This window comes from Parasteatoda tepidariorum, chromosome 10 (assembly GCF_982258835.1).
Source record: "Parasteatoda tepidariorum strain Cologne lab strain chromosome 10, Ptep-v5.0, whole genome shotgun sequence".
Classification (NCBI taxonomy): domain Eukaryota; kingdom Metazoa; phylum Arthropoda; class Arachnida; order Araneae; family Theridiidae; genus Parasteatoda; species Parasteatoda tepidariorum.
The window spans coordinates 31,069,879-31,214,057 of record NC_141764.1 but is presented as its reverse complement, the minus strand read 5'-3'; the positions used below and the strand labels follow the sequence as shown (position 1 = coordinate 31,214,057).

The following is a 144,179-nucleotide window of genomic DNA, read 5'->3' as shown; positions in this document are numbered from 1 at the left end:
ATCTGTGATGCTTGCTAGCTTAAAGCTCTATTTGTTCGAAAATGGAGTTTATTGTACGTTCTTTAATATTAATTTATTTTTGATTCATTATGTCAAGCAAGCTCAGACAAAATGGACGTAGGAGGAAATCATCTAATTTGTAGTTTGCAGGGCATGATAATTTGCTCCGCAGATTGGGGTTCTTTAAGAATTTAATTGAATACTTTATTTAATACTTTGCTCAAAATTCTAAATTTCTGATTCATTAAACTTTTATAATAGTCAATGGTTTTATTCAACTAGTGGGGGAGGTATAAAATCAGCTACACGTGTAAATTCGATTGAAAATGTAGAAATATTAAAATTTCAGTGAAAAAGTAGCAGACATTTCTATTTTCAATTTAAGAATGGCAATTTAAGTAAAATATGCATGTAGTATACATGTGATGTATTCAAGGTTGTACTCAAGGGAGGAGGGGAAAGAGAAGAACAATTGCCTCGGGAACCGAGATGACTGAAGGACCGATCAAAATTCGTTACTAAAAATATAGCGTTTATAAATGTTTTTTGAAAGAAAATGGCAAAGAATTTCTTTCCATCTATATAAAAATTACAATTTCGTGTAAATATTCTTTAAAAATTTTACCAAATATGAAAATAAGGCTTTTTGTACATTAAAGATGGGGCCCGCAGCAAATTTTGTCTTGGGGCCCGTAAAACCTTTGTTCAACCTTAGATGTAGTTATCTTCTACCTCCACTGTACTGCAGCTTTCGTGGATCTAGCACAGACACACATCAGGGTGGGAGGGTGGCTGCACTGGATAGTTCCCGGTTTTACCACACTACCAAAGTCAATATTTTCGATGGTTTTCAATTGATGGACCAACATAATATTGATGGTAACCATCAATAGTTCCATCATGAATCATATTTTTAATGTTAACCAACATAGTGACCATCACCACCAATGTAGAAATTCGGACTGATTTATGGTGGTTCAACATAAGAATAGCAACTTGTTTTGATGGTTTTTTTCATGTTGAACCATCAGAAATTTCTTTCATTGTTTCTTAGAAATCAAATGTTGGAACGACCATGAACAACCATCATCCCTATATAGGAATTGGGACTGATTTATGATGGTCCAACATAAAAAATAAAAAAACTGTTTTGATGGTATATTCCTGAGAAATAACAAAAATTCCCATTAAATCATCATGGAAATATATACAGGGTTATTCATAATTCCCTCCGGGGTTTCGAAGCGTTATAGTAAAAAAACGAAGACGAATATGGCAAAAAAGAACATATGAAATTATTCCGAAAGTATTCAAGTTTTAATTTAAGCAGTTGCCGGTAGATGGCAGTAACATGTACCACTGAAGCCAGTTGTAGTAAAGAAAAATGGCGTTTACAGGCGGAGGGAATTATGAATAACCCACCCTGTATAGTTGGAACCATCATGGACCATCACGGATCATCATGGATTGTTGGTAAATGAGAATCAAACTTTTCTTGATGGTTAACCATCATAGTATTAAAGTAGCATTTTCAATCATGGAATGATGAAAGCTTATTGGTATATGAAACACCATGAACTCATAATGGAAAATGTTGGATGATGGCGACCATCAAATGATGTTGGACCATCATGAATCGCACTAAAACCAATGTGAACCATCAAATGTTTTGATGGAACCATCAAGAATTTTGACTTGGGGAATAGAGGTTAACGAAACGAAACGGACAGTGCTTCCTATCGGCTTAAATACTTACTGTCTGTTAGGGCATAAGTCTTTAATAAACGTACAATAAGCTGAACTATAAATTATCGTTGATTCCTTAACGACGAATAAAATTTTCTATCGTTGCGGGCTTACCTAACAAATTTAAATGAACAGTGCCTCCTATCGGCTTAAATTCTTACTATCTGTTGGGGCATAAATCTTTAATAAACGTACAATAAGCTGAATTATAAATTATCGTTGATTCCTTAACGACCAATAAAATTTTCTATCGTTGCGGGCTTACCTAACAAATTTAAATGAACAGTGCTTCCTATCGGCTTAAATTCTTACTATTTGTTGGGGCATAAATCTTTAATAAACGTACAATAAGCTGAACTATAAATTATCGTTGATTCCTTAACGACCAATAAAATTTTCTATCGTTGCGGGCTTACCTAACAAATTTAAATGAACAGTGCCTCCTATCGGCTTAAATTCTTACTATCTGTTGGGGCATAAATCTTTAATAAACGTACAATAAGCTGAACTATAAATTATCGTTGATTCCTTAACGACCAATAAAATTTTCTATCGTTGCGGGCTTACCTAACAAATTTAAATGAACAGTGCCTCCTATCGGCTTAAATTCTTACTATCTGTTGGGGCATAAATCTTTAATAAACGTACAATAAGCTGAACTATAAATTATCGTTGATTCCTTAACGACCAATAAAATTTTCTATCGTTGCGGGCTTACCTAACAAATTTAAATGAACAGTGCCTCCTATCGGCTTAAATTCTTACTATCTGTTGGGGCATAAATCTTTAATAAACGTACAATAAGCTGAACTATAAATTATCGTTGATTCCTTAACGACCAATAAAATTTTTTATCGTTGCGGGCTTACCTAACAAATTTAAATGAACAGTGCTTCCTATCGGCTTAAATTCTTACTATCTGTTGGGGCATAAATCTTTAATAAACGTACAATAAGCTGAACTATAAATTATCGTTGATTCCTTAACGACCAATAAAATTTTCTATCGTTGCGGGCTTACCTAACAAATTTAAATGAACAGTGCTTCCTATCGGCTTAAATTCTTACTATTTGTTGGGGCATAAATCTTTAATAAACGTACAATAAGCTGAACTATAAATTATCGTTGATTCCTAAACGACCAATAAAATTTTCTATCGTTGCGGGCTTACCTAACAAATTTAAATGAACAGTGCTTCCTATCGGCTTAAATTCTTACTATCTGTTGGGGCATAAGTCTTTAATAAACGTACAATAAGCTGAACTAAAAATTATCGTTGATTCCTTAACGACCAATAAAATTTTCTATCGTTTCGGGCTTACCTAACAAATTTAAATGATTGGTGCAGCATCGAGATCGGCATGATGCGTATACTAAAAACCAGAAATACTGAGCATCCTACTGTAGGCATTTCAAATTATTATTAAAATAAAAGTATTGAAAATTTTATAGTCAGGGAAAATGGTGGGACTCCTAAATCAGTTCTCTGCACAGGCCCTTAGCTTAACATAATGGGACCATGATACTTTAAAAACTACCTGTAACGTTTCTGTTATTATTTTCGTTATAATTGCACTTAATCTAAATAATGAAAAAGCTGCGGTAATTTAAAAAAAAATTAGCTACTAAAGTGCAAATTAAATCGGGGAAAAAAAATGCTTGATTGGGGGTAAATCATACTACCACGTGCTGATCAGCACGTGGTAGTATGATGATTTTCGGTTATGTGCCTGATAGCGTAATACTGATTAATATCGATTTTTTAATTTTTGACATTTTTTTAACCCCAATGAAGAAAGGGTACTCAATTAGTAAGAACTCAAATATATAAAATAACTCAATTATATAAAATAAAATAAAAATTCTCACTCAATTATATAAAATAAAATAAAATAAAAATTCAAGTTTTCAAAATTATAAAAAGAAAAAAAATAGTGGATTCAATTATGAATTCTATTTAGGAAATACAACTGCGCTGATAGTAAGATGGGTGAACTATATCAGTAGAATTGTTGAACTTAGTAATAATAATAGGATCGGTAAACTGTATAAAAATAGGATTGATTTAATAAATCAAGGACAATAGGATTGATTTAATAAATCGAGGAATAATAGGATTGATAACCTAAATGAAATAAGATTAAAAAACTGAAAAATTGTTTATCGATAAACAAAATAATAACAATGCTGATAAACTGAACAGCATAGAACTTGATAAATATTGATAAATTGAATTGTGTGTGTGAATAGTTAAATATTGATAACTTAATAGGCTAGATAAACTGAATAGTGTTAGGATTGATAAAATGAATAATAATAGGCTTCATTAACTGAATATTAATAAGACTGATAAAATTTATAATAATAAGTTTGATAAAATTATGGGAATGATATAATAATAGGATTGATAAACTGAATAATATAGGATTGATAAAATATCAGAAAAAAGGGTGGCGAGTTACAAAAAAAATTTTTTTTAATTCTTATTTGTATAAGTGTTATTATTATTATTCCAGAAATAAATTTAAATTGATTTCAGAGAAAATGTGATTGGTATAAAGTTGAATTGTGATTTATATTATGAAGAAAATATATGTATTTTTTAATTTCCATTTATTTTGATTGCTTCATGTATCTACTAGACATAAATGTTTCGTAATGAAAGAAGGAATTTTGTCGATTTCATCATAGATTTTAACCCTTTGAAATGTTTGGCGGCAGTCATTTAAAATACTCTCGAGATAGTGAGCCATCAATGAAAAATGAAGTCCGTTAGTTTGAAAATTTCTTCAATTTAAAAATTATTAAACAACACTAATATTAGTTAGAAAAGAATAGAATAGATGAACTTGTGGGAAGAGTAGTTATCGACAATATCAACCTTCATCTATGAAAAGGTACCCCAACATAGAATCTAGTTAACAAGTCTTATATACTAGTGAATTGGTATCGCATTTTTGTAGTGGTATACACACTACAGTACTCCCCCACCAGAATTATGGCTGTGATAGAATTCGATGAATGGATACCACTAGTTGATTCATTGCTGTTTTGTGAGAAGCCGGGAGAGCTGTATAAAGATCACCGTACTTTTGAGTGCTGATTGTGAGAGCTGCATTAAGTTCACAGCCTTGGTCGCTCCTATGTTGCTTTTAGCAGTCGAGTGAATACGTTGTACGCTGTGTGTGATTGAGACTGAGTAGCAACAGCGGTGGATAATGTCGTAGTCACAAGTAGCAAGTCAACTGTTCAATATGGTCCATCCATAGAAATAGGCGTTTTAAAATCGAAATGGGAATTTCCGTCAATTCAGGCATGTTCAGATCACGTCCTCATATCTTAAATTACTGTAGTGTGCCGACCACTACAAACTCATAGTTTGAAATGTTTGGCAAATCATTCAATATAACCCTGAGGATCATATACAGTTACATTGAAATATTGTTTCCATTTAAAAATTAGTAATAGAAGTCTATTAATATTATTTATATTAGAATAGCATAGAATTTAGAAGTTTTAACGAGAAGCAAATATTTTTTATCAAGGAATTTGAAAGTCTCTTGAGCAACTTAGCTTTGGCGTGAAAACCGAACATTATGCTTATTCAGACCCTGTATACAATCTGGTATTTTGTCATTTGTATTAAAAAATGTTAACTTTCACGTAATTTTTTGGGATTAAAAAAAAAGATATCCATTACTTCAAAAATTTTAAAAATAATATTTTAATTTGTGTAAAGGTAGGGAAAATAATAAATCTTATTGTTGGTTGTCAAATAAATTTCATTAAAAAAAACACGTTAAAAAAATTTAGCATATAAAATTAAGGATCTTTTAACAGATTTTCTAAAAAAGAGCAAATTTGTAGGGCAAAACAATTTTAAGTTTCTTCATAGTAAAGTTTGTTCAAGACACTAGATGGCAGCATGAGCAATTTCTAAGTAAGGGTGATTTATAAAAAATATCAATAAATATTTTAAATGTTTCCTTTGAATTAATATTTTAAATATTCCTAAACTATATAACATTTGTCTGATTCTAATATTTGTTTCTATAAGAATCTCTAAAAGTCAGTTTTAAAATTTCTTAAATGTAAAAACTGTGGCGTAACTACCACTACAAATATAAAAAATACCAAATCACTAGTATGAAAGACATGTTAACTTGATTTTATCAGGAGGTACCTTCTGATAGATGAAGGTTGACATAGTCTTTAATTAAATACCCACATTGGTGACCCGGACGTGATAATAAATTGCAAATATTGATGGATGATCCGCATTAAACAGTTGATTTGCTTAAAAATAAACTGCTCAAAAAAATCCGATGAAGTAAATGAAGTCTCTCGGTCATTAAACAAAAATTAAGAATAATAACAAAACAAAAAATAAGCAAAATGCTAGAGAAAAACAATAATGAGCGAAATGCTATAGAGAAAAGAAAAAAAATGAACTAAATGCTATAAACAAAAAATGAAAGAAAAAAAATTTGTGAAATGCTAAAAAAAAAAAATGAAAAAAAATATAATGAACGAAAATGATATAAATTCAAAAACAGCATGAATCAACTAGTGGTAATCGTTTATCGAATTCTATCACTGATAAAATTCTGGAGAAGAGTAATGTGGCGTAACTACCACTACAAATATTAAAAATACCAAATCACTAGTATATAAGTTAACTTGATTCTATCAGGGGTATCTTTTGATAGATGAAGGTTGACATAGTCGATAATTAAATCCCCACAAAACATAAGGGGGGCCAGCGGGAGTATATATCTGCATAACGAATAGCACATTAAAAAATAAATCATATAAATTAGATGTATTATTTAGTTTTAGATGGCTTAAAAATTTCTTTTATTTTAGCTTTGAGTGAATGGAATGAAATAAGAAACAGACGAAAAAATAATTAAATAAAACTATAATATTTAAATTATTTTGTTTTTAGTGCTGCCATCTATATACAAAATTTCTTGAACAAAATATTTTTAGATTAAAATGAAAACAATGCAGTTAGCTGCAGAGTAGTTTTACTAAAAATGACAAAACTGCGTAATTCTAAACTATAAATGAAACAAATTCAAATAATAAGCAGTTGTAGAATTATTTCATTAGTGTCTATTTTTGCTTCCTTCTTATAATTTACTCTTTTTTTTGGGGGGGGGGACGTGAAATTGAACGGATGACAATAAAAATAATAACAAAAATAATCAAAAAATACTTTTATGTTTTATAAATAAATAAGTAAACATATAAATATGTGATCTTCACAGATATTCAGACGGAATTATTTTTAGTCATTTGCCATTGCCAGTTGATTACAATACTTATTAATAAACCTTAAAATTTATTAAATACACGTGAATTCCATTTATTTTTATTAAGATTCCAGTCGATTCCAATGCTTAGCAATGGGTATTAAAATATATCCAATGCAATGTTCAATTCAATGAAATATATTCAATTTAATATGTATTAAACTGAATTCAATACGAAATAATAGCTATTGCAAATTAATTTAATGTCTGTTAAATTCATTACATATTGAAAATAATTTAATGCATATTTATATGTATAGCTATAATTTAATGTATTAACGTGTATAAGAATTATTTTATCAATTTCCCAGACGATTTTAATACTTATTAATACATATTAAAATAAATCCTATTCATACTAATACACATTCAAATTATTTTTATAAATTTTCCATTAAGTTTCAATACATATTAACGTGCATTGAGATTAATTCAATTAACATTAATAAGAATAAGAATTATTTTCAATGATTCACCAGTCGATTTCAGTGCATATTAATATGCATAGAAATAAATTTAATACATATTAATGTGTATTAAAATTATTTTTAGTGATTTTCCAGTCGATTTCTATGCATAAACATCAGTAAAATTAACTCAATCTGTTTCAACATGTATTATAATTAATGCCAAACATACGAAAATGTACTAGAATTATTTTTTGAAACTTTGCAGCCGATTTCTATACAAATTAGTAAACATTGAAATGAATGCAAGATCTGTATTATCTGTATTAAAATTGACTGGAAAATTATTAATTATATGTATTGATAATTTTAATTTAAATACTTATCGACAAAAACATACCTATATAATTTTAGTATTACATAGGTATTAAGTAGAAAATTAATTTTTTTTTAAGCGGGAAATTATTTAAATGACTTAGAAATTCTGTGAGAAATATTCTGTGTGTGTGTCTATATATATATATATATATATATATATATATATATATATATATATATATATATATATATATATATATATATATATATATATATATATATATATATACACACACAGTAGAGTCCCGATTATCCGAGTTAATAAGGACCGCAACAATCTCGGATAACCGAAAAATTCGGTTAAGGCGAAGAGTATAAAAACGGAAAGAAAAAGAGAAGGTATATTTAAGAAATACAAAAAGTATACGAGTATACCACATACAATTCATATTATAATTAAAAAGCTTGCTTAAAAACATTTAAAAAGTACTTTACGAGAATTAAATAGTTTTTACTTAAAAAAAAGTCCTTAATCGTTTTTCGTTCTACGTAACTTTGGCGCTTTTCTGTAGTAATGTTTCGTCTTTTTTAGGGATTACAGGAAGGCTGGTGTCGCCTCTTTTTGTAGTTCTATATATTCAATAGTACATTCGATAGCTTTTAGTCCATCTGTATGAGAGATTTTTATATGTTGATTTTAATAAGCACTGTCTTCATCATCTTCGCTAGATTCATTATCATTATTGATGATATTAACGATAATTTCATCAGACCAAGTTGTTGGATTTTGTTTTTCGGAGTGTTTGGAAGATAAAATTCAGATTTTTTTTTCAGCGGTTTTTTCAAAAATAAACTAGAACAGAAAAATATTCTTGAAATATTTGATAGCTCGGTTAAAGCGGAAACTCGGATAACCGGGGCTCGGATAATCGGGACTCTACTGTATATATATATATATATATATATATATATATATATATATATATATATATATATATATATATATATATATATATATATATATATATATATATATATATATATATAATATAATACACATTGCATGTCGTAATTACATAGTAAAATTTTGGGTAGGCAATTTTTTAACTACAAAACTTTCAAAAGCATTAGAAAGTTCGAGTTAATCTCTCAAAAACTATAATTCACTAAAGTGTAACTTGATAAAATTTACCCATTTCCATCATTCGTTCAATCTATAATGAAAGCAACATAATGTTTTTTGCTTTTCTTTCCTAATAATTAATCGGAACAAAGATTTCTTCAAACACTCTCCGATAAAATCTAAATCAGAGACAAAAAATCGTACCAGAAGTAAAATTATTTTTAGTCGATATTTTTTTTTTTTAGTAGCAAGGATTTTTTTTTTTTTTTTTTTTGAAATATTTATGCATGTTAGCAAAGTTTTACAATTTTAGTGAAAGAACTCGTCACTATTTAGTACCTGTTAAAAAAAGAGAAAAAAAAACCAGCAAACATTTTGTTTTAAATTAAGATGAGCACAAAAAAAAAAATAATTTTAAATTTATATTTTTGTATATTTATTAAAACTGATATTTCAAGAATTTAAAGTAAACCTATGTTTTAAAAAGCATTTTTGAGAGGGCTTACAATAAGTAAAAATTAAACTCTATTGAGTTTTGAAGAAAGGATTCATAATGAATTTTGTTCTCTGGCCATAAATCCTATATACATCAACCGTGTCAAAGAAGTTCACGCTTACAAAATCAATCTTAAGCGGATTATTACTACATGAGCGGGCTAGGCCCCTGTTCGGTGCCTCTCATCAACACCGAAGATTGTTCCGCAATAATTGCTGTTTCTTAGCATAAAACATTTTTTTTTTCTGCAAAAGTGGAAATTATTCTCTTAAAATATATGTACTATAAAGTTTTGCTTACGCTTGTACCCCAATTTCCCACGTCCAACATTCATTTCTTCAAATTAAATATTTATTTTGAGTCAAACTTGATTGGTAAATTGCATGAAAGATCACGTATGATTCGATTTCCCTTTTAATTCTATTAACATCAATTAGTGATCATTAATAATTTTGTTTAATATTTTTTAAAATAACATTTACAGTTAAACGTACATTGTGATAATAAATTTGGTGAGGTCAAAACAGTAATTTATTATTTTCGATTACCAAACAGGCTGATATATTAAATACAATTTGAGCTCGCATAACTAAGTGCTTAGCATCATTAATTTCTAAACCATTCAATGAATCTCTTTAACGGTAATTTATCATAGCATATAAAAGAAATTTTCACCATAAAATAATAATTGTAAGATCTATATATTTCTCTTACCGAGGGTGTGCGGTATTGGTCCTCGTTAAACTGTTCTACCGTAAAGTGCTCGACTTCGCGTGCAGGTTGTTGGGCTACCTAAGCAGGGGTGCCATCCCCTCTGTTGAGAATCAAAATTCTGATGGCATGTCTTCAGATCATCCTCAGGGATGTTTCCCAGACCGTCGCCAATAGCCCATTGTGCAGCTCTAGTGCGACGTAAATGAACTACAACAACAACAACATATTTCTCTTACACGACGACAAAAAAAGCCTCATTATATATTACGAATTTATTTGACGATTTTTGATTTATGTAACGAACTTATTTGTTTTACTAGAATTTATTTGTTTAAGCAGGTCTTTCCATTGCAATTCGCTTATTTCAATTTTTAATAGACTTAATTATAGCCAAAATTTTAACCTTTATAAAGAGATATCAGTTTAAAAAATTTTATCTTAAGATTTTATACTGTAGCACATTTCTAATAGGTTTAACGAATTACATGTCATTTATTTGAATTCAAATTTATTTTAATGACTTAGTATTTGCTAAAAAGATGTAATTTTTTTTTAAAAAAAAGTTTTTATATGGATTTGAATGATTGTTTTGAATTCTTAGAATTTTGTGCATTTGCAATGTACCTAAGTTAGTAGCGAGTGAAGTGAGCTTGGTTTGCGAAGCAAACCATTTAAGATTGCGTAGCAATTTTCGGGGGTTGGCGAGCGTTAGGGAGTAGGGGGGCAGCCCACTAGTTCAAAAAAATTTTCTTTTTAGAAATGCAGCGTTATAAGGTAATATCATGGAAATTCCGTTATAATAGCGAAACAACTCTTTTAGCTTTAAACTCTTAAATTAAAAAAAACAGTCAAAATCAAAAAAGCAGTAAAAGCAGAATGAAATAAAATAAAAATAGATTGTACTTTGAATTTGGATCTAAAATATATTTGGGATACAAAAATATTTTACATGAAAAATATACCTTCATAACTTACAGTAATTTTTTGGGTCGTGGTAGCCCAATGGTAAGATAATTGGACTCCTGTCTGGCAGGAGCTACGGTAACGGTATACGATCTCTTAAAATCGATTGTATCGAAAATCCTGTTAACGGTCGCAGAGTAGTACCGAGTATATAGGGATTTTTAAAAAATTTCTTCCCCCTTTAGATCTATGTCTAAATAGAGGAAGAGGCCTAACGAATGAGTGGCGCTGCCATCTATTTGTGGAGTTCTAAGCTAAGATGTATTTTCATACTTGCGGTGCTCTCTTGTCAAACAAAAGGCGCACCTTCCGGACTTAATTCACAAAAGGCCAATGGATGGCGAGTTTGGCATGTTCAAGTGTCATTAGTAACCACATTAATTTTATACTGATGACAACCACAAAATATGGAAATTAATATGTGAAGACTGGATTCCCCCCTGTGATTTCCAGGCCAATAGAAATGTGGCGAAAACAATGGAAAACTGTGACACCATCATTAGATTTTTATATATCTAATATAGATAATTCTCTTACGTGGCTCCCAAATTTTGGCTGTATTTCTTTTCCGCCGGTGGCAACGTTTGCTTTGTTTTGTTTACGTTACTATTTCTCTTACACGGCGAATCGACCAATGATTGCCGCTAAAAATGTCACATGCCAAATCTAGCTGAGGTGGCTCAACTAGATTTGGCATGTGACATTTTTAGCGGCAATCATTTAGGACTAACGTTGATATGGCGTATATACGTAGTACATATGTTGATATGGTGCTTTTAAAAACGGAAACTGAAGTAACCAGAGAGAGCATAAGATAAGCAGAAGTGAGTAGTCTTTGTCGATAGATCTCTATTTTAGTATTTTGTCGAAAGCGCTTTTCACGAATTTATATATTACGAATTTATTTGACGATTTTTGTTTTATATCACGAATTATACTATAACACATTTCTAATAGGTTTAACGAACTACACGTCATTTATTTGAATTCAAATTTATTTAAATGACTTAGTATTTACTAAAAAGATGTAATTTTTTTTTAAAAAAAAGTTTTTATATGGATTTGAATGATTGTTTTGAATTCTCAGAATTTTGTGCATTTGCAATGTACCTAAGTTAGTAGCGGGAGAAGCGAGCTTGGTTTGCGAAGCAAACCATATAAGATTGCGTAGCAATTTTCGGGGGTTGGCGAGCGTTAGCGAGCAGGGGGAGCAGCCCACTAGTAGTTAGAAATTCAATTGAATTATTATCACCGTAAGGTTTTGTCCACGTCAAGAATATTTTGTTTCTTTGAGGTTACTTAAATGTGAGGTTCTGTGAAGATGTGAGACTCTGTCTAAACAAGACTAACTTCATGAAGAATACGTCCTGGGACATATGGGACCTATACTCGCGTGCATGAAATTTGGTTCAAGTTTCGAGTGCCACGAGATTTTGGGAAACCAAGTTACTAGATTTAAGTTAATAACTTATCCTGGCCCCATTATTAATTCATTAGTATTGAATTAATTTCCTTTAAATAGAGCAGACATAAAAGCCTTTCAATAAAAGCTTAACAGACATTTTAATTTTGTTTTTTTTTAAGTTGGAAAGTTAGCCAAAGACATTTATCTGTCTCTTTAGATTCAACGCCAAAAATGAAACGACTCCTGTCAAGATTTTAACGCGCCGAGATTCATGCTATTCTGAAAAGTTTGGTAACACCCCAAACTATTTTCTGTTTATTTTACTATTTTTCTCCATTTTTTTTCAGAAAATGATGCTTTGGAGAGAATGTGAAGGTCGCCAATCTTGGCTTTGCGCCACCAGTGCGTTTTAACTTTTCTTCCACAATTCCTAAAAAACTGGGACCGTAAGTGATATCTCAAACTCCCCCAACTTAATCAAGTGCTTTTTTTTTTTTTAGATATTTTTTTTCCTTAGGTTGTCATGCAGCTTGCAAAAAGTCGATTAAAAAATACATTTCTGCAAAACTATTTCTTTTGTGGAATGTCTGCTTTATTGAAGTATAATATACCGCTGTCAAAAATGCTCAATGTAGTGGTTTTGAATACTCAAAAATAAACTTCGAAAAATACAAAAAAAGTGCCAAAATTATTAAAAAAAAGAAGAAAAAAAAACGCAAGTTAATTTTTTATGCTTGACTTGTCAATTTATTTAATGTAAATTATTTTATTTAAGATGAAATTATAATAATATTTATGTAAATTTACAAATTATTTTAATATAAATTTTTATCTAAATTTAAAACTTTTTTAACAAAGTAAATTTTATGTAATTCCGGTCTAAATAAATTTAATAAGTTTTAAATAAAATAATTTTAAATAATTTTAAAATACATATTCTATAATTATATTTTAAATAAGTTTAAAATTTGTAATTTTAAATAAATTTCTAATTTGAAATTGAATTAGCTTCTAATTTAAAATTTGTAATTTTAAATAAAGTTATAATTTAAAATTGAATTAGCTTCCAATTTAAAATTTCTAGTTTTAAATAAATCCAGAATTTCCAATTTCTTCAACTATCAGAATAAAAAGTTTAGTTCATTTTATACGACTTTAATGTTTTTAGGTTTTGCAAATGCTATCGCAAATAACGTAAAAAGGAATTAGTATTAACTATCCTAATCTACTTAGTCAAGAAATAAATTACGAACTTAAGAAATAAATTATAACTTATTATATAAATTATAACTTATTATAAAACTTATAACTTATTATATCAATTATATATTAGTTAATTGATAATAAATTATAAATTAACTAAGAAATAAATTCTAAACTTAATCTACTGAATTTAAAATAACTGAATGAGCACCTTATTAAATTGAATTATTATAAGTTGAATAATCGGATTTATAGACTGAGTTAATAACACTAAATTTCCAACTTATTCAATTGAATCAGTAATACATCTAAATATTCTCACTTAACCTGCTGAATTAACATTGGCTGAATGATTAAAAAATGTATTTTATATGTATGTAACATAAAAAGCAAATGATGCAGTCGGACCGAGCAAGGAAACAGACACAGGATTTTAATGAAATCAGTTGTATTTTGGTTAGATCATGTTCTTATGGAAGACAAGAGAAAAGTGATGTTAACTCCATTCAGGATCAGTCTTTCTGGAAGGGAAAATCTTGCAAAAATCCGAAAATGTCTCTATTTAGGGAAATCTTAGAAATTACTTTTGGTTAATGAGCTTGCTCGAGTGATTCCCACGGCTTAAAAGGGAAAAAAGATATTTGTATAAATTTATGCATAGTTGGGTCAAAAATAGAATTAGAAACAGGGTGTAGCTTTTAAAAGTGTGAGAAAGTATTTCGATTTGAATAATTAATTAGGATAACATAAAAAGATTCAGAAAAAAAAACTGCTGAAAATTAAAATTTTAAATTTGCTGAAAATGCTACTACAGGTTTTTGATTGTGTTAAAATTTTTACCATGAAAACATATGTAAATGTTTAATAATTCATATTACTATTATATATTGTTAACATTACAAATTTGATTATATTAAATGTGCTTCTATCAGAGGGAGGATTTTGCAAATGGATAATTTTTAAAGTTTTTGGATTGTAACTAAACATTTTTGGTGAGGGGGGATGTAACATAAAAAGCTTCAATTAATCTTTTTATGTTATCCTAATTATTATTCTAATCGAAATACTTTCTCACACTTTTAAAAGCCACATCCTGTTCTTAAATCTATTTTTGGCTCAAGTATGCATTTTATTAAAAGCAGGACATATTTCCCTTTGCTCTGTGTGGGAAACATTCGATCTATTTCATAAACCAATAGCAACTACTAAGATTTCCCTCTTTCCCTAAATTAAGACATTTTACAGATTTTACTTTGCAAGATTTTCCCTAATATATAACCAAGGAGCGCAACTTTTCGTGCACTTTTTACACTTTTCTCATGACTGCACTGTCTAATAATTAATAAATAAGCTTTGTACCCTCCTTCCCGACCTAAGACCTGTTTTAATCCTTCCACTCGGCAACGACGTTATATGTATGTCTGCTTATATGTATTTTTAGAACCATTTTTAATAAAAAAATAATAATAAATTTTTAAAAAAATTTAAATTTTTCAAATGTCTTTCTGAATTCTCAAGCTATAAGACGCAAGCATAAGAACCAGGCCCGTATCCAGGGAGGTGATCCCTCCCCAATAGAATTATTTGTCCCCGTAGAAATTCTTTTAACAATTTAAATTTTATCAAACGTAGTTGATATTTATACTAGTCAATGTATTTTGCAAGGGGCTTTAGACCCCCTGCTCGCTTCACTCATCCATTTCCCCAATTACTATCCTCTTATTTTTGTTTCAGACAAGATTGTTTATTTTCTGTTCAGATGTTCTTTATCACAGCGGTTCTTAATAGTGTTCTATAGAACCCTAGGGTTCCGTAGAAGTGTCACAGAGGTTCCAAAAATTGGGACTATTTTTACCAGCTGTAAATTTTACAATCTGCAATTAAATTTTTATTAAGTTAATTACTCCTTATTTGCTTATTATTCTCGTTATTTTTATAAAATTATGGAATTAAAATGCTTGTGATGAAATTAAAAAAAAATTTAACAATTGTTTTCTCTAATAACAAATTATTGAATGAATGATGAAAAAAACATGCATTTATTGGAACACCTGCATTCGTACCTTCTATCAGTAAGAAAAAAAATACTCAGATTCGACAAAGAATAAGTATGCTTCACTGATAACCATTGTCCACTTTTATTTTTCATTTTTATTATTTTTTAAGGGGAAACCATAATTTAGCACATTCGTTTTCAGTTTATGCATTAGCACTAAAATCAAATTAAAAACATATCTGCTCCAAACCTATAAATTCACCTGTCTGACGTAAAACAGAATTTTCAGGCTAGTATTGATAAAACGATACGATTCTAACCATTAAGGAGATTTCAGGCACTAAATGTAATCAAAATAATTAATAGTCCTTCGTTGATTAATATGTTTACAATAGCTAAAGATATTTATTCATTAAGTATCGCGGTATCGCCAAAAGAAAGTCGATCATTTAGGGTTTCCATTGCTTCATAAAATTGGAACCACTGCTCGATCAGATTAGGTTTAACGCATTTAACTCTCGATTCTGTTGGGATATAATATATCTAAGATTGCTCGGTTAACGCTGAAAATCTGTTGTTTTGTCTTTTAAATTCCTACTTAATTTTTTTCATAACTATAAAAACTCATTAAGTATTTTTCTCCAAATAGAATATTTAGTAATATTGTGAAAAATTAATTCTACGATTTTTAATTGAATTTTAGAACAATGAATTTTTGAATTTTAAAACAAATGTCCAAAGAAAAAAAAGAAAGAAGGGAGAAGGAAAGGAGAAAAAAAAGAAGGTAAATAAAATTAGAAAAAGGAAGGTAAATAAATATTATTAGTAAATATATTTAAAGTAAAATAACGAAATATTTTACTAGTATGCACTTTAATAATTTTTATTAATTATATACTGAATTCTCCTGGCTTATAGTTACAATTTACTTTAAAAAATCATCTTACCTAATGTTCTTTTTTATATCTGCGAATACTTTCTGAGCAACTCAGTGTCTAATTTTATCTCATTTAATCTATGAGAGCTACAAGCACATTTAAAACTCAGAGAGCTCTAAAACAGACCGTCAAATTACTGCTGCTACTATTTATATGCTGATGATAACCGAAGAAACTGAATTTTCATGTAAGAAAAAGGGTACTATACATTGTGTTTCATCTGCTCAATGAGAGTACATGAAATTGTAATCGTGTTTACGGTTTTTATGTATGTAGATATATTAAGTAATCTAATACTAATATTTAATTTACAAATATCGATGATACATCAAATATATAAACAAATATGAACAAAAAAGTTGTCTATTTGGAAAAAAAAAACGAAAACTACCACCATTTCCTCTCCCCCTCAACAGTAATTCATGCTACGAAGCTCGATAGAACTAATTTTCTTTAAAAATTGCGATAGAAATTAATTTAATAAAATTACCTTAGCCAAAGTGTGTTTCAAACTTATTAGCATTATTCTAAAAACGATGATGATGTTCTATCAAAACTCTTCTCTTATTGAATATTTGTTGAATTTACTATAACAAAATACGATCGTAAAATCATTCCGGTAAAACTATATTGAAAATTTATATTATTCTAATAATTATGCGGTGTTTTATCAGAACAATTTCATTTGTAACATGCTATAAAAAATAATTTAATAAAATCACTTCCGTCAATTTTCGTCTATTCGGTGTTTTATTAGAATACTTTCATTACAAAAAGTAACTTAAAATCACTTCTGTCAAACTTAATAGAAAATTTATGTTATTTTACTAACTAATGCGGTGTTCTATCAAACTACTTTTATTAGTAAAATACTACAAAAATAACTTAATAAAATCACTTCTGCCAAACATTTAAATTATTTTACTTACTTGGGTCATATACTGTGAGAACATTTGCATTTATTTTATTTTCCATTATTTCGTTGGCAATTTATCGTTTTCTTTTTCAAATCGGTCTTGTTTTCTTTATTCATATCTGGTATGTCTTGAGAATAGGCGCCTATTTTCGAGCTCTCAAAACATGTTGATTTTTTCCACCTCCATAATTTTTTGAAGCAAATGAAGTTTATACATTATATTAAGTAGAAGAACACTATTTTTAGTAAATTAAATTCCAAAGTTAATAAAATGACATTTGTTAAACTATATCGAGAAATTTTTTTTTAATCTGAGTATTCCTCACTGTTCTAAACTTATTAATAAATTTCTTTAACAGATGAAAACAAAATAACAAAACACAAATTAGTAGAACTAATAGAAGAAAGTTAAATAAATTTCTCCATAAAACAAAGAGAAATGATTAACTAGTTATTATTAACATCATTGATTACACTGATGGGTCTGAAAAACGACACTTCTTCGAAATAATAAATCATTTATGTAATTACAGAACTAGCGATTTATTATTATTATTTTTTTTCATTATGAAGCAGCGACTTCAAGGTACATAGTTCTTTTAAGTTGGAGATAAGCTTTTAATGAGTTTTCTTTAATTAGCAATCGCATTAGGTGGTATTTCATGTATTTCAGAGTTACAAGGGAGTGTTTTTTTTCTCGAGTCATTTGGCAATGGTGTTGGCCACAAAACACTCTTTTTAATTACAAATTCTCCATTAAAAAATTACGCATATCAATTTTCTTTGAATGTGTCAATCGATCGGATACTGAGAAATGTTAAAAATATCCGAATCTGTAAGATTTCTGACTCTTTTTTTTTAAAGCTTTTTTTTAAAAAAAAAATAAAGAAAGGAAAAAAGAAGGAAAGTTGTAATTTTAGAGGCAGTTTTCTTTTAGCAATTTTAAATTTTGTGTGTGTTCTGAGAAAAGTAGGACATAAAAAATAACTGCAGTTAACTTCAAAAGCGCGATGTTTTGGTTAAAACACAATAGTTTTTAACTTCTTTAAATAGGTGAAACTAAGCTAAGAGTACAGAAAATTAATGAAAGTAAGATTATAACTATTATCTTACTTACATTATTAGTTATAAGATTATTACTTATTATAACTATAGTTTTCCTTTATTAGTTTTAAATTTTGTGTGTGTTCTGAGAAAAGTAGGACATAAAAAATAACTGCGGTTAACTTCAAAAGCGCGATGTTTTGGTTAAAACACAATAGTTTTTAACTTCTTTAAATAGGTGAACTAAAACTGAACACAGAAAATTAATTTTAATAACTTAAAATAGGTCTAACCACCTTCCAATTAAGTATTAGAAAAAAATATTCTTAGGAGAAGTCTAATTACAATGAGGACATTTAAACCGTTTTAAAATTCTGGGAACTTAGAAACTTAGAAGGCATAGTCAGAGAAATGATAATAAATTATAATTTACCTAATAAATTATAATTATAACTAATAACTTACGATTAATAAATTATAATTCATTTTCAATCTCTTGCATTGAGTCCAAGTATGAATATAATCTTAGAACTTTTGCGGCAATCTCAGACAGAAATCTCAGCAGAGTCTAATCCAACTTCACTTCGCCTGAGCTATAGATATTTGAAGTCTAGCTCCTAATATTATTAATTTAAAGCATAAAAACTAGCAAGATGAAGGCGAGTCCCCTCCCAGGTGATCAGAAACAATCTGCAATCAGTTTCAGGGTGCGTCGAGCTATAGCCAGCAGGGTCGGAGAATTTTATTGTAGCATTTAACTAAAACTCGAACGAAATTTGAAGATTAGCATCTGTTGCTTAGGACTGAGTTTTGTATTTACCAGCGTAACACCTCCAAAATGTTGAATTTCAGAAAATTATAATATTATGTATTTTCTACTCATTTGTGTCTCGTGAATTGTTCGTTTTATTTTCTTCGGCTTCCATGTCAACTTACGGAGAATTATATGAACACCAATTTCATGTTTATTAATTCTCTAATAAAAATTGAGGAATTAAATTTTACTCGTTAAAATTTCTTTTATTTTTTTAAACAAATTTCAATTTTTGAAAATTTTAATATTTTTAAAATTGTCAAACTTCGCAGAATATTCTATTGCATCTTTAGGCAAAATTTACAAATTCCTAATACATCAAGAATTAAAACTTGGCAATTAAGCTCTCTTAAAGATAAAATAAATCGGAAAAATTTTCAAAATAATAATTATTGACTTAATAAGTGGGGAATAGGGATACATTTGCTGACATGAGAACCCCCTTCCACCCTAACACCTTTACTTTACCAGAACACCCTTAAATACCAATTAAAAAGGAAGAAAAAGAAGAAAAAAAAGAAAATGAAAAAAGAAGAAAGAAAAATTTTTCAAACTATTAGGATTTTAAAAAGAACAGGCATAAACTTCAGATCTGTAACAATATTTATTTCATAAAACATTAAAGACATTTGATTTTTCATATTTACATAGTGAATATATTTAAAATAAAATCTGATTTTCATCGCCGCACTTAAATAACCACAGCCAAAACAAATTCCATTTCATTTTTGGCAGCTTTCACCTAAATCCCGTCTTTCGATATAGGATGCTCATCCAAGCATCTTCATCGAAATCCGCCATATTTTTCCAAGATGATCTCTTTTAAAACTTAAGGAAAATGATGCGGGATTTTTCACGCTCCTACCACATTCTAGGAAAATGGATGCTGCAGCTTGGGATGGGATGGCTAAAAATAGCGAATAACAAACAGCTGTTCTTGAGAACTTTAGTTTTGGAAAGGTACCAAAGACGTGGCGTTTTGGCCGTCTGCCATGTTGTTTCGCTTTTTCACATGATGATGGAAGTAAACATAAGCCACGGGAGTGACTTTTTGCCGTGACTTCGATTGCACGTGAGGCTGGATATATTAAATTTTTTTATTTTAAATAATAATTAAAATTGATTGGGGGGAGGTGCTTGTGCACAAGCATTCATATTTAATACTTAAATGAAGATAGTAACGAAACAATGCACTGTGAAAAGATTTCCTCAAACTTGAGTAAAAATGCACGTAAAGAGCTCCTGAACAAATAAATAATAGTCGAATTTGAAAATCCCATGTATTCAAAATTGAAACACTATATTCATTTTCGAGCAAAATACATAGTCTTGAAATTGATGTGGAGGAAGTAATGTTCGTTGAAATGCCGGAAGGATTCGAACCGAGGACCTCCAGATTTGTAATTGAATGCTATAACCTCCATATGAGTTCTCCGAAGTCCGGGAATAGTTAGGAAGCTTTTTATAGTGGTCGCCGCGATGACCTTTCATTCAGCTAATTTTCAATTTCAATGGAGCAAGGGATTGAAATTTTTAAAATATGTTCTCAATAGCTTATTCAGGAGATCGGTAATTTTAATTTCAATTTTTGTCTATTTCGCTAAATCTAAGAAAAAAATTTTTTTTTAAACGAATGGAATGAAAATCAGTATTGATCAGTGCGGCTGTTATGTAAAGCGTCTTAACTCTTCCTGGAGTGGGGTGTTGGTTAAAGCATCCTACTACAATCCCGGAGGTCCTAGGTTCGAATTTCACATTTCCTTCAGACATTTCTCCCACAACATTACTTTTGAGATTATGCATTTTGATCAAAAATTAGTAAAAGCTGTTTTAATAAATTTTTAATCAGTTTTAAGAAACCCTTTCTTACAGAGTAGTAACTACATAGAAAGCAAAATTATCGATTTTTTAGCTTGAATTTGAACTTGTATGTAAATTTTCTTGTGAAAAACTCCTGTCTTCTTTTTGTAAAAATAAATATTTTCCTTAATTTCTGACTTAATTTTTTTATTTCTGAAATTGCAAGTTTTTGACTTCGAACATTACGATTTTTGTTGTTTGTGCACAAAAATTTTCATTTACTACTTAAAACAATTGTAAATAGTAACGCATCTGCAGTAAAAAAAATTGAAAATTATTTTTTATACGATAATCTTAATTGAATTCGAATCTTTATGTAAATTTGTTTGCAAAATAAAACTTACTTTTTAGTATTTTCTTTAATACCTTAAAAAAAAAAATTTTAATGAAAAAAAAATTTTTTTTAAAAGTTTTTTGTAATTTATTTTATGCTAAACATAAACGTTTTTCTGTACAAAGGCATTTGCAAGCATCATAGCTTATCTATTTTATTTTTATTAAGTACACTTTATAATTGGAAATATATAATTTTGAGTCTGTACTTGAGTGCACTGTTTGGGTGCACCTAAGCCTAAATATATATTTACTTCTATCGAAGAAAAATTAATTTCAAACATATGCCAGTGTAGAAACAATTGGCAATTTTTGAAATTTATATCAATTTTGTCAAGTGAACTTAATATTAATTTATGGTATTTATTGTAAAAAACCTTACACTGATGAGCATTAATACCAACCTCTCACCGCCAACCAAGTACATTGAAAGAAAAAAACACGTATCGACCAGTCATCGCTTGGATTTGGACACCGTTCATCTCATTGGAAGGAGAGCGCTCTACCCCCTGAGCCACCACGTCTCACCAAAGCGTTTTAGTAATGAGTTTGGTAAATAGGGTTTATTGTAAATTTGGTAAACGTAGTAAAATTTGGTAGTATTGTCAGAATACTTTAAGTCTTGGCTTATAAACCATTGCATTGCTTAGTCTACTTTTCAGCTTTTTTATTTCTACTAAATGTGTGGTAATAAGAATTATAAATGTGAAAACCAGAGTTTTCAGTAAACCGTTTCTATACGAAAGGAAAAATTACAAAATAAAAAGTTTAAAAACCCCATTTTTTGATTTTATTAACCTAAATTATCTTGTTTTTTTTTTTTCTTAACTAGAATTGAGATTACTACACAGTACGGTAATTTTACCAGAATTTTTTTTCTCCGTGAACAGACTTTCTAAATCAAATCATAAAATTAACGTCACCACGTTTCCAATAAATACTTTTTAGAAATTATTCATTCAGCTTAATCTTTTAATAAATTTAGCTAATTTTTAATCATGTCTCATCTAGTGTTGCTTCTAAGCAATGCAGGTTTGAAGAGTTAATATAGCTTTTCTGTTAGCTACACTTTTCAACAAGGATTTCAACGCTTCTATATTCATTCGAATTTATTTATTTATTTTTTTGTTGAGAAAATGGAGTTAGATGCTGATTGTGATCTAGCGGTTTATTTTTTACTATTGAAAAAAGGAGGAAAAAAATAATAATAAAAAAATTGGCTAATAAAAAATGAATTGAGTATTCAAATCATTTGATTAAAATTTTTTTCATGGTATTTTTGATTCAAGCATATCAGAAAATGAGAGAGAAGAAGTGTTAAGATTATTGTAAAATCAAGTCATATATAACAATTCCATTATTATTATTATACAATTCAATTATTTCAATTATTATTCGTCATTTCAGTCAATTTATTACACTTTCTAATGATGCTGTTCCTCAATTTGCATAATTCTGACGCACATTATCTGGAACAAACTAAAGAAACTGATACATCCTCATTTTTCTGGATACAAATTATCGAGTGGTCGTTACTAATTATTTGGTTTTGGGGACACTTCCGTTTGAGAATTGACTTCGAGACGGTTTGGCTATTTATTCAAATAACATTTTACGCCCTTTATGTAATGTATTCAACACCAAAAAAGAACAAAGAGAAAGTCAGTTAATTACCAGTCTGCGATAATTAGTGCCGTCTGCTAATTGAGACTCACAAGGACGTATGTCTGCCATTATATAAGAATACATAATAATGGGTATATAGAGTTATAAGCAAGTTAAACGCGTAGTCTGCGAAAAAAGACTTTTTGAATTGATTTAATTCTTTTTCAAATCTGACATTGAAACTGTCTATAATTAGTTTTTTTACCATATTACTGATTTAGAGAAAAATTGACAAGAATCTTGATTTTATCAATGTTTAATCTTTTAAATGTTCTTTTTAATTAATTTCATTCTTTAGTTAAATATGGTTATTAACTACCACAATATGGTAAAATTCATTCTGTTTCAAGCTCTCTGGAAACTCCAAAAAACTCGATAATTTTTACCGAATCGCTTTGCTAAGGATTTTAGTAAAATTAGCAATAAAATAACGTTTTATAATCTGCGATAAAATTTGGTAAATGTGATAAAACTTGGTATTTTATCATGATACTTTACAGCAGGGCATAAAAATCATTTATTCGGCTAAATTTACTTTTCAGTTTTGTCCGTTTACTGAATGTGTGATGCTAAAAACTAACCATTAGAAAATCAGAATTCCCTGTAAACCAACCATATGAACGGAAAAATTGCCAAGTGAATTAATTAAATACTGTATGTTTTGGTCTTAATAAACAGAATTTTTTTACCAGAAAGTACCATACAATACGGTAATTTTACCAGAATTTTTTTCTCCATAAGACAAAGGTTTTTGACCAGACGATTTATTACCATTTCAAAATGTTATAAAATTTCCCTGTATTTTGAAATCACATATTCTTCTCTGTTGTAGCAAGTAGTCGTAATTTGTAGAAGTCATTTTAACTTAACAATTAGGCAAGACGGTTGTTTATCTGTAATATATTTTGTTCATTGATACCAACAGGAAATGGTGCTATTCTCTGAGTGAGACCACTAGCCTGGTAGATTCTGGTAAGAAGGTGTACATAGAATCTAGAGATAGAAATTTGAGATGGGTCGTTGTTGTTTCTTAAAAAGAATGCAATTTTGGTATTGCTCATGCTTACAACTTATTAAGATCATTCACATTTTTCTCTCTGTTGTAGCTAGTAGTCTGAAACTATAGAAGTAATTTTAAATTAACTTGAAAATTACTTTTTAAAGAAAATCATATTTTTCTGCTAATTCTGCGGATTTTAGAGAGGAATATCCGCAATTTTCTTTGACGATATATCTTACTTAAACCAATGAGATTAAATTAGAAGAGTGAAAAATTGCCTTTTGATCTTTTTTTAGAATATTTTAGAACTCTAGTGAGAAAAATGATACTATGGGATTGTGGTGTGTAGGTACACTTAAAGTATCAGAAGGTTTACAGGTTAAACATTAAGATTTTATTAACCACATCACAAACATATACGCTACGGCAAAATAATAAGGTTATAGAGAGATAGGACTACACGTCCGTTTGCAATGAGTTTTAGCAGAGAAAAGATGCTGTGTTCTGTTTGGATCTCACCAGAGAAAATGAATTAGCCGCACCTTTAATGTGCAATGATTGGCTAGATTTAATTTGAGAAATTATATAATTGGATTAGAATTTTGATAGACAGATTTTAGTTTCAGTTCCCATTTTTGGGTTTCAGTTTCAAATTAAAAGTTTCACTTCGTGAAAATTGTGATTGACGCATAAAGAAAAGGGAAAATAGTTATGGGTCACCACAATAGCGTCATTTCTGCACAACAAAAATGTGGTAAATGTAAAACATACACTCTCTTATGCCTTATTACATAAGAGAGTGCGACATATAAGAGATAAGGTACACATGCAGAATAGAATAACAAAAACACCATGTAAACAGAGGTTAGTAATTATAAAACTATCAGATTGACAGAGCACAATAACCATAAAAATATCACACTGACATAATGAAATTTTCTTAAAAATGTTTTTAATTAAACAATATCATATAGATAGAAAAAGCAATTATAAAAATATTAATTTTTGAGAACACAGTAGTTAATATCGACAGAAATAACACGCATTAAAATACCATCTTTACAGAACACAATAATAATATAAATATCACATTATAAGAATAGAATAATTATAAAAATACCAAGTTATAGAAAGACAAGTTATAGAAATTGCATATAAGAATAAGATGTAGAATATTGTTATAGAATTGTTGTTATAGAATAAGTATTGTATTAAAAGAATGCAGTAATCATACGAGTAGATAAATATTCAAAGACAAAATACAATAATTATACAAAACTCTTAATATTAGGAAAACTACACAATTTTAATTTTATGTAACTGTTACAGTGACAGAACTACAAACTAAATGTATAATTTATTACGCTAATTTTCTACTAAATCCGTGTGTTGGCAAGAAAAAAAAATCTAAATTGTTTAAAACATTCTGAATGTTTATTTCCAAATAAAGAAAAGGTGTTGTGTCAAAAAGACCTGTCAAAAATGAATAATTCGATCCTTTTCTTAGCAGGAGAGGTGTTGCTTGTTAACGAAGTCGTGAAAGAACGATGGAAAATAAAACGATAATTGTCAGGGCCGGTGGTAACGGCCTCCACACACAAAAAGAAAGAAATAAATAAACCAGCTTGAAAACGATTTCCGAAACAAGTTGCATTTTTTTAATCGTTTGTTATTTATTTCTCAATTTCGTCGTTGCTTAAAATGACTCATCGTACTTACCGTTGACCCGCGACAATCTGGCTTATATGGAAAAAAACTGGCGTCCAACGCCCATGCAATTTAATGTTTCCTATGCTCGATTTATTCAAATATTCGAAATGAAAGCGATGATTCACTTGTTCACTTTACGCGACATAATTTATGATGAAAGTTGGTAACAGATCTCATTCAGAATGATATTATGTCAACCTGTTGGCGAAAGACAAGGAAACTCACGCAAAGAGCTTTTACTATTAAATAAATTTCCGACATTCATTTTAAATTGGATATTGAACGCCACGTTAAATTGACAGTTAATTAAGGAACTTGTTCCAAAGGTCGTGCTTCAAAATATGCATAAAATTTACAACTATGTATTAGCCTAAAAGATCTTTTTGTTTCTGGAAAAACTGAAGATAAACTGGATTTTTTTTTAGATGAGTGCTGAATAACTTATGACTACTATCCTCCTGTGTAAATAAAAGTATTTATAATTTTTCCGAAGAAACATACATTCTAAATTAAAATTATCATTCACTTGTTAAACTTACAAAACATTAATATGGTGATAAGTATAAGGGTTAATCGAAAATACATAATGATAATCTTTTGAAGATAAATAAGTAAACTCGTTAAATAAATCAATTAAAATTTTTGCTTAAGGAAGTTTAATGCACTCTTTTTGGATTTAATACTTAGCAATTCATCTTAAACTCTGTGAATTCATACCTGCCATCTTCATACCTAAGCCGCATAATCATTATATATTTTGGCAACTGATATAGCAAGGCTTGCTTGTGGAAAAATTTGTTGGATTTTACTCTGTAGTTTTGTTATGATGCCCTTTCAAATATAGAAAATTAAAAACAGAATTTTCTGCATATTTTACTTCTTAGCAATCGAAAAGGTGAACATACTGTGTAAGCTTGAAAGAAAATTTCCGATGTGTATGGAGAAGATGTAATGACGGCACGACAGCACCAAAACTGGTTTACGGAATTTCGATCCAACAAGTTCGATGTTAAAAATGCAAAACGCTCTGAAAGGCCACTTGAAGCTGATGAAGACACAGTAAAGACATCGATTGATGCAAACCGGTAAATACAAACTAAAATAGCTGAGAGATTCAATTTATCGAATTCGACCGTTCATGTTCATTTAAAAACCCTAAGGTTTAATCTCAAAGCTCGACATATGGGTTCCTCATGTTCTTGTATGGACAGAAATTTGTGCCCTTTCGTTGACGTCTATGATTTGCTTCTCAAACGTCAAGAAAATCATACATTTTTCACAACAATGTTAAATGCAAGTGATCATCAAGTAAAAAAAGATTAAACGGCTCAAAATAAATGTGATAAAAATTACCTGGATCAGTTTTTGACCAGCAAAGAACAAAGAAAATTTGTGCGTGGAATCATGCTACTGCTAGAAAATTAAAAATAAAAGATATTGTACTAGAATTGACAGAATACAATTCAATAAAATATTTATTCCCTCTAAGAAATAATATTTATATTTATTATTTTTAGAATATTTATTCTCTCTGTCTTTCATTTTTCTAAAAAAACAAAATTATTTTCCGAATTCCCAAATACATGCTTATAGATAATTGCATTATATTAAAACAATAATTAAATAAATTGTTATCCATTATTGAGAAATTTCTAACTATGCAGGGTTCGATACTAATCAGTTTCAAAATTATATTAGTATCAAAGGGCTCAAAATTGGCTCAATACAGGCCCTACAAGAACATGCACTGAGAGACAATGCAAATAAGGTTGTTTAGGTTTTGTTTTAATTGATCTAAATTGGATCAGGCAATTCAATATAGGTCTTAGCAAAGCTGAATAGTAGCTGAAAAATATAGGCTCAGAAAAATCTATACAAGCTCAACATATAGGCGGAGTAATGACTAAAATATTGGGTGAATCAAACAATATTGTATAGCTAGTTCCAGTTTTAAGTACAAGAAGAGCTTATGGCTGCACGGATGAAGAAAAAGAATTGTAAAAGTTACTGTACTGTATGGTAATCACGTTTCTGGTAAGGAAACTTTTATAAGTCTGGTTAATAAAACCAAAATACACGGTATTTATATCATCCGTTTGGTAATTTTCCGCTCATATGGTAATGATTTACTTGAAACTCTGGTTTTCAAAATTATAGTTCTTATTACTACACATTTAGTAAAATTACAAGACTGAAAAATAAATTCTTCCGAATAGATGATTTTTATGCCAATTTAACCACATTACCAAATTTTATCACATATTATTAAACTATATTTTATAATTAATTTTATCAAAATTATTACCTAAGTCATTCTCTAAAAATTACTGGGCTTTTTGGAGTTTCTTTCGAACCAGGAACACTTAAATTTTATCATATTCTGGAAGTTTTGACCATACTTTTTTTCTCATTGTAGCTATCTATATTCCAATTCCCCGCATATATATATATATATATATATATATATATATATATATATATATATATATATATATATATATATATATATATATATATATATATATATAATAAATAAATAAATACAAGAAAACACTAAGAAAACATGTTATATTTACATGTTATATTTACTTTTTATGATCTATTTTTACGTAGTTATTTTATAAAAAAAAATTTTTTTGAGTGCTCCTCACACTATTGTATTAATATATTTTGCTTTGGCTTTATTGATACAATATCAGAAAGCACTCTGTTTTGCGGATATAATCGTGTGGGCTGAAGAAAAGATTATATCTTTTTTTTTTTCCGGTTTTTTAATTAACATTTCACTTTTTTTTTTTTTTTTTTTTTTTTTTTTTTTTTTTTTTAAATAAAATATTGTTTGTTGTTTTTTTTTTTTTTACTTATTATTTCCCACCCCCTTTTTTTCATATGTCTATAATTTTTCTTTGTTTTATTCTTCATTTTGAACTTATATATATATATATATATATATATGCAAAATATTGGTTTATAATAACCAATTTAGTCTCTATTCGACTAAGATTCTTTAATGTTGGTCCTCCTATGACTGTCCTAATTATATTGTTAGTTTAAGATTATGATTTCGGCCGGTTAAACTTTAAAGTGTCTCATTTACTGAAAGCAAATAGATAACTATTATCTTAATCTGGTCTTAGATTATTGTTTTTGTATTGGTAAATTATTTTTTTATGCATTATTATTATCTTAACATTAAACATCAAAGTTGTTTACATAAATTCAAAGAACGAATTACGTAGTTAAAAATTTAAGAACGAATTGCGTAGTCACTTGGATCATCAAATCTTAAATTTCTTTTTCGAACTACGTCGGAATTCTTTTACGTCTGTCTGAAAGAAGTTTAAAAGTATTCCAAATAATTTCGCAACCCATTGTGCATTTGGTCCATTCACCTTAATTCTTTTCTCGGTTTCAGGGAATCAGATACTACTTCTAAAAATTCTTGACTATGGTTCCAACAGAACGATCATTGGCGTTCATCTTTCCGCTCCAACAAACATTAAAAGTCTTCTCGTTGTTCGAGACAAAGCCAACAATTCCCACAGATGTAAACAAAATGGTGATTGCGAAATGTCGAACATTTCCAATATTCGAAGAAAATGGAAGCGAACGTTCATCCTTGACCCCTTCTAAACATCCGTCCTTCTGTTTTCACGGTGTCGTACTGTTCGTCCTTCAAGAAATCAGGGCGAACGCACCCTAAAAGCCTCTGGTGGTCTTCTGTAGCCATTTTCAAATGCAAATAAGAACAAATTCTTATTCCATTCACTTCTTGTTTCTATGGTTGTTGATTGTTGTTCTTTCTGATTGAGAAAACTTTGAGGCAAGGAAATGAATATTTATTTTGAGGAAAACGAAACTGATGTTTATTTCTTTTTAATCATTTTCACTTCAGGAAGGATGCCGATAAAATGTTTTATTTTATGACAGTTCATCAAAGTTTAACCTTGTTAAAACCTGATAAGCTTGGACCTAAAGAAGAACTTATCTTAACAAATTACATAGCAGACTTAGTAAATAAATTGAACAGCAGGAGACTTTCCAGGTGAATGAAAACAACAAGGAATAATTTTTTTTTTCATTAAGTTGATTAAAATTTCTACCCATAGACATATTGCCATTACTACACGGAGAATAAAATTGTGGTGGAATCACCTCTCAAATATTAATAATATTTTTAGTAAATATCACATTTAGTAAAAATATAAAATTGAAAAGTGAATTTAACTGAATGAATAATTTTAATACCGTGCATCAAAGTATCATGATAAAATTACCAAATTTTACCACATTTACCAAATTTTAACACATATTATAAAACAATGTTTTATTGTTACTTTTATCGAAATCATTATCAAAATCTTTAGTAAAAATTATCGTGTTCTTTGGCGCTCATGTAGAGCCAGAAACACTGTAAATTTTACCATATTATGGTAGATTTGACCATACTTTTTTTCTAAGTGTTTTGATAAACAATAAATCTATTTCACCCGAAATCACATGGCATATTGCAATGATTTAAAAAAAAAACATTTAGATACAAACATTTATGAGATTTAAAAAAATGAGAACGGCAAAAAATGTGTATAGAATACTACAAACGGAATTACAGAAAAAAAACACAATTATTTTTCCAGCAAATATCGGCTACCAGGTGTTAAATGAATATATGATTTTATAGTCAAAATTATATAGTCAAAAATATATGATTTTATAGTCAAAATTATATAGTCAAAAATATATGATTATATAGTCAAAATCTATGATTATATTGTTAAAATTATATGTCAAAAATATATGATTTTATAGTCATGTTATGCAATACTCCAATAACGAGGATTAAATGTAAAGAAATTTAAAAATAAAAAAAGTGTTCAATAATTATCAATTGCTTACAAACCTTTTTTTTTGCTGTTTAATTACGACAAGTAAATTGTTTGAACTCACCAAATTGTAATTTGTATAATTTTACTTAATGCTCCCTATCTTGCCCCAATTTTGTGATCGCTTTAATTAATACTTCTTCAATTGATTTTTAATTTTTAATTGTATTACATGAGTTGAAAATTTATAATCTAACGCTGACTTCTAATAACATAATAAATTGAGTAAATGTCCTTGGTCTTATTTTTTAAAATTGGAAAAAAAAGGGATTAACGATCAGGTAATCGATATCAGTTCGGCTCACATATACTAGTTTTACTTTAATACGGAGTCAGAATTTTAATGAGATAAATATATAAAGGGGTCGTTCATAAAATACATTAGCGAAAAACACAGATCGCCAACAAGAGACTGTTTAAATGTTAGGTAAACAAGAAAAGTAGAGGAGTTTTGTGATTTGTTGGTTCTACAAAAGAGGGGGGGGGGGAGGATGTAAACAATGCTTGTGTAAGACACTAAAATCCCCTTATTTTCAATTTTTTAAACAACAAAAAAGTGTAATAAAAAATTTGGAAAAAAATTGCCCTTGGAGAAATTTCAAAGTGCAAAAGAAAGTTTAACTTAACACTAAGTTTACGGGACGCGTAATTTTGACGCATTTTGAATTTTATAAGAAAAATTACAAAACCCGTTTGCATTTTTATTTTATCTCTTGTAATGACTTTTATCCATTGATCGAGGTAAATATATTTTGAAGTCTATTTTCTTCAAAAGCGTTGAAATATTGAAATTCTCTTTGTGGTATACCTATTTCTACGAATATGCGTCAATTTGACGCGATCGTTATTTAAACAAAATTTTGAGTATACATGCAAACATCACATCCATATTAAATAGGAATGTACCGACAATACTTCGATGCGTAATCTCAAATGAAACAAGCGATAAACAACTGTTGCCGATAAGCAATAACTGAAAGAATAAATGCAGAATGTCAATTGATGTCAGAGTGTGGGATTTTGAAGGTTTCAGTTGTTTAGTTCGAGTATTGAAAAATAAAATACTAGAATATTTCATGAATATATATCTCATATTTTCATTTTTTTCTTCTAATAGTGTATAATTACATTGCTTTCTAAGTGCAGAGATGCCAACTGCTCTGGACACGCCAAATTAATTAAAAAAAACGATAAAAAGCTACTAAGTAAATTTTGCAAATATAAAGTTGTGAATTATATAAGCTTACGAATTATTTAGAAATAGTGGTGGATAAAAATCTACTAAATTGGATTTACTAAACCAAGAATCACAATTGATAAACTACCACTTTAAAATATATATTTGCTGTCCGGAGCAAGTTGGCATCTCTGTAAGTGCTGTTATATGTATCCGTTTATGCGTCAAATTGACGCGTGTTCGTGGAATATATTACAAACGCCCGTGTACCTACCTAGTGTTAAGAAAAGAAAAAGTTGAAAAAAATTTCGTCAAGAAATTTCAGACTTTAAAAAATTACACCGAAATAGGAAATTACAAAAGATTCCCAAGAAATGCTCTATTCATAAATTTATGATCACAAAGTTTCATCTTTTATTTGAATTTAATTTTAATATTAGATTATTTTAGTGAATGTTAGAAGAATGAAAATACAAAAAAAGGTTGCGGCTTACTAACTTAAGATTGATAAGTCTTTGCGATTCCTTATTTTTGATAACTAGGATGAGTTCAAAATTGTCCAATTAAACAAGAGGAGTAGTAAGCTCCTTTGTTCTCGAACTCGACGTAGTAGACTGGCTATTATCTGATAGGATATAACTTAGTTCATATAATAGAACTTTTCGAATAAATGAAATTATTCGCTACGAAATTTTACAATAGATGATATATTGAAACTGCTTAACATTATGTAATTGTAACAATGGTTCAATTTTAGTTAGCTTCGGGTATTGCTCTTTGGAAGCAATAAAACGACGCTTTCTCCTAATCCATTGTTATATCGAGACATTATTTATAGTAATATCATATATAGTAATATTACTTATAGTAATATGTATAGTAATATTAATTACAGTAATATATATAGTAATATTAGTATCAAATCTTCATGAGATCATTACATCTCGAATTCTATTCAAATGACTTGAATTATATGCACAAAGCTATTTTGCAAATCACTTACTCTAGTATGCTTTTTAAATGATCAATTTTGAATCAGCTGATTTTCAGCAATTTATTGTTGTATAACAATTTCAGAAGGAATGATGACTCAAATTTAAAGAAAATCCTATTACACAAACCTCTAACGAACAGGAAAAGAGGTGGACCCAGGCTGAGATGGCTGGATTTAGTTGAGACTGATTTCCTTACTCTAAAGGAGAAAAACTGGCGAACAAGTGTCAAAAGTTGAGAGAAGTGGATTCGAATTCAAAGGAAGGCACTGGCCCACTCTGGGCTGTCTAGCCATATATGATGATGATGATTGCTGTATAATCCATTGAAATCAAGTAACCGATGTTTGAAGAAAAAAATTATTCCTAGTAATAAAGGATAGCAAATTGGATATCTCTGGTAGCAATGTTACTTTGCACGCTATAGCGTATCATTGAAACGCAATACTATTGAAACGTAATAATAGAAACGTTATAGCGTATCATTGGCAAAATCATAAAAACAAATGGAAAATGTAAACTGAAACATATTGAGATTTTCGGATGAAAGAGGTTTCAACAACTGGGATTCGATTATATGCCTTTTAAGCCTTTGTATCCTCTGAAATTCCTCTAAAAGGAATATAACTTAGATATCAAGATTTATTTTTATAAGTTAAAAAAAAAACTACATCTGCCATGCATTTACAAAAAATTTAGTCTTGCTAAGATATGTATTTTATGTTTTTATTAAAATTATTCGATTTTTGGGGCCAAAACCCTCCAGAATCTAAAGTAAAAGTATTTTTCAACTAATTTGCATAACTATTTTTAAACTTCTTTTATCTTGATTGATATATTATTATCCAATTTACTTAATTTACATATCCAAAACTCTTTCAATATTTTGCGTATGTATCGCAGAATTCGTGTTAATTAGGTAAATTCCTTTGGAAATAGATTATGCATGTTTAAAAAAAATTTAATGCGTAACCACATCCATGTACACATTTACGGATCTATATAAAATCATTCTTTGGTCATAGATTGTTTTGAAAAAATCTTGCTACAGTTCTACTACAAATGGAAAATCGTATTCGTTACGTTTAATTTTTTTTCCTACGATTTTAGTAAGGGAGTACGATCCTTTTCCGAATTCGATTTTACAAGCTGACGTCACTGGAAGGTGCTTTGCCACAGCTTACATTTAGCCATGCATTAATTGATCAATTGGTTGTCAATGGAAACAAGCGCGAATGGAGAAAAATGAATGGTTTCCATTAGCAACCGTAAGGCTCTAATTGATGGACTGCTGACGAGTAAAGGATCTAGTTCAGCCTCATGGGTTTGATAACTTTATTGAATTTAGTTGCGTTAAAACTTTAAAAGTTCTCCCAAGAAAATAAAAATATTTGTTTAAGACAGAACGTACCAGCTACAAGAAAAAACGCACGAAGTGTTTCTTTCCAAAGAAGATTTCCTGAATCAAAACTGTTTGTTTATTTGAGAGATCATCATGAGTAAAACATTTGGAAATGATATTTGTGCTAAATTTGCATGATTAAAAGAATAAAATAGAAATTTAAAATTGAACAAAGTGATAATACAAAATGCGCATGTTTGGTTCCAAACAATCAATGTATTACAGTTTATTACAATTTCGTCTTAATTTCACAATGTTTTCGTTTGCTTCGTGCTGATCTAATACAAGCCAGAGTCTCAGAAACTCTCCAGGCTGTAATACGGCCCCAGTACAATACGCGTACATTTTATGAGCAGTTATAATACACTAATACTTTAATTATACAAAACTGAATTTCAGTAATCTCTATATTAAAAACATGAGTCAAATAGGGTAGCGCTCATTTGTAATGGTAATAACTTAGCGGAAGTGATAGAATCGGCAGTTATGGCGTGATTTAACTTGTTAGAAGACCAACCCTCAATGACTTCTTAAGTGCAAATTTCGAACATAAAAAGTTCTTTCTCTTCCTATGATTCATGCCTACCAATGCACTCAGGATGCAAAGGAGAACGCAAATTTTGTAACAGTATGTTAATGATTGTAGGAGGCAACTCTTCAATATGCAGAAATTAGCTCGTGTCCCAGACTCTCCTGCGATGTTTGGCGATGACTCACTCAAGGAAAGAGCTACCATTTTGGCGTCAATGGCTACCTACATTACTATTGCAGCCAATTATGATGTTAGAAATCTAGATTCAGGTAATGATTTCGATAAAGGAATTTCAAATTATTGTAAATTCAGAAAGCGTAAGTAAACACTAAAGGGGTTTAGAGCATTATGAATCCCTTCATTTATTAGAAATTTAAAAATGTAAACAGATTTTACTGATCTTAAATTTATTGGAAAAATTTATGTACCGAAATTTGTAAACAAATTTTAGAGCAATTAAATCTGTTGGAAAATTTTATTTACTTAAAATTGCTGAAAGACTTATAATGCGATAAAATTTTACGAATATTTGTGCATATCAGCGGTGTCCAACTAAATGTCATCAAATCAAACACTATAATCAAATTATTGATAAAAATTAAAAATCTCAACAAAAAAAAATAATTTTTCTTTTGATAAATGAAAAACTAATTAGTAAACTCTTCAGGCATTATAAATCGTAAATATCAGTTTAAACTTAAAAATTGATAAGTTGATTAGTAAACATTTATTTAAAATTTTGAATTGTTATGAAAATCACTTAGTAATCTGTCTTTTACGTAGTAGTATTCAATGAGTTAAAGGTTTTCAATACTAAGTATGAAGGTTAACGTTTGCTTAAACGCCATTCGAACACCAAATTTTCACTCGCTGTCAAATACAGAAGTAATAAAGGCAATATAAATGTACTTAAGTATTTGAAACCTTTCCTTGCTTTATACCTTTTATATTTAATTTAATTATATTGTTAACTTCGCATTAGAGTACAAATAATGAGCTATTAGCGACATTTTGAATTTTTTCATTAGTTGTAATTTTTAAGCACAAATCGTGAAATCGTTAGTTGAAATTTCTAACCCGACTCTTACAACAATGATCTTTCTGGAGAACTAGCCTCTGAATCAATTAAAATTTCAACCAAATCCTAGAAAAACATTGAGATTATTTTTAAGTAATTGGGAATTTCAAACTACACATTTCTGTTTCTTTTATGTATGGCTAGAGTAAACGACACTCAATTAAAAAACAAACATCTTATGACAAAAAATAAAATTTAGTGAATGTCCATGATCTGGGAAACTGTTACAAATAATACACTGAATTCATTCGCATATTCCTTTATTTACTTAGCAATTTAGTAAAATAAATTTGTTTTTAGAATTCATAAATTAAAAGATACACTTAGGAAAAAAAGTATACTCAAAACTACCAGAATGTGGTAAAATTGATTGTCTTTCTGGCTCTACGCAACATCAGACTTTGAGAAACAAAAATCTCGGTAATTTTTACAAATCCGATTTGGTAATGATTTTGGTAAATTTAACAGTAAAATATGGTTTTATAATATTTAATAAAATTTGGTGAATGTGGTTCTTTTATCATGATACCTTAGAGAGTGGCATTATAAACCATTTATTCGGTTAAATTTACTTTTCTAGTTTGTATTTTTACTAAATGTGTGGAATTAAGAACTATAATTTTGAAAAACAAAATTTCCGGTAAACAGCTACAGTATGATTAGAAAAGTTACCAAATGAATAGTTTAAGTACCATATATTTTGGCTTTTATTACCAGATTTATGTTGTTATTTTTTTGTTGTTATATTATAGAGTCTCCTCGACTCCAACATCACAGCCATGGTTGAAATAAGTGTCTAGATACAGTAATTTTGAAAAATAAGTATACATAACACTGAATTTTTTTGTTCATATTACTTACATCTTCGCTGTCAGAACTTAAAGCGCTAGCTCAATCATTACCAGTAACTGAAAGCCTTAACTTTTCATGGTAATACTCATTTTGATCAAAAATGCGTACTCAAGAAAATTAAGGCAAACTGTTTCTTTGACCTTTTCTAAACCATAAAATTATCTCACTAATAACCTCTTTTTCGCCATTTTCTCTTCCAATTTAACTACGACGTAAAAATAAATATTAATTTTTAAATATTTTAAGTCTGACTGGGTGCAAATGATTGAAACTTTCAACGAAATAAATTTAAAGAGCTTCAAATCAAAACAATAGATCCTTGACAGAAGATTGAAGACAGAATAAACTCAATCGGGGACATTAGTATTCTTCTCAGCCTAGAAATCAATTTTCAACAAACATCTCAGATATCTTGGCAAAGTTTCCAAATACTCTATCAAAACGTAGTAAATACTTAAGAGAGAAAAAAAGAATACACCTTCGCCTATTTACCAGTTTTGCCACTCATATTTTTTTCAGTTGACAGTCTCATTTTCACCTCATTTGAGTTCTCTGTTACAATTTCTTTTAGTTTTGTAACTTTGCATTTTTTACACTTGGATTCTTTGTGTTCGACAGCGCGGATGAATGATTTCTTGTCAGTGGCGTTTCGCTCACTATGTCGTCTGTCTTTTTTACTGTTTTGTTGCCAGGTCTTCAGACCGTGGAATTGCGTTCTTACAATAAACTATCTGTCGTTTTCATAATGTGCTTTTTCTGTCTTTAAAACAATATTCTCCTTATCTTAAAGTTTTTGTTGCTACTATAACGTGTGTCTTTTCGAAATTTAAAATACAATGGTGAACATAAATGCTGGAGTATTGAACTTATGGTCTTAGAAATTTTTTCAAGGAAGTCATCTTTTTGAACTAATTAATGGACATTTTAGAAAAATGATCGAATTCACCATCTCACAAATTTATAAACTTCATCTCAAAAATTTATAAATTAGTTTTTAGTTGGATCTTCGATTTGCAAGATATTCCGTAATGACTTCTCATAATATGTATTTCACGAATATCTATTAAAATGATGATACACACTGGGTCAGACAAATACCGTATTACATTTTTTACCATATTACATTTTCCGATACACTTTTAAACCTTTAAAAGATGTAATTGAAGGAGACAGAAGGGGGTCATCTTTGTGAACTAATTAATTGATATTTTAGAGAAATGATCAAATTCGTCATCTCACAAATTTATAAATTTCATCTCAAAAATTTATAAATTTGTTTTCAGTTAGATCTTTGATTTGCAAGATATTCCGTAATGACTTCTCATAATATGTATTTCACGAATATCTATTAAAATGATGATACACACTGGGTTAGACAAATACCGTATTACATTTTTTACCATATTACATTTTCCGATACACTTTTAAACCTTTAAAAGATGTAATTGAAGGAGACAGAAGGGGGTCATCTTTGTGAACTAATTAATGGATATTTTAGAAAAATGATCAAATTCGTCATCTCACAAATTTATAAACTTCATCTCAAAAATTTTAAAATATGGTTTTCAGTTGGATCTTCTATTTGCAAGATATTCCGTAATGACTTCTCATAATATGTATTTTACGAATACCTATTAAAATGATGATCAAGATATATACACACTGGGAAAGATAAAATAATATTTAAATCAGACAAATACTGTATTACATTTTTTACCATATTACATTTTCCGATACACCTTTAAACCTTTAAAAGATGTAATTGATGGAGATATAAGGAAGTCATCTTGAAGAACTAATTAATTGATATTTTAGAGAAATGATCAAATTCGTCATCTCACAAATTTATAAATTTCATCTCAAAAATTTATAAATTTGTTTTCAGTTAGATCTTTGATTTGCAAGATATTCCGTAATGACTTCTCATAATATGTATTTCACGAATATCTATTAAAATGATGATACACACTGGGTTAGACAAATACCGTATTACATTTTTTACCATATTACATTTTCCGATACACTTTTAAACCTTTAAACGATGTAATTGAAGGAGACAGAAGGGGGTCATCTTTTTGAACTAATTAATTGATATTTTAGAGAAATTATCAAATTCGTCATCTCACAAATTTATAAATTTCATCTCAAAAATTTATAAATTTGTTTTTAGTTAGATCTTCGATTTGCAAGATATTCCGTAATGACTTCTCATAATATGTATTTCACGAATATCTATTAAAATGATGATACACACTGGGTTAGACAAATACCGTATTACATTTTTTACCATATTACATTTTCCGATACACTTTTAAACCTTTAAAAGATGTAATTGAAGGAGACAGAAGGGGGTCATCTTTGTGAACTAATTAATGGATATATTAGAAAAATGATCAAATTCGTCATCTCACAAATTTATAAACTTCATCTCAAAAATTTTAAAATATGGTTTTCAGTTGGATCTTCTATTTGCAAGATATTCCGTAATGACTTCTCATAATATGTATTTTACGAATACCTATTAAAATGATGATCAAGATATATACACACTGGGAAAGATAAAATAATATTTAAATCAGACAAATACTGTATTACATTTTTTACCATATTACATTTTCCGATACACCTTTAAACCTTTAAAAGATGTAATTGATGGAGATATAAGGAAGTCATCTTGAAGAACTAATTAATGGATATTTTAGAGAAATGATCAAATTCGTCATCTCACAAATTTATAAACTTCATCTCAAAATTTTTTTAATTAGTTTTCAGTTGGATCTTCGATTTGCAAGATATTCCGTAATGACTTCTCATAATATGTATTTTACGAATACCTATTAAAATGATGATACACACTGGGTCACACAAATACCGTATTACATTTTTTACCATATTACATTTTCCGATACACTTTTAAAGCTTTAAAAGATGTAATTGAAGTAGGATATAGCCTCACTATTATTTTACAATAAAAGAAGAGCTTGGAAGAACGTGCTGAGGGAGATTTTTGTAATGGGAAGAATTTTGTTCTAGAATATGTAGAACCATAAAGAATTTGCAACAACTTGCTTGAAAATTGCAATCGTAAACAATATCGCAATTTACAGAATCACTACTGAGGAAAGTGGTGCTGAAACTTCAAAACCTGTTTGATTTCCCCAGGGGAAGACATGAATTGAAAAGTAGTTAGTAGAAATGCCTCTAAGTATTACCAATCAATCAAACTGATTTTAATGTTTTAAATCCCAAATTTCTCACTAGTAATTCAACAGATTTTAATAGCATGTATTTATTTATTTTGTGATTAAAATACTTTCCCAAATTTCCCAAATGAAATCCCAAATTTCTCACTAGTAATTCAACAGATTTTAATAGCATGTATTTATTTATTTTGTGAATAAAATACTTTAAACATGCAATATTTTTGTTTCATTTTTGTCAAGTAATATGCAATTTTGTACACGGTTTACAAACCCTTGTATTTAAAATAAGACCACTTTTATGATAAAATTTTGTGTTTCTGTAAATGTTCAAGGTCAAAAAAATCCTAGGTTTTGCCGATAAAAAACTAGGATTTACCGAAGTGGCTTGGTAACTACTGGTTGGAAATTAAATCCTAGTATAGCCTACTTTGAACTTTTACCAAGCCTCTATGGTAAAAGCTAGGTATTACCGGTAATATCTGTGATTTACTAGATTTCGAGTTTTTACCGTAACAACAGAAAAAAAATCAAGAAAATCCTAGGTTTTATCAGTAAAACAAAACTGTTACCAAGGTAGCTTTGACAACCTAGATTTTAATTGAAATAGAATCATCATATTAAATCATACTTCGGACTTTTAGTTAGTCACTTTGATAAAAGCTAGATTTTACCGCCTAGGATTCACCTAGGATTTACCAGACATCGGGTTTTACTATAATATTTGTGCTCATTTGAAATCAATTGTTAGTTGATACAAGCAACTAAGCACAAGATATCATTTCAGCACAAACTTGATTCATTTCTTAACTTTTTTTCATTATGAAGATGCACTCAATCTAAATTTTTATTGAAAACACTTGGTCTTATTATATGTGAACTTTCATAGACTTAATTAATTTCCTTTTTAAAAAAAATTTCTATTCAAACTTTCGAAGTTTTCAGCTTTTCCTTTTCATCTTATAAAGAACAGAAAATTAACCATAAATACACCATTTTCGTATTTTACAAATCGTTTTTGATCCTTTTATTCGGCGGAGAACTTAAAATGCATGTTGAAGAAGCATTAGATACAACTCAAAAGGTGGGTTGAAGAAGATAGATACAGCTCAAAAGGTGGGTTGAAGGAGATAGATGCAGCTCAAAAGGTGGGTTGAAGGAGATAGATACAGCTCAAAAGATGGGTTGAAGGAGATAGATGCAGCTCAAAAGGTGGGTTGAAGGAGATAGATGCAGCTCAAAAGGTGGGTTGAAGGAGATAGATACAGCTCAAAAGGTGGGTTGAAGGAGATAGATGCAGCTCAAAATGAGTTTTGAAGAAAATGGACATAGCATTTGATTCAGTTTTTCAAACGTCTCTCACGAAAGTTGTTCCTTTTCTAAATAGTAAACTAATGAATTCAAATAAATTCCTAACGTGATGTGCTGCCCAACTTCTTAAAGTACTTATTTATTTCTTAAAATTAGCCTTCGGTATATGTCAACAGTTGTTTTTACAAGATTGTCACGGATCCTATAACTTTAAAAAAGTGATATTAAATCCTATTGTACGACTTTTGGTTTTTAAAAACTATTTTATCGTTCGGAATTCTGAATACGGAGAGATCATCTGAAAAGTTACATCTGTAACATGCCTAGCCATCCCAACTCCGAAATCCAGCTGTTTAATGGTTCTTCTTTATTTATATAGGTATCGAGATTTTGACTTTCAGTTTTAAGCTCTAATATTTTTTTCTTAAATTTGCCCAATTACTTTCTATTTTCTCTCATATTGAGTATTTTTATAAAATAAACATTTGAAGAATGAGTGGATTAATTGCTTATTAATCGGATATTAATCCTAAATTTACTTTGAAACAGTTTATCATGAATAAAAAATAATAAGACTTGTATGTGAGGTAACATTTCTTATCAAAAAATCACTCAATTTTAAAAGCTTTATTTACCATTTATTTAATTTTATCAATCCCATTGAATTCATTTTAAAAGTTAATGCATAATGTTAACTTTGAAAATTATTAAAATTATTATAAATCTAATATATATAATTCTCTTACGTAGCTCCCAAATTTTGGCAGTATTTCTTTTCTGCTGGTGGCAACGTTTGCTTTGTTTTGTTTACGTTACTATTTCTCTTACACGGCGAATCGACCAATGATTGCCGCTAAAAATGTCACATGCCAAATCTACCTGAGGTGGCTCAACATATAGCGCTTTTAAAAACGGACCTTCGGATTGCCTTGACTCCGAACTCGCTTCGCTCTCTCATTTCAAATTCCGTCTAGTTATGTATTCTTTTTTGAAAACTAAAGTTTAGAATAAATAGTTCATAAACTTTCCTCTGCACAAAATTCCAAGTATATAATCAAAATAATGAATAGTTATTACAAAATAATTTTGCATGGAATTATCTTTGATATAAGAATTTTATATTAGTGTGAAAAAATTTTTCGATTCGCTTAAAAAGTTCTCGAAAAATGGCGAAGCTCGCAAGGGTTCAAGTTTTTAACCCCTAACATGACCAAACTAGTGTAAGATCATCTTTCCCAGATTGCGGTTACTTGCAATTTTATGAAGATCAGTAATTATATTTGGTCGAAAGAAAGGATTATTCAGAGAAAGTACATTTTATGCATGATTTCGTAACTCAAAATATCATCTGCATTAGCTAATCAGCATATTTGAGGTCATCCCTTCATACTATTGAGTACGTAAAAATACAATCATTAAAACAAAAGTTATTCAGGGTGTTTCAGTTATAATTTTCCTCACCGTGCATACACAATTGTAAATCAGTTTGAAGATGCAATAGGAATTAAACTGAATTAAGCAATGAATTAAAGGATATCACTTTAGAAAGAGGCTGCTTAAGGCTTCATTTATGGTAATTGAAAATGCATTGCCATAATTCGACGTTGATGCTGTTTTCTTAAGAAGACTTTATTGCCAAAGTGAAAAAGATATTGTATCACTTTTTTTAGCTGAAGAAGCATTTGTGTATTATACAATGTAGATTATTGATGGCAATTATATGTTAGATCCAATATTGAAGGAAAAAAAAGAAACCTTATCTTTCATCTCTGATTATAGGCATTTGATTTATATACGGCCCCTTTAAACAGCAATCCCCGTAAAAATGCATATGTTTCTGAAAGAGAAAATAAATCGATGCTGTCAATATATCTTTCCATAGTTTAAACGAGTTTTCTTATCATGTATATGTTATGTTTTCTTATCATATTTCGTATCATCTGTTTTTGTAATGTATCATAAAAACAGATCCAGTTAAATTTATAAGAAAATTCATTAAAGCTATGTAAAGATGTATTGTGTTGACTTATATGACAATCTCAAACCATATTTTATTCGGAAATTTGTTCTCACTTTCGTATTATCTCTCTAAATTAGAAAGTCATGAGCCGTCGCTATTGTTTTGAATGTTTAACGTGACGTTAGATTTTGCTTTGCTGCATAAAAACTATAAGACTTAGAAATTTGAAATAACAAAATTGGGTAAAAAAATGTAAACGGGTATATAGAGAACGAGGGAATAAAAAAAACTATGATTCGATAATTAGTTCGAAGCTTATTACCTGTTAAAATTGTTGTAATTGCTGAAATTGAAATTTGACATTCTGAAAGGGCTATGTTAATTTGTGAACTTAAACATGAGCTCCTTTTTCTTCTTTTAAACTCCAGCTTTTAGAAAGTTATTGCAATTTTAAGTGCTTCTTCTGCGATATATTTTCTTACATTTTTGCCTGTGTGTTACATTTTGCTTTACTGTGCAAAATCTTTAAAACTTGAAACTTTGGAATTACTAAGGTATGTTCAGAAATAGACAAAAAATTCGATGGAATAAAAATAGTTCAGATATGAATTTTAGTTCGAAAAGTATCTACTGCCAAACTTTGTGTAAAAATAACTATGCTGGCTGATCTAATGTCCTCTAAAATGCAACTACATAGATTAGATTTGACATGTTCATTCCTTTTCAGTTTAAACGAAAGTATGTTTTTATCCCGAAATTCCAAGTTACGCGACAAACAAACTCAACCATTTTTAATTCAAGTATATTTCTTCTAATTATTTTAAAGACATCAATCCGTATTTAATAGTTGTGTAGTTAATGGGTTGCATATTCTTTATTCTAGTTTATGGCTATTTACTCAATTGTTTAGTGGTAGCTTAAATTAAACTTCTTCATTATCTATCTATAAGCAAAAGATTATTTTGGACAGGAAGGTAAAATTGAAAAAAAGGCGGAACCAGCGTTTTGGCGATAACTACAATCACAAAAAGGGGACAACGCGAAAGGTATAACTCGAAGCCGAACTTAGACCCCAACGTACTAAATAAATTCATTTTACTTTGGTTTTTTGGCTAATAAAAAAATAGGTAAAAATTTATCATCAGAAATGTATTAAACATTTAATTCGATTTTTTAAATAGTAATAAACGAAAAAATTTCTAAACGATGTTACACTTCTAAGCAAATTCATAATCATCAAAACTTCTAAGCAAAATTAGTAAATTAAACGTACTATAGTATTAAAGCAATGCCATTTGAAGAAAATTTTTATTACACACATTTTCTTACATATTATGATATCAATTTACATAACCAAAGGCAACACACTTTCATTTTACACAATAAATTTCAAGAAAAAAAATACAATTTTAGCAATAGGTTTGTGGGTCCCAAGTGTATTTCTATAAACTTAATTACTTAAAGGTATAAAGTTATTTAACATACATTTCATTGTTGTAATAGTTTCTTACGAGAAATTAAAATAATTTAACGCAATTTGAAAATTTTCAGATTACTAGAAGATGAATATGTACGTAAATTTTATAAACCAATTTTATAAACAATTTGTACATTTATTTACAGTACATCAGTGTCTAAAGTACATTTACAAAAATTATTCACAGTAACCGTTCGAAATAGTACTTTTAGAAAAAATATGCCAAATTACAGTTTATTTTATATATATATATGCACGTATGTTAAAAAAAATAAAAAAACTGTTTGCTTTATTTTGTAATTTAATTTAATTTGTAAATGCGATTGATGTAGGTAAATTTGAAATGTATCTTTTGAATTAAATATCTTTTTAATTATAGGCATGTATTAAAAATTTAATTGTCTATAAAAATAATTTTCCTGATTAATTTTACAAAATATTTTATTTTCCGATACCCTTTTAAAAATCTATAAGAAATTTAGTAAAATTTCCCCCTGTTAATTTACAATAAATAAAGAGCTTGGAACAACGTGTTAAGTGGTATTTTTGTAATGTCATAAAGAAGTTGGAATGACTTGCTCAAAAATATGGCAGAATAAATCCTTTTTTTTTTTAAATTTCAGACGATCATATTTTTTTATTCCTGAAAAATTGAACATTTTCAGAATGTCACTTAACTCGTTCTTCCACAAAGTTCTTCAGATCAGAAAGTGCAAATCTATTGGGAAAGTGTTAAGATTTATGCAATCCAAATTTAAGAGCTTAGTAAAAGAAAATATTAACAGAAAATTTAAACATATTCTAAAAAGTATGTAGAATATGTCAGGAATAGAGTATGTATATATGTAGAATAAGATCAAGAAGCTGCACAGCAATATTTAAAATCATGAAAGAATAGATCAGATTTTCTATTTTTAGACGATTAAAGAAGAACTTGAAAATTTTAGTATTTTCGAAGTGCTTTCTAACACATTCTTCTAGAAAGCTTATCAGTTCAATTTACACAAATGTCCTTTTATTTTGTTGATATTTTTGCAGATCAAACTTGTGTTAAAAAAGAACATGCTAAGAAGGATTTTGAACATATTCATTCTAGAGTGCATTCAGAATATGTGGAAAAAATTTAGAAGTCGCAACATCTTACTTAAAAATCTGACAGAATGTATTGAATTTTCTATAATTCGACGATTACAGCCTGTTCTTAAGCCCGAAAAATTTAGTATTTTCAAAATGTCGCTAAACATGTTTTTCTACAACATTCTTCACTTTGATTTGAACAAATATTATTTTATTATGTTGAGATTTTTACAGTCCAAACTGAATAACTCAGTGGAAGACAATGTTAAAATACAATTTGAAAGTATTGTTAAATTAATTTAGAGTTATAATGAATCTAATACTCTAAAAGATATTTAATATAATCAGAAACTGTGGAATTTAAGTTAAAAATTTGACAAAATATATTAATATCTTACAATTTTAGTTCATTACAACATGTTTTTAAACCTGAAAACTATAATTTATATATATTTTTCTTAAATGTGACTTAACATGTCTTTCTCAAAACTCTTTTAAAGGGATTGCACAATTCTCATGTTATTTTTATTGATTGTTCTTTAAAGATTTATAATTGTTTGATATGGTTGGTCTGTATTAAAACCAGCATTTTTATTTACACAACATAAAAATATTTACAAAAATACAGTAAAAATTACAAAGTCAAAGAAAGAAACCAAAATTTATGCTATTATTAAAAATTCCGTTCATCATGAAATATTTTTAATAAAATATAATATAAAAAGTCCACTAAATTATTGTTGATTTTTCCACTTAATTGAATTTTTAAGTCAATTAGTCATTTAATTTTCGAATTTTTTTTAAATACAGATTGCTGTTTTTAAGCGTTTATAAAGCAGTTAATGATTAACAAATTAAATTCATTCAAAGTATGATGAACGGAATGAGAACTGAAATATAAATGTAAATAATACAGCAATAATTTACAAAGTATAAACGTACCAGACGTTTAAAAACATAAGTAGAAATATGTATGTACATACACAGTAAGTAGTTTCATCACATAGCTTGAATAACTGAAATAAGCCTTAATGTTATTCATATGTGCTATGATTTTAACATCGAAGTTAAGAGAAATGGAAATAAGTAGTTGCATATGAAGCAATATAGGCATTCAGTAGTTGCGTTTCACTTCTCACGTCACTTTTATGGAATAACTGAATATGCGCAGTTTTGAGGTTTCTGTCGTGACCTGCGCAATTATTCCAGATAATGCGTGTATGGACGTCAGGGGATGTGAAACAGTATTGCTAAGCCTCTATACTTCTTAAAACTTCTAACTAGATTTCAATAGTATTTTTCTGTGGAATATCTGCATTTTCATATCATTCATATAGGGTAAATAACGTTTAATTTTTCCACTTTGACTGCTTTAACACCCAAAATAAATTAGATAGATGAGTTCAATTTATTAGGAATGCCTTAGCGACACATTTTTGTGTAGTTTTTATATAATTCGAGAGTTAATAATTCAAGATGTTTGACAGAATATTTACAAGATTATTGTAATTCTCGCCTTCTCCGAGTCGCGATAAAATGGTGAACTCAAACTCTTATCCGCTTATAAGAAAGCAAAATATAAAAAATTACAGGAGAAAAAATTGTTTCTCCTAAATCAAAAACTTTATTGCTGGGGCATGTACAAGTGTATAAGTAGCAAGGCTTATCTATCATATTAATTTTAGGTGATACTGAGCATCAGAGTAGAAGAAAGTTTTTATTCACCCTATATTCTATCAATAATAGTATAGTAGAATAACTCAAAGATAGAAAAGAAACATAAGATAGAAAAAATATTGTATAAAAAATCTTCCAGTTTACTTTTCTTTATTAAAGTAATAAAAAGCAGATAAAATTTTCTCATGGATAGATTTCCTAACTTAAAAAAAAGTCTTGCTTCTTATATAAAAATTAAATTCAGTTTAAATATTTTAATAAAACTCAGCCAGTAGTTACATAAAATTTTAAAAAGGAAATATATTAACTTCAAATCATAGTGTAGAATAACATTTATTTCAAAAAAAGTATTTTATTTGTGTTATGTTGCACACCAAAATCATTAAAAAATTTTAAATTCATAAGCTGTTAAGTTAGAATTGTCATGTTACAACTTAGTTTGTTCATTTTTAAGAAAATCAGTTTTTGGTTTATCAAGAGAATCGGAGTCGGGATTATTGTTGGTTGGTGTATAACCCAGAGGAATAGCCTTCGATTTTGGCTGATTATTTACAGCCTCTGTGGGCTTATCTTTTAAAGGAATAGCTCTGCTTACTTGAGAACCATCACTAGAAGCATCTGGCAAAGGAATTGCTTTACTGGGATTGTGTTCGTCATCATCAGATTTTGCTTGCAGAGGAATGGCTTTCTTTTCATCGGCTTGGTTTTCTTTGTCTTTAATATCACTTTCAATAGGACTAGCCTTGTTCTGTTGGACAGGTTTTGCATTTTCCATAGCCTTCTTCTCTCGGGCACGCCTCTCACTTTCATCAGCTTTGGCTTCTAATCTGTCGATACAACTTTGAACTTCCCTTAAAGCGGCTTTGCGAGCATTGCGGATATCTTCTTTTCCTTCAGTGTCAACGTCATCTAAACGAAGCATACATCTAGTTAACATTTCATCCAAGAAACGGTAATGTTTGTCTCTGCCAGTGCCTGTGTAATTTTCAACACGTGTCACCAGATCTTCGACATTTTGCAAGACAACGGCAATCTGTTGCATGGATGGATTGGTATACTTGTTTCTGCCTTTGGATTTAGATGATGTGTCCTCATCATTCACTGCATGGCCAGTGGAATCACCATTACATTTGGCGAACTCTTTTTTGCTTTGGCTACTTGGTGAGCACTGCTCATCATTCTCATTTTGTGAGGGAAGATTAACATTTATTTTGGTAACGTAAGTCTGCTGAGGGCAATGTCCGTCAGAATGGGAACGAAATGCTGCTGAGTGTTGCTGTTGCTGTGGCCTGGGAGCATCGTCGTGTGTTTCAGAATAAGATCTGAAGACGGATTTCGGAGGAACTGGATGTCTAGAATCGTCGAAACTTTGTGAAGATTTATGGGATTTTCTTGTTGGAAGAGTGTGAATAGCATGAGGATCCCATGTTTCTGTTGAAGGATTTATGTATGGACGAGGTTTAGAGTTAGTGTCAAATTTAGGAACTCTGTAATTGTTAAATCGAGAAGAATATTCGTCTTCTGGTTCCTCGAAGCTCTTCCTCAGGCGCTGCACTTGTGGCCCTTGCCATTCCTCAGCATATTCTTCGTCATTATTCCGCTCTTGCGAAGGAGAAGATTTTTCATTCTTCGCAAAACGAGATTTCAAATCATCCATTCTGCGTTCTACCATGATAGGTATATGATGTACTTTGGCATCAGGTGACTCGTCATCCAAGCTCTTCTTAAAGTCTCGAGAGTTGAACCTTTTTTCGAAGCCTTCGTCGAACTTTCTGGTAGGACCACCGCCATCGAAATTCCGATCGAACTCACGCTCTACGCGACGCAGATGAGGAATGTCTCTGTCAAACTCATCTTCCCAGCGATCTGGTCGAAAGACTCGTTTAAACATTCGGGGTCTTTCAGTGAAACGATGGGTCGTTGGTGACTCATTCCAAACTTCTTTAAAAACTCTTCTAGGAAAAGTAGGACTTTTCCGACCATTGAAAAATTCATCCTCAGCATCTTTGTTTCTGTTTGGAAAATCATCCTCATTTCGAATTATTCTTCTATAAGTTTCAGGACTTGACCCAGGGGACCGAAAGTGTCTGTTTGGTGACCACGTCATATCTTCGTAATGGGACGGCTACAAAAAGAAAAAAAAATCATTTAATTACTATAGTAAAATGCAAATTCCAACTAGATAATTAAGTATATTTATAGCAATGAATAATACAGAATAATGATTTGGACTATTAATACTGAATAAGGAGAAGAGCGAATATTTATAATATAGTGAAAACACAAATTATATTTTAAATTATTTAAACTGAAAACAAAAAAAATAATGAATAAGGGTGAAGTAAAATAGTCAAGTGAGGCAATTACGTGTAACGATATGAGCTTATCATCCACACTCTGTATAATGAGTTGTAAAAGCTCTACTATTTATGATCGAAGCTCAAAATATTTCTTTTTTGCTATTAAAAAACTATTTGCTTTATTTAAATCTTCAAAACAAATAAAACGAAATCCCTAGAGTATTAACATAATTTTGTTTTTAATTTTTATTTATTTTTTTAAAAGTATTATTGAGAATTTTAATCTGTGTTTCCTTATAGTTGTTCCTTTTAACTAATTTGCTTTAATTCTTATAACCCTCATTGAAAGCCAAACTACTTTTGACTTTACTATTATCTATGTTCAATTCCGTAGCCCTGTAATTTTGAACCAAAGTCAGAAGCTAAGGTAACTCTTGTATCAATCAACAAATCAGACAAACAGGCCCTTGTGGGGGACTTTTAGATGGAATTTACGCACTTTTGTGTAGCATGGTTACGAGTCTGGAACAAAATTTGCATCGATCAGCCGTCGTTGGGATTCGAACCTGGGCCACTTCATTCATAGGCGAAAGCTATATCCCCTGAGCCCTCATGGTTCTCTTTATAAATTTCGTTAACTAGTATAACATTTAATAAACTGTTATGCTATATAAAATTACTAAACATGCTGAATATGTAATTAAGAATATGCAATACCTAAACATGTTGAATATGCAATTATGTGTAGAAATAGAACGGTGAACTACTTCTACACATAAAGCTATGTACCCACTTTTTATTCAGCAGTTCTCAGCTATCCAAGATCCTCAGTCTTTATAATGGTATGAGCTATTTAATGCAATTTAAATTGAGTATATTATATTATTTTAAATGATATAGGCCACTATATGATATAACATTCGGTATAAAACAATATCGCTTCGTATGATTTAATATCAGGCTGGAATCAGGTATGATTTAATATCAGGTCAGGAATCAAGTAATATCAGTTCTTATCATATAACACCTGATAGGAAAAAATATCAGTTCACATAAGTTAAATGGCCGTATTATCAGTCCGCGGGAGCTAAGCAGGAGCTAGATACGTGGGAAACAATATCAACTTGCATGAAAAACCGGTGTAAGAAGCGATGTCTGTTCATATTATATAAGCCTCCACTGCAGTGAAAACATAACGTCGTCTTTTATTTGTCAATGATTAATCAGATCGTCCTATAATTTTAGAGGGAGGAAACTTTAAAAAAAAATCAATCTTAACTATATTGTGGTGATAAAAAGTAAATTAAGATATTAATATTATCACACATACTAGCAGAATATTGCGTGTATATAATGCCAGAAGTATTTCTTTTATAACAATAAATTAGCATTACACAATTACCAAAGTCAAGTAATCATTTATTTCTCGTTATTTTTTTTAATCAAAATATCAATTAGTATCGATATCCATTGCAGTGAAATTACCATTTGGATCGAATTTAAATTGTTTTCCAATGATCTTTTCCAACTTTTTTCTTTAATTATATCACCTACTAAACCATCAGCAAAGTAAAAACATATGACATCTCTGGGTCAAATTATGGAATCAAGCATCTGTGTATGTGTATAATGTTAGGGATAATTCGTTTATAAGAGAAGATCGGAATGAAAAGTAAGTAGGTTGTCTTAGAAGAATAATTACTGATGCGTGTGCGTATGTGCCAAGCAGGGCGTGGGTAATGCAATTATGCGATCAGTTTAAAAAAAATAAAAAAATAAAATAAAAACACCTGCGTATGTAACAAGACATTTGATGAAGGGGCGATTACAAGTATAACTCGTTATTCGTTTTATTTAGTCTTGGTCTGCATGAAGTTTAGGTTTTGAAGTTCGCTGACCACAACCTGCCTTGTGACAGGAAACAATGTGTTGCGTTTCTATGACAAACTAGATAATTTAAACAAATTAAATTTTGAATTTGTCAAAGATAAAATGCTGCTGAAATGTACGGAAGTCTGAGATATTTCGTAAAGTCAAAAACAACTTCCGCGTTTAGAAAATACATAACTAAATGCTTCAGTACATGTGAATTAAGTTGAGTTACTAACATGATTTATATTTTAAAATGTGCACATAAAACCAGTTTTAAACGACTCGGGGGTTACAAATTCGCTTCTGCAAATAATTTATAAACTAAGATAATAGATATATAATTCTTAGGTTATACGAATTTATAAACTGAGAATTTATTATTTCTGTGTTTATATCTGTGCTTTAAATTGTTTGAATACAGAATTTTTCTTTCGAATATCATATATTAAGACCAGAAACTTAGTATCTCTACATTAATTAGATTTAAAAGGTACTATAGAAAAATAATATTGCTAAACTTCTTAGAATAAAAAGTAGAACATACATGTTTAATTCCTTTTTAAATAAAAGACTGCAATTTTTCTCTTAATTTACGTAAATTAGAGATAATTTCAACGCGTATTTAAGAGAAGTAAGTTAAATGAGTTTCACATAACAGATTGTTGTTTTACGTCGATATTTCCTTATTCATGGTTTTATAACTACTTTCTGGTTGATTGACTAAACTAATCAATCATTTTAAAAACTTTAGTTGGAATCAAAAAAAAAAAAATCGGAGTAAATGAAAAAATATTATGGATTAAGCACCAAGAATTTTGATTGATGATATGGTCTTCGTTAACTTCATGTTTCAGTAATCAATGCTGAAATGAAGAGTAGGAAAAAAAAATATATTATTGTTGAAAAATGATCAATATAATTCATATTGCTGACGACTCAGCGTGAACATGATATATTTAACTTGCAACGAAGGGAAAACTTAAAACTTCGATACAATTAAATATTAAAACTTATGATTTGTACCGTAAATGTAGTACCGTAAATCGTTATGTAGTACCGTAATAATTTTTTTGAAGAAAAGTTGAGAAAAAAAATATAAAATAACCATTTAACAGAATTGTTGCTCATTTACTTTTTAAACAAATTAAATGCAAATATTAATCGAAGAAGTATTATCAATATGATAAAATATAAAAAAACAATGAAATGGTTAATGGATGTTCTAGTTTACAAGGGTTATAGCAAGATTATATGTTAGAAAATGGTTCAATATTTTTTAATTAATTTTTCAAAAATTAAAATGGCTCAATATTTTTTAATTAATTTTTCAAAAATTTAAATGGCTCAATATTTTTTAATTAATTTTTCAAAAATTAAAATTCATAACATTATGATTCGGCAAAAAAGTAAAAATTCAAAGTGTCGCAAATCATTTTAGCTGTTATTTGGTGTGGTATTTTCTTAATTTTACCTTTATAATGTGTGCTAATACAAGATTCTAAATAATACATTTCATTTCTTAATTTTTAAAAATTGATGTAGATTATTTTAAAGCCTTTTTAGTCACTTCGCTATGAACTAACTCATTCTTTCGTTAAAAAAATGTAAAAAAATTATAAATTAAACTTTAGGAAACGGTATCAAACTAACAGAGTATTTAAAAATGAAATAATATTTTTAAATCTTTGGGGCTAGATGCTCTAACTGCTTTTGCAGTCATGCTCCTTGAAATTAAAAAATACCTTACAATAAAATATTGGTTTCCTAGGCTTTTTAAGAAACCAAAATTTGAAAAAGATTTAACTACAATTTATCACTAAACAACGAATGCAACTTGTTCTTGAGGATAAAATAGAATAAATTTTGAAATTGGATTCTCAAACTACTTTAAGTAAGGGAAATAAAAATAAAATGCAGCTATTTTAAAACTGAAACAATTATACAAATTTGTAATATAGTTAATAAGTTTATTATGACGTGATTTTAACAGTTCAATTAAAAAAAATGAAATATAATATTTTCATCGAAAAAAAGTATATATTCATTAATAAATTTTATAAACTTTGTGTCTTTGTAAACTGTAATAATATTTTTGAAAATCTTTGAGAATTTTCTTTAATTAATTGTCTCTTAACATTTCACAGTATTTTTCAATTTATTTTTATTCGAAAACCATAAATTTCGTCTTCAAAAAACATTGTTGAAGCGGTTTCAATTTCTTTTTTTATTTAGTATTTCATTTTTATTTTATTTAGAGAGCACACATTTAATGATTTGTTTTTGAATGCATTTAAAAAAAAACATTATAGCATTAATAAAAAACTAAATTCACGAAAAATAAAGTTTTAGAAAATCATCAATCAATTAGAATACCCTCATAATTAAAATTACGTAATTACTTTATAAATTAATTTCATTTAATAATAGTAAATATTATTTTAGCTTTTGCTATAAATATATATTATTATTATCGCTTTAACTCTATCACGTGTAAAGGTAAAATAATTCATCACATTTCCATATGTTTTAATTGTTATGAATACGAAGCAAATAATGAATAAAAAGATTTTGGAAACCTTCCAAAATTCAAACACAATGAGTTTATATCTAATATTACACAAAACCTTTGTCGTACATACCAGGTAATAAATTATTAGTGTTTAAAAACAACTTACAATTATCAATAAATGCAGTGGTAAATTTAAAAGCTTAACTGAGGAGGAAAAGCTAAATAAAGTGCCTAATGTTTCAAACAAAAGTATTTGGATAACATCAAAAGAGTTTCTTAGAAAAACTTAATAATGCAACTACTTTCAAAATTTCTTATAAAACAGATTCTTTCCAAGAAATCTTCTTTGAAGTATTGGGCACTTATGTTGCTTCTTTGATAGTTATGTTTATCATCCCTCCCATTAAAGTATCTTAATATTTCCTTCAAAGAAAAAGTATTGATACTTTTATTATTATACTTATTACATTTTGGAATGAAGAAAAAAAATGTAATAATCAAGACCAGTGAAATAGCTATTCGTATAAAATTTTGATTCTCTTATACATGGAGAAAAAAAAATCCTGGTATAGTTACCACCTTGTAAGGTAACGGCATTTCTGGTTTAAAAAAAAAAAAAAAAAAAAAAAAAATATATATATATATATATATATATATATATATATATATATATATATATATATATATATATATATATATATATATATATATATATATATATATATATATATATATATATATATATATATATATATATATATATATATATATATATATATATATATATATATATATATATATATATATATATATATATATATATAGTTCTGGTAATGAAAACCAAAATATATGGCTATGTAACGTCTCATATTGTGATTTTCCCGGCTCTTATATGATAACGATTTACCGAAAATTCTAGTTTTAAAATCGTAGTTTTTATTATCACACATTTAGAGAAAGATACAAAAGTGAAAAATAAATTTAACCGAATAAATGGTTTCAATGCCACACTCTAAGGTTTAATGGGGAAATTACAAATTTTAACACAATTACAAGATTTTATCGCATATTATGAAACCGTATTTTATTGTTAATTTTACCAAATAAATAGAAGAACAAATTAAGTTTCATTTCCATATTTGTAATTATTGGAGTAATTCGGTGGGAATTAGCCTAATTGACAGTAAGTAATGCTAAAAAACACATTTTACCTAAGTAGTTAAGTTTATTTATAGTTTAATTTAATTCCTGTTGAGTCTTTAAATTCGTCGGAACGATTTTGTACATTTGCGTTTGTAAGTTTTCGGAATAGTTCAATTTCACTCAAAATAATTAAAAAATAATTATTTATTTAAAATAAGGTAAAGACACATAATTTCTTTCAGCACACTACCTAAAACTTAAAGTGCTCCTAGGTGATAGAATGTAACAAACACTTCGAAAATAATGATAAGTGCAAATCAGTTCAACTGATCAATTCAAATCTAAAAGAATACCGCTTATTATCAAATTGTTTCATCAAAAGAAACTAATGGATGTTCCTTAAAGGAACACTGATAAAAATCAAGGAAAAATTATTATAATGTATATTAGAAGAATACATTGCATTTACAATAACAATGTGTTTTAATAACAATTTAATTATTTAAAACTATAATTTGCTCAGAAACACGTTTGTTTAGGTACGGAACAATTTTTCGTAATTAATTTGGTAAACTAAGTAATTAAGAATTCTGGTAATTAAGAAACTAAGTAAGTGTTAACTTCTACTGCGCAGTAAAAATCGTTAGGATTCTAATGGACGTATTTTTCAACAAAAGTGTTAAAAAATTCTTAAAGAGAGTTTGCATTGTATATTAAGATTGTGTATTAAGAGGGTAATATATACGTTGTAATAATGATTTAGTCATTTAAAGCGAGAATTTTGATGGAATACATTTAGGTATAGTACGTTTAGGTATAAAAGCTGAAGACACTGCTGATGAGTGCCGCAAAAACTTCGCAAAAACATTGATCTAAGTTCAAACGTACCACTTAGCAGTTTTCCAAAAGGATACCGTAAACTCCCCTATTTTCTCATTGAAGAGAAGAAAAAAAACTAATGGATATTTTTTACAACATAAATGATTTAAGTCACGAACAACACGATTGTATTGTGTTCTTTATTTCATTTTGAGAAATATTAACATATAAACTTACTCAGCAATATTTTGACTACTTAAAACGAGACTTTGTCGAAAAAAAAAAGAAAAAACGCTTTTTTATATACAGTAAACTTGCTAAAGCTTAAGACGCTCCTAAGAAGTGCCACAGACATTCGAAGGAAATTGATCTAAGTGCAAAAGTACTAGAAAACAGTTAAAGCTGAAAGAATGCCGTAAAATCGCACACTGCCACATCAAAAAGAAAGAAAAATAATGGACATTCTTTACGAGATAAATGATGAATGTCAAGAAGAACAAAGCGATTGCTTCGTAAATTAGCAGGGCAAAATTGAAAAATACAAATTTATGTAGCAATATTTTTATAACTTAAAAAGAGGCTTGTAAAGGAACACGTTTTCTCAGATACAACAGATTTTCAGATGCTTAAGACGCTCCTAGTGAGTGCCACAGAAAACATTGATCTAAGTACAAGCGTACTAGTGAGCAGTTAAGAAATTTGCCTTCGTGGAGGACTTTTTTGATGGAACCAACCTGCATTTGCGTTACATGGAGAGGAACACCATTAAAATCTTCCATGATTACTATGACGGCAAGGGGATTCTAACCCATGATCCATCTACCACTGAGGAAGTTTTGCAGTCAGTACGAACTGGGTGCGGAATTCGTATCGACCAGTCATTGCTGGGATTCGAACCTGGTCATCTCATTGGGTGATGAATATTTTATCCCCAGAGCCACCACGTCTCAGCATATTATAATTTTATCTATTTTATAACCGGTTATAAACAGCCGACCGAATTCCGAGTATACGACTATCAATGTTCAACTCCGTCACCTTGTAATTTTGAATCCAATCCAGAAGACAAAGAAACTCCTGGATCAAGTATTGGAAGATATTTTGTACTAGTGGAGTATTTTTTTATGGAACTAATCAGCATTTGCGTTATTATAAGAAAAACTGCGAAAACCTCCCATGATAAGCCTGATAGCAAGGAGACTCTAACCCATGATCGGTCTACCAACACGGATATTATACATGAGCACGGTGCGAGCCGAGTGTGGAATTCAAATTCAGTCGAATCACCGGGATTGGAACCCGGTTCACCTCATTGGGAGGTGAATGCTCTATCCTCTGAGCCATTACAGCTCAACATATTGTAATTATAATAATTACGTTGCAAATATAATTTAATTATTTCAAACATATCCTCCACACTTACGTAGTGTCAAACTTCAAACTTCATTTAGATACTTCAAAAAACAATGATCTAAGTGCAAACGTACTAGTGAGCAGTTAAATCTGAAAGAATGCTATTAATTCCCACATTGCCTCATCAAAATAAACTAATTGACGTTCTTTATGGTAACCACGGCTCAGCATATTGTAATTATAATAATTACGTTGCAAATATAATTTAATTATTTTAAACATATCCTCCACACTTACTTAGTGCCAAACTTCAAACTTCACTTAGATACTTCAAAAAACAATGATCTAAGTGCAAACGTACTAGTGAGCAGTTAAATCTGAAAGAATGCTGTTAATTCCCACATTGCCTCATCAAAATAAACTAATTGACATTCTTTATGGTAACCACGGCTCAGCATATTGTAATTATAATAATTACGTTGCAAATGTAATTTAATTATTTTAAACATATCCTCCACACTTACTTAGTGCCAAACTTCAAACTTCACTTAGATACTTCAAAAAACAATGATCTAAGTGCAAACGTACTTGTGAGTAGTTGAATCTGAAAGAATGCGGTTAATTCCCACATTGCCTCATCAAAATAAACTAATTGACGTTCTTTATGGTAACCACGGCTCAGCATATTGTGATTATAATGATTACGTTGCAAATATAATTTATTATTTTAAACATGTCCTCCACACTTACTTAGTGCCAAACTTCAAACTTCACTTAGATACTTCAAAAAACAATGATCTAAGTGCAAACGTACTAGTGAGCAGTTAAATCTAAAAGAATGCTGTTAATTCCCACATTGCCTCATCAAAATAAAGTAATTGACGTTCTTTACGGTAAAAAAAGATAAAAGTCAAGAAGAACAAGTCTGTATTTATTAGTGAAACACCAACATGCAAATTCCTAACAGTAGCATAATCACTTTTTTCCTCAATTGGAGTTTACCCATGAATGATGCAAATGGAATGTGGTCGAACAAAAGATGAAATTGCTTAAAACGGAAGTCGTAAAAACGGAACGGATTTTTATGATCCCGAGGTGAAAATATGCCGCACAAATAGCCGATAAAATGGATCATAAAAGAGAAAATGGCACGTGGTCTTTGAAGGATACTTAAAGGATCTAAAGCAAGGAAAACGATCTTCAAAAAAAACTTGAAGGGCGGGTTATCCATTGTCGAAAAATCGACGTACAGCATTGAATTTAACGTCAGGTTTTTTGAAATTGAATCTAAATTTGAAGGACACATGTGTTGTATTTAATTACCAGACAACATTTATGGTTTTCAATTATTTTTTTTAATTGAATGTTAACGAATGTTTTTTTCTCCGCTTTTGCCAGAAAAGGGTTTATTTATTTATTTATTTTCGTTTGTTAGAGATATTTTAAAAAGTAGAAATCACACCTTCTAACAAGAAAAGAAAACTTTTTTTTGAAAATTTGCAAAGCCATAAATTTGCATGCCATAAACTACTTAATTAAACTGCCATGACTCTGTACATGCTTGTTGAAATAGTTTAAAGCCCAAGAAAATTCAAAGCAGTCAAAAGGAAATTAAATACATTCCCGTTGTCAGAAATCTTTCAGCCTGCAGAGGAGCATTGCAGATTACACTGAGAAACAATTTTATTCTCTGATCCATGGCATTGAATACTTTCATGTTGTTGATTTTAAATCTGCAATTTGTTTCTGTTCTGTTAAAATTACATTTTTAGTCTATTTTTTGTCAAAATGTACAAGTTTAAGAACGCAATGTATAACAGGGGGTCTCATATATGTTGCTACAAACTTCCAGGCGAGTTAGGGCACATCATTACCATTAAAACTGCATAGCAACCTATACCCGGATATGTCATCTAGGGGCGTTTTCGTATTTTGAACTGTTTCCTCATGTGCTTCTGAACGGGAAATATTAGACAAGCGCCCCTAGCTGAGTACGATCATCTTTCCAAGGGTGGATTCCTAAGCAATTTTAACCCTTTTAAAATGCCATAAATCCATTTAGAAGTTTTTCGCAACATTTATGCGACTCCCTGTTATAAATAACGCTTTTAAACTTGTACATTTTGACAAAAATTGAACTAAAAATGTCATTTAAAAAAATCTGTAGCTTTAAGAACCTAAACTAGTATTAGATTTGAAATCCCAATACCCGAATTAAGCAAAATCAAGTACTTGTATAAATGCAAGGGAAAAATTTTTCTCCATTGTTATTAGAACATCTGCCAATTATTTTTTTTTATCTCAGATTATAATTAAAAAATTATCATACACCTGAAAATTATGTTTCATCTTATATTTAAAGAACAAGCCTAAAATATTACGGAGGAACAAAAAAATCATTTCCTATTCTTAAAGACACTCTCTCACTATTTATTTCAGATGCATAACAAAATTTGTTTGTCAATCTGCAGACATAAGCAACCGAAAAGTGATAACTTTCAAAAATTCCAAATAATGTTTTTCAATTAACCAGAATTTTAAAAAACGGTAACATTTAGAAAACAAGAAAAAATTAAAATAAATTCCTAATTTCCAGAAACTAGTTGCTTGTAAATAGACAGCTTAAGCTTATTGAACTTTTTAAATTTCAGTTATTTCATTCATTTAAAAGAGAGTACAAAAATTTTTAACGAAAGTAGCATTTTTTTTTATATATGAAATTTGTGTTTTATTTTTATTTACTTTATATGCGCTAATATTCAGTCTTAATATATAAGGCTCTCTGACAAATTTGAAGTTATAAAGACTGAACCGTAAATTCTGCTATTTTGAACGTGATAGAATCCCCTTGCCGTCAGGCTAACAGTGGAAGATTTTCGTGCTTTTTTCCAAAAAATGCAAGCACGGGTTAGTTCCATCAAAACTTCCTCCACGATGGCAAATTTTCTCCCAATACTTGATCGAGGAGTTCCTTTGCCTTCTAGATTGGGGTCAAAATTACAAGACTACGGAGTTGAAAATTGGTAGTCTCAAAACTCAAGTTGTAGCTCAAAATTGGGTCAACTGTTCAACGACGTTTATAAAATTATAAAATAAAATAAGTAACCCATACCGACTAACGTTTTGGTTGAAGAATGAACAAGAAAAAAATATAATTAAAAAAAAAAAAATTAAATTTCAAAAAGAGGTTAGTCATAGATATTTTACAGTTTCAAACATTTCCATTTTTGACTAATAGTGCGTTACTGCTAAATTACTCATACTGTGACAAAGCAATTAAGATTTTATCAAGCATATCAGAGCCTTCAGATGTACTTTTTTGTATTTTGAAAGTAAATTTTTCGCTACTTTCTTATATCTTATAAAAATGAAAAAAAAGAATTTAAAAAAAATTTGTTACCCATTGCTAATAAACTCACCAACGTAATGCATAACAAAATTGAAAGTGAAATAAAGAATTCTGAAAAAATTATCCAACAGCAGCGGTCGCCATAGCAACGCATGCAATGAAGACGCATGCACACTGTTTACTATTACTCTCGAACACAGTTGAAAAGTTTGATGATGTCCAGATAAGGTGCGCACGCCATCAAACCCAAAACAACACCCATTTTGCCAGTAAACATAAATACTTACATTACTTAATTCATTTTTTTAGTGATGTTGCTTTCTAAGCATGCTTGTGTCTTTCCGACGTATATTTAATACTTAGGTGCTATTTTAACTAATTCCGCAAAGATATAACATTCACTTATCTAAATATATCTACAACCACTAAGAATAAAATATCTTTAAATAAAAGTTGTCATCGCGAAGTAAGTTTAGCATTATTTTATAGTTCAAAGGAATTTAAACTACGCTTGAAAATGCCATGAGCATTATAATAAGCTGTCATGACGGAATCTTCAGAGAAGACCTTGGCCCACCGTGGCTTGACGCACTCCATATGATGATAATAATAATATGACTTAAGAAGTCAAAAATTTATTAATTAAATAGTTACAAATAAATAAGCCATACATAAATCTGGCTAGCATTTTGGCTAATCTGGCTAACATAATAAAAAGGGAAATAAATACTTACTCGAAATACCTTATTTTATTCATTTATTACTTTAATTTCCCAACATATCTGTCTTTTCAATGTATATTTATTACTTAGGTGTTATTTTAATTAATTCCACAAATATATCACAATCACTTTTCTAAATATATCTACAACTATTAAGAATAAAATGTCTTGTAAATGCTAGTTGTCATCGCGTAGTAAGTTCGGGTATTATTTTACAGTTTAAAGTAGTTTTAACTACGCTTAAAAATGCCATGAGCATAAAAAAGAAGCGCAATCAGCCAATTTTTTTCGCTTTTTTTTATGTAATAGTCTGATGCGGCGCCAAAAATGTGAACCCACTATTGTCAGTGATAGATATTCGTCGTTTATCCTTGCGTAATACATTGCGACAACATTCTTTCCTTTAATTATCTCCACCCAAGTAATCCTGCCAAATCTTATGTGATAGACATTTTTTCTCTCTCTAAAGTTCGTGGATCTGAAACAACAGTCTGAAGACACAATCAGCAAATAAAAATAATTCCAATATCTAAAACAACTTGTTTTAAAAATTAAGGAAAAGAAGAATCGGACTTGTGTAAATAACTCGTTTGATATTAGAGTATCGAAAACTGTGTATTTACTTACCCTATAAGAAATATGTTAAGGTTATCTTTCAAATCTTGCACTTCATAAATCAGTGCTTTAAAATAATAATAAAAAAAATTACACATCTTTTAAAGATAATAATAATACTGACAAAACAATTTTTTTTAGCAAACGATTCTGAGTTAGAAAATTTCTTTTCTTTTTTAAAATTTCGTCGTTAACTGAACAAAATAGAATTCTAAATAAAATAAAAACTCTTCTTTCCCAGGCCTATGATTTATATTGAGAAAACGATTATTTTAGCAAATAATTCTAGTTTGCAGATTTATTTTATTAGTAAAAAATCTCATTTTAAAATAAAAAGTACACTATTTTTTAATCTAGCGATTAATATTGAACAAGCAATTTTTTTTAGATCGTTTTCTTGGTTTTCAGTGTTTTCTTAGGTTATTTGTTATTTCTATCGTTAACTATCTATAACTATCCATAGCTATCGTTATTTCTTTAAATATAGTGCTGAATCCAAAACAGTTAATTATTTGTTTTACTCCAACAGATTGTAAGTAAAACTTGAAATCTAGTTATACCGTATTTTTATTGAATATATTTCTGTAGAATTTACAGATAAGTTTGCATTTATTAATATAGAAAAATGTTCTTCTTATTTTTTTAAAAGTATGCATGTTAAAAAAACAAATAATTTAGCAATTATTTAAAAACTAAAATTTGTTGTCGTCAAAATTTTTAAGAATTTATTAAAAAATTTCCTTTTTTTTATAAATAAGCCTAAGATTACATAACTTTGACCTTTCAAACTCTGCACATTAAACTATTATTAAAAAATAATTTGTTTACCGAAATTTTTAGATGTACTACCGCTTGTCAAAAAATATAGTTTGAAATGAAATAAAAGAAGTCTACTTTATAAGCTGGCATGCCTGTTGAATAAACGATTTATTGGCCAAGGATATGCATTTACATATTCATTTAATTTTCTTCAATTTTAAATTTTTGTTTTTGCTCAAATTTAGACACATCATTAAATTGAATCTAAAACGGGCAACAAATTATCCTACTCCAACAGATAATAATTTGGGTAGAATTTGAAAACTAGTGTTCACGTATTAATCATGGAATATATTGAAGCAGAATTTTCATATACTTTTGCATTTGGTCACGACTTTAATTATTTTATATTTACTCTTAGATTGTTTACAAATCTTTCAAAATCTCGAAACCATTGGTTTCTACATTATGGTTTCGTTTAACATGCAAAACATAAACTTTTATGATATTTTTTATGAATCAAAACTGACTGTAATTCATTTTATAAATTTACTTTAACTCGCAGAATAAGATATTAACACAACATAATATATGTTGTTGTCTAAATATTTTATGCAAACATATTCTCTTTTTATGTATTATTAATATAAGTTGCATCTTCATTTGAAATATTAACTATATCAAAAATAAAGTCATTGAACTTTTGAATTATCTTTACACCGAATGAGAGACAGATATCAAATGAACTATACTTAATAATTTATACTATAAACAATAAAAGCAATTTAACAAGTTTGAAAGGAAATTAATTTTATCTTCTATTCAATAATGAGCTTCATACTCTACTTTTTTATAAAATTTAATATAGTAAATTAAAACAGAAAGCTAAATATCTAAATTCTGAAATTGCCTTTAGTGTTAAATAGGGAATTAATAAAGCCAAATGAATATTTCTAACTAGCAGGACGCTGGACTCATATTCGTGAGAACGGGAGTTTGAATCTAGCCGGCCGAAGACTTACCCGTGTAGTAAATGCACGTTAAATTGGTCGGGTCACAAAGTCCTTCATATTCTTACAACAAATTAAACCTCTGGGGGTACTGAATTGGAGATTGATCGTTTTCTGGTTCATTTCAAAATTACGATCTGCGGATTATTGAATGGATGTATGAATAAGTCCGTCCTGAAAACGGGTGTGACGTATGTGTGAGGCAGAAGTCGAATTTTTGGCCATAGATGGCGCCACTGGAAAACTAGAACAATCGCACCCCTTGCCTTAATGGCCTGCGAAAACAACAAAATCGTGCAAGTTTATTTTGTTTTTATTAAGCAGCTTTAGTATTACTAATTTCCCCTTTATTTTAGCAATTTGAATAAAAAATGTAAAAGTAAAAAAAAAAATCTCAATTCTCATATTACCCTTAAGACTAATTGATGAACTAAAGTCAGTAAACCGTACTTAATATTTCAAACTGCAAACAATTATTGAAATCTAGCAAATTCGGGAGACATTCAGTCTTAGGTTGGTTTTAATGGAAAAAAATAGTATCATTTCGAAAAAACTTTCTTGAATAAGCTGTATTAAAATTTGAAAAAAGCAGGTAAAGAAGCTCTATTCTCAAATTATCCTCATAAGTATAGACAAACTAAAGTAAAAAAAATAATAATCTTGCAAAATATTTTAAATTGTACACAATAAATAAAACTTCCCTAATTTCAAAGACATTTAGTTTTGTCTTCTATTTAATATTATAAATTTAATTATTAATATTTTGCTTTTAAGTTAATAAGTTGAATTGAAAACGTAAATAATGTAACTCTCTCAATATGTCCATTATTCTTATATCGGAATTATGTCAAAATATTTTATATTGTACACAATAAATAAAACTTCCCTAATTTCAAGGACATTTAGTTTTGGCTTCTATTTAATATTATAAATTTAATTATTAATATTTTGCTTTTAATTTAATGTCGAATTGAAAATGTAAATAATGTAACTCTCTCAATATGTCCATTATTCTTATACAGATTAGGATACTAATATCATGTGAAGTGTCCTCGGATATTTTCAGCCATAAATAAAAAGGGATATGAAACAAATCGGAAGGGCATTTATTTTTATCGTCTTATAAATGCTATAAAAATGCAGCATTTTAAATACTAAAGAAACGCGCATCGGCATCAGGCTACCTGTGCTCTTGGCCACAATTCAATAATCTATTTACATTTCATTCATTAAACCTAGAAGAGCAAATGTTTATACAAAATTTTAATTTCCGCATTCTTTCTCATTTGTATAATTTTTAATACAATTACTTATTTATTTATTTTTTAATTGAAAACTGTTTTGTGAATTACTCAAGTTGGTAAATCGAATATTAAGAGGTTGCAATAAAACTAGAAATTTCGAGATTTTCCAAAGCTAAGAAAAGTCCTTATTTTTTAATTTGTCAAATATATATAAATATTATAGAGGAAAGAAAGATCGTTGGAAAGCCAGTGGATGAAATTCGATAAGTGTATTTTAAAAAAATGAAAAATATAATGTGTTTAAATTAAAGGAAAAAGTTTAAGTTACAACTTTGATTGAAAGTTTAAACTAATTTAAGAAGTTAAAATACGTAAACTTTTAAAACAACTAAAAGAAGATTGGTTTAGGTGAAAATCATTTTAGGAAAATAAAAAATTGGCTCAAGTATTTTGAATAACTAAAAATATTAAACCAAGTAGAATTAGATAGATGTAGTGAGCATGTAGTGAGAATGAGCCCATAACGAACAGCATTAAGAGTCTTTAATCCAACCCCCTCCAATAAGAGGCCCAAAAAGAGATGGAAAGACTGTTCGGATGAGAATTTTGACATCCTAAAGGTAAAGAACTGGAAATTAATTGCTGGGAGAAGGGCAGAATGGGAAAAGCTTCTGAAGAAGGCTCGAGCTCACAAAGGGCTGTCGTGCCAATGCTGATGAAAAATAACAAAAATAAAAGTGAAAATAATTTTGTACAAAAAGAATTGAACAAGTTTTGAAACAACTGATTGAACCAAAATTTAAAATCGAGATTTTATTTTGGAAATTATCAATTCATTGTTTGACAATAAACTTATTTATAAATTTACAGGTTTTTTCAATAATTTTTTTAATTAATTACCAATTTACCATTAAACCCTTGCTAATTTAAGAAATTAAGTAACTCGTAAATCAATGCTAATTTTAAGTTTTTAAAATTTCGTACTCTTGCTAGAGTTTTATTTTTTTTATTAACTCCTTATATTATGATTACTCCGATGACGTAGAAAAAATATATGTGGCAATAAAATACTAGCTTAAAAATAACAAAATAAACAAAATAAAATACCTGTTCAAAAATGGGAAAAATTTATAAGTGCTAGGGAAATCAGAGGTAAGAAAAAAGGTAAAATGAGTTTTTAAAGATATTTCTTTCCTTTCAATATATAGTTTCAGATTTAAAACATATATTTTAAAATCCAAAAAAAATTATTTTTTTATTGCTATATTTAGTTTTTTGTTTTGTCTTTAAACTCGCGAAAACGAGAGCCCCAATGCTTGAAACTTAACAAATAGCGTTATTCAGTTTTTAAATTGTTTTTCATTTATAATAAGTTAATAAAGCTATATTAATTACAGATATGATTTAAAAATAAGTTTATAAGCAAGCAAAATTCATGCATATGAAAACACTAATCAAGTAAACATACCACAAATTTTAATTCGGACACTAAAACACAAAGCTTATTTTATCTGCGTACACTTTGAAAAAAATACGTTGATGCTGTTATAGCATATAATTTGTTTTTTAATTTTAAGCCTTACTCTCGAGTTTTATTGTCCTTTGTTTCGCAAATACACCTTTGTACTTAGTATATCAAGTGCCACGGATTCATTTGGAGCATCTGTTCTCCATTTGCATGCAGTTACCTAAACTTCTCGGTAAGTAATTTTCGATTGTTGTCCTGAGTGACTTTTTATTAGCTTTTGTATTAAATCCTTTAAAAACAGATGCCTGTTACTAGATCTGGATGAGGATTAGCAACTGAAAGCGAAATGACTTAAGCATGCATTTCAACAATATTCAGGGCAGAAAAAATTACCATTGGCGCTTATTATTTATTCAATCAATTAAGTAATTTGCTAAAAGTTATTTAACATAATTTAAAACTTAAAAATCTTGCAAGAAGAAACTTGTTTCACTGTAACTTGTTCACTATTAATTTCTCGCATGCTTTGCCACGAAAAAAAAAAGACTTAGATCAGGTGCGTGGGTTGCGTTCATACCCCAATTTTGACAAAATAAACTGATAATTCATTTTTTAAAACATTTAATCAAGTGGCAACTTGTTCAAAAAGTAAAAATTCTGATAAAAAAAAGTACAAAATCAAATACTAAACGCAAACTGCGATTCTTGCTTCACAAATTAGAAACATTAAACTTTTTATTAACTTTAATACATTAAACTTTTTATCTATCACACTTCATAGCAAATCAAATTACAGTTTCATGCATCGCGTTAAAGATACGTTTTAAAAGAATAATAACAATTTTTAAATTCATTCAAATGAAATCATTGAATATATTTCAGAACAGTTAATTTCATATCGAGTTATTTCCTCCCCAAACTCATGAGCAATTTTTTTTTTAAATAATACCTGACTTTAAGATAATTTATAAATTAAATTTCAATACAATACCTCTCTTAAACAGGAAATAAAAACAATTCTTTCGACTTGAATGAAATATTTGTATGACTAACACAGAAACTTCAGGAAAAGAATTCAATAATTTAGAAATGCATTATATCAATATAAAATTAATTTTAAAAAATTCGAAACCTTGCTTAACTCAAATTGCAAATTGTAAATTAAACTTTTGTTATTTTAATGAACAATAAAACCTACTTTTGAAATGCAGGAAATGTGTTTGAAATAACAGAAGAAAAAGATATTCCCCGAACAATTCTTCTTCGCTTTCAAGATATGTTCACCAAATAAATTACAAAACATGTTATTTATTGTTCGTTCCAAAAAACAATCTATGTTCTGCTTGAGGGGAATAGCGTGAAAAAAAAGGTCAAATAAAATAAAAGATTAAGAATGAAGTTGCATAATACTGACCACTGGCTCTTTTGTGGTCGTGTGAAAATTTCATTTTCAATTCATTTTATAGGGTGGTGGAGCATGACCTGTTAGAATGAAGAAAAGTGAAACTGGTTTTACTTTTAGAAAGTTGTTCATGTTCATTAAAACTGCGTTGTTTCTACCAGTTCCTTGAGTATATGCTATGATGTATAAAAATAATAGAAAGGGATATTACGAGTACAAAGATCAAACCATAATTAGAGATCTATGTTTAGTACTTCCTGATGTTGCTTTTACCTTAAAAACAATACAAATATAATTGCACAGTAAAAAAGTTTGGTGCGGATTGGGCCGTAATATTGTTCAAATTTACAACACTACAACCACAATATAGTGCTAAGTTGAACTATAAGTTGTATTTCTTAAACTTGATTAAACAATACTACGTTTCAGTAAACATAACTTCCTAAAAGTAAATTCAATTTCACTTTTCTTCATTCTAACAGGTGTTCATTCTAATAGTATAATTCAACACTTTATTTGGAAATTTACATGATATTATGGTTTAACGGATGTAATGGTCAACCAATTTTCTGATACTGTATTTATGAAGTCTCGATTTTTTTTACCTGATATTGCTTAACGTTTTGAAATAAAAATAGGTTATGCGGTACAATTATAATTGCTAAAAAGAATAAATTTTTTTTCTTCAAACTGTTTGTGTTAGAAATCCTTCCTTTCCCTTTTTACAAAAGTAAAATTTGCTGAACAATATAAAAATTAAAAAACTTTGATCCGATCAAAACCTTTTATGAATTTTTAAAAAAATTAACTATATTTTTTTAAATGTATTGAAAAGAAAACCAACTTTTTTAATCAAAAATAGTACATCATTGTTTGATGAAAAACATCTTTAACTGCACAAAGATACCAAAATAACTGAATTCATTAGTAAGGGAAGATTTCAAAAGTTGAATTTTAAATCAACTATAATTTCGTACACTTTTAAAATTTTTGTACATTTTCAGAATAGTCAATTGTTTTGAAACTTCAATAAGACTTTCAATAGCCTTGCACCATTCTTTTGTGTTTAATAATCAAATTTTCAAAGCGATTAAATTTTTAAAACAAAAGAATTGCCCTGATTCAAAACAATACTAAATTTTATAAAAATGACTAAAAAAATATAAAAAAATTATCTTTATTGAATTTTAAAATTAAATATAGCAAATAACAGGAGAAATATTTATTTTAAGAATGTATGCAGATAAGATTGCTTATGAATGCTATTTAAAATGCTGTTATTATTTATAAACAGAAGAAATTGCCTTTTTGCTTACATCAAACACTGAATCCAAATCATAATAAAAATTTTCCTCTTCAAATTGACAAATTGAGTCAAAAACCCATTGATTAAAAAAAAACAATCATATTGAAAATTTTGTTTAAAAAAATGAGAATCCCAGTACTTTGTAACATTAAAAAATAAAGATAAAATAATGTGACAGTCTAATGTTTAAAGAACCAAACCTAATAAACAAATCATCAATAAATAGAGAAATTTACATCAAAATATCAATGGTTTTAAAAATGATTATATTTAGGAGTTTAATTACATTTAAATGTAAATTAAATCTGAAGCAGAGCATTAAATTAAAACTGCGAGAAAGCATGAAATTCGTTGCAAACGGATTAATTAAATGCTATTTAAGAATAAATTTAATTAAAAATCTGATATTGAAGACGTTCCAAATCCTTAACGTATCTAAGCATCAGTATTAGTGAACAATAGTTTTATAAAAAAGGATTACATTTTAATCAATAACCATTTTCGTTGACTCTTTGATTACAAAGAACAAAAGGATTAAGTAAAAATCTTTTTTGACTTTTGAAATTAAAAAGACTATTAAAAATTCATAACAATAACCATTTAGTTTCTTTCGAACTATTAATAATAGTGTAAAAAAATGATAAATAATAAATAATAAATAATGATTAATAATAAACAATGATAAATAATAAATGATAAATAATATCAAAAAATGATAATGCTATTAAATGTCATTTCATGTTTCTCATTTAGGAATATTTTTAATTCTAAAAAAAATATTTCGTGAAACAAAAATATCCATTATAACAAGTTACCTTATTAATGAAAGCTCTTAAAGGAATTATAATGACTATGACTTTGAATTAAAAACATACATTATTAATAAAATATAACTCTCACTTTATATGAACGGTGCCATCCGGGTCCAACTGTTTGAGCTGTTTCATAAAACATTTCAACTAAAAATAAATATCACAATCCAAAAAATATATTTCTTTTTACTTTTTCACAATGAAAACTCTAATATAATCCACAAAAAACGTTCGTAATTATTCCAGTTTATTCCATACAGCATTTGCTCAGTACATATCGCAAATAAAATCAGAAACTTCTTAAAACTTTTTAAATCTGAAACTTTCCTACTACGAGAAAAACTTTAGAATGAGACTGGTTGCAAGTTACCTAAGGTTCAAGCATGTTTGTAGGTAAGAGCCAATGGAAGGGAAGGTAGAAGTCACGTGGGGTATCCAGAAATGTGCCACTCAAGGTCCCCGGTCCTTATAAAGTAAGTAAAATATTTTTACCAAGGTCCCCCCTTGTTTTCTCGTTTTTTCGACATGCATCTAGATGATGATAGTGGATTTAAATGTAGTTATGGTCTTAAAAGAAAGATTATTGACATTTCTTGGGTGTAAATGCAAATTTTATTTTGTTATTGTGGTCTGTGGTTTAGTGGTTTTAGCATCCTTCACATTGAAATATTTTCTTGAGAGGGCGGTACATGATGAAATCCCTTATTGTTTGATATATATATATATATATATATATATATATATATATATATATATATATATATATATATATATATATATATTTATAGTATATATATATATATATATATATATATAGACACACACACAGAATATTTCTCACAAAAGTTCAAAATGAAGAATAAAACAGAGAAAAATTATAGACAAATGAAAATAAAAGGGGGGGAGGGGAATAATAAGTAAAAAAATAACAAACAACAGTTTAAAAAAAAATGATTATATATTTTCTTTCCGGTTTTTTAAATTATATTTCATCCTTTTTTTTTTAAACTGTTGTTCGGTATTTTTTTACTTATTATTCCCCCCCCCCTTTTTTTTCATTTCTCTATAATTTTTCTTTGTTTCATCTTCATTTTGAACTTATCTAATGAGTTCTGCTTACTTGCAGCTTTAGCGCAATAAATGAAACTTACTGTTTTTCTTAACTTTCTTCGTGTTTTCTTGTATTTATTTATATATATATATATATATATATATATATATATATATATATATATATATATATATATATATATATATATATATATATATATATATATATATATATATATTATATATATATATATATATAAGATGTTTTACGAAGTTAATATTTTAATAATATTTTTTTCATGTTACTGTTATAATATCCTACACTGTTAAAAAATTCAGAATGAAATTACTTTATAACGTACTGTTTCTTTGTGTGCATCATCCGTATAAAATCTTTTTTACCATAAAAAATATTTTTGCCATAAAATCTTGTACCGTAATTTTTACAGTAATATTTATTTATTCAATGATTTAACTGTAACTATTACAGCATATCAGATTTTTGTTCCCCTATATGTGTCTATGAAAATGGATTTTACGATAAAATGTGACGTTGCTTTTTACCGTAATTTGATCTGGAATCAAAAAATTATAAAATTTATTTTTTATTAAAAGCATTTTTTATTTATTAACCATTTAAATAATGAAGTAATGAATAAAATATTTAATAAAAGCATAAGATGAATAAGTTCATTAATTAAATGTATGAAGCACAGCAGTTTATATTTCAATCTGAAACGAATAAATCAACAAGCATTCTATCATATCTTGAAAAAAAAATAGCAAATAAATTTTTAAATCAATTAAAATATTAATAATAAACATTTAAAAATGTTCACAAAGAAAAATTGTTAAATATAATTATGATTGCCAAAAATTTCTATTACGTTTTATTTGATACGTTAATAAATTAGTTTCTATTTATTGAGGCGCAATTATAAAATAAAAATACCTTAATAAAAATACCCTAAAAAATAAATTATTTTTAATTTTATAAAATAAGGCTTGGCGATACCGTTAATATTTAATAAACTGAATACGAAAAATATTATATACTGTAATAACATATATTTTGAAAATAATAATTAGTTTCTCTGTTACAAAGGACGCATCAGTTATCAGGATTTCAAGTATTATTCATAATGAAACAACTCAAATTTAAGTTTTCTCTTTTACTAACAAATATCTGTTTTTTGAAATGTAGATTTAAAAGAAATAAGAAAATAATAAAAAACTAACAACTATTAAAAACCTTATAAAATAATATGCATTTCGGTAAATAACATCAAAATTTGAGCACAGAAAATATTAAATAATAAAATAACAAAGATATTCGATAAATAAAGTTTAGATTATTTTGTTTTTTTCGCTATAAGAAGTGTAAATTTTCAAAATATTTTCAAAAATCATCAAATCTTACCTAAAGAATATTTTATGTATTACTTAGAAAAAATGATTAAAAATAAATATCTATTCCTTGAAGTTTAATTTTTAATAGAAAACCGAATTGTGAAAAAAAAGGTAATCAAAAGCTGTCAAATCACTTTAAGATTTATAATATAATATAAAGCACAGAAGACTCCGTAAAACTTTTAAAAATAGAACACAGAAAATATTGATTAATGAAGCAACATGAATATTCTATTTTTAAAAGAAATTGAGTTTTATAGTGTCTTTAAGAACCTCAAAAACCTTTACCCAAAGAGAATGTTTTTAATATTATTACAAAGAAAATATTACAAATAAATTTGTATTCATTGAAGTGTGTTTTTTAAATAGAAAACTGAGTCATAAGAGATTTAAAAAAATTAATATATATAAATAAATAATGACACGGTAGACCACGCTAAAAGTTTTAAAATTAAAAACAGAAAATTCCAAATCATGAAGTAATTTAACAATTTCATGAATAAAATTTGTTTTTGTTTTTTGTCATGTATGTAGCGTCAAATCTCAGAAAATCTTAAATATCAGACAAAAAGTTTTAATTATTTTAAAAAAAGGCATTTCAATAAAACTTTTTAATAAAATAAAGTAAGGCTGATCACGTCAACAGTTTAAAGACGCATTATAAAAATTATGGTAAATCTCTGCAACATATGCAAGGTGTTCGGTAAGAGTAGTCCTTAATATTTAAATTCAGAATCCTCATTAAATATTTAAATAAAATGTATGCACATTTGAAATCACAAACTATTATTTAAGTGAGGTGAAAACAAAAACTCTTTTTACAAATCACATTAGGAAAAAGAAACGTGTGTACGAAACACAAAAAGAAAGAAAAAGAAAACAGATAAAATTTTTAAAAAATAATAATTCTAACAACTGTCGCAAATATTTTTAAGTTTATGACCTGTAGTGCTTCTCACAAATGACTTCCTCAATTGTGACTTTTTTTTCAGATTTTCAAAGAGCTTTTCATTTAATTAAACATTCTTAATTAAACGCTGTAAACGACATTTAAACTAAATTTTTATAGTAAAAATTTGATATAATATTCAAAATGTTTAAGATTGCATAAATAAATGTAAACTAAATAACTTTCAGCCTGAGTTTTACTTTTAGGAAAGCTGAATTTCCTATAATTAGAAAGAAAAATTGAAGAAAAGATTTAAAATTAGCATCAATTTTAGTTATTATTTTTTTAACGATTGAACATAATTTATACTGCTCTTAATAATTTTTATCTTATACCAAGAAAGATGTCAAGATATAACAATAAGGCCCTTTCCTAAGCTTTTTAATATATCTAGTTGTTGACTTATGATAAATAATATTTAAAAATGCAAATTCAAAAATTTGATGCAAATTGATTTTACAGAAAGAAGTTTCATATTTTTAACACAGGTATATTTTCATGCTTGAATCAAGCAAAAAAAAAATAAAAAAAAATTTGTATAAAACAATCAATTCATCTCACAATTTTTTTTTATTAACACTAAATTTTTTGCCAATAAAAACTAAAATAATTATGAATCTCGATTTTTACCAAAACGCACTAAGCAAAGCTCAGTATTATTTCTGTAAGTAAGCTAATTGGTTTTAGAATGGAAAGTTTCTCATAGTCATGTAATGGTTTGACCCTAAATTTGCGTTGTTGTAACTTATAAACAAAAAACACACTAAATAATGCATAATATTCGTATATCTGTAAATATATAACAGTCCCTTAATAATAATAATAACAGTCCCCTAATAATAACAGTCCCTGTAAATATATAAAAGGCCCTTTCCTAAGCTTTTTAATCTATCTAGTTGCTAACTTATGATAAATAATATTTAAAAATGCAAATTCAAAAATTTGATGCAAATTGATTTTGCAGAAAGAAGTTTCATATTTTTAACACAGGTATATTTTCATGCTTGAATCAAGCAAAAAAAAAATATACAAATTTTTGTATAAAACAATCAATACATCTTACAATTTTTTTTTATTAGCACTAAATTTTTTGCTAATAAAAACTAAAATAATTATGAATCTCGATTTTTACCAAAACGCACTAAGCAAAGCTCAGTATCATTTCTGTAAGCTAATTGGTTTTAGAATCGAAAGTTTCTCATAGTCATGTAATGGTTTGACCCTAAATTTGCGTTGATGTAACTTATAAACATATAACATACTAAATAATGCATAATATTCGTATATCTGTAAATATATAGCGATCATTATAGTTAACATGTAGTAAAAAATAAACGAATAAAAATGGGAGTTTTAGTTTGTTTTGTTTTCATTTTTTTACAACCGACGTTATACAGTTGACTAATTCTTGGGTTTGCAGACATCAATGGTCAATTCCATATTTTTGTAATTTTAAACCCGACTCAGAAAGCTAGGGAACTCTTGAATCAAGAATTTCGAAAAACCAGCCTCCTTGAGGGACTTTTTTTTTTATAGAACTAACTCGCATTCATAGAGAGGAAAACCACTCACGGTTTGCCCACCGGCAAGAGGATTCTGTCCCATTATCCGCCTTCTATTGAGGATATTTCAAGTCAGCACTGTGGTTGATAAGGACAGGGAGCAGATCTAAATCAATCAGTCATTGCTGGGATTCAAACCTAGTTCCATCATTAAAATAATTATAATTCGATTGTATTTATATGGATTTATTTCCTAATAAAGCCATATGACTACCACAGAATTCGATTGTAATTATATTAATAATTTTAATTTTTAATTAATTAATTATTTATGGTGGCTAACGTGGTATCCTTTTATGACTTCTCTTAATTCATTTTTCTTATTATCGTTGTTGAAAACATGTCAGTAAAGTGGCAACCCTTTAAATAAAAATAAAAACTTTTTTAAAGCATTAAATTAGTATCTGTATTCGGACTTAATAGATTTTCTTTGTCAGAATTGATGAGATGGGAAGAGAGATATGATCTTCGTAATTAGCTCGTAATTATTTTTAGGATACATTTTATTGGTTGAACTCACAATTTTTATTCAAGGAACTCAACATATTTTAAACTAAAATATCTGTTTTATATTTTTTTCCCTTTAAGTTTTTACACCCCATCAGCATTCTTTTTTAAAAATTTTCATTTATGCCTTTTTAATTTCATATTTTTTTTTATTTTTTTTTATGAGTACTTTATTTTAATGCATTCTGATACGATTTATTTCTGTTAAATTTAGCGTAAAGATTTTCAAATATTTATCTCGTCGCTTTATTTTTGTGAAACTTTATTTTACATTTTTAAATTAAAGTAATTTCTGAAATAGATTTACGTATTCTAATGACGTTGATATGAGTAAAGGTCCTTGACAGAGAAATTTCTTGAATTACTTCTTGATGTTAATTTTTGAGTTATATACGTATTTAAAAAATCATTGTAAAAATAAAAATCCAGAAAGTTCTATAAAAAAACTGCGGTAAAGTAGTTTTTTAAATATAGATATACCTCACCGGGACTGATTCAATATAACCCACCACCAAATCTATATTTTATTTAAATCTAGCAAAGACGAAAATTAGCTTCAAAATAAAAATTTTAAAAAAATAATTTATTTTTTCATTCTTAGATTAAATGATTTATAACCGGCGTTGAATTGCCAATCCAATTCTGATTTAACGATTTTCAATGTTCAACTTCGTAGCATTGTGATTTTGAATCTAACCCAGAAGACAAGAGAACCCCTGGAACAAGCATTGTGACAAACTGGCCTTCGGGGAGGACTTTTTGAATTAACTATCCCGCATTTACATTACATGAAGAGGAAAACCACGAAAAAATCCTGCTTTTAGCCCAAAATTGAAAGGGATTCTAACCCATGATCCGTCAAACACTCGGGATATTTTACATTAATACTGTGGTCGGTGCAAGCAAGGAGCAGAATTCGTATCAACCAGTCACAGCTGGGATTAAAACCTGGGTCACCTCATTAGAAGATGCATGCTCTATCTCCTGAGCCACCATGGCTCAGTTTCCTGGACATGCAATTATTCCTTTGGGAAAAAATATTAGCTAATTCGTTTGAACCTGATTTTTTAAATCTCACATTTCTTCCAACAAGCCCACAAGAATCCAAAATTCTAAAGAAAAATATTTAATGCTACATTATTAAGATCCTGTTAATTTATGCTAATACATGGTTTAAAGATTCACTAAAAAATGTACCCAAATGTGCTGCTCTCCGATGTGCTTAATGTATAAAATTTTCTATATTAAAAAATTTAGATTATTTAGAATTTAAGCCTATATTTTATTTGGTTGGGAGGGACACTTTGCGTATGATAAATCTTTATATGTAAATTAAATATATTTTTTTTCCTTCAGTCTAAATTTAGATAATTTCACAACAAACGCGACCGAATGTTTGTGGGGTCAACATTTAAAATTTGCGTAATTATAGGCAATTAGATAATTCTGTTGATTTTTCTCAGCTGTTACGACCCACTCTCTGGGTGGTAGAAGTCTGAATCTCATGTGAAAACGCAGTATTCAAGGGCGTTTATAAAGATGTGTTATTAATGATAAATTGCTCCGTCTAAATAATCGCCTTTTTTCTGCTTAAAAACTTAGTTAAAAAGGAGACAAAAAGTCATATGAAAGGCGAAACCGATAAGATACCTCCGACAAAGGGCATACTTGTGTGAAATCATTTTTATTGGCGTATAACAATGATCAAATTTCATGCTTTGTTTCACGTCACTTAAAAAAAAACTATATATTCTGAAAATTTTCAGATTTTATCAGAAAATATATGTTTTCTATATTTGGTTTTTTATGATATTCTTTTTTTCATGCTTGTAATGCATACAGTTATGATCATGAAAGTGTTTATTTTAAATAGGAAGTAGAAAATATCCGTTTTAATGAAATAACTATAGTTGTTTTTATCCAAAAATATCTATTTTTGTCAATGGTAGGTACGTTATTTTATAGTGCAGATTATACATCTTATTATTTACATAGTCGCTGGAATCCTTCTTTAAGTTCTTATTTAAAGCTTCTGACTCTTACAATCATTTGTATCATTATTAATATTATCTTATATAACATAGAAAGTTTTTTGTTTCCTTAAAGTTGCATGAAATAGTAATCGAATTTACCTATTTAGTAGAAAGTACGTTATTTTATTGTACAGATTATAGATCTTATAATTTACATAGTCGCTAGAATTATTATTAAAGCTCTTATTTAAAGCTTTTGATTCTTAAAATCATTTGTATTATTGTTATTACTATATCATGTAACATAGAAAGTTATTTTATTTCCTTATAGTTGTATCAGATAGTAACAGAATTTACCTATTTAGTAGAATATACGTTATTTTATCGTACAGATTATACATCTTATAATTTACATAGTCGCTGGAATCCTTCTTAAGTTCTTATTTAAAGCTTCTGACTCTTAGAATCATTTGTATCATTATTATTACTATCTTAGCATAGGAAGTTTTTTATTTCCTTAAAGTTGCATCAGATAGTAATCGAATTTTCCCATTTAGTAGAAAGTATGCTATTTTGTTGTATAGATTATACATCTTATAATTTACATAGTCGCTGGAATTCTTCTTAAAGCTCTTATTTAAATCTTCTAATTCTTGGAATCATTTGTATCGTTATTATTACTATCTTATGTAACATAGGAAGTTTTTTATTTCATTAAAGTTGTATCAGATAGTAATCGAATTTACCTCTTTTTCTTTAAAATATATTTTTTTATCTATGAAATATGTCTATAAATATGCAAAATATATCCTATAAAGATATATCATAGTTATTTTCATATCTGTAATAAATATCTGTGAAATATGTCTACAAAAGATGTCTTAAATAAATTTTAAATGCGATATGTATGTAAAATATCTAATTTAAAACTTGCTTCTTTTTGTTTCGTAGTAGAAAGAGATTTTCATGCATTTTCTAACTTGAATTTAAAGAAAAATATGTTTCTTTTTTTTTAATTATAAGCTTTAAAAAGTTATTCATCTGTTAAGCATTATTAATGAATAAATAATTTTTTTGCAATGCTTCTCCACATCTGTAACGTACTACGCAAAATACTTCACTAAAAATGGAAAATCATTTTTAGAATGGTTTAAATGAAACAAAAATTTCAGAGATATTTCATTAATAATATTATAAAAATATTAGATCTCATTTTTCCCTTGCAACTGTACATTTCGTTGCAATATCTACCAGATGTAGCACCGATTTTCTTGCAAAAATTTGAAAGTGAATTTTTCAGTGAAGTATTTTGTTGAAACAATTTTAATTCATACTTATTGATGTTTTGTGTTTTGCAAAACACTAACTAAGATTACGTTCTTCATACCGGTGGAAAAATAGTAAATAATCAATAAATCACTAGTAAATAATGCTTAAATTATGCACAAAACTCAAAGACATGACCCAATGCAATTCATAAAGGTTAAATAATTCAATTGTTTTATTTATTCAATATTATTCATTACCCTTCTCAGTTGTCTTGCGCTAATAACATGAGCAAAACACATTTTTAGCAGTTTGTATATCTCATCAAAATTTAGATAAACTGGTATTCAATATCATATGGTTTAAATGCTGTAGCTAGAGGCAAACTCATGATAGTCGAAAATTTCTTTATTTAAATGATTTTCTTAAGTACTTTGCAGTTTCGAGGGGCCATAAAAAGTCTCGTTCCACAGTAGAGGAAACAAAGCAGTAGAGAAAGCAGTAGTAGAGAAAAACAAATTATCATTTTTCAAATTTTATTTTAAAACTATGAATTGTAATGACACTAGTGGGTATAACAATAATAATGAGTAAAAGTGTACTTATCTTGATTTAAAAAATATGGAAAAATTTAATCTGGGACTTAAAAAGCATTTTCAACCAAACTATTTAGTTTCACACGCCGACCGGCCTGTGTAGGGGTTAGGGAACTGCCCTTGCATCAGAAAGGCTCTGGATTCGAATCCCGGGCAAGGCATGGATGTTCTTTCCTTCTCTGTACTATCTGTCCTTACTATGGGAGCAATGTTGGCCCACCGAATATGGTGACCATGAAAGAGTGACCAACAAATCTGCCCTTCAGGTGCCTGTATGATCTAGGTCATTATCCAGGTGGGGATTGGAAAAAAATTTTTTGTTTCACACTGTTTATTAATATCTCTTGTCACAAATTGTCACACTTTCCCGAACACCACCCCCTCCCTCCAAGCGTGGCATTATTTGTGGAGCAGCCCTAACCATAAAATATGTAAAAACAAGAAAATAAAATGTGAATAAAAATTTCATAAAAATTCAATTCATCTTCTCCTGATGGCAGTTTATTACTTACCCAATAATAAAATATCCAAAAATATAAGATATATTTAGATATTTTTAATGAATTTCATATATCCAACATTAAGAAAAAGGTAAACCTGTGAGTGTTCCTATAAATATGTAATTATAAAATCTTTACAAACAAAAATTTAGGCTTAAAAAAGATTCAAGTAGTCTTTTCCAAGAAAGCATCATCTGAATTGTCTTACGAAATAATAACCATAAAGTATTTGCACACAAAAAACATTTCATTTTTTTATGAAAGAAAAAGTTCAAATAGTCTTTCACAAGACGAATATGTATGTTGTCTTAAAAAAAATATTACGAACCCAAAATTAGTTCAATGGGGTAATTTTGGTGGCACGACGCTTCAGTAGTCCACAAAATAACAGACTTCTTGTCGGAGCGTGACATACCCAAAATGATGTGTTTTTGTTACAAAAAAGAAAAACAGCTACCTGCCAAAATAGAAGCTCTCAAAATTTATCTAAAGAGCTGATTTTCTTTTTACTGTCTTCTAAAAACAATATGGGATACGATATGTGCCAAGTATAACAGCGTTTAAAAAAAAAGCGTTCGAGAACTATTGTTGATATAGCGTGGGAGTTATGTGGCTCCATTTTTCGACAAACTGGAGCAAACCATTTTTATGTAATGGAATATGAAGAGGTGGTTGCATGTTTTGGCGACCTTAAGATCTATTAAGATTTTTGGGCATGGTACAATAATTAAAACTTAATCACAGAAAATTAAACGTTTGAAGGTTATGTGATAGAGAAGTGGTGTACAAAAGATCATATCAATTTTTAGATTAAATGTAGATACATTTAAAATAGTATTGGCTAGCAGGACATCAAATGGGAAAATTAGTTTTAGTAATATGCAGTCTAAGGATAACTCGGGTTTGTCACTGCCCATTTATTATTTTATTTTCTTCAAAGACACGCAAACTCTCAGACAGTATCTAGAAGTGTTTGAGTGGGAATCATTTATGATTTAGTGGGATCTCAATAGTATCTATAGTGAACATATTAACTTTGAGAACGAAAAAAACTTGTACTACTAGTAAATATTGTGCACGAAACATAGGAATTTCCTCACTATTTTTACGTTCAAAAAACAGAATTAACGAGATAAAAATTAATGCTTAAAGCATTATTACATTCTACAGCAAAAGAAAATTTCAATTAAAGAAACGAGAATTTTTACTTTAAAAAACATATATTTTCCGACAAAAAAGATTTTCTCCGCTACACAGTGGGCCAAAAGAACACGATCTTTGACCAAAAGTCAAAAAATTAAATTTCAACTAAAATATGTTTAGGCAGCTTTAATATCGCCCAAATTAAGTATTCATAATCATTCCAAACATTATAATTTACTTTTTGGACCGACAAGAGTACAATTTAATGAAAAATGTGTTAACAAAATTTTTTTTTAAATGTGACTTTTAAATTTATATTTCAGAAATACAGTACCGCTCAAAAGTATCAGTACACCTAGAAACTTATAAAAAAATGGCAAAATTCAAAGTGTCATAACTTCTTTAAAAATGATCAAAAATGCTTCCGCTTTAGCTCATTTTGAAGCTTAAAATCTCTACTTTTATGTACTCTAACTGTTTTTAATTAATATATTTTGCAACTATGCACAATTACACTCTAAACAATCATAGAAAATTGTATTAATTTTTTGTGAAGTTTGACGCGATGTACGGGCACAAAGCGGTTAGATATTGTTAATTTTTATTATACCATTGAAAAATTTGGACTTTTAGCTTTCATTTAAAAAATAAAATCCAAAAAAACATGTTTTTTGACGAAGTTATTGTCAAATAAAAAAAAAAGGTTTTTTTTTTCAGAATTTAATGATTTTTCAGCAATTATAATGAATTTTAGTGTAATTATAACATGATATGAAAATTTTTTAATTAAAATAAATTAAAATTTAATATTTCTCGATAATATTATTTCATAATTTATTATAACAATTTTAACTTTTTTTTTTTCGGAAAATATAATAATGAAATAAGAATGAACGTTTACAACGTTGTGTGCTGCAATTATAAAAGCGCGGGGAGGATATTTTGAAGAAAGCAAAATATGATGTAAAATATTTTTTCATTATTACATTTTTGTTTTCAAATTTTTTCTGAGAAAAATACGAAAAAATAAATTTCAAAATATTAAATTGTAAACGTTGATTCTTATTTCATTATTATATTTTCCAAAAAAAAAGTTTAAATTGTTATAATAAATTATGAAAAAATATTATCGAGAAATATTAAATTTTAATTTATTTTAATTAAAAAATTTTCATATCATATTATAATTACACTAAAATTCATTATAATTGCTAAAAATCATTAAATTCTGAAAAAAAAACTTATTTTTTTAATTGACAATAACTTCGTCAAAAAACATGTTTTTTTGGAATTATTTTTTTTAAATGAAAGCTAAAGGTCCAAATTTTTCAATGGTATAATAAAAATTAACAATATCTAACCCCTTTGTGCCCGTACATCGCGTCAAAGTTCACAAAAAATTAATACAATATTCTATGATTGTTTAGAGTGTAATTGTACATAGTTGCAAAATATATTAATTAAAAACAATTAAAGTACATAAAAGTAGAGATTTTAAGCTTCAAAATGAGCTAAAGCAGAAGCATTTTTGATCATTTTTAAAGAAGTTATGACACTTTGAATTTTGCTGTTTTTTTATAAGTTTCTAGGTGTACTGATACTTTTGAGCGGTACTGTATATGTAGGAATTTCACCTTTCTGTTACATTTTTATCAGAGTAATTAGTCTGAAATTCTAGTACAATTTTTCACTTTGTTGGATTAGTTAATAGTCTTCACAAACTTGTAGTTTATATCTTATCATTTGACATTTTACAATGTTTGAATCACTTTCGAAACTTATCTCCAAAAAGTTCCACGAGATAATTAGCTGAACTTTTTTTTGTTGTCCTCTTTGATGTTTCTTCTTTCGAAAAATCCTGCCCCATTTTGCCCATATTGCAAAGGTGGACTAAATATACCGAAAAACAAAAATTATGTTTTTTTCATGTTTTCGCGTTATTTTATAATATTACTTTGGAAATATAATTTGCTTTTCCTTTTTAATTTAAAATTACGAAAATTATTACATTTTCATTGCTATATTTAATTATTTAAACGTACTATATATATATATATATATATATATATATATATATATATATATATATATATATATATATATATATATATATATATATATATATATATATATATATATATATATATATATATATATATATATATATATATATATATATATATATATATATATATATATATATTTGTTGGTATTTTTAGTGTATTTCAAAATTTCAACTATGAATTCAAATTACCTGCACATGAAAACCCGAAATAAAAAACCCCAAATTTTGAAACAAATTTTATCAAAATACTAATTTTGTCCACGAAACCATGGATGCTGGCCTACTGTGCGCTATAGAACAGAAATTCTCCTCTATGAAACGCATGTTTTCCCTTGTAAAATAATTTCACTTTGAGAACATTAAATCTCCAGATAACTTAAGCTTCCATACATCATCTTTTAAAGTAAGACATAATATCAATTAACTGGTACAAGCGCGACTTCTCTTTGAGTATTTAAAGGCCTGCAAAAGTTCCCTTACAGTTCATTTTTATTTGAATACAAAAAATAATAATAATAATAATAAATTGAAAATTATTCGTCTTGAAAAACAACCTTGTGTTTCAATATGGCACAGTTTTTATTTGCATTTTTTAAAAGATTTAGCAAAAAAGTTAGAATATTTGGTAATCACAGAACCTCGCTGTGTGAGGCGAAGCATATTTGCAATTTTTCTTGTCCTGTAACTTTATTTAGTTTATGACTCGGTAAGTTTCGTATAGACTTTGCTTTTCCTTTTCCACTAATAAATGCAGGTAAAAAAACTTAAAACAGTTTTAAATGTTTCCTCAACGTTAATCGTTTATCGAAACTTGGAGGAGAAAAGTTAACAATGGTTTTAAAAAAAGCAGCTATTTCTGTGGCGAAGTAATTTTAAATGCTTCTTTGGTTTTAAAATGTCTTGTGCCTGGTAAATATTGCAAATTTTATACAGTTTTACATTAATTTGTACTGCATAAAACTTCTTTGAATATTGAGTCATTGCGTTAGATAAGATGAAAAATTAACAAATAAATAGTACTTATTATCGAAATACTTAGTACTCTATTATAAGTACTTATAAATAGTAATACTTCAAATAGTACTTATTTCCCACACAGTGTGTTTATACTTACAATTTTTTATTTAAAAAAATTTAAAGAATGCTTTCTGAAACATAATATATAATAATTTTATAAAATTTCATAAATTCTTAGCAGTAAAAGAAAATCTATACATGAAGCTGATTTTGATCGAATATATTGCAAAAATATTTTACTGAACTATTTTTTAGTCAAAATCTATTTTATTCGTTAGAGAAAAAGAAGATGATCTACATTGTCTTGAAATAAAACAGAAAAAGAATGTAATACTAAAGCGAAGCTAACATCAAATTTGAAGATTGATTTGAAGATTCAAATTGAATTTAAGAAAATTTAAAGATTACTTTCTAAAACATAATAAATAATAATTTTATACAATTTCATAAATTCTTAGCAGTAGAAGAGAATCCATACATAAAGCTGATTTTGATCGAATATATTGCAAAAATATTTTACTGAACCATTTTTTAGTCAAAATCTATTTTATTCGTTGGAGAAAAAGAGGATGATCTACATTGTCTTGAAATAAAACAGAAAAAGAATGTAATACTAAAGCGAAGCTAACATCAAATTTGAAGATTCAAATTGAATTAAGAAAAATTTAAAGATTACTTTCTAAAGCATAATAAATAATAATTTTATAAAATTTCATAAATTCTTAGCAGTAAAAGAAAATCCATACATGAAGCTGATTTTGATCGAATATATTGTAAAAATATTTTACTGAACTATTTTTTAGTCAAAATCTATTTCATTCGTTAGAGAAAAAAAAAGATAATCTACATTGTCTCGAAATAAAACAGGAAAAAAAATGTAATACTAAAGCGAAGCTAGCATCAAAATTTGATAGATCGATTCTCTATCATAATGACAACGAAATATCTTTAAACGTAATTTTAGAACAAATCAATTCCTCTTTCCATATCACACTTTCTGTTAATCTATAATTATAGCTAGTTCAATGAACTCTTTTCCAGTTTAATAAATTTAACTTCCCGAATTGGCAGTTATTCTTTTTTCATTTCTCACTAAGGAAGTAAAAAAAACTTACGTATCTTCCACATGAAAATTTAAAGCCTTTACACAATAATTAAGAAATAATTATTTGTCTATAAACGAAAGTAAAATATGGAATAAGTGAGAAGAGTCGAGAATTTGTTTATTTTTTAATATGATTTTTATTGTAACAAAAAAAAATGACTGATTGAGAAATATCTGCTCAAATACCAGAATTATGATATTTCCTGTAATTACAAGTACTAATTTTTATTGTATAAAAATAAAAAATAAATTAAGTGATGTAAAATGTTCATAAAAATTGTTTCATTTCTTGACATTGCAATAAAACAGAGACTCGTACAAAAAAATGATGGCACAATTAATGCTTATTTATATTTTTTTTAAATAGCTTTAAGGCACTAATTTAAACTTAACAACAAATAACAGATTACTAATGTTTATTTGTGGCAAAACCATGATTAGTGCATTTTCAATTCTTCAACAAATACTTGTTTTAATTACTTGAAAACAATATTGTATGACGAAAGTATTTCAATATACTGAACTAAATGCTGGCATTGAGAAAATAAAAACACTTCAACGTAACTAAATTAAATGTGAGTGTTGAAAACATGAATGTATGTCAGAATGTATTTCATTACATTTAGCATAAAGTTTAATTAAGTGGTACATAACGCAGCGATTCTTAAGTCTGTAGTCTGCTAGACGATTTCATTTGGTCGCTAAAATATTTGTTTTGATCACAGGTGGTCCAATGAACTTTTTTAGATAATAACAATAATAATAATAATTGCTACAATTATAATAATAGTAACTGTTATAATTTAATAATAATTGTTATAATATAATAATAATAATAATTGTTATAATTATAATAATAATAATTGTTATAACTATAATTATAATTACTATAATTATTATAATTATTATAATTATAATTATTGTAATTATAATTATACTTATTATAATTATAAGTGTTATAATCATTATAATTATATGTGTTATAATTATAATTATTGTAATTATAATTATTATAAGTGTTATAACTATTATAATTATAATTATTATAATTATAATTATTATAATTATTATAAGTGCTATAACTATTATAATTATAATTATTATAAGTGCTATAACTATTATAATTATAATTATTATAATTATAATTATTATAATTATTTTAATTATAATTAATGCAAAATATTCATATTTGTTCCCTCCTCTAAAGTAATTTTGGTCTCTGTAATTCAAATTTGACCAAATTTGAATTAAATGCAAGATTAAGGGAGTCATTAAGAAGACAAGAATTGGAGCTCTATAATAAGTTTGGTATTTTAAATGTGCTTTGTATACATTCTTTATGAATCACCTTTCAAAACAATGAATTTTATGTCAATCGATACCTTTAAAATATTTTTTTCAGAAGCTGCGAGATTATTTTTTTAATCATATGTTGGAAATAATGAGTCAAAAATATTTTTATATACCATACTTTACTTTACTTATTATTGTACTTTTACTACTTTGACAGATACATAAATTGACAGCGTAATAGTTATTTTCCTCCTACTTATTTAGTATGTAGTAGTTATTTACTACTTAGCATGTTTAGAATGTAATAGTTATTAAATTTTCAGCATGTTTAGTATGTAGTAGTATTTTTAGAATGCGTAAGTTATTTAGTATTTTATATGTTTAATACGTTGTACATATAAAAGTTTACATTTATTTAATGGAGGTATCTAGTAGTCTAAGCGTAACTCTAATTCAACATAACATTTAGTATCATAATAACTATTAAGCATTATCTGTTTCCATTCTAAATTTTTTCTAGTTCCTGTTTCTTAACTTAAGAAATATATATATATGTATAATGGAAGTAATTTAATAATAAGTGCATAGTTTCAATCTTTTTAATCAATGACAGGCAATTAAAGATGTTAAAAAGTTTTGAGCATATTTATAGGACTTTTGAAATTTTATTAAGAGCTTAATAAAGCACAGTATAATTTCCAAATTTACAATATTTATTGCTTATTAATAAACGAAAACTTGACTTTTAATGATAAAATATTTGTACTTTGAAAAGCTAATGCTTTGCAAGAATGCTGAATAATAAATGCTTTTAAAGAAAATATATATCCTATTAGTGCTATGATAAAATTTTCGAAACTATTTAAAAGTTATTTTTAAGTGATAATATAGTTTTTAAACAAAATTTATAAATAAAAACGTCAGCTTTAAATAGATGGATAAAAAATAGAAAATGCAAAAAAAAAATATTATTTTTACAAATTAAAATGATGTCAAATATTTTTGCAACATTCTGAACTTTTTTTTTTTATAAATAACGTAAAATTTATCATAAGTGCATTGTTTAATGAGCAAGTCAAAAAGAATTTTTTAATTTTGCTTAAAATTAAACATCTAAATTAAATTTGAGATAAGCTCATACACTTATAAAAATATCATGACAAAGCATTTTAATAACACGTACAGCAAAGTATCGTTTCGTATTCAAATGTAAGTTTTTTCACAACGTTACAAAATTGCAATAAATTGGCATTTATTTTTCAAAATTACGAATTAATCCAGCTATCACTTGACAGCCCAAATGTCATTTAAATGGAAATTACAAAATGAGAAGAAATTAAAAATTAATAATAAGAAATTGAAAATTCTAAAACTGAATGATATCTTTAATATTTTTTTTCGAAAATGTGTATTAAAATGTTAATAAATATTTAGAACAAGTAAACAAGTAATTGATTAAAAAAAAATCACAAAATTTCTAATTGTTAACTACAAAACAGCATTATTTCATTATATAACGCAACATTTATAAAATTTTAAAAGTTTATTAAAGTTTAATATTTTTTTATTATTAAAGTGAAAAATATGTCCCATTTATCAAAAGATTTTAATTACTTTCGAATCTAAAAGCATAATATTAAACTTAAAAATTTTTAATAGTTTTTTTTTCAATTTACAAATTAATTACCCAATTGCTGCTCATTCATTTTGATTAAATCCACTTTAACATGCAAAAAGATCATTTCATATCTTCAAATATGCAAATGAGTCGGTTTCATTTCTGTTAATTGATGTGGGGAAAATGAATAAAAGAATTCCTGCTGTTACCATTTCATTTTCTTTCCCATAAAGGCAAATTCTCTAAATTCATTTTTCCCTAAATTCATTAATAAACTACATAAGATAACTTGGAATTATTCGACATTTTGGTCTTTCGAACAATGCAAGCATTATTGTTAACAAAATGACGTTATTTCAGACTATTTAATATTTTATATTTATTTTAAATGATCTTCAAGACATTTAATATTTTTTAGGATTTCACTGGAATCATCATTTTTAAAAGGTAACCACATTTTTCTTTTTAAATTATAATATCAGTATAATATTTTTATTACTAGGATAAGTTTTCCCAAATTTCAATTTGAGTGAAATAAAATATTGTCAAGAGAAAACGTTTATCCTTTTCTGACTAATACAAATGTAATTTTTTTCAGTAGTAAATATATTTAATATTTCAACAAGAAATATATTTATAAAATATATATTTTAACAAAAAAAATATTTTTAAAATATATATTTCAACAAAAAAAATATTTTTAAAATATATATTTCAACAAAAAATATTTGCGAAAACTATTTTAAGTGTTAGCATTCAATTTTAATGAATATTTTAAAATGTTTTAACTATTCCTATTTGTTCGATAATAATAATATTATTAAACAAATAGGAATATTTTGGGTATTTTGAGTAAAATTATTTATAAGAAAAATTTGCTGAATTCATTAATTTATGCATCAATTAAAATAGGAAGTAAATTACATAAGGCAATGTTATAGTATACTACAAAAAATTTAAATGTGATATATTGCATAAAGTTAAAATTAATAATACAACTCAGAAAATTTAGAATATTTTTGCACAAACTTACTACTTAGAAAGAAACTATTGTGAAAAAATAAAATTTCAATTAGTTTAATAAAAGTAAGTAAAATGCACATACATAAATTTTATCAATTCAAAATCAAACTTTTTAATCAGTAAAATTTTGTACGAGCATATAGAAAGTAGTTAACAAATACCTAAGTACGTTATATTTTTAAATTTTCATAAAAAGTTGCTTTAAAATTTGAAATCAATTTTAACTTTTTTTGACTTAATAATATTAATATATATTTTTTAATTTCTGTTACAAATATAAAAACAAAATTTTCGCTTGAAAATAGAAAATTTTATAATAAAAATAATTTTCTTTCCTCTCAGAAAACTGTTATTCTCCTTAAAGAGTTTTCCACAAATGATAAATTGAAAATGTTCATGCATCTTCTGCGCAAACTTGCATTGTAAATAAAAAAAGCATAAATCCATATTTTATGCATGTTTTTATTGTTTTTTAATGTAGGTACAAATACTTACATTTTATGAAACTGATTGAGCTTATAATGCCATAAAAGTTTAACAGTAAACCATAATATATTTAATGATACACTGAGAAAAAAAAAGTATAGTGAAAGCTTCCAAAATTTGGTAAAATTTACAGTGTAATGGCTCTATGGGAACACCAAAGCAAGGTTAATTTTTACCGAAACGGTTTTATAATGATTTTTCTGAAATTAGCAACAAAGCATTGTTTATAATATGTGTTAAAATTTCGTCTATGTGGTAAAATTTGGTCATTTTATCATTATACCTTAAAATATAGCATAAAAACCATTTATATTATTGCATTTTATTTTTCAGTTTTGTATTTTTTACTAAATGTGTGGTAATAAAAGCTATAATTTTGAAAACCTGAATTTCAGTAAAACCAGTACCGTATGAACGGAAAAATTATCAAATGAATAGTTTAAATACCGCATATTTTGGTTTTGTTATCAGAATTATATTTTCTTTAACTATAAATAGTTTCTTTACCATGTATGCTAATTTTACCCGATTATTTTTCTCTGTGTATCAGTACATTCAACTATAATATGTTATACGCTTTACAAAACTTTGATAAAGTATTAAATTAAATGTTTGTTTTTTCAAGTTATATCATAGCATCGTGTAATTGATTTTAAAACGACGGGTCGATGATCGATGGCTTGATTCAACTCACTCCAAAAGTTGTGGCAGTGAATAATAAACTAAAATAAAATAAAACTCTTCCTAAAAAGCCGATGCTTACGGGCTCCTAAATAGTTTTTTATTCATCCGATTTATTGATTATAGTTTCCTTTGTAAGTAGGATTTGTTAAAGTGCTTTTGAAAACCCATTGGAAAAAAAAATGTAAAACCACAGTTTAAGGGCCTTGCACTCAAGGAAAAACTATAATTGATAGCTATATACGCATTCTAGCCGTAAAAAAATTACCTGAGTCTTAGAACAGACAAATAATTCGGATATTTTAAAAGTTATTAATTTTAACTGTCAATTTGGCGACATTTTTCTACCTAGAATAAAAATGACAAACTTAATGAATTATTATCAAATTTCTGCAAATTTTTATGATTCCAGATGATACAGCGTTAGAGTAAATTTAAATATTAAAAAAATCACAAACGCTTTTGATTTTTACGAAACTGTAATTTTTTTCTTCATATTAATGACTTGCGTTTTTTTCTTCAAGATTACGGAACCTTTCTGACGTCGGAGCCCGATTTTATAAAGAAAGTTTATTAAATTAAGTGAGAACGTTATAACATATGAAAAACTATTTTTTAAATATTTAATTAGTGGAATTAAGATTTTTCAATTTTATCATTAATATTTTTAATTAGGTTATATTTCCGGCAGTTAAATTTGCAGTCCTTGCTGTATATTTAGTCTAGTTATGAATGTGTCTTTGGTGCAGATATGAATAAATAAAATAGGCCGAATTATGATTTGCTTCGAGATTAAAACTGCTGATGAAAATGTTTATTAGGGAAACATATTTCTTTAGCAAAGAATTATTTTATTTTGTTTCGAAAAGTATGAGAGGAAATACTAATATTTTATGAGAGGAAATATACTATTTTATAAGTGCTTGTCATATTTTTTTCCATGTATTATTATTAAAAGTATAATTCTTTCTTTTAAAAAATGCCATTTTCATTTAAATTATGAAATATAGGTTTTATCTAAATATATAATCAGTGGTTCCAAAACTCATAACTGGTTTTAAAAATTACGAACTTGCGGAACCTTTTTCTCTCTTCCATGGAACCTTAGTGTTTCATGGAACACCAATTGGGAACCACCGCATAGGGGTTGATTGCTAATGATAGTTAAATTCGTCCTAACAGTCAAATTATTGCCAGCTTACAGAAGTTATGAAAATGGTATATTATTCACAAAAAAGCACTATTGCATGTCGCAACCTTAAGTGGCAACAACCTTAAACCAATTCGAAAACAACCTTAGTTTTTATTTACAAAACTGTGGCATATTACACGAAAAAAATATTAAGAATTTATTCAATTTATAAATAGCGTTTAGTAATTCATCACAAATATTTTTTTAAAAATTGCGTTTGCAATCTACCTGTGGTTGAATTTTGAATAAATATTATGGTAGCTTCAGAAATTGTTTAGTCGCGTTGTTTTAGAAAAACATCAGTTAAACTAAAGTATGCAAATGCGCATCCACATGCGCAGTTCTTTCTCATTTTTATACGTTTCAGCTTAAACCTAAAGAAAAAAAAAGTTTTTAAATCTGCGTATTGAAGAAATTTTTTTTCTTCCTTTTTGCCGTATGCCTGTTTTGGCAGTGGGGGTGCGATGGCTCCTGTTTTTCAGTGGCGCCATCTATGGCCAGGAATTCGACTTCTGCCATGCCATTCACACAACCACAACCCGTTTATAGGGCGGGTCACATTCACACACAAAGGAGAAAAGACATAGAACATAGAGAGAGAGAGAGTGAGAGAGAAAGAAACATCCATGCCTTGTCCGGGATTCGAACCCAAGACCTTTCTGATGCAAGATTTCTGATGATGATTATACAGGGTGATGCTAAATGGTTGCCCTTAGTGTATATATTTAAAGTCCTTGTCAAAAGAATCTACATATTGCGAGTCGCAAAATATAAAAAAGCTATATAAATGGTGAGAGTGTAATAATTTGAAAAAACAGCTGGTCGTTATAAGGCAATTATTAAATGTTTAGCAGGCAATCAAGTTGATTCGGATATTTTTCATCTCTCCATCTTTGATAATGATTCATTATATTTCAAACAAATTTTCTCCCTGTTTTTCATGATTTTTAACTCACTGTCTTCGATAATGATTTTTCATATTTCAACAAATTCATTCAACAATTTCATATTGTTATTTTCTTACTCTTTTATATTCTAATTCGAGATTTATTTCGTGCAATTATACATCTAATATATTTATATTTTTGTTTTAATTTTTGACGAGAGTTCTAAAGAAAGATTTTTTCTTATTTGACTGGGAAATTAATACAAGTCATTACAAAAAATTCAGCTACAAATACTGAAAAATACAATTCTCTCGAAAATTTCAAAGAAAACTCTTATTTAAAGATAAATTTTTGTAATTTGCATAAAATTATTTATTACATGTTTAAAAAAATTCAACGTTACTTGACATTTATTTTAAATTCAAACTCTCTCTAAATCAATATAATATTACTTTAATCTATAATTATTGTTATAAACAAGAAATATGCACGATTAAATTCGTGAATTCTGCTAGTTCATAGCACCTAGAACATAGAATGTACACAAGTTCAACATAGAATGTCTTTAAGTAGAAAATATATGCATTGATTACATCATACACTGAGAAAAGAAATATGATGAAAACAACCATAATATGATAAATTTCACCGTGTTTCTGGCTCTATGAGAATACCGAAAAGCTCGATAATTTTTGCTGAAAAGCTTTGGAAATAATTTAAGTAAAATTAACAATAAAATATAGTTTTATAATATGTGATAAACTTTAGTAAATGTGGTAAAAGTTGGTAACTTTATCATGACACCTTAGAACATGGCATAAACCTTAGAATATGGCTAATTTGATTAAATTTACTTTTCCGTTTTGCATTTTTTTACCAAATGTGATATTTACCAAAAATATTACCAAAAATATTTTAAAAACCAGACTTTTCCGTAATCTGTCATTATGTAAATTAAATGAATGGTAGAAATGTTATGAATAAAAAAATTATTACGAATAAAAATTTTTATGAATATTTATTTACTATATTATACAATTTTTTATTCATATACTTAAATAGATAGCGACAAATGCGTTTATTATGTAAATTTTTAAAAAAAGACATGGCATTTACCACAGCATATTATAAAAAGTATTTTTTATTAAAAAGTAAATAATAGAGTATAAAAAAAAAAATTCAGATTTAATGTAATAATTACGTTTTATGAGTTAAGGCTAAAGCTAAAGTTTACATAAATAAAAACACATCCTCTTAAAAGGAATGAAAAATGATTAATATTACCCCGACCTTTTTAAAACTTTTCAAAGCGACTGAAAGTTTATAAGTCAACAGAATTAATCTTACTTTTTTATTAGAAAAAATATCATTTTCTCTTTTTGTTCTCATTTTGCTTTTATAATAACATTTAAAAGAATATTATGACAACCACATTAAGGTGAAAAATTGTTTTAATCAGATTAACTGAGTTCAACAAAAAAACTATGTTTTATCATATTTTATAAATCAAGATAAATGTATCCGTATCAAACATTTTTCTCATTGAGCTCTTTCTACTAACAAAAGTTAAGGAAAGTCACAAAAAAGTACTGATTTATTTTTATTTCAAAGATGTTTAATCATGGTTTTCAAAAAATGTAATGAACTGGTTAAAAGTATAATTTTGGTTATTGTAGTTAGCACTAAAATTTATCGAAACCTACGTAGTAATTGTTGAATATAGGGAAATGCTCTAAATTGAATTGGCTCAAAAACAACACATCATGACAAAATTACACATCAAATGTGACAAAGTTGAAACTTTATTTAAAATGAATATTCAATACGATCAAATATTCAAAAAGATAAATATTTGCAGCCCTTATCTATATTTCAAATTTATTTTAAGAATAAAGAATGTCTTCAGATCTGTGATCAAATTTTTTAACTTGCCGCCATGTTTACTTACTAATGAAAACGGATTCTAAGAAGTGTTTCAATTTTGTGCGCGTCACTATACTCAAGAATGAGTACATGGGATTTTCAAATTCGACTGTATTTTTTCCGGAGCTATTTTGACAAATTTTTGCTCAATTTTGATAAATTCTTTTTTACAGTGTAATTAAAAGAAATGGTGGATAATAATTAGTTAAATAGTCCTAAATATGAATTGACATTCAAGTTACTTTTATTTTATACTTTCACACTGAATCAAAGGCAATAGTGTGCAATAGTTTTTAGCAAGTTGTGGTAAAGGATTCGTTTCCTTTTGTTTTTAATTATCATAATTAAAGAATTATTTACTTTTATAATTTCAAGTAACAAAATAACAATAAATAAGACCAATAGAAAGCAAAAAATTTTAAAGTTCAATTTTTATACATGTTTTCAAAATTAAGCAGTTCGAAAATTTAAACACACTCTTTATCTGTGATTCGTCGTTGCGGAGGACTAGAGGGAGGAATCTTAAGTGGTGACTTGAAACTCACCCAGCTTCAGATCTATTTGTACCAGTTTGTGTGGGAGGTAAAAGTGGCTTGTGCGCAATAGACTATGATCATATTACCCCTGTCATGCTGTGGTTCAAAAAATTTCCAAGTCTTAACCTTCATTACCCTTTAGGACCACAAAGATTTACTGCTGGAATACTTTATATTTAATACTCCCTTTGATAAATTCCAGTTGAAGTTTAAAAAAGTTAGTTAATAGTCTAATCTTAATTAATTTTAGAAAAATAAGAGGAAATAATGTAGCATTTATTAAATCTCTATTCATTTCGATAAAAAATAATTCAATATAAATTAAAAATAATGCAACATAAAATAAATTCGAAAAACGTTTTTTTAATTTTCTAAAGAATTTCATTTTTATTATATAATAAAACTTTTAATGAAATGTTAATTAAAGAAGTATTAGTTGATTACTAATAGTTTTAAGTTGCAATACTTAAAACTATTGCAAAAAGTATTGCAATACTTTTATACTTTTAATTTGATAATATTTGGTTTTTCTTAGTAAAAAAGCATACTCTAATAATTTTCAAAGAAATCATTTCTCATTCTTAAAAGCATTTTTATTTACTTAAATATTCCTGTTACCAGCTATGAAAACATTGAATATTTTAACCATTAAAAGAAGTAAAGATAAGAGTTAATGGAAATGAAAAGGTCTATAAATTTCGGTCTTTAAAACAAGAAACCATTAAACCCAGGAAGTTGTTTGGATAACGTGGAACCGACAGTGAATTTCCCAAAACCGCAAAGATGGCACACCTCCAGATAGTTGAGTTTATAACCATGACGGTTTACAGTATTGACTTGAAGTGAAATGAAGATGTTAAAAGTTATAAATAGAATCCCAAAACATCATTCGCGAAATGAAATTTTGAGATTTCCATTTTATATTGCATTTTGGAAGTTATTTGGAAACTTTAATTTAGTTTGAATAACCAGCATATATTTGCATGGGGCAAATATACGCAGCTCCAGGAAAAGGAATATTATGGGACTCAAAGTAAATTACGCTGTAATCATTATTTAATTATTATAAACACATTTTTTCTATTTAAATTAACTATCTGTGCAGGGATAAATGTCTATGTATATTGTTCCAATAATGGGAATAATATAAATCATCTGCGTTTTTGAAAATTAATGTAAACAATTTTTATCTTAAATTAACTTTATTTAGCGATTACAAATAATTCATTACAACTATTGGTTAAAAATTTAAATGCAGGAAAGAATAAAAGTTTACTAATACCATAATAATCATTATTGAAATTTATCATAACTTGAGATTGTAATAATGTTTAATTTGTTACAATTTTAACTGTTACTTGTAATTACAATAACTTGTTATTACAATTGCTTGTTATTACAATTACTTATAATCATGATTTCAACCAAAAAATACCATACTTGTAAGTATGATTACTGATAAATATGATTACAAAATGATTAGCAGTTAAGAATGATAATGTTCCTGGTTGTAATTATGATTTCAACTAACAATGTTGTAGAATTACAAGTAATAATTATTAGTTTATTAAATTAATCGTGACTACAGGTAATAATAAACCATAATTATAATGCAACTGATTGCTCGCCATTTCAATGTTTAAGCAATATAATTATTATATTTCTATTTGAATTTTTTCACCATTGCATGAAATACTTTTCCAATCAAAATAGAGGTTTTCCGATAGAAATAGAAATAGTTTTAAAAATCAAAGCAATATTAGTTAAAATTCTACACGTCAGTACATGTTTATTTTTTGGAGTATTCAATAATTCTACACTTTTCGGACACACTGCATAGTTCTTTCCCTTTAGGAATATGAAAAAACTAAGATTTCTGTCTTATAACATTTTTTCAATACAAAATTAAATTATTTTTTTTTTTTTTTGCTGCATAGAGAAAAAGTGAATTTCATTAATTATGCAACTCATTCATTACTATGAAAAGTAATTATTTTGTCTTAATTCTGGCTTACAATCACCTGTAATCATAATTATTTGTAATCATTTAAACAAAATAAATGCCGACTACCCAGTAGTTTCAAAAATAACTTGTAATAACGAGTTCAATTATCATAGTTGCGATGGTTTTTATTCACGATTACAATAATTGATTACGTCTCATTATAACGTCTAATCAGATATTTTTATCCAACTTCGATATTAATAATAATAAGATACGTTACAATATTATTAAATAAGAATATATTCTTACTCTTATAATTTATAATGATTATTTGTAAACATTTGTATGATTACTTGTAATTCAATTTGCAGTTCATGCACTCCGTTAATACGAATACCTGTATACCCTGACTTAATTCTAATTTATGGTTATTTTTAATTATGACAATAAAAATGTATACAATTATATTTAAAAATTATGGTTGCTTTTAAATACGTTGACAAAAAATTTATTATTTACGTGTAATCATAAATAATAATTAACAATATTTTATCCCACTTTCCCACTTAATAATAAAGAAGAATTTAAAGTACTATTAAATACGAATATATTCCTATTTTTATAATTGTTTTGTAAAAATAATTTATCTCTACTCAATTATGCTTGATTAATGAGAATGTGATTGCCTGCTCTACCGGTTATGACGAGTATATAAATATAAATTATGGTTACTAGTGATTATTATTCCTGTTGTATTTGCAAATTATGTTTACTTGTAATCACAATTACTAATTATTGATTACATATAATCATTAAGTATAATTAATTACATCTTACCCATTTCTCCTATATTAAAAAAGAAATATTTAAAATATAACTCAATTGGAATAGATTCGTGTTTTTATTATTTTTTAAGATTATTTTCAATAATTTTATTATTTGTAATATGATTGTTTAGGATCATTATTATCCTTAATCATGACTAATTAATTATAAATTATGGTTACTTATAATTGTGACTGCAATTGTTATTGTGAGTATAAGTTTTTTGTAACCATAGTTACTAATTTATTACTAATTTATTACTTTCTGCATTGAATATTAAAAAAAAGTAATTTTGATAAAGCAATTACAAGACGTGTTTAAGTATGAATACCAAGATAATAATTTCATATTTAATGTGATAACATAGGTCAAAAGCTTTTCACCGTATTATTCCTGTTGTATTTGCAAATTAAGTTTACTTCTAATCACAATTACAAATTATTGGTTACATATAATCATTAAGTATAATTAATTACATCTTATCCATCTCTCCTAAATAGTATTAAAAATGAAATATTTAAAATATAACTCAATTGGAATAGATCCGTGTTTTTATTATTTTTCAAGATTATTTTTAATAATTTAATTATATGTAATAAAATATGTATGATTGTTTGGGATTATTAATATCCTTAATCATGACTAATTAATTATAAATTATGGTTACTTATAATTGTGACTGCAATTAAAATTGTGAGTATAAATCTTTTGTAACCATAATTACTAATTTATTACTTTTTTCCAATTCCTACATTGAATATTAAAAAAAAATGAATTTATAATATTTCGAAATAAGGATAAGGCCTAAATTACATTCTTAGATTATAATTTAGAAACAATAACTCTTTTGATAAAGCAATTACAAAACTTGTTTAAGTATGAATACCAAGATAATAATTTCATATTTAATGGGATAACACAGGTCAAAAGCTTTTCACCGTAACCGTGAAACTATCATGTTAGACCTTTCGATGCGCTAGACAGGTCAATTTGTTTGGAAAAAGATCGAATTCATACATTAACTCTACCATTTGGACAGCATCCAACCAATAGTTTCAGAACACTTATCGTTCCAACAATTTTTCTATTATCGCCAAGCAATTTTTTGCGTTATTATCATTCAAAAATGCTGGGAGAAAATAGTTACTAAAACTGTTATCTACTTTAAAAATTACTCGTTTATTTTTCCCTTATAGAGGGAAGTAACTGCTTTCGAGTATCAAAAGTATTCTATATTGATTTCTTTTTTTCTTTTTTCTTTTTTTAACTTTATGAAGAGAAAACATTTCTTCCTGAAGTAAATATGTTTCTAATTGTAGGTCTATAAGTCTTCTAGTTGTAGTGATATAAAACATTGAAAATATTAAAAAAAATCATTTCAAAGCATTTTTTTTATTAAATATCTCCTGAGCCAAAACTTTAAAAAACTTGTGATACAGAAAATGGTTAAGTTAAAAACCAATTTTAAAAAATAAATATTTTTTTCGAATGTGCTCATCATTCATTAAAAATTAGCTAATAAATTTTTACCGTTTTTTTTTCTTAATTAAATAATACCTCTTTAAAATATTAGCTTAAATGATGATGTGATATGTAAATATTTTTATTAAATTTACTCCTTTTCTTTACATAAGGCATAATACATAAAGACATAATTTGTTATTTTAAATACTTTTCGTAAAATCAACAATCGAATTTATTTTCTCAGGATTAACTACGAAGGTCTGTTATCTTATTTAAAGGTTTTATTTTGCATACATTTAATATAAGGGAACATACATTGAATGTAAGGGTCTTACGTCATTTGATGTTGTTTTCTGTTTCCTCCTTGAGGCTTTCTAAAATTGAAATGAATATTTGAAGATTAGAAATCGAGAAAGTTCTTAGAACATTACGTCTGACAAAAAATTTTGACACTGAAGAAGGTTGCTGAGAGGATAGTTAAGATACATTTTTTTAAATTTTAGTTTTAATTGGTATCATATTTGTTTAAGCATAATTTGGTCTCTACTTCTTAAAAAAAGAATTCATTTCATGGAAGTTGCAATTAAATCACTATAATTAAAAGTATTGCTTTGCGATAGATCTCCATCACTATCCTCTGTTTTATTTTATTTAGCGATAGATCATATGCAGGTGCAAAACTTAATTATAAGTTTTCGACTATCAATATTCAATTTGCTTTCGTAGAGGACTTTTTGATGGAATTAACCTGTATTTGCGTTACTTCGAGACGAAAACCACAAAAACCTCCCACGGTTAGCCTGCGGGCAAAGAGATTAAAACCCATGATCCGTCTCCCACTGAGAATATTTTATGTCAGCACTGTAGTCAGTGTGAGCCGGCTTTAGAATGCGTATCGACCAGCCATCGCTGGGATTCGAACCCGGGGCACCGGGTCACCTCTATCCCCCACCACGGCTGAATGTACAAGTATTGGTAATAAAGCGCACGCTTACGAGAAAGATTGTTCACATTTGAACTCCGGTAATCACTGGTTGATCTAGGCACTCTTCCTGTCACACAAAGCCCAAGTGATTTTTAGCTAGTCTACTGTAAACAATTTTGCATAAAATTACTTTATAAAGTACTGGCACTTTGGGTTCATCATCAGTAAAATCCATTTATAGTAATTTTTATTTTATCCATTAAGTATAGTACTTTAATTTTATAATAATATTTATTTAATTGAAATAACTCAGTTATGCTACGGTAATTATCACCGTAAAGTGTCAGATATCAAATTTTTTGTTCCGTAACATATTCCTGTAAAAATGGATGCTAGAGTAAAAAGTACCGGCATCCTGAGATCTGATACTTTATACTGTAATTTAATCCAGAATTTTTAACAATGTATGCAAACTATAGGAGTATTTCGTGGTTCTTCCGCAGAGTGACAGATATATGGATTAATTTTTCGCACTAATCGCTTTTTTTTTCCAGCAATTTGATACCCATTAATCTTGGTGACACTCATGTTGCCGGTACTTTTTACAGTAAAATTCATTTTTATCAGAACATGTTAAAAATCTGATATACCATAATTTTTACGGCAATAATTATCGTAAAATCACAGAATCATTCTAATTAAATAAATATTACTTAAAAATTACGGTATAATTTGTACAGATAATGCATCCAAAGTGCCGGTATTTTATACCATAATTTGATCTGAAATTTGTACATTGTATTTATGTGTATATATTGAATTGTTATACACATGTTCAGATGCGTCTTCTGATCAATACTTTACATAAAAATTTTGATACTTTGCTAATTGATAAAAATGTTTGTTTCAAAATTATTCATTGTCACTCTGCAAGCATCAAGCTTATATTAAATATCATAATTCGTAATTCAATTTTTGTTTATTTTAACCTCTTTTTTTCTTTTCGTATGACTACTTTCAAATTATGATAATTTTTAAATAAGTCCAGTTTCCATAAATGAACTTTTTTTAAACAAAATATACAAAAATTTAAAAATAACATTAAAGTAATATAAATTATAATACTCGCACAAACTTTAAGTATTACTTCCTAAAATCTAAAACAATTTTGTGCCTAAATAAATATCAATAACGGTATAATATTTTTTCTGAGAAAAAATAAAATAAAATAGAATATTTTGTTTCATTTTTTAATACTAAAATTAAGAATATTTAAAATACAATTATATATTTTCATACCCATAAAGGCCATCTGCCGGACGTATGCTATGATTTCAGTTTCATAGATAGCATTCCTGCCTTATTATCTAATGTATATAATTCTCTTACGTGGCTCCCAAATTTTGGCTGTATTTCTTTTCCGCCGGTGGCAACGTTTGCTTTGTTTTGTTCACGTTACTATTTCTCTTACACGGCGACAAAAAATGCCTCATTACAACTCCCCGAATATCAACGCTAGAAAATCGACCAATGATTGCAGCTAAAAATGTCACATGCCAAATCTAGCCGAGGTGGCTCAACATATAGCGCTTTTAAAAACGGAAACTGAAATAACCAGAGAGCATCAGCTGCGGCAATCTCATGCTATTAAGCTAGACAGAAGTGAGTAGTCTTTGTCGTTAGATCTCTATTTTAGTATTTTGTCGAAAGCGCTTTTTTTTACGAATTTATATGTTACGAATTTATTTGACGATTTTCGATTTATATCACGAATTATACTGTAGCACATTTCTAATAGGTTTAACGAATTACATGTTATTTATTTGAATTCAAATTAATTTTAATGACTAAAAAGATGTAATTTTTTTTTTAAAAAAAAGTTTTAATATGGATTTGAATGATTGTTTTGAATTCTTAGAATTTTGTGCATTTGCAATGTACCTAAGCTAGTAGCGAGCAAAGCGAGCTTGGTTTGCGAAGCAAACCATATAAGATTGCGTAGCAATTTACTGGGGTTGGCGAGTGTTAGCGAGCATGGGGCGCACCCCACTAGTTAGTAATATTTAAGTAAAAGAGAATCTAGCAATAGACTGAGTCGAAATAGTTTTAAAAAATTTAAATGTCACTGTTGTCGTTCCAATTAAAAGGAAATCTGCTTCGTCAATGGTGTTTTGTTTATCTAACGGTATAATAGATGTTTATACTAATTTATATTTTGCAGACGTATACTGTATAATAATTGTTTTACGTTGCAATTTCTAGTACCCTTAATCAAAATTAATTTACAAAAATTACTTTAAGAACAAAGATAAATTTGCTTATTTAGAATTCTTTGAACTCATTGTCTCACGTATTTGTTCAGCGTCCAACAAATTGTTTATCTATTGTCTGCGACTGTTCAATATCGCATTGTCTAAATCTCTCCTCTAAAATTCCAAAGTAATTTTTAGCTAACTTCTGCAGCAAATTTTCTCCATACCATTCGCATTTAGAAATACATTGACCTTTATACATATTGAAATGTATGAAAGCGTATAATTATTATTATAGAGAACGAACAATATTTGCCTTTTGACAATAAATCTTAATTATCTAACTAGTTAATTATTTTCAAAGGAATTGGCACAGTTTTTGTAACATTTATTAATTTAATCAATACAAAGTTAAAGAAAATATTTGTTTAAATTAATTTGTCAGAAATTAATAAGCGTAAACTCTGCTTAACATAGATGTGAGACTAAAAGAACACATTTTGTAAATTTATGTGAATCAAACAAATAATTGAAATTGATATTTTATTTTAAAAAAAATTTTAATAATAAAATGAGAAAACAATAAAAATTAAATGTTTTTTTTTGTGTATAAACAAATATTTACTCCAGTTCAATTATATTGTTTTCCTTTTTATCCTGCTTTTTTTTAACTATTTTGATTTAGAAATATAAGTAAATTACTAACGGAATTCCACTCTTTGTATAGGGTAGAAAACAAAGTAAACAAGCAATAAATTAGTACAGAACAATAATGAAAAGTCATGCACGAAACTAAAAGACATATACAAACACAATTAATAGCACTAGAATAGTTTCAAATCTTTTTTTTAAAAATTTGATTTGAGGGTATTTGCTGCCTTTTCTGATGGCTTTGCGTTATTAGATTAAGCAGAACACGTTTCTAGTTTCACGTTTCTAGTTTCACATTTCTAAATCAAATCATGTAATACCGGCAAAAAGACGGCGACTGTTTCCAAAGAACCGGTTTTTCCAACTAGCCTACGACATATTACAAAAAATTCAAGTTTGTTGATGCAAAAGTTTTACTGTAATAATAATCTTTTTGGGTCAAAAGTTACAAGCTGAAAAAAAACACTAAAAAATGTCACCTCTAGATTACGGTCAGTTACCGACAAAAATGTTTCATTCACTGACCGTAAAAATAAATTTATGCCCATAAGATTATCTTGACCATAAGATTATCTTGACCATAATAGTATGCTCGCAAAAGTTAACTTCAGTTCGGGCCTAAACGTTCTTTGAGACTCTAGATTTGTATGTTGAATCAAGGCTAACCGTGGAACGTGGCAAAATAGAGTAGTGCTGCAATCTGTCAAGGAATAAAATTGCTGCGTGTATGTTGTCATCAGTAATGTGGAGAGAGTATGATGTTCTTTGGCTCCAGCTGGGTCTGAACCTAGGAACATTGTGCCCGCTGTCGAATGCTGTAACCACCATAGAAAAGAGTGTACACACCCGATTGGAGCTAAATTTTTATAATAACCGTATAAACTGCGATCAACTCTATTAATTTTGCTGAAGTTCGTTTCAGTTATGGGTATTAGGCTTTTTTATTCAATCAAGGGAGCAGACCGTATAAACTTTGAGGGAATTTCTGTAAAATTAGAAGAGCTGAATAAAAGAAACGGGCAGCAATAATAGCAAGGGACAGAAAGAGCCTCATAAAAGGCTTCTAATACAGCTAGAACAAAAAATTAATTTTTTAATTATTAAGATCTGCATTTTATTTCAAAATAAAACAAGCGATCAATGATTTGATACGTCTTTGATTAAAACATTCCCTTAAACGTAGATAAGTGAATAAATAGCCCTTGTAAAAATACTAGTAGAGCTGATGCCAAGAGATGAATTCACATAGCAATGAAATCAGATGCTTTGACTGTTCTTTATTAATCGCTGTTAACAAAATTATGGGGTTTGAACTTTTTTTTTTTTTTTGAAATTAAAAGCTTCTGCCGTTTTTAATTAATCGCTATTATCTAAAATATTTGATTTGGATTTATTTGGTTTTGAAATCAATTGCCTCACTATTCTCTCTCAATCGCTATTATCAAAAGTATTTGAGTTTGAATTCATTTGGTGTTGGAATAAAATCTCAGCTAAAAATTTCTTCTAGTATTTGTTTTCTAGACTAATGTTAAATGCTATCTTTAAGAATTGCTTTTATCAATTTTTATCGTTCAATATTCTTTCTTAAACATACATTTGAAATGAAACTATGGCATTTCATTTTTCAGGCATTGCATAAGAAAAATACGAACTTCATGAACTTCTGCCTTTCTAAAAATTGTATCCACATTTGTTTTGTATAAGAAGGTACTTCTACCATTCGTTACATGTCATTTGTGAAAAATCACTTGTATGTATCTTGCCAACTTGTTGAGAAGGAAAGGTTGAGGCCATGTAGGTGTACAAGATCTAATCAGTCACCCCACCAATAGCAAACCCTTTTTTGTCTATGAATCAGAATAACACCTACTGGTAAAGAGATAGCCATTATTCTGCTAGAAAAGTATTTACGTTGACAACTGCTGAAATAAATCTAGGTACTCACTTAGCGTAAGAAACAGAGAAAGAAATCTGCGAATGGACCATAAGAGCAGAAATTGTTTTCAACTTTTGATCCTTCAACTTACAAGAGACATATGTATATATAAACTTTGATTCATCTCCATAATTCACTGAAGAAAGTTAAATACATAATGACAGGCTTTCGCATCTGGAAGAGGATATTCGCATTAGATATTTGCATCATTGTAATGTGTCTTCAAGCAAGACCGTAATCAAATGGGCGGAGAGGTACAAATCTCCCCCGTGACTACTGAGAGACTGACCAAAATTCATTACTAAAACATATAGTGCTTATTAATTAGTTTTAAAAAAAAAAAAATTTGGAGAATATATGTATATATATATATATATATATATATATATATAAGTTCAAAATGAAGAATAAAACAAAGAAAAATTATAGACATATGAAAAAAAGGGGGGTGGGAAATAAAAAGTAAAAAATAACAAACAACAGTTTATTAAAAAAAAATGGAATTTTAATTAAAAAACCGGAAAAAAAGTCGGAAAAAAAAAGATATTATCTTTTCTTCAGCCCACACGATTATATCCGCAAAACAGTCGTATGGGTTGAAGAAAAGATAATATCTTTTTTTTTTCGGCTTTTTTTCCGGTTTTTTAATTAAAATTTCTTTTTTTTTCCCCACCCCCCTTTTTTTCATATGTCTATAATTTTTCTTTGTTTTATTCTTCATTTTGAACTTATCTAATGAGTGCTGTTTACTTGCAGCTTAAACGCAATAAATGAAACTTATTGTTTTTCTTAACTTTCTTAGTGTTTTCTTGTATTTATTTATTTATTATGTATATATATATATATATATATATATATATATATATATATATATATATATATATATATATATATATATATATATATATATATATATATATATATATATATATATATATATATATATATATATATATATATATATATTTATATATATATATATATATATATATATATATATATATATATATATATATATATATATAATCATGATTTATCGTCATAATTTTCATTAACGCAATTCCAGATATTTGATTACGAGTAATCATAAATAGCCAGTGATGATTTAATTTACAATCAAATAATTATGACTATTATCATAATATAGGATTACTAGTGCCCCCTGTTCGCTATCAATCCCCAACCTCCAAAAATTGCTACGCAATTATTTCTTGTTTGCTTTAAATTACTTTATCGTATTTTTTTCCGAATTTTTTAAGCCTTGGTATAAAAAAAATTCTCTAGGAAAGTTGAAACTGTTCGCTTATGTGTGTATTAAAAAAAATCCCACCTCCAAACATTTGCCTTGGGATTCTATGAAATTATTATTGAATCTATTAGCAAGCATAAATAAGCGTAATCATTTCTTTAAAATAACACTTAAATTTAAAAGTTTAGTGTTATAATAAATTTGGTGAGTTCGCAACCATCATTTAATATTTTCGGTACATTTAATACAATTTTGCCTGCATCATCACATTGTGCATGAAGCTGATCGTTCACAATCATTTAACGAATCTCTTTAACAGTAACTTACAACAGAATATTAATATAATTTATATGAAAGCATAATACAAATTGCAAAATGGTTAATAAGTTTCGACACCAGTTCAAATAAGTTTATCTTAAAATGTAGCGTAATGAGGTAATATAATAGAATTACATTTGAATAAAGAAGCAACTTTTTTAAGTTTCAAATTCTTAATTTAAAAAAACGATCAAAATTAAAAACCTAAAAATAGCAGATTAGAATAAGATCAAAAAAATATTACAGTAAATATTTTTAAATTAGGGATAGAAAAATATTTTATAGGAAAACGATATCTTAATGACTTTTATTAATCTTATGATGGCAACGGAAAAAATAGGGTTGTCAGTGAGGTCTGGTAGTCAATGAGGAACTGGATCCTACCATGTGATTATAAAGCCAATAAAAAAAAGTCTACAAAATGGTCTAGCTACAATATCAGACAACTTTCATTTTATTATATATAAGGAGAAACTCATGATTACTAATTAATAAGTTGTGCATTTAAAATCTGTTAAAATTAAGTTCAATATTAGTACATACCATCATATTATTATTATTAGTATACATAAACTAAAATTGCAAGAAATCACGTAACTAAGCATAATATAAAATACAGATGTCCCACGTAATCATAAGCCTCAATTGCAATAAATTGTGATCGAGATTATAAGTAATTAATTATTTCTAATAATTTGTTATCTCGCTGTATTATTTGTTATTTACTGTTGTTAGTTATTAGTTATCTAGCGGCCTGAATTATATATTTCAAAGAATCCAATTTATATTTCTATCCGTATGAAGCAAAATATAGTATTAAAATATTGAACGAGATATTTTTTTTAATTTTCTTTCAGGAATCGTAATAATTTAAAATTCAAAAGAAAAGACCCATAACAGTTTCCCGAAAAATCTAAAAACGCTGAATATTTCAACAAATACACATGGAAAGAAAGCTATTACAAAATAGTGCCACTACCTTGCGATTTGAAAAAATAACAAAACAGATGTTTTTCAAGAAGCAGTTGCGTTATTTTTTTCAGTAGCACCATTATATATTAATGTATATACTTTTTAAAAATCTACTGAATAATATTTAATAATTCTCTTTCTGCTCTCTTACGACTTGAATAGAGCGTATATGTGTTGTAGGTTTTTAAAATAACTAACATTCCTGTAATGTTAAAAATTTCCCGAAAAAAATGGTTAAATAACAATGTATTTAACTGTCATTTTACCATATTAAAAAAAAGCATTCAAATGACTATAAATAAGAGTGTAATCAAACTGTTAACTGGAAGAAAAACCGTTTATTAACTGCTTTCACCTAATACGGTTAAGCAACCAGAATTTTATCACACCAACTAAGTCCACCTTATGAAGCCACTTAATTTCTTGCAATTGCGTACATATTATAACCGAGAGAGCTAATCTATCAGTCTCACAAGACAGACAGAACTAGAGTTCGAATCCCAGTGTTGACACCGCACATGAAGAGTTTCCGTTGTCCTGCACTCTTCAATGCTCATTTCCTAACAAAAAGCCTAGCTCTAATTTTCAATTTAACTTCCTTTTTACGGTTTTGAAACTATGCTTGTTGTAAATGGTTAAAAAAAAACATATTGTTCTGTATTCATGTTCTTATAACCAAGCTAGCTGTAAAAGATTTTGAAACCTTAAGGGTAAAAAATTTTCTTTACCGTAAACTTTGCGGTTAGTTGGATGGACTGACTGCTGCCAGTTATTTTTCCATAATTTTAGAATGAAAATTTTAACAGTGTGCAGGTTACAGTATTCAACATAAAACTATAGTTTATATTATAATGATAAAAATGAAAGAGATAAAATTGAATTTAATATACAATTTAAATATTACACTAACTTGCTACAATCGTGACTATTTCTGATCACTTAATAAATATTGCTTCTAATCATAAATCCTAATTACTCTGATCTAGATTATGATAACTTCTGAATTAGGCTACATATGGCCTCTAATGATTTCTTGTAATCTTAGGTCATGATTATAGGTAATTCAGATTACGTGTAATCATGGTTTGTTTCAATCATAAGTTTTTGTTACTTGTAATTATGATTACTTGTAATCGTGAATTATGTGATAGCTCATAATTGAAATTACTTGCAATCATATTTTGAATTGTCTTTGTGAATTAGGACTATTTTTCGTCAGTAAATTATCATTGCAATTATAATCTACAACATTTGTAATTGGAGAATGTTGCTGCTTAAAATCATGGTTATATCCGTAGTCAAAAATTTCTATTTTTTGTAATCAAGAAAGCAGATTAATCATAATTTGTTATCATTAGAAGAATTCAATTGCATTTGGAATTGCAATAGTTCATTGAAGCTGTAGTAGTCCATTAAAACTGAAATAATCCATTAGAATTTAAATAATCCACGCGAGGCTATTTATTGAAGAAAAAAATTTAATCCTTGTTGATGTTCATCCCTATAATTTACGAAATGTTACACAAAAAAAATTCTAGTAGAATTACCAAACTCTGTAGTATCCATATTTCTGGTTAAAAAAACAATTGTAGTTAAAAAAATTAAACTAACCAGTTTTTAAACCATTCATTTGGTAATTTTTCCGTTCATATGGTAACGGTTTACCGGAAATTCCGATTTTCAATATTATAGTTCGTATTGCCGCACACTTAGTAAAAAATGCAAAAATGAAAAATGCATTTAACCAAATAAAGGGTTTTTATACCATGCTCTAAGATATCAAAATTTACCACATTTACCTAATTTTATCGCATGTTATAAAACCCATTTTATTGTTGTTTCTTTTACCAAAATTATGATCAAAGCGCTTCGGTAAAAATTACCGTGCTTTTTGTTGCTCCAATCGAGCCAGAAACACGGTACGTTTTACCATATTCTGGTAGTATTGACTATACTTTTCTTCTTAGTGCAGTTCTCATAAATTTTGATATTTCTCGTAATATTTGATTTTTTGACATCTATCTCCGGCATTTAAATATTGAATTATTTTTATGCGCTTATAACTTTTTGACAAGGATGAAATAAACAACAAGGAATAAACACCTTAAATAATTGCATGGTGCAATTTTTTAATGGGCATGACTCAGTTTTCATAACTTCAGATAATAAAGCTTACTCTAAGATAATTTTTTATATTATTAGAACTTTTAAAATCATAAATAGAATGTACTTACCCTAATCTTAAGTTCTTAGAAGTGTGTTTTCGTATTCCAAAGCATCAGCGTATCTTGAAGTCGTCTGCTCTGGTTGTGGTTAATCTCGAAATAGCTTTCCGCGCGGAGACAGCTTTCTTTTTCGCTTGGCTCTCTTCTTTCTCTTTCTTTTTGCATTTTAGAAAACATTCTATTTCTTTTCTATTATTTGTTAACCTTTAGTTAAAAAGGAATAAAATTTGAACTGGAATCCACTGGAAGTAATTTATCATTTTATGAACTAATTTAGTATCGAAAATACGATTTTCGTCTGCATTTTAGAAGTTTAGAATATACAATCAAACCTTGATTTAGTGAACCTTCAAAGGACCGAAATTTCAGTTCACTATAACCGTGAGTTCACTATTTCCGCACTGCAGACAATTTTAACTAATTTTTCCAAACTTTTTCCTTTTATTACACATTATTTAAATAAATGACCAATAAAAGGAAATACAAAAATGATTAAGGAACAATATGTAGTAGCAAAAAAGGAGTTAACTTTTATTTTTTATTATTCTTCGTCTTGCGTTCGAAAGATTTAGGAATGGAAAACTGATATAGAAGAAGCAAACAAGAAAAAAATGCTTATGGCTACATTCCACTCAATAGAGGGTTCTAAAAATCGGTATATGTATTTTATGTAGAATTTTCAAAATTATGAAATTTCTACATAAAATACATATACCGATTTCCACTCAATAGATGATTCTAAAAATCGGTATATGTATTTTATGTAGAAATTTCAAAATTACCAAAAAATGAAGAAATAGAATCAGTCGAAGACAGAAAAAGTTCGTAATATCCAATTTCCTCTCTTCTTTCTGTTCACTGTATCCACAAAAAATACTATTGTATGTGCATAGCGAGGTACGGCAATGAACATTTCGCTCACTATATCCGGGAGTTACTATAAACCATGGTCACTATAACAGGATTTATCTGTATTTGATTCTAAATCAATCAATCTGATACAATCTGAATTTCCACATTCTGCGATGATACTCAACATTAACATAGTCGTTCTGATAAATGTCCAGAAAACTTATTACATCCAAATTTATACTATTTTATTTAGTTTTTCATTGACATACTATCTTATTAAAACTGATTGGAAAAAGCATCTGCGTGAACCAGTGAAACTTCTGAATGATCGGTAATGTCTCGGATTCATATAAAGAAATCAGAGTAAGAAATTCCGAGCAAATGTATACCGGTCAATAACTCAAGTATATTCCATATTGAGTTATTATTCCAGTTATTCTGGCCGTTATTAATAGCAATCGGCAATTATAATAATAGCCACGCATTTTGACAAAATTGCATTTTAGTCAGATTGCCCCGTATTCTCGATACTAATATTTTTTCGTTTTTTAAGTTAAGTGCCATTGTCGTATATACACTAAATACTGCAAAATAATCGATATTCACCAAAAATACTCAGTGAATGTCATGTCTACATTCACTAACTTCGTTATTTCACCAATTTCGTTATTCCCAGAAACAACTCAAAGAAATAAATTATATTTCTCCGAAAAAATTCTTAGGTGATAACAAAACTAGACTTATGGAAATGTGCATCGTAAAAGAATTATTTGTAAACTATATATATATATATATATATATATATATATATATATATATATATATATATATATATATATATATATATATATATATATATATATATATATATATATATATATATATATATATATGTATGTATATATTAATTCAGGTCATAGCTTTTCATTCTACCTTTCTTTGCTTAACTGAAACTGATTGGTATCAGAATTTCAAAATTGCAAAATATTGTCAGAAAATTTAGAAACTGTACGATATATATTGATATTTATCCAATTCAAATAATATTCACGTTAAATTTATCAAAACTCATTATAATATCATGTACGATTATTATTAATACCAATAATGCTTACGATATTATTATATTCGACATTTAGTTATAGCTAATACTCGCGACGCTGTTCTATTCTATATTCACCGCTGTTGGTATAGGCATATTATAATCGATATTTATCGTAAATGGTTATATTTATGATGTATCGTGAGAATATTACTTGAAATATCCTTTTTGTTGTGTTTAAAACTAGCGTTACACTATGATATACTAATGTATTGCCGGACTCTATTCTTTTTTCTAATATATTTTATAATTTTTTCTATTTCTACGGACGCCATCGCTCACCAACCCACTGAACTTAATATGCAGTTTTTTTCAGGCCACTTTGCTCGCTAATTTCGCCGGTCCAACCCACAAATAAGCGAATTACAGTCTCATACAACTACTACTGAAATAAAAGTCTGATATAACTTCTGATATGGTTCAACACACTTCAAGACTTCGAACAATGCATCGAAGAACATAATTTTTTTTATAAATATAAAATACAACTTCTTTTCTTAATTAGATTTATTGTATAATTTTTATCGAAAACATATCAGTTTAATGTTTTTTTTCGCTTTTAGCTAGTCACAAATAGCATAGATAAAATATGTTATTGGTGTATAAACTCAGCATCTTTTTTTAACATAAGTAGCTTCATTTTTGTGTTGCTGTTGTTGTTTCTTAGGATATTTGGACAAGCCAACCTCGCCAGCCATCGGCATTGCAAATTAAGTCAGGAATAAGCGCTTTTCTTTTGACAAGAGAGCACCACTAGGGTAAAAGTGCAACTTAGCTCAGAACCTATGGATCGATGGCAGCAACATTCATTTGTAAGGTCATTTCCACTACTTACAAATAAATCTGTAGAGGAAGGAAATTTTCCTCAGATCTATGTGCCAATGGTGCCGGTTTTAGGGGAGCACGTATACCGCCTTGATTTGGTGGGTCTTAGAGAATTTGGGGATCGTATCATGGCCATTCTGGACCAAGGTACGATGCTCCAACCACTGGGCTGCCACGGCCCGCTCCATTTGTTCTATCAGTGAGTGCTTAATACCTGATGCATAAAAAAATGAAAGACGGAAAGGAGAAAAACTGATCTCGAAAAGACCCCAAAGAAAAGTAGAAATAGTTACAGTTTAATGTCCAGCAATAAATAATGTTTATAATGCTCAGAAAATGTTATCATCAAATATATAGCTCCAAAAGAGAATTGAGAACTCTATTTGCTCGAAAAGTAGTCGGATTTTTGATTGATGATAAGTTCTATTTGGCAATAAAATGATGATAAGATTTACTTGCAATGATCAAAAGAGTCTTGCATTGTCAAAATTGTCAAATTGTAATCAACCAAAGAACTTCAGTAGATATTTGAGAGCTCTAAATACTCGGAAACTGATCGAAGTTCTGATTGCAATGTTGCAATCTAACAGACATGAAAAATGTGATAAACAGAAACCTTTAATTTTTACAAAAGGAACTAATTAAAATAAATTCTTAGAATAATTTTGACTCGTTCATTTAATGTCCCAGTGCGATATAAATGCATACAATGCAAAAGCTCTTTGTCTAATATGAGTTTGTATAACTTATATGGTAACGCATTTATGGATACAGATACAATATGTCTCATTTAATCAATTTATCATTTCATTTGTATCAAAAGCACGTATCAGCCATAGTGTTTTATTCCGCTTCGAATGCTAGTCACTAATAGCGAAGATAAAAGGTGTTATTTGTGGATGAACCCAGAAGCCTTTTTTCACGTAAGTAGCTCCATTTGTTATATCGGTGACGGTTACTTCTCATTTATCAGTACCTGGTTCAAAGAAAACGAAAGACGAGTAAAGAAAAAAAAGTTGCAAACTCAGACCCCAAAAAAAGTCGAAACAGTTCCAGTTTGACGTCGAGTATTTTCTTCGATGACGTCATGCCCACCCACAGAATTGCTGTCCCTCAGGTGGCAACGGAAGGAATATCTTCGTTTGAACTTCAGTGAAATGTAATGGATTGCTGTGTCAAAACAACGGGCTCGTGGGGGGATGAAAAAGGTTTATTTGTGAATGTTAGAAATATCTATTCTCTTTTTAAAACTTTTTGATAAATAATAATTGCGTAATTTTTCATTGCATAACACGTACTTGTGCCAACTGAAATGAATACTCTTCCAAGAAATTTTTTTTTTTTGGTTTTTTTTTTTGAGGGGGAGGCGGTATTTTTTAAGATTAAAAATATTTTTATATAATTTAGTAAAACTCATATATCAATCTTTTAAAGCTAGTTCTTAATTTATTTTTAAAGTAAAATATCATTTAAGTATGAAACCTTTATTCTTTCAAATCGTTATATTTTCCTTTCTTTATTGTTGTGTTGTATAATGTGACTTTTATAAACTTTTGCACCAACTAAAAAAAATACTCTTGTTGAAAATAAAAAATAAAAAAAAATTGTTTTTTTTTTTTTTTTTTTTTAATTTGAAGAGAGTAAAAAAAAAAAATTTTTTTTTCAAATTAGTTTTCATTATTACTTCTTGTTATCTTTTTTCATTAATTACTTCTTATTACTCTTCTTAAATTACTTCGTATTTACATATTTTGGGAATAATGAAATGGTTTATTTACCTATTTGTAATAGTCAAAAATTTATCATCAATTTTTTCACTAAAGTAAACGTAAATAATTAAAAACGCAAATAATGACGTAAAATATAATTTCATGCGTTAAACTACTTAGAATATGATTTTGTGCGAAATGAAATAGATATTGTCAAAAGAAAAATAATCTTTCTGTAATTATTAAAGTTTTTTAAGTATTTTTAAAAACTAAAAAGTAATACAATATTTTTAATTAATTTTTGCGTAATTTGCAAAATTTAATTTAAGGGAATGTTTTCTTCGCTTTCCAAATCTTGAAAATATGAATAAATAAAAATTTTTAAAGAAGATATAATACTTAAGGAACCTCAATTTCAGTCGGGAATCTGCTTCAAGTACATAGATTTATTTTTTACCATCTAAAGATTATTCATTCATTTGCAATAGCTAACTTGCAATAGATATTTGCAATAGATAGAATGGAAAACGCTTTCTCTATTTAAAACTTAAATGGTGAACCAGAAAAAAAATGTCGAAAAATTTATGAAGATTAAAAAACTAATCGATAAGAAGATAATATATTGAAATATGATTAAAAAGAATAAAAAAATAAATTTGAAATAATAAAAAAAAATTCATTTAAAATTGGACTAGATATGAGTGATTGAATTAATGATTTTATACTTCAAATGAGCGTCAATTTGTTTTTTATTTATTTATTTCGTTCATGCTTTGATATTTTACTAAATTATAGACCTTACTAGAGAAAAAAAACTCCAATTCTAAAAGTTGTAATTAATCTAGAATGACGGTGAAGAACTCGTGTCGTTAACAAGGGAATCAGCATTCATGTAAATGAAGTAATATTCTAGCTAATATTTTGTTTTAAAATAATTCTTAGCCCAATAATTCTTAGCCCTATTAATAAAATCGAATTTAATTTTCATATCTGTTAGTGATAGTAATAATCGGGGCGATGATCACCTACCTTTGCTACATCGAACTAACCAGACGCGCTTTAATATTTCAATTCAGAGAGTACAGCAGATATGTCCACCATCAAGAATTCTACAAATCACCTATTGCTGCACAATGTTAGAACCTTGCAAAAAATTTAGCTTAAATAACACCTACATTCTCTCTTTCCCACTCACGTCGGCTCATCTTGATAGTACGGAATCTGGTTCCATCCATATGAAAGCAGATTTCCTTATCATTGACATATAAGTTCCTCTCTACTCCGCCTTGTCGCTTGTGAATACATCTTGTCCTGATTTACTTCTTTCAGCCACCATCCTTTTCCTTGGCAAACTGCGGTTTTCTGTTTTTGTTTTTCACCATTATTTTATTTTCCATCTATTCATTGGTAACTTTGTGTTTTGTTTTTCTCATTCACATTTAGTAGATCTTGATAAGGAGTACCTTTCTTTCGAGTGCTCGAAGCATTGAAACTTTTTTACACCTTAATAATTTTTAAACAATTGAAGTTTAACCACAACCATATGTTATCTTCCATTTCTTTAGATTATTCATTTCATAAAATTAACTTCATGCTGTCATTTAAAAAGAAAAAATCATTCAAAATCTGACAAGTTTAAACAAGTAAATATAGCATCTCATTTAGAGAATCAGATTAGATAAACATCTGGATATTTGACTTGTACGAATTAGCAAGTCAATAATTAAATAAATTAACAAATAATCTTTTATAAGCTATGAAGTAGTTTAACAATGAATTATCTCCTTCGAAATTAGACACTAAGGCATTTTATGGTGTCATCCACAAAAATGCGCTTTCTCTAAATAAACGAAACTTTTTTTTCTATAAATTCTTATTTTATGACCCTCAAAATATGATAGTTGCAATTACGAAAATACAACCCTGATAGAGTAGTCGAAAAAGTAGTAGAAAATTTGAGTCCTTTAAATGGCTATTTTACTTTTTTCATACCTCGTCACATCTCAGTACTTGAGCAAAATTAGGGTATATCCAAAAGGTACAAAGAAAGTTTTACTCAGAGTAGAGGCTTATTGTTAAGTACCCAGGTCAAAGTACCCAGGCGTAGGTCAAAGGAGAAGGATCTTAAACGCAATTAGATAATGGGGTGTTATTTCCGGTGCATATCTTTGAATCCAAAATAAAATCAATAGGATTTAATTAGAAGTATACGAGTATTATGTATAAGAAGTATTTATTCTTATTTATTATTGACTTTTGCTTTTGAATTAACCGAAAACAAGTTTATCGAGCTAATCCTTCCGATATTACACCAGTATTACGTATTAAAAATATCATTTTTGTCTTGTATCTTTTTATTATATGGTGCAGATAGGCCTGGGCAACAAACTATTTACTATCCTTATCTTAGTAAGTGATGAAAAGTTGCAGAACCTCGCTCGTCAGGTTTTGGAGGGATAGATGAGGGATCAAAGAAAGAGAAACTTTTTTAAGTGTATTACTTTTTGCGTTTAGAATTGCCACACTTTTAACTGCTTCGAAAAGACTTTAAGTTCAGAATATTTTAACGAAAAGCAATGAAACGTAGATAAAAATAACTGGAGACATCTCGAAAAAGCTACAGAGCTTGAACCAAAGAAAAGAATTTGGATAAATGAAAGTGACAAGCAGATGCGATTGTCACTTTCAGTTAGTTACCCGACTACTGCAAGGCAGCCCCCAGCCATAAAATTCAATTTATTATTCTGCATTTTATTGTTTACTCTTTAAACTTCTTAATTTTTAATCCCAACAAGGTTGTTGTGATTTCGTGATCTCATTATATATATAGTAAATTATATCTCAGTCAAAATAATAAGTAAATAAAAGAAATTAGAGGTGTTAAATAGGTAAAAAGCAATAATAGTGCTTTTTAAACATAAAACCATTTTAACTTCGAAACTAGTATCTGAAAATTTTAGTTTCATCCACTCGGGTTAGAGCTCATTTAATTCAAGGTTGAAAGGGGAAAAAAAAGAACATATGATCCATAATCTAATTTTTGTCTAGATAGCAATTTTTAAGTTTCTTAAACTTTGATTCTTTCTCTCCTCCAAAAACCCAACACTTCGTAAAACTTACCCGCTAGGCAAAAAAAAAAATTATGTTCTGATTTTTGAAATTTTCAAATTAGGTATCCAATTTTAACCATAGTTCAATAATAGAATTCCATGCTAAACACTATGCGTAATACACAATGTAATTTAAACAATCAAATTATGGATATTGTCCTTTTAAAATACCTAATATCAAATTATATTCTTTTCACCATTGTGGTGAAGTAAGCAAATATTGAAATTGCTTTATTGTGACGGTAATTTTCCCGATTAATAGATTTAAAGCTCTACAAGATGACGAATTTATAATATTGAATTCTCTACAGTAGATGTTCATTCTGTACGACAGTGTACAATGTACAAAACATAAACGAAACACCCTTAACTTTTGATCTAATGATCGGATTTTCATGCACTAGGACTCAATTTTAATAGATCGATGGGGATATCAAATAAGCTAATAAGTTAGTGCAGATAATATTTTAAATTAAAATATCAGACACAAAAACATTTTTTTATTTTAATAAACGTGCTTTTTTATCATCAGATATGGCTTTCTTACCCACAAAATATTGGGGGAAGCAGCAGTCTTTGAAATATTGTTTTTAATCGAATTGAAAAATTTTTGCACTCAATCATAAAACTCTTTTTTATCCAAAAATAATTCAATCAAAAAAAATAATTTTTAATAATTTTTTTTCTTTATTTTTTTTATTTAATAATAGCGTAAAAATTTTTGAATTGTATGGTGTACGAATTTTCATATTATTTAAAAGGACGTAATTTTATAGAGCAAAATGTAAAATTAGAACAAAATCAGTCGAATAGTTCCTGGAAAATCAAATTATTAAAAAAAGTCGTGTGTTTAAAATTCAATTTCTTGGAAGTTATGGATGGTTGGCTGAATGTAAACAATAACAAACTTCTTAAAACCGGAAAAAATTTAGAAAACTTCCGGTGTATCCATCCGCTTATGTTACGTTTACATACAGGCATAATTTCTAGAAAATTTTTGTATTGTGATTTAAGTTTAAATTTACGCGTAATTTTACCATTTATAAGAGGTTTCTTCAATTTATAAATTTTATAAGACAGTGAGCCTTAAATAAAATTAGGGAAAATAATATTGCCATATAAATAAAACGTCAAGTTTCTCACGTTTTACGTGCTATGCTTTAGTTGGCTATATATTTGTGTAAAATATCACCAATTGTTAATTTTTGGGTAGCATTAGAACATACTTGAAGATTTTTGTTCAAATTTATTTTCTGCTGAAATTAAAAGAATCGACAATTACAGTCATTGCTTTTTTAAATCTTAATGCATTCAGAATCCCTCAAAACCAACAGAAAACATTTTATTACTATTCTACTAGTGCTAATCATTTAGTTATTTTTAAGCAAAAAACGCTTACTTTCGTTTCCATCTGAAACGGGAGTCACGTGATTTTTCGCATACTGACGTCACTCGTGTCCATCTGCTGTGCTGTGAAAGACATTAGGTTCTTGCTTTCGCTTAAATTTTCGTAGTTGAATCCAACAATTTTAAGTGGTAAATAATTATGTGAGTGCAAAGATAATTATAATAAATTGTGCCCTAATGAAGCTTAATAAAAATGTGGCCTAAAATAACGTATTTTTGTAATATTTTCTAATAACAATTAGATATAATAATTCATATGGTGCTCATTGAAACATTGTTAATAATAGTTGATGGTTCTGAGTATTAAAGATTCTTTTAGTTCAACAAAAAAGGGGTTAGAATGAGTTATGAATGTCTGATATTACTTTGTAAAATAAAACGTTATAAATACAAAATAAATCTGTTTTTTCATTTTTTTAACCGTGTTAATCTTAGTTTTAAGGTATAATTCCAATTATTTTCATTTTAAATTAAAAAAAATTATGAATAAATTTATTATATTAAATAATTTTAGATTTTAAAAATGTAGAAAAGCTTTAGTTATTGATTTTTTTATTTATTTATTTAGTTTGAATTTAATGCAAGGAATTAGCTCCATCATAGCAGTAGTCTTTAAAAAAATTGTGATATCAGATATTCATTCTTTAAAAAAAATTTAAGTTAAACGAAAAAGAAAGAAATGAATATAATTTATTAACTTTATTTTTATTGCTTTAATATATATTATAAGAGTATTGAAATCAAGCATATGCATTTATTTAATTTCACATCAGAGAAACAGGAATTAAATTTTATAAATACATCTAAAAATAATTTTTCACCATAGAAAAATTCCTGTTTACTTAAAGAATAATAATGGTAAGAAATTATATTAACATTACTGTATATTTAAGTATTTAATAAATAACAAAAAAATTAGATTAGAATTTCTTTTCATTTTTTGTTAAGTTTTTTTTTTTATTCCTTAGCTTTACTGAAACAAAAGTGTTTAGCTTTATGATATTCGCTAAAATTATGGGACTAAATTAAATTTCATTAATTAAAATTTTAAGTACGAACACATAGACTGTGATGATGATGACAGGCATATATATTTTAATGGGCTAAATTCCTGAAAGTGTTGATTCGTTTTCGGCAATACTAAAAGCTTAAACTGAGTTTTAATTACATTTTTTTCATTAAAAATATATAATGCATTAATTTTACTATTTTAAAATTTTTCTTTGCAAGCACCGGCAAATAGTTTGTATAAATAAGAAGAAAAATCAACAATAACCATCGATGGTAAATACTACATTGCAGAAAGAGAAATTAAAATTTAAATTTTAGAAGTAAAAATAATTTTCAACTACAGCAAAATTCCTATTTACTCAAAGAATAATATTGAAAATAGATATGAGTATTAATATATATTTAAATATTTAATGCCTAGTAAAAAAAGAAGAAACAAACTGTATTACTGAATATTTACTTAAAAAGAAAATCCCTCAATATACTTTAATATATTCTTCAATATTCCTAAATTACCCAAATATTTTGAACGTAGATTGTAACGATGATGGATAGATATTTTTCAATGAACTTGATTTATAAAAACGCTGATTTTTTTTCTCGCGCGTATCCTTTTTTTTCACGCGTAATAAAATTATCCACCCTCTATCTAAATGTATACTATTTCTAACCAACCTGCGATTGATTTTGATTAACTAATTATGCTGTAATGGAGCATATTACTTTAACTTAAAAATAAGTGCAATGAAATAATATTTTCTATGAACATGAATACCTCTAATTTTAACTGAAAAGAAGTATTGATTTGCAGTGAAGAGCTACATAACGATTTCTTCAGCTATTTAAAAACCTTTCTTCCATTTTGCACACACTCTCAAAGCCGTACAAAAATTTTACTAACAACATACAAAGGATATTTATATACAATATAAATTATTTCAAAACTGAAAGAGCATTGAAAAAGCCTTAGCGGGTGGAGGTGAAACGTTTTCATTCAGCACACGCTACGTCATAACCAGTCAGGGATCGTTTCTTATTGCATCACCTACGGAGACCTTTTGGGGCAATTTAAATGTTTAATAATTAAATAACTACACATCTGGGGGAAAAAACAATCAGATTTTCGGATTTGGGAGAGAATTTCTAATTAATCAAGGTTGAAATTTAAAAAAAAATAAGAAGTACTGGAATTATCCATCAAGCTGAAGTTAAGATGAAGTAAAGAGTTATATTGTAAGTACTACAAGCATATTAATATTGGCTGGCACACGCTTTTTCTATCTTATAATCCTTATAAGCCTATAGGCATAAAAATAAGTCGAAAGTAGTAATTCAGAAGTCATACGACAAATATTATCACCTATTGCTATCTGTGCTTAGTTTTACTCGATCAACCATTCATAAATGATAAATAATTCTTAAAAATTATTTTTACTTGGAATTATCTTTGGATAAACAAAATTTATAATTGTGTGCAAATTTTTTTTTCAATTCACATAAAAAGCTCTCTAGATAAGGCAAAATACTCAAAAAATAAAATTAACATGAAGGGGTCTTAAACCATTGAAACTAAGATTACGTTTAGTCCTTTATTTTCTGGGTAAGGAATCCTCATCTGCCGAAAAAAAGATATGTTTATTCAGAGAAAGTATAGTTTGACTACGGTAAGAACTCCCCTCTCCACAAAGTCGGAGGCTGTCTGCTGCTATGGAAACAAGAGTTACTCATTTTAGTGAGGGTAGCTTCTCTTCACTCTAGGACTAACACAAATGACCGAAGATACAGATACCCTTTCTCTCACCGACCCGAGCCAAAACCTATCCTGAACAATGACCCCACACCCCTACTTGAAATAGTTATACCCCGTTACCATAGTCACCGCCGCGACGGATCCAGACTAATGGCTACTGGTGTTCTTACACTAGACAAACTGTACGTTTTTGTGTCTGATTTCGTAACTTAAAATATCGTCTGCACTAACTAATTAGCATGTGTAAGGTCACCCCATAGAACTATTAAGTTTAAGTCCTAGTACTTGCGGCCTTTAGATCAAAAGTGATTCAGGGAGTTTCGCTTCTGTTTTCGCGCAAGAGCGCAAGCCTCTGGATTGGACCAATTAGATTACATTCGCTGACGCAAATGCGCTACTAAAATATATTGCAATTTCTAATGCTGAATGACGTTTTAAAAACATTTTTCTACAATCAAAAATGCTTTTTATTACTCGAAAATCAATATTTTTATTTCTAGATAATACTAAAAAGAAAAAAGTTTATCACACTTAAAATAAATTTAATAATCGATTAATCGAAATCATAGTATTTAATCTAGAGAAACCAGAACCGGATGTATGCGAAGTGTTGCGGCTGACAGAACAATTTTTTTTATTTTAAAAATGATGTTTACATACATAATTTGTCAATGAAAAGCAGAGTATGACTGGTTATTAAAGAAAATTTTTAGCACACAAGTTACATCGATCTACATGGTAAAAATTATTTACAATTTTTATTTGATAATTAATGTTTAGTTATTTTTCCTGATCTTGTGTTAAGTATGCCTTTATTTTAAAGGAAATTTAACTTTCTATTTGTTATTTCCTTTAATGTCAAAATTAAACTGTAATACTGCTTTTTACTTTCTGGTTTGAGTTAATACTGATTACTGTTTTGTACTAAATGTTTCAAACTTCAAGAAATACATTTAATACCGCACAAATAACACACTGTTTATTTTTCTCATTTATTACATTATGTATAAAGTTAATAAAAATTGTGCCGCTATTTCATCATGTAACAGTAAAATATTAATTATGATCAAATATTTTATTGCTTTTTATAGTTGTTGTATGTGTCTGTAGTTTCACTAGTTTTAATGAAGATAAGTATTTTTTGTAACCTATGGACTGTTATAAATCTGTTAAGTAAATAAAGCTATTTGCTTAGTTTTTTAATAAAAATTAAGCTTATCCACATTCCCTTCTTAAATTAAACTTATCCTCATTAATAATTATCTTCATAGTGTAACAAGTATGTACAGAAACAGGTATATAGTTTTTTGCTTAATCTTTCATTTGATTTAGTAATAATTATCATTGTAATACTCAGTAAACTTCAGTTTAATTAGTTAAATGTTGAGTTTTTATTGTTTAAATAATTAAATAGTTTAAGTCTGGCATCTTAGTTGTAATAGTTTATTTTTAAATTTATTGTAAGCTATGAATTAATACTATCTAAACTTAACTTCTTTTTAATTGTATTTCTGTACCATTATTGATGTGCATAATGCAAGTTTTGACTACAATAGGAAAAGATGGTTGAGAAAATTAATTGTAAAACACTTCCTGTTATAGTGAGAAAATACACTAAGCTGAAGATATTAATTGATTTTACTTTTTATGTTCTTTTATATATTGCGTTACAATCAACTAAAGAATAAGTAATAAATAGTTTTGACATAAATATTGAGTTTTTCTCTGAATTCTCTCCAATCTAAGCAATGCAATGTCTGTATTAATCAAAAAAAGATTTTTGGGCACTGATTTTTTTTTTCTTTTATTAATTTATATATACTAAAAAATAAATAGATGATAGGTTGAACCAATTTTTTAACATTAAACCAATTGTTTTTTAACTGGAATTTCTGGAAATCAAGGTTTTACTGTGCTTAGTGATTTTTTTTTTTTAGGAAACAAATTATACCATTAAATTATTTTTTTTTTCATTTTTTATAGATTTTAAAGATTAAGTGTTCTTTTTTTTATGTATTAATTTATTCAAACTAAATTTTACGTCATATACAAAGTAACATAGACTACATTTATTAATATTAATTGCTGAAGTTGTAATTGATCTTTTTTTTAACTTAAATTTCAACCTCTCTCTATACATAAAACATACATCTGCTATATGTTTACCATGTTTTCCTCATCAAACTTAGAAGATTAATTTTATTTTCACTTCATCGACATATTCTTTTAGAAAACTATGTAATGACCAATTCATAATCGCCAAAAAAATCTGTTCCATAAAAATATAGGATTGTCCTTTTTTCTCTATTTAATACAATAAAAAAAATACTTATTTGCAAACTCTCTTTTAGTAATATTATTATTACTAAAAGAAAATTATTTATTTATTTTATTTATGTTGAAAGAAATTATGAATAACATTTTATATAGATGGCCATAAGAAGCCTTCTAAGGATTCTTGAAAATGGGAGCTAATTATGAATTGTTCACGTCTGTTGGAGACTGAGTATCTTCCTACTATGGAAGAAGCAGTAGCTGGTAAATATTAAAACTTTTTATTTCAAATTTTTTAATATGTAATGGTAGAAATAGTTTTTTGTATTTTAAATTGTAATGTAAAGATCGAATGATGATGCAAAATTATATTAATAAACTTTGTTATAACTTACATCAATTGTAATTAGGTTTTTTAGTGTTTTAACAATTGGCAAAAATTTTGCATGAAGACCCTTATAGAAATAGATGTTGATTTTAGATAGATGCAGATTTTTGACTGTTAAGAATGGATAAAGCTGTCGCATTGAAAACCTAAACATTATATTTTTATAATCCCATAAACATAAAATTTCTTATTTTATGAAGTTTATTTGATAATTTAAAATATCAAACTGTTATTACTACTTTTTTTTAAATTTAAACAAAAGGGTTTATTTTTATCAAAAATTTGAATGTTAAATGAAAAAGTGAGCACAAAACAAAATTTCTCTTTGTTGTTGATTTGCTATTTATCCAAATTTGTATAAAAATTCCTATTTACAAGCACAGTATCTCCACTGAATAACATGGGAGATAACTGATTCTGGGGGATTAGGTGGCCACAAATTGAATTACAGTTGACAGTTAAAGGGTTAAACTAAAAAATCAATATTTTAAATATATATAAATAATAATTAATAATGACTAACAAGTGGGAACAGTTGTGATAATGTATAAGACAGCTGGATTTTAGTTTTATATTTGTTAAATACACAATAAATCTTTTTTAGAAATAGTTGTAATTTGAATAAATTTATAAACTTTGAAATTTATATTCTTTGTTATCGTTATTATATTAACTTATCTAAAACACTTAAAAAAAGTTTAATTGTACAATATTTTTTTACAAGTCATTATCATATGAATAAATTTTTTTTTTTTGCCCTTTTTTTTCAGTTTTTTAAAAAAATAATATTGTTAAATTGATGATTATTTCATCGATATTTATGTATTTTTTTTTAAACTCTGTAAAATTACAATACACTTTTAATCAGTGATTTGCCATGTTGTTAGACCTATTGTGGGAAATATTCAATAATTTATCAACTGTACATTCCAAAAAAAATTTCACTTAGCTAAGCTAGAGTTGTTTAATATTTAGTTGTTAAATATCTAATCATGAAGTAAAAAATGAAATATTTACTTAGTCTAAAGCATTTTATTACGTTGCGGAAAAAAACCTTATTTTCAAACTATCAATATTTTGACAAATTATACTCTTAGGCATGAGTTTCACAAAAAATTAGACACTGCATTCAACATTTTATTATGTGATGAACAGGACTAACTAACGACAATTCAGATAAACAATAAAATAAAAGCAATTCAGGCCTGAATTCAAGATTTTTAGAAAAACTCAAGTCAGAAGAACACATTATTTGTGCAACCGTTTTCTATAGCTGACAGTAATTTAGTGTTGCCAGAACCTAGAACTATATATTTTAATGTACTCTTTTTCTCATTTAGCTTTAGGAGAACTGAGTATAGGATTAGTGATATTAGGAGGGATTGTCACGACTGGAATGTATTGTATATACATTGAAGAACTTGTATTTCTATATCGTCACTGGCCAGTCAAGTTCTTTCTCTTAAAACTTGGATGTCTCAGCATATTTCCTGTAAGTAATAATTTTTTTTTTAAAATTTTTTTTGTAGTTAGGCTTGTAAGGCTGATTGTTTCTGCAGTGATGTGATTACTGCTTCTCATTGTTCTAAAACACATTAATGTATGAAATTTCTCAAAAGCAGTGCCAATTTAATTTCAATTATTTCAAGCTGTAATAGAAAATTAATATTATTAATAATAAAATTAGATATTATAAAATAAGATAATTATTAATTTAATATAGTGCACAGCCATTTTTTGGAAACGTCTGTTGAAAAAAGGATTTTAACTTTTGGCTACAAAGCGTAAAGTGTTAGAAATAGTGATTGCAAAACAATCATAGTTCTTACAAATCTAATAATGTTAACATTATATTTGAAGTAGGATCTTTTTCATGCACTTTCTTACAGAACATATGTCCTAGCCACTATGAAAATTGTATGATAATATTTGTTTCATTATGTTAATTTTTTTTATATTTATCTAATTTGAATTTCTCTATTTTGCAAAATATTCATAATTAAAAATGGTTTGGTTATGGTTTAACTGGAAATTATTTTTGATGACACTCACAGTGAATTGGTAATTAACATAAGTCTTTCTTGCAAAAAAAATTTTGATATAGTTCTGCTCATGGCCATCGCTCTTTGGGGATTCCCAATCAATTCAGTTTTTATTTATCATTTGATAATTACTAAATAATTCATTAGTATGACAAGAATAATGCAAATTTGAAGGAAAATCAAAGTATTACTTATAACAGAAGACAGGATACAAGGAAACATACTATCAAAGTTCATTAAAATATGTTGTAAAATTGCAATTTAATTACATATTCTTAATATTTATGTATTAATTTAACAACTAATTCTCTTCATACTGATAAATTTGTTTATAATCTGTTTATTTCACAATTATTATTCTAATTGATTATACTTCTCTAATTGACATAAATATTCTATTTTAACTTATTTGGTTCTCACTTTAGCATTTCAGCTATTAACTGCAGGTCTCTGTGTTTTAATGTTTCTATAATTTTTAAACTTGGTTTTATGTTTATAGAAATAGTTTTCTATAAGTAGATAAAACTTTTACTTTTGGTTAGAAATATTTTATTGTATACTTTTTTATTATATCTATATTACAAGTAAGATATTTGAGTCATTTGTAAAATGTTATTAATAAGTGATGTTTATGAATTAAGTTGCAGCTAGAGAAGCTGTTAAGAGGTGAATTTATTTGTAATGACTGAAGACTCTTTTTTTTTTTCTTGAAAACCATCATATTTTTCAAAATATTTTTTAATTTACATGTTATTGTGGAAAGAGGTATTATGAATTAGCATATTCAAGATAACCCCCTCTAACCATTAAAATTGCAACATCATAATCTGATCATTTGAACAAAAATTAAGGTGCCCTGTTTGTTTATTTTGCAAACTACATGTATATTGGAAATTCTATGTATGATGGAGACATATAAAAAACCTTTTTTTAAAAAAAAATATCTTCATGCAGTCTAAAAAAACTTTAAAAACTCATGTCAACATCAAGATTTTTTATTTATTTATTTATTTTGGTCTTGTAAATCAGTGTTCCCCAAGCCCCGGTCCACGGACCGGTACCGGTCCGTGGATCAAATGATACCGGGCCGCCCATTTCATTGAAAATAAATATAAGATCCTAGGTTTATACCCCAAATTAAAAATATATGTGTTCCATTAAAATTTTATTTATTTAAAAAAAGGGGCCCCGAAGGTAGTGACATAAATTTTTTAATGTTTTAAAAAGTAAAAAGAAAAATACCGAATTAGTATTCACCGAATTCTTTCAATGAGTTTTAATAAAAAAAAACAATCCTCATAACTGTAAATATCATAAATAAAACACGAAAGCGAGGCGCGAAATTTACATGGGAACTAGTGAAGAACAGTAACAGCAACCAAAACAAAGCAACGGAATAAACTGGACATAAGCAACACACTTCGTGTGTCATTGTCTCCGATTACCCCCAAATGGAACCGTTTCATTGCAAAAAACAAGCTCAGGGTTCTCATAGTTTTAACATTCTCGTAAGTTAAAATGCTAAATCACTTTATATTTATTTTTTTATGTAACTGTATTTTATTTTGAAGGCATGTTTAAATACAATTAAATTAAAATAAATAAATCAAAATAATTTAAAATATGAATTTTATCTTTATTTGCGAAAGTAAGTGTAATAATCTTAAAAAAAATTGAGATATATTTCTTTAGAAAAATGTGGATTTCTTCCAATTTATGTTGGCTGAACTTAATTTTTTCTTTCTTACATTATGATTTTTCTTCTTTTAAAAAAATTTAAATAATGGTAATGTATTGTTACAAAGTTTCAAAAATAGTTTTTTACGAAAAATTTGTACATGAAATTTGACATTTAGGATACAAAAATTTCATTAAATTATTGAGGAAAAAAAAAGTATTGTATCAAATTTTGAGCTTTAGAAAAATATTTGAAGTTGAAGCTGATTCTTTAGCCATTATCTTAAAATTGCATCAAGTAATTTCTAAATTGATTAGCAGAAGTTTGACTGTAGTTCTTAATTTCATTTAGTGTAAGAAAAATTTTAAAAGTTTTCAGAAATCTTTTATGGTCAATTTACTATGCATTGATAATTTTGAATTTTCTAGATTGTGGGCTCCTGCTTCTTCCTAAATCTTTTGGTACCTCGTGCAACTGAGTACACAACAAACACAGTTATCTTGTAAGTTTTTAATACCTTCTTATTTATTAATTTTTATTTGCATCATTAAAAAATATCGTAAGATTTTGATGCTATTGAATTTGTGTAAGTGTAAGTTTGACAAATTTCTTCGGATCTTTTGGTTTGCTATGTAAAATAATCTGCCTTAATTTGTGATATGTGTGGATAAATTGAATGTATAAAATTTAAGCATAGTTCTACCACATTAGAGCATATAAAAGTTCTTTTGAAATTTTCTTTCCGATAATTTTATTTTGAATTTACTTTTTGTTCCACTCTTTATTTGGTGATTTATTTTTGTTTGCATATTATTATTTGAAATCATAAATAATGAAAAAATATTGTAATAATGCTTAAAATTTTTAATTTTAGGATTATATAGTACTTAAGGTTATTAAAGAAACATCAGAGTCAAAGTTCACTAATAAATATCTTTTTGAGTCTTTTGTGCACTTACTCTCATAATAATAATTAACTTCATTTTAAGCTCAAAAACCCAACTTTTATTTTCAAAGAGCTTTTGAAATTATTTTTAATATATTGTTTTTTGATGGAACATTTGTGCTACTTCACTTAACCTGCATTTCTGCTAATCAGTAATTTCTTCTTTTTTTACTTATTAATGCATAGTATATACTACTGTAATTTAGGCGTTTATGATTTAAAACATTAAAGTTTGGTATGCGAGGTGCATCTAATGGGGCTCCCTATCCAGTGTTTTTTTTTCTTTTTTCTTTTAATTCTTGAGCTTGAAAAGCATGATCAATGATAATTTAAAGAATTAACAATGCAGGTGAAAAACAGTTTGCATGAATGTAATAAAAGCGCACCAGATGCTTTCCCTTTCAACCAAAAGAATTTGTTGCCAAGTTCCCTTATCGCAATCTCCCCCGAATAGTTTCTTACAAGGATCGACTGAATTACAATTCTCCCTCCCTCTGTATATTTCTGTGTTATTTTACTTCTGAAGTTTGGAAAGTTGGCAAAATCTACTTTGAAAAAAAGTGAAAAATAGTTAATTTTTGAAGAAAAAAAACTTTGTAATTTAGATGAATTTAGATGTCTGAACTTTTTACTAAATTTAATGCAAGCTTTAGGTTTCACACTCTAAGTCTAATTTTTTAAAGTAATTTTCTCTATGTTTACGTCACACGTTTGAGATATTAATTTGATTTTAAGGTGTCTGCCCGCTCCATTAGTGCTGTTTTTCTGGGTGGTTATTGGTTATGCATCGAAAGAAAGGAATTTATTAGAGCGTCTAGAAGACAAATTGATACCACTTCGAGGTCCACCCTGTTGTTGGTTTTGTTGGTGCTGTCCTAAAATGCCATTTTCAAAGTAAGTTTTACAATTGATTCATGGATTTAATTATGCAAAGTGTTTAAATTTTATTTCATTTTCCATTATTTATTCATATTTTTTATTTTGGATTAGAATCATTTAACTGTGTAACTTCATTTGCATATTTTCTTTTTTTTTAAAAAGAAAAAGGTCTATAATTACACTAATTGTGAAATAAAACCGTTATAATGCTTCCCCAAATAGTTAAGTACCAAAAAAAGTTAAACTTTTCTCCGTATTTTTCTCCCTTTCTTTATTATTTTGTTTTTCTTCCTCCCCTTTCAGTGTTAATTTTCTGTTTTTCAATTTGGATTTTAATATTCCTCCAAAATCTTAAACTCCAAAGTTTAAATATTTCTGAGTATAGTTAAAAATATGCTAATATTATATATGATTTCTAAACATATTTATTTAAGGCTTTTATATGGTAATAACAGGGTGCGTAGCGTTTTTAAAAATTGCTTAAAGGTGCTTATTTTCGTTTTTGTTTTTAAAAGCCCTTAAAGGTGCTTTTTTCATTGGGTGTTTTTAAAAAGTGCTTAATTTTCCCTTTTTCAAAATCAGATTTTTTCTTTACCATGTTGATTTTTGCTACGAATTATACAAAAAGACACACTTCACATTGTTCTATTCAACGTTTTCACAATTAATTCAACTCCAATCTATTTCGGCGTATTGTCAGTCTGTAGTGTATGAAAACACCATTCGTTTTACATGATTCAAAATTTCGTGATTTTTGACAATTGTCAAAAGCAATGCCAAACGTTTTTTTTTTTTTTTTTTTTTGACATGACTGTGAAAACAAGATAAAGCAGTCAATTGTCAAAAACTTTCCAACCCTGCTTAATTATGATATTTTTTTAAAGTGCTTAAAAATATTTTTTGAGGGCTTGAAAGGTGCTTATTTTTTGTTGAATAATTTGGCTACGCACCCTGAATAATATTTACCTTAGCAACATTAAAATAAAATGATCTAGTGCTTTTTGCCTGTTGTGTTAGACTCTTTATGCCAATTGTACTACAAATTTGCTGATCGAATTAAAGTGCTAGTTGTGATAATTGACCAACATGAGTAACTACAGTTAGCTAAAATAACATTCAAAACAAAACATCTTTCCCTCTCAAAAAGTTTAAATTTAGATTTATGTTAACCAGATTTCAAATCTCTTGTACTTTGTTTAAATTATTGGGAAATACAATCTAAATATTTTTAAATACTTTATTTCAAATTTAATAATACAATTTAGTTTATATCAATAATATATTAAGCAAGGGACCCATAATAAAAGTTAAGAATTTTGAATTTTACAGCTCTGCTAAAAATAATCATTACAAGCTTTTTAAATTTATCATGTTTTTTAATTTTATGGTTGTGATTTCTTTAGTTTTCCTATGCAGAATATTTATAAATATGGATACCACTGCCTTCCAGAGATTAGCTTAAGTTATGGGGTATCATCTACTTAATAAAAACTAAAGCATGTGCATTTAACCCTTGGAGTCCTAAAAATGTTGAGCCCTGAGTAAAAGATCTGCTTGTTTCACCTTGTTGAAAGGTTTAAGTTACTATGTTGCTGGCCGAGTGCAAGTACATGTGATTAAAATAAAAGACTACATACAAGATTCACTTCTTGTAAAGAACTAGCATTTTATTTAAATTTCAAAGGGATCAATAGAAAGGTGAATGTTTAACATTCATATTACTTATATACAATGAAAATTATAATTTTTAGAACGAAAACAATTATAGGCAAATCAAAATAGAGAGTGATTAATTACCATTTCTTTGATGACCATCGTACACCATATACTTTAAGTTCTTTCCCTTTCAAATTAAGCACGCTTTTTATGTTTTAATTTTTTTTGTTTAAACATAACTCCTTAAATTTCATCTCTCTACTTCTAAATAAACTTCATCCTCTCAATTCTGTCTCTACTGTTCCGCAATCCTTTTTTCACTAAGCTTCAAAAACTTATCCCTTGAAAGTTAAAATCCTATAATTTTAGGTTAAGAATAAAGGCATAATCAAAACTAAAATATTTTATCACATCCTGAATTTAAAGGGGAACACTAATGGTCCACCCTTACATTTAGACTCAGCTGGTCAAAAGTGATCTGAAACTCCTTAATTGGGACTTTTTATATTCTGAGAAAATGGACAGGAAACATAAAAAGGGGTCGATAAATGGTTCCCCCAATCCTAAATACCAAAAATAGCATAAGACCAGAAATATTTTAACTTCAACACTCTATCTTAGTTATAAGATAATTCAATTAAATAAATAGTTAAATTATATAAGTTTAAGAAGCATTTAAAGTTTACGATACAATTAAAGATATCATAACAAAGTTTAAAGCAAGCGTTAGCCTAAATATTCAGTACAACATTATCTTTCTGTCTCATTTTAAATTTAATATATTATATACATATACTAATTATAATTTAGCATATAATTTTATATAAAATAATTTATAACTGGAATTTAAAATTTGTGAAAATAATTTGAATTGAGATGTTTGTAACTAGATTAAAAAATTTATTTTAATCAAAGAGCTATGTTTATTTATCCTAATGAATTTATTTTAATCAAAGAGATGTGTTTATTTTTCTTTCTTTTTCTAGGCAGCGGTTCAAAGTAGTTAAAGTCTGTATATACCAATTTTTTTTAACGCCAGTTATTCTGTATGTTATTGCAACAGTCTGTTCAAAATATGGAGTCTTTAAAGAATTAAAAGTAAGTATTTTTATTTAATCCTAGCAACAACTTATCTTCATTAAGTCACAAAATGTATCTCATTTTTGTTTATCACACTTTTATTGAGATTCCATCTTTTTCTTGAATGAGAAAGAAAGTTCTGTTTTGTCAAGAAATTTTGACAAGAAGGAAGAATTTCCTTTTTGCGTTCTTGTTTTTTTACTTTAATTGATTATTGTAATATTTGCATGTGTTTCTTATATAAATGTTCATTCTGCTTCAAAGAATTTAATATTTAACCCTTTCGCACCTAATGGGACACGTATGTCCCAAGCAAATTTCAAAAAAATCTTTTGGGACAGAAACACTTCTCTGTCTAATGAAAGACTTTCCCACCAGTTCTGACAATATTTTTGAAGGTATTTCACAGAAAATAGATGGCACTACCATACATAATGGTGCCTTACTCATAGTTTATGCTACCAAAATAGTTCTGTTGTAAAAAAAAAAATATATATATATTTTTTCCTTGACTCAAGAATGCATTCGAAGAGTTTGGTTGTAATAAAAAGATTTCGAGAATGACAATTGTCGTAATTTTCACTTTTGTTATTTTCACAATGCATGAAAGTGTCTTATGCCTACATATATATTATGGGGTTTTCTCTCAAAACATTGTTAAAAATGCTCTCTTGAAACATTTAGAAATGTGGTTTATCATTAAATTGCCATAAGCCTATTATTTCAATAGAGGTGTCTAAGCTGGCATCACTTCACTTACCTGTCCTCTTGAAATCCATCAGTTATCACGCAATTACTGGTACAACCAATAGGAATACATTTCCATTGGGATAGTCATAGGAATCATCCAATAGAAATAGTGCAAATCGAAATTAATTGAATGATAATGGAACACTGATCTAATTCTGTCTCTGTCTTGAACATCTCTGTTGGAGAACTGGATAAAGGGACACTCCAAGTAACACATTAAAGAGGTTCAACATGTTATATGCAGATTTGCATTAGATTAAAAAATAATTGCTGTTTACTACTAATAAAACAGTTTAACAACTTTGAACTGAATTTGTAATTTACAAAATTCTAAGATAACTTATTCAAAGATAGAAAAATATGCAAATTGGGAAGAAGTTGGATGTAAAATGAATGTTTCATTTAATTCATATTTATAGCTAATTAAAATTTTAAAACTGAATTCCTAAACAAGTTTACTTAGTGTCAATTTTTATTCAAAATATCTTACCCTATCTGTTGTATTTAGATTAGAAAATTTGTTACATAAGTAATTCAGGTTGAAATTGAAACTATTTCTAGCTATATCTCTGACATAACATTTCATGAACTATGTGATTCATGTAAAACTATATGCAGCTAACATATACAATAAAAAATATTATTACAAATTTCAAATATATACTAAAAATAAATTTTCCCACTATTACTAAGAAATCACGCCAAAAAAAACCATTTAACTAGTTTTTATTTGGAAAAAATTAAATAAGAATTAAATAATTAAATAAGAATTTAAGAAGCAAATTTGCAGATAAAGTTGCTATGGTCACAATGGAAATGGTTAGATTTAAAGTTTATCCTAATTGAATCAAGAACTAAATCTGTGACCACGAAATAAAACCTTTTGGAATCTTTTCATTAAGTAACATTTCATTTTGATTTATAATTCTCTTTATTGTCAAGAAACAAAAATGATTGCAAAACAATTCTCTTCTCACTCCCTTAAACTCTCCAATCCCCCTGAAATAGGAGTTCCCCCACTCAATATAGTCAATAATATGATTGTGAAAATATTTGCCAAATAGAAAAGAAGATTTGGCCAGCCCACCATTTAAACACATCTGCAAAAGCAAAGATATAAAATATTTTTTATTGAACACTCTCTCTGAATCATAGCAGTAAAAATAAGGAAATATAACTAAAATTTAGTAATATTATACCCTCTCCTTTGAAAAGTAAAATGTAAACACAAAGGGAAGTCTCTTTCTCTTCTTAGAAGTGTTTGAAATAAAATAAAATTCATAACATTCATACCATAAAATTTTGAAATGAGGAATTGAAGGATTATCCAATAAATTACTTAAATACAAAATGTTAAGCAGTATATTCATTCTGTTTTTGTCGCAAGATTATTGAAACTCTCCTTTAAAATTATTTGATTAAATAAGTCTTGAACATGGTTCTAAGTTCCAATTAAAGATTGGAATGAGGAAATTTTAACTAATTGATACTGGTTACTTTTTAATGCAGCAATGCGATAACATTTTTCTATATATTGTTAAACTATTGAGATTTGTTCAGTGTTCATTTATACTGGAAACCGTTAAAATTTTGTTTGAAAGAAAGTAAGCATGAAATTAAAAATGATATATTCTACTATTTTACCATAAAATTTTCCTTTATTAGACTCAAATTGAATTTAGTTTATTGTTTGCCCCTTTTAAAAGTTGTCTGATATATGCATAGTGTACCAAAAATTGTTTTGATTTTTTTGAAGAATGTTATATGATTTTTCTTTTGACTTCACTACAAGGCCTGTATTAATTTAAGTTGTAAGAGTTTAGTAATAGTTATTGATTTAGTGCTATTTTAACTTGCTTTTTTTAATTTTTTATGTGCACTTGTCTGTTTTCATTTATTCTTTTAGTATATTCATATATTCTTTTAGTATACACCTATTCATGTATTTATTTAGTGCATATTTTATTTTATTATATTTTTCTATCAATATGTTTTTTAACCCTTGGTAGTCACGAAATGATTGTTCCAAAGGCTTCTTCTTTCCTCTTCTGATAAAATTAAATTTAACCATTATGGATATATTTTTAGTGTATTTTCTAGTTTATAAACATCAGTATGTCTGAAAAATTCTCTAAATTCTAAAAGCTTGATCTTGATGGGAGTACTTAATAAACCCTATGAGACACAATTTTTTTTATTATTATTATTATTTTTTACTTAAAAATCATGAACGTAGTATTAACAATAACAGAATTTTTGTTTCATGAACATTTTATAAGAATGTGTTTAACTTAATAAATGTGTACATGTAACTATACATGTTGGAAATTATTGTTTGCATATCAAGTGTGTCTCAAAACTCACTCAAGACTTGAATGTTACACCACTTGCGTGATAAAATATTGCCAGCAAAAAAAAAAAGTCTTGACAGTCTGATTTATTAAAAATAAAACACTACACTAAAGGACAATGCATTCTTATTGTTGAGCAAGTTTTGAGAAATATTGAATATATTAATTTAATTTCATACTTTCATGATCATAATTGACGTCCAAGATCACAGGATTAAACACCAGCAAATCTTTTTTTTTTAGATGTCCAAATTAATACTAACAAGCCCACAACAGCTCTTGTTTTGAAGGAAAAAATTGAGTACATATTCATGAAAATTCAGACTTATTTATGCAAAACAGTCATTGAAAATTCAGGCAAATGACACATTTTTATATTTCAAAGGACTCAATAAGCATGTGTGCCAGCTAATGCTTTTTACCCACCACTATACTGTTCTATACATACTCTATTCGGTATAACTTATGAGCCAATAAAAAAAAATTACAATCTTTAATAAGAATGTGCATTTTAAAATCATAACTACTACTTTGTGAATTTTAAGACACCCTATGCATGCATGTATTCAGCAAAATTTAATCAAATTTAAAAATTTTTAAGTTTCAATATAAAGTTCTATTTATTCCACTATCTCAAATATTACACTTTAAAATAACACTAGTCATTCTAAATTATGTTTTTCTAATTTCAGTTTGTGCCAGATAATGCAGCGCCATATCTCATGGGTCTGAACTTTGTGTCATTTTTTATTGGAACGTACGGATTGGTGATTTTCATGAAGACCACTTCTAAGCTTCTCTCTGGTTTTCACATTCACGGCAAGTTTGTCTCCTTACAGATGCAGTTCATTCTAGTACGCTTCCATTTTTTCTCTTTCGACACTCTAGGCAGGCTGGGATACTTTCCTTGTCACCCACCGGTTTCATCTTTAATGACTGCTCTGTGTAAGTTGCATTTTTTATCAAAGTTGTTTATTGCTTCTGTTCATTATCAAAAGTTGTTCATTGTTTTTGTTCCTTATCAAAAGTTGTTTATTGTGTTATGTATGGCATTATACTATCATATGGTGAGACAAATTCACACGTGTCATTTAGATTAACAGAGTACTGCTGTAAAATTTAGAAATTAACAAAGATAAAATTAATAAAAATACTATTGTGAGACAGATTCTCACATTTTGTTTAGATTAACAGAGTATTGCTGTAAAGTTTAGAAATTAACAAAGATAAAATTAATTAAAATACTACTTTGAGACAAATTCTCATGTTTCATTTAGATTAACAGGGTACTGGCGTAAAATTTGGAAATTAGTAATGATAAAATTAATCAAAATAAAACAGTGAGACAAATTTACATACTTCCTTTAGATTACCAGGACACTGCTGTAAAATGAAACTAGCAAGACTAATATTAATCAAAATATAACATTGAAATAAATTCTCATGCTTCATTTAGATTAACAAGATACTACTGGAAAATGTAAAAATCAGTGAAGATAAAATTGACCAAAATACTTCTGTCTGAAACAAGCTCTTCTACATTTAATAATATCTTTTTTGTATAAAAGGCCTTTTGCAATAACAACTAAATAAATTTTTTAAGACTAATTTAGCTATTTTTTTCAAAATTATAATTAATTAGTTTTGATATTTGAAAAAATTTTAATAACTTAAATTCTAGTCTCATTTCCTACAAGTTTTAGGTAAGTCAAAATACTTCAGTTTAAAGCTGACTATTCTTTCTTGAAAACTTTTTTTCTTTGTGCATAAATTTTTGTGAAATAAAACTGTATTTATTTTATAAGGTAATTTAGCTTTTGTTACAGTTATTATTAAAGAATTTTTTAACTTAAATTATTGCTCCCACTCTCTGCAAGACAGATTAGAATTGATGTTTGTAAATCGGTGCATTTTACTTTTATAAATTAGTATAGATAAGTCAAAATACTTGTGAAGCAAACTATTATTTTTTAAATGATATTTTTCTATGTATAAAATATTTTGTACTATAAAAAAATAAATATAAAATTTAATGTAGCTGCAATATTATATAACAATTAGTGATAAATTCTGATAATGGAATTTTTTCATAATTTAAATTAGTGACCACAACTTTTGTGAGTTTTAAATACCAAAGTTTAACTACATATTGTATTTACTTTTGCTGCATTTTGCATTTAAAAATTAACATAGATTAAACTAAATACTATATTAAAAGCAAACTATTCTCGTTTTAACTATGTATTTTTATGTATAAAATGTTTATACAATAAAACTATATATATTTTATAAATAATATGGCTCTTTTTATTATTATTTTTAATGAATTTTTAGCTTAGAGTATTGCTCCACCCCTCTACAAGTTTATCAAAATTGGACTGTAATTTGCTGGTTTTTGAAAGTTATTATAGAGCAGTTGGTAAATGCATTTTGCATTTAAAAATTATCATTGATAGAACAAAATATTTCAGTATAAGACAAACTATTGTTTTTGTAAATGTTTTTATGCATAGAATATTTTGTGAAATAAAGCTACATCAATTTTGATTGTTCCAATGAAATATTAATGTTTTAATATAATTATTATTACATGTAATTTATCATGATAGCCAAAAATTTTTTCGCCCTCCTTTCAAATTTAGATATTAAGCTATTCCTTAATTTGTATTTAATTTCATATTTGTTTGTTTTTTTCAACAAAAGTCTGTTTTCTAATTTTTTTTAATCATGTGTTAGAATAAAAATCTATAGAGACATGACACTTTTCATTAAAACGTTATTCACTACTAACTAATTTGTTTAATATAATTTTATTTTAGATATTAGAAGTGCCTTGCTTCTGGGAGAAGGCTTCATTCTGTCAGTGGTTGGTAGATTTTTCTTTCTACATGCTCCTCCACCACATTTCTTAACCGTCGACTCAACGCACCCCATTAATTCCAATACATGAAACATGTATAAACTTAAAAATGAAATAATTTGTACATACATTTGCATTACGTACATAAACAAATTAGTGATTTTATTTATCTGCAAGGTATAAGAAATTGTTATGATAGTTTTTATTTTTAACTATTACATTAATATGTTAATTATGTTATATTAATTTTTTTCACCCTTTATTTTTTTACTTAGGATATTTGGTTGTGAATGCATGTTTTTATACTTACTTAGTTTTTATTTTTTAGCATATATATTCCCTTAGTTTGAAGTTGACTTCTAAAGAAAGTTTTTATCAAGATATTAGCTTATTTTTACCAGTATATGCTTATACTAGTATTATTATTAAAGTATTAGCATTAGTATTAAGAGCCTCTTAAAAGTACTTTTTATAATTATGTTTTAAGATTAACTTTTTTTCATAATTTCCTCTGTGATTTATGATTATACGTTTATCAGTATTATTTTTAATTATAAACCATTAAATTAAATGATATCTGCATCATGCTGATGAAGTATTAAAACTTTTTTAAATACTTTAATTGTAACGAATTAAGATATTTTCTATGTTTTATCTATTGGTAGTTTCTTAAATATTATTTACTAAATAATTAATTTTTATTTTACCAATTATCTTGAATTTTTATATTGTTAATTTAAATAAATCCTGTTATTATCAATACTTATAAGCTTATAAGTATATTTACAAATTTTATTCTGTAACTTTTTTATTATAAATTATATTGTTTTGTCAATATTTTGATTATATTAAAATTTTAAACTGTAAATTTTTAAAACATAAATTACATTAAATTTTGTTACGCAGATATTTAAGATTTTTATTTAAACTTTTAATACTCATTATTTATAACTGTGATTTTTTTTCATGACATTCCATAATGTGATTTAGTTAATATTATATCAAATTCTGTTATATGTCAAAAGAAGTCTGTACCTTGCAGTATTTTATACACCTCAATATGTACAATATTATAGGCAAATCAATTTTTGCTGTCAGTTAGTTTTTTACATTTTTTTTTTTGTTTCATGAGCTATAGTTTTAGTAATGATTTTTAAGAAATTTATAAAAATCATTGAAAGCTCTTAGGTGATATATGCTTGTTGTTGTGAGTATAAAAAATCTTTACAAACTATCAGTAATTTTTTTTAAAGTTTTAAAAGCTGTTATATGTTTTACTGCATTTGCTCATTTCAATATTTTTGCATTTCTTTTCAATTATCACTTTTTGCCAAATCCTCTTTTGATAACTGCATATAAAGACAAATTTATAAGAGCTCAATGAATAAAAAAATAATCAATTCATTTTGACAACTGGTTTAAATCAATAGAAAGTGGACTTCAGAATTTTTACAATTTGGTGATTGGTCAGTTCAATGATATATGCAATAATAGCGTGGCTTTTAGAAATAGTATAAAAAATCATCTTAAAACTTTTGTTAATTTTTATATTCACCAAATAGTAGTCATTTGAAGTCCAATAACAACCATGCTGTGTTCATTTCATTATTATGTTGTCATACATTACTGTTATTTATTGTATATTATGTAAATATTTGCTTAGATTTACAATAGAGGATTTATGCTATATAGACCAAAAAAAGAAACAGAATAACAGCTGTCTTAACAGTGTAGCACTGTAAAATTATTGTACTTGCTTTTTTTCATAGCTTTTTTATTAATTAATAATAGCGCCTGTTTTTATACCTCAATAATCCTTTGCACCATTAATAAGTATGCAAATTAGACTTAGACACATAATCATAATTATCAACTATGCATTGAGTCATGTGTTTCACTACATTGAAAACATTATTTAGAGTGAAGGCTTGGTAGAATTCTCGATCAAATAAACACATAATACCTCAAAATGGTATGACATAAGAACTCTGTGTTTTGTCTTCAAAATACAGTCTTCTTTGTATTAGTGCTAAATCATATTCTTAGCCTTATTAATTTATTTGTTATATTTATAAAGTACTTTTTAATGATAGAAGCCAAGCTTTAAATAGAAGCATTGTGTCTAGAAAATAATCTAATTTAATAGTATTAGTATCTATTTAAATCAGCATTTCCTGAGGTTGCTTTAAGGGCAGAATAAAGTATGTTAACATTATTTTTATCTTATTATGATATTATCCAAGAAACATTAAAAAAACTTATAATAAGTTTGATTTAATGAAATATCAATATTTTATGGAAAAAAAATTAAAAGAAAACTTTGCAAATAATTCCATTTTACAAAAGTTCAATATATGATTTCAAATTATCTTCAAATTGCTATTCTGCAAGTGATAGATAGAATTATATAGTATTGCATTTTGATATCTAATTTTGAACTTTTTTGATATATTTTAATCAAAAGCATGCAAAAGTTTAAATTAAACCCTTCAAGTTTGATTCTTTTTTCAAGTAATTTCTTTTATGGTTCATAATAAAAGCAACAACCATCTCCATTTTTTTTATAACCAGCGCTAGACAGCCAATTCAATTTTGGGTTTATGACCCCAAATGTTCAACTCCATATCCTTGTAATTTTGAACCCGATCCAGAAGACTCCTGGATCAAACATTGGGACAAACTAACCTGCATTTGAGTTACATGGAGTATAAAACCACAAAAACATTTCACAGATAGCCCAACGGAAAGGGGATAGTAACCCATGGTCTGCCACTGAGGATATTTTATGTCAGCACTGTCATCGGTGCAAGCCAGGAGCAGAATTCGTATCAACCAGCCAACTCTGGAATTCAAACCTGGGGGTTCTTATTGGGAGACAAACGCTCTATCCTCACAACTGTACAATTTCCATTGCAATATTTTTTAGAATTTTTTTTTTTTGAAATGTATTTCAAAATATTATAGCAAAAAGTTATAATTAAAAAAAAATAATTGGGCAGTTTATAAACAATGCATAGTTTAAAACTTATTTTTCACTATATTTTATTCCTATATGTATTATCTACCTAAAGAATGCTTATCTTGATAATGATATATTTGAGAAAATGCTGTTTTAAATGCCAGTTTTTAAGAAACTAGAGGAGATGCCATTTTTATCTTGTCACAAATAAAAATCAAATAGGTGCTGAAATTGTAAAAATGTATACATATGCATTAGTTTTTAATTTCTCATCTATTAATGCTTTGTTGTGCATAGCATCCTTATAGAGCTATATTTCTATTTTCTATTTAAACCCAATGGAAATGCTACAATTATACATTATTGGGATTACATCATATTTTTCTCTATGTTAGTATTGTTTCTGATAGTTCTATTTAATTTTATAATAATCTTTTTAATTAATTTTTTTTATTTTATTTTTGCTGTGTATTTTCTGTTTTTATATATATATATATATATATATATATAAACTATGATCTAGTATTATTTTGAGCGTTAATTTTATTGCAGTATTAATATTTGATTTTAATTGTATTTTTTACCAATTTCAAACATTGTATTTAAAAAAACATTTTATTCAAAAAGTTCTGGAAACTCTTGTTTATGACTAGGTTTTACTAAATAAATAATTCATATTTTAAATTAAAAGCCCTAGATTTTATAAAATAATTTTTATAAGATATTTAACTAATATGTTTTATCCTTTTTACTTTAAAAGTTCAAATATTCTTTTATATTTTTAATTCCATTGTGAAGTGGTGTTTTATTTTTTAGCATTTAATTTTCTTGTTTAATGAAATTACTGCCGAACTGTATATTCATAAATTATAATAAATTGTTTAGCAGTAAAAATGAGATTTTAAATAGTTCTGGTAAATCAGTAGTAAAATTGAACTTTAGTGCAGATTTTAACTATAAATTTAATAATTGAGTCCAATAAAACGTTCTTTGATCAGAAACTCTAAGCATTTTTAATTACAGTAATTATTTTTTTATAAATTAATTTTTCTCATTTAAAAAACTCAAACTTATTCAAGCCACACTACTTAACTATTTATTTTAATCATTTCAAAATTTGTAACTTAATTTACTTTACTTAACTATTTATTTTATGTACTTTTTTTCTCACCTGCTACTTGATAACCATACTGTTTTTTACGCTTGTTTATCTATTGGTTCTTTTTCATTTTGAAAACTCAAAGTTGCATTTACAATATACTAATTTTTTGATTTAAGAAATTTTTGTTTCAAAAGAAATATTTAGATCATAAATAATCGGCAAAATTGGTAAATTTTTATACTGGTCAGTTGTAGCATTTTTAACAGTGGTCACTCTTTCAAAAATTAAATGTTTTAAACAATTAAAAAAATTTATAACAACATAAAGCATTTCTCAACAATGTTCATTTTTAAAATGAAAACTTTAAAGAAACAAACATGTAATAAAGTAATTTTCAGAATGTTATAAATTATTCATAATGCTATATTAACAAAAATAATAAAAGCACATGGGGCACATTCCCCCCCCCCCAAAAAAAAAGTAGATCTGTCAGGGGGCTACAGGCAGACAATATTTTTATCCTCATTTGTTATATTTTGTTGCCTTGTGACCAGTGTTGACCTTTAATTTTGACCAATAGCTATAAAATTGATCTGACTATTGATTGGTTCTATTTAATTTTTTACTTGAAATAAAACTGACTAAGTGAAAGCCGTTTCACAATGGATGTTTTTTTAATTGCATTTTCAGTGAAGTATTGCATTTTTTTTTTCACCTTTTGTTTTGTTTGTTGTTATTATTTCCTTCTGTTCTTGTTATTCCAATTTACAGAATTCTGCCAAGCTCAATGTTCGTTTTAAACCCTTACTAGTGTATTTTGACAATCAGGATGAATAGGGGATGATTAACGCTTTTAGGACAGCCAATTTTAACTTACCATTTCAAATCTGGAAATGTATGGTTATTATAGAGATCCATGATTTTGAATAGTCCTAGAGGCATTTTAGGTACAAATATTGTTGTTGTTAAAACCACTGGAGAAAGTATTTTGGTTATATGATCATGTGCTGTTTGGTGCTAATTGGGTTATATTTTTGAAAGAAATGGTGGACATCTGTTACTTTCTTTTTAGCCCTAAATGTCATGAAATTGATCAATGTTTTCGAGTGCTGTGATTTATTGTTTTTTATTTATTTAGTTTTGATTAAATAAATTAATTCAGATATATAGCTTTGATTAAATAAATTAAGATATAAACAGAAGAAAGTATCGAGTTAGATTGATTTAATCCAGATTTACCACCATGTAATGATATAGTGTTGTAAATATGTACCAATTTTTTTTTCTTTTCCTTTTTTTTTCATGCAAACCAATGTTAGATTTTTTTCTTGGAAATCCTTCCTACTTTTGAAATGTGAAATTCTTATGCAAAAACAGTACATTCCATAAATCTATTAGATCTTAAAACATAAACTAATTTTTTTTTTGTTGAAAAAAAAGAAGAAAAAATTAAATGTTGTAGGTTAAGTAAAATATTTACTTCTGTTAATTGAGTACTACTAAAAGCATGCTGAAACTTATAAATAAACTTAAACCTTTAACTTGAGGTAGTTGCATATGTATGTGAAGTTTACTGTGATGTGATTTTTACAAAAATTAAGTTTAAATAAGTTTTTAATTTATTTATATTATTT

At 27.5% G+C, this 144,179-nt stretch overlaps 2 protein-coding genes across 4 annotated transcripts; one reads left to right on the top strand and one right to left on the bottom strand.

Moving 5' to 3' along the window:
- Positions 1 to 44,645: 44,645 nt before the first annotated feature.
- LOC107443829 (uncharacterized) lies at positions 44,646 to 109,946 on the bottom strand. Of its 3 annotated transcripts, XM_071184474.2 has the most exons (3): positions 109,824 to 109,895; positions 105,060 to 105,224; positions 44,646 to 49,712 (listed from the first exon to the last, which is right to left on the bottom strand). In XM_071184474.2, the coding sequence occupies exon 3, from the start codon at positions 49,692 to 49,694 to the stop codon at positions 48,015 to 48,017; it is 1,680 nt and encodes a 559-aa protein (XP_071040575.2). In that variant the 5' UTR covers positions 49,695 to 49,712; positions 105,060 to 105,224; positions 109,824 to 109,895; the 3' UTR covers positions 44,646 to 48,014. The 3 variants fall into 3 exon arrangements, with proteins under 3 accessions (XP_071040575.2, XP_021001958.2, XP_015913318.2); XM_021146299.4 differs by lacking the exon at positions 105,060 to 105,224 and having other exon boundaries at positions 109,824 to 109,946; XM_016057832.4 differs by lacking the exons at positions 105,060 to 105,224; positions 109,824 to 109,895 and adding an exon at positions 70,359 to 70,627.
- A 12,199-nt stretch (positions 109,947 to 122,145) lies between these two features.
- LOC107444651 (organic solute transporter subunit alpha) lies at positions 122,146 to 141,422 on the top strand. Its single transcript, XM_016058862.4, has 8 exons — positions 122,146 to 122,318; positions 124,011 to 124,118; positions 125,583 to 125,734; positions 128,391 to 128,464; positions 129,644 to 129,802; positions 132,430 to 132,541; positions 136,317 to 136,569; positions 138,444 to 141,422. The coding sequence occupies exons 2-8, from the start codon at positions 124,058 to 124,060 to the stop codon at positions 138,572 to 138,574; spliced, it is 942 nt and encodes a 313-aa protein (XP_015914348.1). The 5' UTR covers positions 122,146 to 122,318; positions 124,011 to 124,057; the 3' UTR covers positions 138,575 to 141,422.
- The last annotated feature ends 2,757 nt before the right edge of the window (positions 141,423 to 144,179 follow it).

Excerpts from the sequence above, each read along its gene's own strand:
- LOC107443829 (XM_016057832.4), bottom strand. The coding sequence starts at position 70,412 with ATGTTTTATGAAACAGCTCAAACAGTTGGACCCGGATGGCACCGTTCA. Across the intron at positions 49,713-70,358 it reads GATGGCACCGTTCATATAAA|CCGTCCCATTACGAAGATAT; the intron begins GTGAGAGTTATA and ends TTCTTTTTGTAG.
- LOC107444651 (XM_016058862.4), top strand. The coding sequence starts at position 124,058 with ATGAATTGTTCACGTCTGTTGGAGACTGAGTATCTTCCTACTATGGAA. Across the intron at positions 125,735-128,390 it reads GATGTCTCAGCATATTTCCT|ATTGTGGGCTCCTGCTTCTT; the intron begins GTAAGTAATAAT and ends TGAATTTTCTAG. Across the intron at positions 128,465-129,643 it reads ACAACAAACACAGTTATCTT|GTGTCTGCCCGCTCCATTAG; the intron begins GTAAGTTTTTAA and ends TTTGATTTTAAG.